The sequence below is a fragment of the Xenopus laevis genome, chromosome 9_10S (genome assembly GCF_017654675.1).
Source record: "Xenopus laevis strain J_2021 chromosome 9_10S, Xenopus_laevis_v10.1, whole genome shotgun sequence".
Lineage (NCBI taxonomy): Eukaryota > Metazoa > Chordata > Amphibia > Anura > Pipidae > Xenopus > Xenopus laevis.
The window spans coordinates 6,219,470-6,322,954 of NC_054388.1; the positions used below are offsets into that span (position 1 = coordinate 6,219,470).

Consider the following 103,485-nt stretch of genomic DNA (forward strand, 5'->3'; position numbering starts at 1 on the left):
ATCTGGTATCTGGACACCAGTCTGACTCTGCATAGACCCACCTGTATATACTGTACAAAGGGAGCAAGTTACACAAATAGTGGGATCCCCTCTCAAAAAGAATGTACCTTTACATTCAGCTAAATGTGAGTTGCTTTGTCAGCCAGTAATTGTTAGCAGAGTGAGTAATGAGGTCTCCAAAATAACACATGCAATTGTTTGTAATCATTAATAAGTAACTAACACGTGGGAGATTAATAGAGGAAAGATTAGTTCGATGGAAGGAGCAGGCAGCCCATCCCAAATAATTATTTGCCTTAGATTATTGCATTAATGCCACCTTTCCCTATCAGGCAGGCACAAAGGGTACAGAAACATACAGTATATGATCAAAATGGCAATGGAGACGTTACATCAGTGCATCAGATAATATATATATTCACTTCCAGAACAGAACACATAAGGGCAGAGAGACGCTCAAATACTGGGTGATTTAGTCACCCGACGATAAATTGCCTCTTCTTTGGGGCGGCTAATCTCCCCGAACTGCCTCCCGCCGGCTAGAATCTAAATATCCGGCAGGATGGTACTCGTTTTCCGAAGTCGCCTGAAGTTTCCTTGTGAGGCAACTTTGGAAAACGAAGTGCACCGATTGCCATCCTGCTGGCGATTTATGGTACTAGCCGGCGGAAGGCAGTTCAGGGAGATAAGTCGCCCCGAAGAAAGGGAGATTTGTCACTGGGCGACTAATCTCCCCAAATCTGAGCATGTGTCTCTGCCCTGATAGTTAAGTAACAGCTGGATGATTTATCTCAAACACAAGAGCAAATGATACTACAAATATGGGATACGTTATCAGGAACGCACCAAATTATGGGAAGGCTCTCTCCCATAGACTCCATTTTAATCAAATAATTCAGATTTTTTTTTTAAAAAAAGATTTCATTTTTCTCTGTAATCATAAAACGGTACCTCGTACTTGATCATAACTAGAATACAATTAATCCTTTATGGAGGAAAAACAATCCCAGTTTATTGGGGCCCTCTCACCAAATTGGGACCCTCAACTGCTTAAATTGCTTAAGTGTGTTTCTAATGGAACCTGGGGTACATGCGAGAAGAATGTGAACGATTTAGGAAGGCTTATCTTCTCTAAAAAAAAAAAAAGACCAACTGCTATATAGTCATTTATAGTTATAAGTTCTCCAGTGGGAAGCCTTCTGTTGGTAGCCTCCTCCCCCTGCCTGAGTGTCATCAGATGTGGCTGGCAGTTGAAGAGTTAGCAAAAGGGATTTCCTCCTAACTGTCGTATAAACAGGGGAAGTAAGTCGTATTCATACATGCAACGTGAGGCCGGATTTAATGGGGAGAGCAGATCCACTCCGCCCCCAACCACGGATTACTCTGTGCACATTCAGCACCACGGAGTGAGGACAGCTCCCACTATCTTCCCATTGATCTGAGTGAGCAGGAGAAGGCTGAGCTGCAGGGAGGGAGCGAGACTCACAGCTATCAGCTGCCTTCTACTTCCATCAATTGCTCTCCTGATCCTGGATCTCCTTGGGGACTTGGGAAAGGCTTTTTTTAGGACGTCTGAGAGACGGTCACTGTAGCAGTTGTTACTGCTGACAACTCTGTTCCTGTGGCACATGTTTCTGTTAAAGGTAGGGGGAGCATATTTGGCATCTCCTTCCTTCTGCCTCTCCCATCCCTACAAAACTGTCATCATCCACTGTCATTCAGCAGTCCTGCTTGTTGCACATTACCTGCCAACTTCATCAGGGTTAATATGAGATTCCCTGTCCTTGTGCCACCAAGACCGGAGGTGGGCTCTTGGATTTTACAATTCTCTCCATCCGGGGGACACTAATTTTGGGGATCTGGACGTGCTATGGAGCCTGAAAGATTTCTTCTTCTATAAAAGGACTTTGCTCTGTGGTTGTGGCTGCAGGAATCCTTAACTTTTTCTCTAGGTTGGCAAGGAGGAGACAGAGCTGATTTCAATATGCCAGTACGGAGGGGGCACGTGGCCCCACAGAACACTTATCTGGACACCATCATACGGAAGTTTGAAGGGCAAAGTAAGTAACAGGCAGGGGTGTAACTATAGAGGAAGCAGACCCTGCGGCTGCTGGGGGAGGTATAGGGGCAGAAGATAAAGAAGCAGGGCTGACCGGCACTCAAACGGATCCACAAGACCAGAGATATTCAGTTAAAAGATACATTTATTAGTAGAAAAATTAAAAGTTATGGCTTCATCTCCATCCACCCTACGCGTTTCACACCCTTCAGGGTGCTTAATCATGGGCTTAATCATGGGAGGTATAGGGGCCCCATGAGGCCCTAATTCATACACAATTTCAATAAATATGGGTAGAACAGGTCAACCTCTAGACATTTTGGGTACCTGAAAAATAATTTGCCGTGGGGCCCACTACTAGAAAATCATATAAACATTAAATAAACCCAAAAGGCTGGTTTTGCTTCCAATAAGGATCAACTACTTCTTCATTGGGATCAAGTAGAAGCGACTGTTTTATTATTACAGAGAAAAAGGAAATCATTTTTTAAAATTTGAATTATTTCATTATAATTTAGTCTATGGGAGATGGCCATTCCGTAATTTGGAAGATAATGGATCCCATACCAATATTATATATATATATATATATATATATATATATATATATATATATATATATATATACACATACACATACACAATCTAATACTTCTCAATACTTCTTTGACCAAGCACCCAACATCCAATAATGGAGTAAGAGTGCGGGTACAGTTGGACATATATATATATATATATATATATTTTCAAAATGGACCAGCACACCGTTTATATATATATATTATATATATACACACACACATATATATATATTAAAAAAAAAGGTTTGAGAAGGGTCCCTGCGTGGACTGAAACGTCACGTCGGCTTTACATGTGATTTTTCTAATACACTTTGATTATTCACGAAATACCTCGGTGTTGCTGGTCATTTCTCTCTCTCTCACTTATCTAGAAAGCTCAGAATTACGGAATCGCTGTCTCCCATAGGCTCCATTTTATTATCTATATAATCCAAATTTTTCAAAATTATTGTTCTCTGTAATAATAAAAGAATACATGGTACTTGATCCAAACTAAGATATAATTAATCCTTATTGGAAGCAAAACCAGCCCATTGGGTTTATTTCATCTTTGTTTTCTAGTAGACAATGTATGGAGATCCCAATTATGGAAAAATCAGTTTTCCGGGGATCCCCAGGTCCTGAGCATTCTGGATAGCAGGTCCCATTATTAACGTGCGACCATGGAGGATGTGGGATAAATTCTCTCTGCATTCACATGAAGGCTGAACGAAATGACTGGCCCAGACATAAAAGACAGAGAGAGAGGGAGCACTTCTCTATTCAACAAGTAATCATTGTGAGTAATAGACATCACAGGCACGCAGAGCCAAGGCTGGCTGGTACAACCACACACATAAACAACAGAGGAGTATTTCAAATTAACTGGTTTCATTTGTGAATGCTACAGGAGCAGCCTTCACCATAAACAGATGTATATGCCACTGAACGGTTCCGTTTAAAGGAGAAGTTTGGCTTAAAGGGATACTGTCATGGGAAAAAAACATTTTTTCAAAATGAATCAGTTAATAGTGCTGCTCCAGCAGAATTCTGCACTGAAATCCATTTCTCAAAAGAGCAAATAGATTTTTTTATATTCAATTTTGAAATCTGACATGGGGCTAGACATATTGTCAATTTCCCAGCTGCCCCAAGTCATGAAGGGGCGGGGAGATAAGTCGTGCAGCTTTTTGTCACAAAACAATTAAGTAAAAAATGTTTTCCCCTTCCCACCCCTAATTTGCAATAATTTGCAATTAGGGGTGCAATAATCTTTCACAAAGGATTCAGACCTGATCCCATCTAAGATATAATTAATCCTTATTGGAAGCAGAACCAGCCTATTGGATTTATTTAATGTTTACATGATTTTCTAGGTATGAAGATCCAAAGTATGGAAAGATCTGTTATCTGGAAAGCCTCAAGTCCCGAACATTCTGGATAACAGGTTTCATATCTGTACTCTATTTCCTTTTTTCTAAGGTAACGCCAGGCCTGCCTTGCTTTATGGCAAAGAGCCTGGAGGCACACTGAAGATCCCTTGTTACAGGGCAGTATCAATTGCCCTTTATCCAACACTCTTATTTATATTTAGTGGCCACAAATTAAATGGGATTATCGGAATGGGGTTAATAGGTGACAACGGTCACCTAAATGTTACAGGACTGTCTTTAGGAAGATGCTAGGCCTGAACGAAGTACAGGTATGGGATCAGTTATCCAGAAAGCTCTGAATTCCAGAAAGGCCATCTCCCATAGACTCAATTTTATCCAAATAATCCAGATTAAATGATTTATTTTTTCTCTGTAATAAAACAGTGGCTTGTACTTGATCCCTACTAAGATATAATTAATCCTTATTAAAAGCGGAACCATCCCTTTGGGTTTATCTAATTTTCCAGTAGACTTAAATTAGGAAAATCCAAATTATCTGGAAAGATCCATTATCCGGAAAGCCCCAGGCTATTGACATTCTGGATAACAGGTCCAATACCTATATATTTATTATTCAGCTAACAGCTAGTTGCATACAAACCTTCAGCAAGCATGATTAAGATTAGTGATAGGCGAATTTGCGCCGTTTCACTTTGCGAAACGGCGAAAAATTCACGAAACAGCGCCCGTTTTTGATGCCGGCAAATTTTATTCGCTGGCGGTGAATCACGCAATTTCCCCGCGAATTCGCGCCTGGCGAATAAATTCGCCTATCACTAAGATGTGTGGCCTGAACATATCAGGAAGTTCCTTAGAATGACATTTCCTATGCATCACTATGCAAAAAACATTTTTTGGGTGGCGTTCCCCTTTAATGACATACTCTCATACCTTAGCACCTATTTGAAGATTACGGAATAGATAATAAAACTTACTTAATACCTTCATAGGAAAACATGTTTTTTCACAATGCATCAGTTAATAGTGCAGCTCCAGCAGAATTCTGCACAGAAATCCAATTTTTCAAAAGAGCAAACTGATTTTTTTTATATTTAACTTTGAAATCTGACATGGGGCTAGACATATTGTAAGTTTCCCAGCTGCCCACAGTCATGTGACTTGTGCTTTGATAAACTTCAGTCACTTTTTACTCCTGTACTGCAAGTTGGAGTGATATCACCACCTCCCTTCCCTTCCAGCAGCCTAACAACAGAACAATGGGAAGGTAACCAGATAGCAGCTCCCTAACACAAGATAACAGCTGCCTGGTAGCTCTAAGAACAACACTCAATAGTAAAATCCAGGTCCCACTGAGACACATTCAGTTACATTGAGTAGGAGAAACAACAGCCTGCCAGAAAGCAGTTCCATCCTAAAGTGCTGGCTCTTTCTGAAAGCACATGACCAGGCAAAATGACTTGAGATGCACCTACACACCAATATTACAACTAAAAAAGAAATACACTTTTTGGGTTAGGAATGAAATTTTACATGGTAGAGCAAATTATTTGCAGTGTAAACCGGGTCATTTAGAAATAAAAATGACATCATAAAAATCATGACAGAGTCGCTTAAATATCAGAAAACATGTCCCTTTTTGTGAGAGTCTATAAAAGATCTCGAGAGTTGTTCTTTCCTGGAACAGCCTCCCAGAAATGGTAAAAGAGGTCACCAAACCAATGGAGTCATCACTTGTTTCATTAATACACCATAAAGGGAATAACAAGAAGTTTGGATTTAGAATTGAGTAGGAAACATAGTAAGATTTATGGCAGCGGCACTTGCTATTATACAAATCCATATTAAATTATCTCCATTTGTCAGAAGTCATAGAAAGGATAATAAAAAAAAGCCTATTGAAGCTTCCCAGCGGTGCAGATATGACCGAGCCTTATTTTTCTTTTTCACCTTATGACAAGTTCCCCTTAGCACCCTGGTAAAGTAATTAACCCATGACAACCGCTCAGAAAAACCTTGGCTACGGGAGAGCAGGTGCGTATTTATGGCGCTTGAAAAAAAAAAAAGAAAAAGACCTTTGTTTTTAATCCAACTCGTTTCCCGGCTACCAAATAAATGTACCCTGTGCAGCAAAAAGGAAGACGAGCCCTGTAATATTTTGTTACAGTTACATTTTGGATGTAACCTTAGGCCGCTTATAAACAGTGAAACTGGAGAAGAAATAGGTTATACTTTTATCATTGCTCTATATACTAAGGTGATGGTACTGAACCCCTCCATTTACTGCCAGTGAGTGCAACAGTTACTCACCCGCCTACACGCTGAGCAGAGTTATGCACAATTCACACTGCCCCATCAGTGTTAGAGAGTCCCACTAACATTAAAGGGATACTGTCATGGGAAAAAAACATGTTTTTTTCAAAACACACCAGTTAATAGTGCTGCTCCATTTCTCAAAAGAGCAAACAGATTTTTTTATATTCAATTTTGAAATCTGACATGGGGCTAGACATATTGTCAATTTCCCAGCTGCCCCAAGTCATGTGACTAAACTTCAATCACTCTTTACTGCTCTACTGCAATTTGGAGTGATATCGACTCCCTTCCTTTTCCCCCTCAGCAGCCAAACAAAAGAACAATGGGAAGGTAACCAGATATCAGCTCCCTAACACAAGATAACAGCTGCCTGGTAGATCTAAGAACAACACTCAATAGTAAAAACCCATGTCCCACTGAGACACATTCAGTTACATTGAGAAGAGAAAACAGCAGCCTGCCAGAAAGCATTTCTCTCCTAAAGTGCAGGCACAAGTCACATGACCAGGGGCAGCTGGGAAATTGACAAAATGTCTAGCCCCATGTCAGATTTCAAAATTGAACATAAAAAAATCTGTTTGCTCTTTTGAGAAATGGATTTCAGTGCAGAATTCTGCTGGAGTAGCACTATTAACTGGTGCGTTTTGAAAAAAACATGTTTTCCGATGACAGGATCCCTTTAAGAGAGCCAGCCAGGCTCAGAGTGGAGCATTAGGGGCCCGATGGGGCTGCAACACCAAAAAGCCATCCTGGTAGTCAAAGGGTGGCCCCCTCCAGACTTCAAAACTCTGGACCCAACACACTCTCCCCACCATGAGTGTGCTACCGCATACATCACATGTTTACTTTGGGGGCAGCTGATTGGAAGAACAGTTCTGGGCTGGCTGGGGCCCATTGGGTTTTTTTCCAGGTGTCCTGCTGACCCTGGAGCCAGCCATTAGTAATATTGCTACTGCACTACCACATACCTCCCAACTGTCCCTTTTTCCATGGGACAGTCCCGATTTTGACAGCTCAACCCGCATCCCTGGATAGTTACTGAAATGTCCCAACTTTCTCTTTGATCTCCTGCACTGAACAGCCAGAAAAAAAGCACAAAGTTTCCAACCCAATTGACTTTTTGCACAGAGCCCAGAATACGCGGCAGATACATTTGTAGGGCTGCCTAGGGCACCCGGCTGGCTTTTCTCAACACTGCTTCATTATAAAGTAATGCAAAAATGAGGGCGCTTAACTTTTGGGTCAGACACAAAATGAGTAAGTAGATCATGATCATCCCTTTTACAAGTTGACAAAAGCTTAAACCACACCCCACCCTAATTGCTGTATCCCATTTGTGCTGCCACCATTTATATACCCATGCCTGACTAACCTGTCTCTGATGCCACCAGATAGGGCAGGGCAGGCCCAAGTATATAAATGTATAAATGAAAGATGGCAGGGGCCAAGGAAGGGAACAATGGAGAATCATGTCTTACACTGGAAGGTCCATAGGCTGAGTCCGTTTGTAACAAACTAGAGTAGCGTTGCATAGAACCAACCCGCAGGTTCTGTGCCAGCCTGTGCCCCATTAATTCCTTTAAATGCAGTAGAAATACTAGATACAAAGTGCTGTCAATCTGTATCTAGATTCTTATACTGGTGGAATTGCGTAAACTGCAGGGATCAGGTCATAACTGACTGTGATTGGCCCAATTATTGCCTATTTCTAGCAAACAAATCTGAATAATAGGGTAGCGGCAATACATTTAAATGTAATGGATCCCGAGCAATAGGTTCCGCATGAATTACTTGGCGTTTCCTTTTTATTACTCTGCTCGCTCAACCTAACCCATGTCAACCAAAGGATTCATGCTGCCTGTCCCTGACAGGAAGTCACAACATGAGAGCGAACGCCTGTAATTAAAGGTTACTGTCATCACAGCAGCTGTATTTCTGTCGGATACCAATAAGCTGTGCTGAACTTCTCTTTTAATGTTGCCGCAGAGTTTCCAGTAAGTTTAGGAAGTACATTGAACGTCTGGCTTGTTTCCCCCAAATATATCAAAGAGCAAATCAGTTGTTAGAACACTGGCAGGCACACCACCCCGGAGGGAACAGAGGAAATAGACTGCCTCCCAGAAATTTATAATGTAATCAGTGCACTGAATTACCAGGCAACACTGCTGCTTGGGGAATCAGCTGAATGTGAGCTGGAAATGGGATTTTGCCTGTAATCAATCTGATATGTCCATAAACATACAGGCAGATGATAAAATTGACCTTAGTGTGTGTGTGTGTTCTTGGCTGTGACAGTAAATTAGACTGTAAGCTCCACTGGGACAGTAACTGATGAGAGTGACTGTGTAATATGTCAGGGCTATATAAATAAATACTAATAATTAAGCTTACGCTGAGCGCTGTCTTCCCTGACATCAGGGGAAACCTTTCCATGGAAATGTCACAGACGCTTCGTCTATTGTGTCTGGTATTTTGTCTGAATGGATCCTCTTGCTGAAAGAATCAGAGTTTCTATGTTTGCACCACTGCAACTTTGAGAGTTAAGGGCTCTTACACATGGCCGTTTTTGCCTGCGATCCCCTGCGTTGCGCTTTCTTCCGTTCAGACGCAGGGGATCGCAGGAGTAGACGCGGTTGATTATTTTGAACGAGGCTGTACTCACAGAGACGCATGGTTGGGATGCAGCATGTTGCATTTCACCTGCGTTTGTCGCTTACATGCGTCTATGTAAGTACAGCCTCCTTCAAAATAATCGTCTGCGTTTACTCCTGCGATCCCCCTGCGGCTGAACGGAAGAAAGCGCAACGCAGGGGAGCGCAGGCAAAAACAGCCGTGTGTAAGAGCCCTTAGACAGATTTAAATATCAGAGAGCAATTTAGCATGTCCTGCTAAACAGGGAGGGCAGAAAATATTTAAGCAGTAAGAAAGTTATTTATACTTGAGGGGGGAAAAAACTAGGCACCCCCAGCCCCAAGTGGCTGTATTAAAAGGGTTGTTCATCTTTGAGTATGATGCAAAATGACAATTTGCAATTGGCTTAATTTTTTTTTATTATTATTTGTGGTTTTTGAGTTATTAAGCTTTTTATTCAGCAGCTCTCCAGTTTGCGCTTTCAGAAATCTGATTGCTAGGGTCCAAATGACCTTAGCAACCATGCACGGATTTGAACAAGAGACTGGAATATGAATAGGAGAGGCCTGAATAAAAAGACGAATAATAAAAAGTAACAATAAATGTGTAGCCTTACAGAGCATTTGCTTTTAGATGGGGTCAGTGAGGCCCAATTAAAAGGGGAGAAAATTCAGTGGAAGAAGGCAAATTATTTAAAAACTGTACAAAATAAAAATAATGATGACCAATTGTAAAGTTGCTTAGAATTGGTCATTCTATAATATACTTAAAGTGAACTCAAAGGAGAACCACACCTTTAACTTACCTGACACTCAGGGTCGGTGCTCCTGTCAGCAGAAAACTGCTCCAGCCCGGGGACAGTCTCCTTAACTTCTTTGCTCTTAAAATTTACTGGGGCAGACGCATGCGCAGTCAGTGGCGTAACTAGACACCTAGGGGCCCTGGTGTGAAAATTTGCAACTGGGCCCCCCAAAACTCATAGAAGGATGGCGCGGTGGCATTTCCATGTATAAATACCCCAAATCTCATAGAAGGATGGCACGGTGGCATTTCCATGTATAAATACCCCAAAACTAATACAAGGATGGCACAGTCGCAATTCCATGTAAAAATACCCCAAAACAAAAACAAGGATGGCACAGTCGCAACTCCATTTAAAAATATCCCAAAACTAATAGAAGGATGGCACAGTCTCAATTCCATGTATAAATACCCCAAAACGAATACAAGGATGGCACAGTCGCAATTCTATGTATAAATACCCCAAAACTAATAGAAGAATGGCACAGTCACAATTCCATGTATAAATACCCCAAAACTAATACAAGGATGGCACAGTCACAATTCCATGTAAAAATACCCCAAAACTAATACAAGGATGGCACAGTCGAAATTCCATATAAAAATACCCCAAAACTAATAGAAGGATGGCAAGGTGGCATTTCCATGTATAAATACCCCAAAACTAATAAAAGGATGGTACAGTCGAAATTCCATGTATAAAGACCCCAAAACGAATACAAGGATGGCACAGTCGAAATTCCATGTAAAAATACCCCAAAACTAATAGAAGGATGGTAAGGTGGCATTTTCATGTATAAATACCCCAAAACTAATAGAAGGATGGCACAGTCGCAATTCCATGTAAAAATACCCCAAAACTAATAGAAGGATGGCAAGGTGGCATTTCCATGTATAAATACCCCAAAACTAATAAAAGGATGGCACAGTCGAAATTCCATGTATAAAGACCCCAAAACGAATACAAGGATGGCACAGTCGAAATTCCATGTAAAAATACCCCAAAACTAATAGAAGGATGGCAAGGTGGCATTTTCATGTATAAATACCCCAAAACTAATAGAAGGATGGCACAGTCGCAATTCCATGTATAAATACCCCAAAACGAATACAAGGATGGCACAGTCGCAATTCTATGTATAAATACCCCAACTTAAGTTAAACTGGCACCATTTCCCTGCCTACCATTACACATCGGGTAACTGAGGTCACACAGGGCATCTCATGCGCACGCACACTTCAATCTCCACCCCTCTTAGTCTCCCACTGTTTCTAAATGCCTGTAAAGAACAGGGAAAAAAAGACAAAAAGAAAAGGATACTTTTGGCTGTGTACTTTCCCTCCCTGGACACGACCCCCATTGGGGGTGCAGGGGCCACCCCTGGTAGTAACACCACTGTGTGCAGGAGAATGAAATAGTATAAATGACTTTCCTTCTCCTCTTAGAATAGGACTCACATAGCCGGACTAGGGGTAGTCAATAGGGAAGATATATGCCTGGCGCCCCCCTAGCTTTGTTCCCTTTTCTGCTTACCCCTCTGGTCCCCTCTCTCTTAGTACCGACAACTACTCCTTTTAAGGACAAATGCCCTGTAATATGGAATACATAACTGATCTATATATTGTCAATGATTTTGGCTTCCGTGGGGTGTCAGAACCTCTTTTCTTTTTATGGGTTCCTCTGTGAATATATTATCCCGTAAATCGGTGATAATATATTGAGGTTTGGATGATGCCCCCCTCTTTTACTCACACATTTAACCATAAAAAAACAATCATAAATACATTAAAAAACAGACAGCTGCTCCAAGAAACAACTAGAGGAGATCTGGGATATAAATAACACAATGATGTGTTTTATTTGCATATTTAGTATAATTTCTTGCCATTTTCATTATACAGCAAGCAGAAAATAATGTTTTTAGGATTCTTTGCAGCTTTAATAACTTCTGTCAAGCAGTTGCATAAGGCCATTCCCATATATTAATCATATATGGAATATTGGGCCATTCCTTTATACTTCATTCAATACCTTGTATATACTGTATATTGGGCCATTCCTATACACTTCAATACCTTGTATCAATCATATACTGTATATTGGGCCATTCCTATACACTTCAATACCTTGTATCAATCATATACTGTATCTAGGGCTTTTCCCATACACTTCAATACCTTATATTAAATATATACTGTATCTAGGGCTTTTCCCATACACGTCAATGCCTCATATCAACCATATACCTTATATAGGCCATTTCCATACACTTCAATACCTTATACTAGTCATATACTGTATATAGGGGGACGCCAGGCATCTACCTTCCCTATTGCCTACCCCTAGTCTGGCAAGTTCACAGACATTAACACACACAGACTAGAACCTGTTTGCATATTCTGGGGTATAGTTTTCCTTTAAAGGGTTGTTCACATTTAAATTGACTTTTAGTATGATGTACAGCGTGATATTTTGAGACAATTTGCAATTGTTTTTCATTTTTTATTATTTGTGTTTTTATTTGTGTTATTTAGCAGCTCTCCAGTTTGCAATGTCAGCCATCTGGTTGCTAGGGTCCAAATTACCCTAGCAACCATGCAATGATTTAAATAATAGACTGGGAGAGAGGAGAGAGGCCTGAATAAAAAGTTGAGTAGCAATAACAATAAATGTGTAGCCTTACAGAGCATTTTTTTTTAAGATGGGGTCAGTGACCCCCATTGTAACCTGGAAAGAGTCAGAAGAAGAAGAACGCAAATAATTTAAAAAAGGAGCTTAAAATTAGCCACTGTCTAACATACTAAAATTTAACTTAAAGGTAAACCACCCCCTTTAAATGCCGCCTATTTTTGCAATAGTCGCCTATTGCGTTTCCCCCACAACACAGATCCAGTGGCCAGAATATCTCAAAAATACTAGTGTTTAACACATCATACATTCATTGTATCCACACCCGCAATGTCCCTTCTATTAGACCAGGAATCCCCAACCTTTCTTACCTGTGAGCCACATTAAAATGTAAGAAAAAGTCGCAGAGCGTCACCAGTAGGGATGCAACGAATCCACTATTTTGGATTCAGCCAAACCCCCGAATCCTTTGCTAAAGATTCGGCCGAATACCGAACCAAATCCGAATTTGTATATGCAAATTAGGATTCGGTTCGGCCGGGCAGAAGAATTCAGCCGAATCCAAATCCTGCTGAATAAGGTTGAATCCTGGATTCGGTGCATCCCTAATCACAAGTATGTAAAGTTTCTGGGGGTGCCAATCATGGGCTGTGATTGACATCCCCTATGTGAACTGGTAGCCTACAGGAGTTTCTGTTTGACAGTACTCCTGGTTTTTATACAACCAAAACTTGCCCCAAACCCAGGAATTCAAAAAGAAGCTCCTGCTTTGAGGCCACTGGGAGCAACATCTAAGGCAGGGGTGCCCAACCTTTTTCACCCGTGAGCAACATTCAGATGTAAAAAGAGTTGGGGAGCAACACAAGCATGGAAAATGTTCCTGGGTGGTGTCAAATAAGGGCTGTGATTGGCTATTGGTAGCCCCTATGTGGACTAGCAGCCTACAGGAGGCTCTGGTTGGCAGTACATCTGGTTTTTATGCACCAAAACTTGTGTCCAAGCCCGGAATTCAAAAACAATCACCTGCTTTGAGGCCACTGAGGGCAACATCCAAGGGGTTGGTAAGCAACATGTTACTCACGAGCCACTGGTTGGGGACCACTGTATTAGAGGAACCCCCTGCAAGCCTCATACACTCAATTCAGCCGAGAGCTACAGACAGGCTTGGGACATGATCTGCCTTTGATTGTTTGTAGCGAGACCTCTCAGCATCGCTGTGTGATCACTCCTGGCCGACGGCCATAATCCCAGTCTGTTCATGAGTATCCAGAGAATGCAAAGCTTGTTAATGAGGAATCCTTACTGCTCGTTCACATGGGTATTTTAAAACATATGTGCTACATCATGTTTCCAACCAGCGAGCGAAGGAACAATGCGTCTATGTGGGTTTTTTTAATTAACTTTTTTTTTTGTTACGGCTGATGATACAAGCTGTCAATCATCCTAGAATTTTCCTTAATGATTACTATGTTGTTTGGGTTCCCTTTTATCAGTGCTATTAGCTATATCTAGTGTTTAGAAATTCTCATTTTTAAACAGCACTAGAATTATCCTGGGAAGAGCTCAGATTCTTGCACTGTATTTACTGTAGGTCCAAATCTGTTATAAGGATAGCTAGAATCTCAGCAGCCATAAAGCAGGGCAGGACTGCTGCTTAAAGGTGATTGTTACATTGATTATTTGATTAGATACCTGGAAATGCATTTACTCCCTGACATTTTCACCCCACTTTTCCCCCACCAACTGGATTTTAACCACATTACACCTTTTAATACTGGGGTGTCAACAAAACCCCAACCCTCCTCCTGCCTTGTAAAAAAAAAAAAAAAACTTCCTCCTCTCCCAGATGGTTTTGCTTTCTTAATTCTGCTCAGTTACATTCCCTTCCACCCCCAACATGCCCCCCTCAAACCCTCATCTCCCCATTCACAAACTGCCTTTCTCACATTCATTCCCCCCATACGCAACCCCTCCATTCCCCCATTTGCACCCCTCCATTCCCCCATACGTACCCCTCCATTCCCCCCATACGCACCCCTCCATTCCCCCCATACGCACCCCTCCATTCCCCCCATACGCACCCCTCCATTCCCCCCATACGCACCCCTCCCTCTTCACAGTCACACAAGTGAATCAAATCAGACTTATTATGGGATGTCAGGAACTGAGGCAAAGGATTTTTGGGAAGATTTTGAGTTCATTGGCACAAAGTGGTCTCTATTGCTGTAAGTCTCTGCACAGGGGTTAATTAGTGAATCATTTCCTCCTCAAGCTCCTCCCATTCTCTGTTCAATGCTGCACTCTGCTCCTACTTCCCCTTTAGCAAATGTAATATTACTCAGTCTTTTCTCACGGTCTCTTTCCAGCTCTCATTTCTCCATAGCACTGACAGGCTCAGGCATCATCACTGGATCAACAAGCTGCTTTTCCACTGCACTGCAGAGAGTTACAGTTCCACACACACAACAACAGCAGCAGCATTATCAGAGTGTTCATCATAACCATGTGGCTCCTTACCTCCGGCCTTTCTTCTCCTTCAGAGTCCCCTGCGCAATTCCAGTTGCCAGTTTTCCCCAGACCAGCTCATAGTCTGTGCCGTGGCCATTCACTCCAGTCTCCCAGTGCTCCCCCTCTTCTCAGGGGTAACACACACACTGGGGTAGTGTCAGTATTGCAGGTATCTCTCCTCCTCACCTGCCACTGCAGCCTCTGTGTGCCCCTCCCCCAACCCACACAGGTGTGCAGGTACAGGTGAATTAAGGCTCTGCTCTCTGCAGGCTGCATTCCCTTGTACATTCCCTTGTACATTCCCTTGCACATTCCCTTGCACATTCCCTTGCACATTCCCTTGCACAGCTGGAGGCCTACAAACCAGCGCCGTAACAGTCTCAGCAATGGGCTCTGAATCTCTGATTTCCATGGGGGCTCCTTCCTCTGCACCCTCAGGGGCCACACAGGTACTGTCAGCTATTTGCATTCTATCAGCAGGTTTCTCAGCAGTTTTGCCAGAAACTTACCTCTTGTCATTCGCTTCCCAACTCCAAGTCACTTTCATCCACCTGAATTAACTTTCCTCCCCATCTCCTCTGCTTTTATTTGAAAAATAAATTTCTCTATAATCAAAGGACAAACTGCCCTGTATGGTAATATAATCCTGTCAAGACTGGAGACTTCAAACCCCCTAGCGCCGTACAGAGCACAGGGGATGGCACTCGGAGCGCTTTGTTTTCTGAAGTCGCCCGAAATTGCCCCACAAGGAAAATTTGGGCGACTTCGGAAATCGAAGCAATCCAAGTGCCATCCCACCAAAGAATTAACATTCTAGCCGGCTGGAGAGAGTTCGGGGAGATTAGTCGCCCCAAAGAAGAGGAGATTTATCTACGGGCGACTAATCTCCCCGAATCTGAGCATGTGCCCTGACCCTTAGAGAGCAGAACTGGTATCTGCTCCACTTGTCCCCAACTGGGATCATGGCTCCATCACTGATTCCCTTGTGTAGCAGTCTATTTGATGTAACTGATAAGTGTTCGCTCTGATCTGGAAATAAAAGGCCCTGGATCAAACAAGATCTGAGACATTATAGCAGGTGGGCCGATGGTCTGGGGGGTGACTGTTGCTTTAAATTAGGTTTAAACTGCAAAGCTGTCAGTGCCAACATCAAGGGGCTGCTCTATAGGGTACAGCACATTTTAGACCGCAAAACATTGCTCATGCTCCGGAGCAGACCGGGTAATATCAGGACCCTTTTGCACCAAGGCCACTATCAGTAATAATGGGATCCCCATACTTGTAGGCTAGCAGGGCCATCCCACAGGGGACCCCAATAATTAGCCCTCTGGTCACACGGGCCCCCTTGGATGTAGGCCCTGCCAACAAGTAAAAAAATGCAAATAATTAAAGAATATACATAAAAAATTAAAAATGTATGTCAATTTAAAAGTTGCTTTGAATTATCCATTCTATAACATACTGAAAGTTAACTGAAAGGTGAACCACCCTTTAAATAAGTTGCCACGTGCTGGCACCTCTGATCCTATGGGGCAGATTTATCAAGGGTTTTAATTGAAAATTTTAATTCGAAATTCTAATTTTTTTATGATCAAAACTGTCGACCAGGGAGTTATTTTTTAAAAATTCGAATTTGATTTTCGAGATCCTACTCTGGCCCTCAAATTCGACTTTTCGCCACCCAAAACCTGCCGAATTGCTGTTTATGTCAATGGGAGAGGTCCAGGGATCAATTTGGAGTTGTTTGCAGCCTTCCTGACATGTTTTTAAAATCAGAATCAAATCCGATTTGAACTCAATTCGAGTTTTCGGGTAGATTCCATTCATCCGAGTTAGATATAATTTGATTTTAATAATAAATTTAGATTGGTCGAATTTCAAGTTTCGGGGAGTTTTTAGAAACTGACATGAACATTATTCGGATGCCCACCAGCGTCAGAGTTTCGCAAATTATTTGATGTTTCGCGAATTTCGCGGGAAATTCACAAATTTTCGGCAAATCGAAACGGGACAAATTCGCCAGTGCCAACCACTGATGTTTAAAGGGTTAACTAAAGGACAACTAATGCCTATGGGCACAGGACTTATTTTTATATACCGAAGCTGAAGCTCCTTATTAATTCTGCGTAATTATTTTAAATGACCTCTCCCAGCAGCAGCAGCAGCAGCTTATCGGTTGGTGGAAGGAATTTATTCTCCAGCTGGCAGGGCACCTTCTTTTCTGCCGAGCCGAATGGCGTAATACCGCGCTGGTTTAACAGCGCCGGGGACCTTGATGGATGACCCTCTCAGGATTCTGTAGAAGCACAGGTGACAGGCGTTAATGCTGCGCCAGCTGAAGTCTCACCGCTCTTTCACTTGTCCATTTAATTACAACCAGCGGTAAAGGGAACAGATGGCTGGCACTGCACTCACAGGAATCAGGCGGGCGCTTTACATGGCTAGGATGATCGCTCTTGTCAGCTGGGCTTGTACATTAACCTCTCCAACACCTGCTCAGACAAAGAGTTAACTCTTACTTTTCCACAATACATAAAAGATTCTTTCATGATTTTTATGCTGTATTTTTTATTTCTAAATTACACTGCAAATAATTCCCTCTACAATATAAAATGTCATTCCTGAACCAGCAAGTGTATTTAGTTGTAATATTGGTGTGTAGGTGCATCTCAGGTCATTTTGCCTGGTCATGTGCTTTCAGAAAGAGCCAGCACTTTAGGATGGAACTGCTTTCTGGCAGGCTGTTGTTTCTCCTACTCAATGTAACTGAATGTGTCTCAGTGGGACCTGGATTTTACTATTGAGTGTTGTTCTTAGATCTACCAGGCAGCTGTTATCTTGTGTTAGGGAGCTGCTATCTGGTTACCTCCCCATTGTTCTGTTGTTAGGCTGCTGGGGGGAAAGGGTGATATCACTCCAACTTGCAGTAAAGAGTGACTGAACATACCTCCCAACATTTTGGAAATAAAAAAAGGGACAAAAAATTATTTTTTTGACCACACCCATTTTTGTGGCTAATTACCATGTTCATTTTGCAAAATTTGGCAGCTAATGAATGTTTGAACATATTTCTGTGTTTTTTTTATCCAGTTTATACAGTTTTGCTAATGAAGGTGAATTGTCCTTTAAGCTGTAAGTCTAAGTTTTCCCAAGGGACCTCCTTATCTAAATTGTTACAATAACGTATTTGCTTATCTCAAAATTGTTACAAAGTATCTTATTTGCTCCGAGACCAGGCATAGCGAAATAAGGAGATGTTGTAGCAGGCGCAAAGAGCCTTACACATTTCATGCACGTGTTGCTTATTAGGCATGTGTAATATCACTGTGTTGGGTGTTTGGTGAAATAAACCCAATAGGCTCGTGTTGCCTCCAATAAGGATTAATTATATCTTAGTTGGGATCAAGTACAAGCTACTGTTTTATTATTACAGAGAGAAAGGAAATCCTTTTTAAAAATGTGGATTATTTGATTAAAATTGAGGCTATGGGAGACGGCCATTCCATAATTCCGAGCTTTCTGGATAACGGGTTTCCGGATAACAGATCCCATACCTGTATTCGTTTCTTAGATGGGGCCAGTTACCCCATTTGAAAGCTTGAAAGAGGCAGCAGAAGAAGGCATATAATTCAGAAACTATAAAAAAAAAAAAAAAAATGAAAAAATGAAGACCAATTGAAAAGTTGCTTAGAATTTGCCATTCTATAACATACTAACTGTTAACTTAAAGGTGGAGCTCCCCTTTAAGAATCAAATGCTATGTAAGGCTACAAATGTATTGATATTGCTACTTTTTATTACTCCTGTTTCTATTCCTATTCGTATTCCAGTCTCTTATTCAAATCAGTGCATGGTTGCTAGGGGGATTTGGACCCCAGTAACCAGACTGCTGAAATTGCAAACTGGAGAGCTGCTGAATAAAAAGCTAAATAACTCAAAAGCCACAAATAATAAAAAATGAAAACCGATTGCAAAATTGCAAAAACAATGATATTCTTCATATCTTTTCTATGGCACAAACACTTATTTCTGATCTTCGGAGAAATGCGCGTTTCCTTAATATGAAAACAATTTCTTTCCAAGCACCGCTGGCCTAATAGGGCACTAAGGAGCTTTTAGATGAAATTGGATAATTCTAATACCCAGGCCCATTTCCGAAGTGAAATTTACAGACATCAGGCTGAGTCGATCTTCCGGCTTCATCCAATCAGAAGCCAAATTCTATAATCTCATGATGTCGCCAAGTAAAACCTGATGTTATTGTCCCTATGGCTCTGCCCTGATGTCTGTTATAAGTGATCCCCATTGGCATGAATGTATTAGTGTAACTGTAGAAAGCACAGGCCTGTTATGGCGATTCAATATGGGATCTGTTATCCAGAAATGTTATCCAGAAAGCTCTGAATTACGGAAAGGCCATCTCCCATAGACTCCATTTTATCCAAATAATCCAGATTTTAAAAACGATTTCCTTTTTCTCTGTAATAATAAAACAGTACCTTCTACTTGATCCCAACTAAGATATATAATTAATCCCTATTGTAAGCAGCAGTCCTGCCCTGCTTTATGGCTGATATTCTAGCTATCTGTATAATAGAGCATTCTGTCCCAGTGGCTGCACAGATCCTATCTGATCCCCATTGGAAGCAGCAGTCCTGTCCTGCTTTATGGCAGCTGAGATTCTAGCTATCTGTATAACAGAACATTCTGTCCCAGTGGCTGCACCAATCCCATCTGATCCCCATTGGAAGCAGCAGTCCTGCCCTGCTTTATGGCAGCTGAGTTTCTAGCTATCTGTATAAAAGAACATTCTGTCCCAGTGGCTGCACAGATCCTATCTGATCCCCATTGTAAGCAGCAGTCCTGTCCTGCTTTATGGCAGCTGAGATTCTAGCTATCTGTATAACAGGGCATTCTGTCCCAGTGGCTGCACAGATCTTATCCCCATTGTAAGCAGCAGTTCTGTCCTGCTTTATGGCAGCTGAGATTCTAGCTATCTGTATAACAGAGCATTATGACCCAGTGGCTGCACAGATCCTATCTGATCCCCATTGTAAGCAGCAGTCCTGTCCTGCTTTATGGCAGCTGAGATTCTAGCTATCTGTATAACAGAACATTCTGTCCCAGTGGCTGCACAGATCCTATCTGATCCCCATTGTAAGCAGCAGTCCTGTCCTGCTTTATGGCAGCTGAGATTCTAGCTATCTGTATAACAGAACATTCTGTCCCAGTGGCTGCACAGATCTTATCCCCATTGTAAGCAGCAGTTCTGTCCTGCTTTATGGCAGCTGAGATTCTAGCTATCTGTATAACAGAGCATTATGACCCAGTGGCTGCACAGATCCTATCTGATCCCCATTGTAAGCAGCAGTCCTGTCCTGCTTTATGGCAGCTGAGATTCTAGCTATCTGTATAACAGAACATTCTGTCCCAGTGGCTGCACAGATCCTATCTGATCCCCATTGTAAGCAGCAGTCCTGCCCTGCTTTATGGCAGCTGAGATTCTAGCTATCTGTATAACAGAGCATTCTGTCCCAGCAGCTGCACAGATCCTATCTTCTTGATGAGATTCTAGCTATAAAATATCATTCCTTCCTTCACTTGCTAAAACAACATTAGTACGTTATTTTACCTTAACAGTTTGTTAGAATCTTCCCATTTCTTTTAGAGCATTCTCGGGTTAGACAGTTTCATGAGTAACCACGCTGTGACCCTGAATACCTTGACAGCTACTGACTTCCAAATGACACTCAATTCTGAAAAACACCTTCAAATATTATTATGTTCCTACCCCCTAGTCCTTTTTGTAACATTAAACATCTTCTCCTCTCCGTCCAATTCCACCTCTAGTGTCACTTTTATTACACAGTCCCTCCTTTGCTATTGATCTGTCTGTGAATGTGCCTTGCGAGTTAAGTCTTGATCCTGCTTTTCCATTCTCTTTCCATTGCCTTTTTTTTTTTTGGGCTCTCTTATCAAATCTCATTCTTGTTTCTCTCACCCCAGTGGTGCTTATGACACACAGATCTTTTTCACTTGTCCTGAACTTAATCCTGATATTCAGACCACAGTCCCAGATCTGTAATTGCATCCTGTATGGCTATTTTAAACAAAATATTTCTAGAGCAGAAAGAAATATCATCACTGCTCCAAAATCCATTTTACATTGCAGTGAAGAAGTCCCTCGTGACCATATCTCTAAAGTACATTATGAAATAATTACACCGGGCTCATACCCACTTCCTTAGTCCCCATAAATATGTGGTTTCTAAAAACAAGATGTTCCTTTCTCTGCCCAGCCATTGACAAACACTCGTACAGGCTTTCACCCTCTTCAGACTACAAGTTTGCAGGAAAGATCTGTTATCCAGAAAAAAAACCCAGGTTCCGACCATTCTGGATAACCGGTCCCATACCTGTACATACAATGCTGAATTCTCTCTAATTCTTTCACACAATATATGTTTCTGTTTTACCCTACATATACATTACCCTCAATGCACAATAAGGCCCGTCTCAGCCAGATCTTCATGTCAACTCAACACAGTCTATTGTTGATGAGCAGAGTTGTTCAGAAAATATATTTTCCAATTGCCTATGGAATTCCCAGACTCTCCATCATCCACAAGCTCCCAGCCAAACTTTATTTTAGAATCTCATGGTATGGACCTCTTCTGCCCTACTCAAATCCATACATACACCATTGTGCAAGTTTCTATTGCAAAAAAAGAATGTTTTTGTTATTCATTGAGCCAGAAATGAAAAAGTGCCTATTTGTTGGCACAAAAGAGACCTTTAGACCTTTCCGTTAAGCCATGGTCATCAAAAATGGGCAGCTTTCCCTGCCAATACTTGGGAAATGGATGCTGGATAAGAATGGCCACCATAGATTGGAAGTAACTGCCTCTACTGAAGAATATTTGGCTTCCATGCTTCTTCCTGAGAAGTCCAACACTTGCAGCCATTATCCTCCAAAATCAAATGTAACAGTCTGAGCCATATCTTCCGAATTACTTCAGAACTATAGCCTGAGCTACCACTTTACTACTGAGGTTGGAAATGCCAATTTGTAAAGCTCCAAAGAGGTTTCTGGTGATACTGGAGTAATGAGAAAGTCTTTTTGAGACAGAGAAGGAAATGTTAATGAAATATTTCGTTTTGTCGCCATAAAAAAAGTGAAATGATGAACCACCCGTTGCGAACCCGCTGTCAAGGCCGCCGGGAGCATGAATGACGCGTCTGCTCCCGGCGACGAAGAATCCAAAATGGCGGCGCCCACGTGGACGCTGGGATGCCAGCGCCGCAACGCCGACGCTTGCGTAAGCACGCCGGCGTAAGGACGCCAGTGACGTCACTATGGCGCCAAACTCAACTATAAAAGGGCACCCAGGACACCAGAAGGGCGCCCAAGAATAGGTTTTGCTTCCCTGAACCTGGGTTCCTGTATTCCTGATTCCTGCTCCTGCCTTGGTTTTGACCTCCTGACTGGACTCTTGTTATTTGATCCTGATCTGCCTGCCATTGAACTCTTGCCTGGACTTTGACCTTGTATCTTGATTAATCCTTTGGATACCGTGACCTTACATCCTCCTTGATCCTGACTACCTCCCTGGAGGGAGCTCCCGGCTCCCTGACACCCGCTGATATAGAGCACAAGAAAAAAATTGAGCACCAAAGGAGCCAATTATTCGTCTGTTAAAAAATAGAAATTTATTAAAGAATCATCAAATGGTAAAGGCGTGTCCAGAACATATTGTAGGCTGCCCACTTTACGCGTTTTGTGGCTACCGGCCACTTCCTCAAGAGAAACAAAGTCTGATGTAGCTTAGTAATATTCTTGTTATATTAGGAAAGTCATAAACTAACAGAAAAGTTGACCAAAGTTGCATTGGAATAATTTATTTATTTATACGAAATAAGAAACAAAAAAAAGGAAAAAATCGGGAAACTTTGACCAGTTTTAGGGCATCAAAGCTTTATAAATAGATCTCTGTGTATGGTAAATGTTAAACTATGACTTAGAAAAACAGCATTAGTGTATCGAAGTGTTTTGCACACTCTTATCCCCACGTTGATCAAGAACTCTCACATTTATTGTTCATTATTCTCATCACCTGTCCCTGGTGAGCCTTGTTCTTCCCCCAACGCTTCTCGTCCGTGCGGTACGAATGTTTTGTTCAAGCAATTTCTGACCAAAAGCTCTGATAACAATAAAAGCTCTAACAGCTATTAATGCAAAACTGAAGCAAACAAAATTACCGTCCTAAATGTGAACAGCCAGGCGAACATGGCATGGCAATAAAAGCCTTTTGCGGTACCATTAAAGGCTGAAACTGGCTGAGCTCATTCTGTGGCTTCTGTGAGGTTCTTCTTACCTTGGTCAGATGAATACGAGGAAAGCACTTTCCTATCTGGTGGGGAGAGAGTATATACAATACAGTGGCAGCAATTAACAATGGATGGATGATCTTTTCTCTACCCATGAGAAAACATATCGAACGAGATAAAGATCCCTATTTTGGACTAATTTAATATCACTACCACTTTGTCCCATTCTACAAAACAAAGATTTGTTAGGCAGTTACATATATGGACTCATAGTTGGTGCCTTGGGGAGCACTAACAATCGTTTGTAGCAGTAACTTGGGGGACCGGGTGCAGACTAGGCCCCCCAACCCCTCTTGGGATGCAATTTTGTGCCAGATTCCAGTCGGCACAAGTGTCTAGAGGGCCCAGAGGGGGTGCTGGCCCAGGTGGGATTGCACCCTCTGCATCCCCTGTAGTAACACCACTGGTTTGTAGCAGTTCACTTCAGCTGTAGAGTGGCAATCCTGGGTTCTGTAGCCATTCTCTGGTCCAAAATAACTGGGAGATCAGTGTTGGTATAGACAGGAACCCCATTTGTTTCAGAAATAAGACAAGAATCTAAAGGGTTTCTAAAGAATATAAATTAAGAAAGGGTGTGTGGTACTGGTTGAGTGGTATGGGGGATAAAAAAGGTGGGCTTTAGAATCAATGGTCTTTGGGGTATGGGTTCAGGCATTGCACTGGGGCTCATGAGAGTCTTAGCATGCCAATGTCAAACACTGTGATTTTAGAGGAAGCAGACCAATGATCAACCTTAATAAAAGAACTCTAGTTGATAGGAATAAAGTATTGCCATGTGTAGATGGTCATTAAGCCAGAACATATTCAGGTTTGGTTTAACACCAGCAACCAAACTGAAAGAGTGACAATATGAAGGCAATTGAGCAGTGATACTGGCCCGCTGGGATACCAGGAAAACTCCCGGTGGGCCCAGGTGTCAGTGGACTCTCATACTGCTAAACATTTGGCCTATTTCATGGCCATTCCCTATTTCTATGAGGCTAAATAGATGGAATAATAGATTATAGTATGTAAAGAAAAGAGACTAGGAGGTTGAGTGAGGAGAGGAAGAATAATAGAACTGATCGTGAGCCCCAGGTCTAAGGTTTTTGGGTGGGCCCCTGGTGTCCCAGTCCGACACTGCAATTGAGCCATGGGGATTAATCTCAATATTACAGTTACCTTCTGTTAGCTTTCACAGCAATGATCCCTGAGTAGCTTTATTGTGAGACAATCTCCTCAGGTGTAGACTGCGTGATGCTGTATTTCTGAGTAAGTCCATACTGTATGAAAAATGGGCTCTGCAGAAAAGACAGATGGTGTTTGCTATCTGTAAAAGTTTACAATCTGCTTCAAGCAGTTCTTTTGTGTATAAGAGAGGATACAGTTTCACCATACAAAAGGGCTAAATAAGGGTAGAAATGGTGCTCAACAGAAAAATACAGATGAAACCACAGCTATTATTCAGGTTTTCTTTGTCTATCTCATGCTGATGTTTAGCAAATATATATAGATAGATAATTATCTGTACTGCCTATATCCATACCCTTGGTTAAAAAAACACGTTCTACTGTAAAATGTTATAAATCCCTTCTTTCTTCTTGCAGGTCGCAAGTTTCTGATTGCCAATGCCCAAATGGACAACTGTTCCATTATATACTGCAATGATGGTTTCTGCGACATGTTTGGGTACTCAAGGGTGGAGGTCATGCAGAGACCCTGCACGTGCGACTTTTTGACCGGTCCAGAGACAACAAACAGCAGCATCACCCAACTTACTCAAGCTCTGCTGGGGTCGGAGGAGCGTAAGCTGGAGATCCTCTACTACAGAAAGGAAGGTAAGGGAACCTTGGCTGCCCCTTTTAGGAGCACACCGCTCAATATATCAATGCAAAGCATCAACCTTCAGTCATAGATGTGTCCTTCTCCTGATGTCTCCATCTAAGTGGGCTTTTGGAAATCCAGAAGGTTTGTTTTTACTGTTCCAAGAGTTCTTCAACAATTCTTAGTGAAATAATCAGTTATAATTGGTGATATCACATGTCACAGGACTTGCAATGACTTTATATGGTGATGGACATCTAATATCCTTATATTTTAAGGGGGAGGGATAATATTATTCTCTAGATAACATACAGTAACACTGGGTAATGATTTTCCCCCTTTGGGTAGAAGATATAAAGCTGCCAGTGTTCCACGTTCAAGCATTGTGTAGACGTTGCACTTCATTTACCCTAGGACTTTATCTAGTCACAATAGATAAATCTCAAACACTCCTAAGCTTCCCATAAAAAAGGCTAATCTAGTCGGCTGCTCTACGGCACATGCATTCACTTTCATTGTGATTCACGCTGGTTGGTATCTTAGGAGATCCGAGCTCTATACACAAAACAAATCATGGCCTTTTCACATTTGACACATTTAAATGCCAGATTGCGGCTTGCGTAGGCACACATATGATGTTAAAAGGATAAGAGATTCCATGCCAAGGTCACGCCTGCTTTTAAGTAAACTCTCCAGAGACCGTTTTCATAGAAAGCAATCTGAGTCACAAAAAGTGCAAACTGGAAAAGTGATCGCTTGATCCATGTGGCCTTGAGAATTGTATGCTCGTGTTTCAGAGCTGTGCAATTTGATTTTCAATGATCTTGATAGGAGGTTAGTGATTCCCAAACCCCTAGTGCTCACAAGGCTTATTTTAATGCAAGGTATTCTGGTTCAAGCCATCCTTGGCATTGTGCATGCATTTGTTGGTATTCCAGGGTACTTGTTTGCATGTACACAGACTATCTTGCATTATGCAGCATAGCTCTGTATGCCTGTTATAACTTTATTGTATGCTTGATTTGTAATGTCCAGAGTAAACTGAGCATGTGCAAAGTCACTGACACTCGAAAGATAGACTGACATGATCAAAGATGGGGAGCTACTGTTGACAGGCAGGGTTGGACTGGGCTGGCGGGACACCGGGAGAAAATCCGGTGGGCCCTGGCTCTTGTGGGTCATCCCAGACCCATAGGCGTAACTACAGATGAAGCAGACCCTGCGGCTGCAGGGGGGCCCGGGAGGTAAAAGGGCCCCACGAGACCCTAATTCATATACATTTTAAATAAATATTGGTAAAACAAGTCAACCTCTAGACATAAATGGGGCCTGAAAAATAATTTGCTGTGGTGCCCAGCAATATCTAGTTACACCACTGCCCAGACCCACTCCATTCCAGACCTCCCTCTCCTGCCCCGGACTCTTGAACAAAAAAAGGTACACACGCAGGCGCGCACACGCAAGTGAGAGGAGGCAGATGGACCGGCTGGAGGCAGGTTGCGACAGGGGCTGGGGGCACAGAGGGGACTTTGCACCAGGGGCGGGGGCTGGAGGAGGGCCCCTGAGACAGCAACCCGGTGGGTCTCTAGCCCCCAGTCCGACCTTGTTGATAGGCCTGGATTTGTGGGAAAGCCACAAAGGCCTGGGCCTATACTGCTTTAGACTTTAGTTCTCCTTAAAAGGGGTGGTCCACCTTTAAGTTAACTTTTAGTGTGTTATAGAATGGCCAGTTCTAAGCAACTTTTAAATTGGTCTTCATTATTTCTTTTTATATAGTTTTTGAATTATGTGCCTCCTTCTTCTGAACCTTTCCAGCTTCCAAACGGGGGTCACTGACCCCATCTAAGAAAACAAATGTTCGGTAAAGCTACAAATGTATTGGTGTTGCTACTTTTTATTCCTCGGCATTCTATTCCGGCCTCTCCTATCCATATTCCTGTCTCTTATTCCATTTGATGCAAAGTTGCTAGGTTAATTTAAACCCTACCCCCGGATGGCTGAAATCTCAAATTATAGAGCCGCTAAATAAATCCATAAATGGTAAAAAATTAAAACCAATTGCAAATTGTTTCAGAATATCGATCTCTACGTCATACTAAAAGTTAACGCAAAGGCGAACAATCCAGTTGGGCAGTAACTTCTGGTGAGTCCTTGTCCTAGAGTTTATGCTGACATTGCCAGGAAGCCATTACATGGGGAACGCGCTGCTAAATTATTAACAAAGTTCTTTTATGATGGAAAGGACAGCAAGTAAACCTGAGAGGGACACATTATTGAGTATTTCTCCCGGCTGTGTGACCTTATATCTTTATTAAAAGGAAAGGATTTTTTAGTGTGTTCTGCAGGACGGTATCGAAATAATTACTCCTCCACAACAAAAAAAAGCAGGAAAAAGTAGCAGAAAATGATATATGCAAAGGGTCAGGGGCATTACTACAAAGGAAGCAGACCCTGCGGCTGCAGGGGGGCCCATGGGGCCCTTATTATTGAGCAATGTGTAGAGAAGCCAAGAGGAGCCCTTAAACCAACTCTGGTGGACACAGTGTTGGACTGGCTCACTGGGATACCAGGTGTCAGTGGCCCCTCATGCCGCTAAATATTTGGCCTATTTCATGGCCATTCCCTATTTCTATGAGAACAAAGAGGCTAAATAGATGAAATAATAGATTATAGTATGTAAAGAAAAGAGACTAGGAGAATAGAGTTTGAGTGAGGAGATGAAGAATAATAGAGAGTGGGTCCCCGGTCTAAGGTTTTTTGGTTGGCTCCTGGTGTAAGGTTTTTCGGTTGGCCCCTGGTCTAAGGTTTTTTTGGTGGGCCCCTTGTTGAAAGTCTTTTGGTTGGCCCTTGGTCTAAGGTTTTTTGGTTGGCCCCTGGTTTAAGGTTTTTTGGTGGGCCACCAGTCTAAGGTTTTTGGGTGGGTCCCAGGTCTAAGTTTTTTTTGGTTGGCCCTTGGTGTCCCAGTCCGACACTGGGTGGACACATTATCTTGAAACATGGCGGCTTGTTTTGACTTTCCCAACCAGTGCCTTATAGACTGAAGAAAGTATTTGGGGTAATGTACCAGTTGACAAATCTATAAATATGGAATATGTTACACCCACTCAATCTCAAGTCAAGTGGGTTTTATTGTCATTAAAACCACATACAAGTGATACAGTACATAGTGGAAACGAAATAATGTTCCTCCAGATCCCATGGTGCTACATATAAGACTATAAGATACAAAATTACAATCTACAATCTCTTGTCTATAAAGGATAAATACATGGAATAGGTGTATTAACGGGTGTATAGTCTTTAAAACCTTAATGGGTAGGAGTTTCAAGCTTCCCAGTGGCTTTACATAAAGGAATGCATAATTCCTTTCCCCACAGAGAATGGAAATATCTCTATTTATAGTATGGAGAGACGGAGACATGCATCTTGATGGATTTCCCAGTTAGGTAAAATTAGCATAAAATAATTGCCTTTAACACAGAGATCCGTGGGTTGGTACTCCATCTTTCAGCCTCAATATGTCTTTAGGAAATGCACAGAGAGCGGCTCCTTCCTTTGTCTGCCTTTGTGCCGAGGCTTATGAAGAACTATTAAGCGGCAGTTCTGACTCCCCGCACCCCACCTCCTGCCGTAACTTCACAACTGTAGGTGATAAAGAAGCACCTTCCCTGCTGCTGTCTAGAAATTCAGAGAAGCAGCTAAACTGAAATATCTACGCTTTTTAATTCATTTATTCACTTCCATAAGACTGACTATCTAAGCACAGTGAGCAGACTGATCATATTACTGTCTACACCATACAAAGATGGCACTCTGAGCGTTTCGTTTTCCGAAGTCGTCCTAAGTTGCCTCACGAGGAAACTTTGGACGACTTCGGAAAACGAATGGATCTGAGTGCCAACCCGCCGGTTAGATTCTAGCTGGCGGGAAGGCATTGCAGGGAGAAAGATCACAGAAGGGTTTAACCTTTACGTGTGAAATCTCAGCCATGTTCTTCCATTCACTTGTGTTTGGGTATAAACCGTGGGTAGGGGGCAACTGATTCAGGAATGAAGAAATAGGGAGAAGTGAGCCTGAGCAGTTAACTAGATAGCTTGGCTGGACTTGTGGGTCTTCCTGCAGAAAAACCTAGAAGTTGAAGCTGAATACTGATATCCTGATATTCAGGCAGCATGAAGAACCAATTATTCTCTTTCCCCCTGCCTCTCTCATATAGAAGAAAAGCCTTGTTATGGTTAGAGAGGTCAGCACCTCTCCCACAATTAATTGTAAGCCAAAAACCAACACACAATGGCTGAAAAGTAAAGACGGGCGAACCCTTGCCCGTTTATTGCGTCAATGATGTAAAGTTTTGGGGACAGACCCCTTCATCAGACATGTTCAGGATCCATTTGTATCCAGACTATTTGCACTTGACAACTCCCTAATTTGCATGAACTATTCTATTTTTGGATAGTGGTGTCCCTGGAAAATTATTTTAATGGCTCAACTAATTGAGCCCTGGCAAAAGGTGCCCTGTTCCTCTTTGCCCTCGTTCCAAGTCATCCGGAGATGAATTTTAATTGCTCCAAAACTTCAGCAATAATAACTAATCCGGTACAGAATTATCAGAAATCCTTCCATTTTTTCCATTTTTGGCCCATTTTATTGTTGTTCCCAGCTTCAAAGCCTAGTGAAATCCATTAGTTCTTTTAGAAGGACATAGGCAGTGGCATTATTAGATGTTCCTGGGCCCCATAGCAAAATTTTAGGGACCCCAACATATCCAGAGGTTGCCCTGTTTTACCAAAATATGTTGAAATTGCTCATTTATTAGGGCCTCATGGGGTCCATATACCCCCTGGGCCCCTCTGTAGCTGCACCGCCTGCTTCCTCTGTAGTTACGCCCCTGGACATAGGAAATGTTTTGGGGAAAAATGGGAGAACATTTCAGATTCTCCAATTTGAAGTCATCAAATGGCACAAAAGCACAACATCACTATTTCTTTGTAATCCCTATTCCATGTTGGGCGTTGCATAGAGGCAGAAAACCCAATGGCTGCTGGTGGACTCAGTGTTAAGGGTTCAATGGGAACCTGACCTCAATTTCAGTATCAAATTGCAAAATGAATAATATTAAATTATTATTAATTATATGTTATAAATGGCATACATGTTGCTAATCATTTAGAACCCTGGTGGGCCAATCTATAACTCCTGGACCCTCAAGCAGTTGCAGGGCCCACTCCCTCTATAATTAAACAACCAATTAGTAGTTTCACACACGCAAACATTTGTTGTCTACAGAGCATTTCAATTGGAAAACCAAAAAATCCACACCAAACAACAAAGGGTACATTCTATTGCCACATCTTCCCCATATTTTGCACCATTGGTGACTTTATCAAAGCAGGGTCTTTTTCCTTTATAGACCATCCCTAGTTAAGTGAGCCACAAATATATTTTGTTTTGGGGCCCCAGAAACTACTTTTGTACACCACTTTCAGATCTAATTGGCCCATGGATATTCTATACTTCAGCAATCTGTTAAAAGCGGTATCTATGCCTCCACGGCCATGTTCTATTGCAGTCAAATGTCTATTGACCTGATCCAACCCTCCAAGACCTTTTTTTATGTCCCCAACCTGCTGTAGAACATCTTGCTTGCTTTGGAGACCAAAACCCTGTTCAGGTTGTTCAACAAGGGAGTTGGGGCATCGACAGATTCTGGGTTACATAGTTAGATTGGGTTGAAAACCCCAAAGTCCATCAGGTTCAACCCCTCAGAACCCCTGAGTTCTAGCTACAACAACCTGGTTGGTCAAGCTTATTAATGATAATCAACACAGGAGGGTAGCTCTGAAGGAATGGCTTATTCTAGGGTCCCCAGATGTTGGTGGGTTACAACTACTGGCATGTTATAACCTGTTATTATATATACTGAAGAACGTTGGCAGTTATAGTCCAAAGCATCTGGAGACCCAAGGTTAAGAAATCAGGGCACTAGATTATCTGGCATCCAAATAAAGCCACTCCCATCGCATCACAAACCAACACTCTTGAACATTCGTCGGGAATATCTACTTCCCTCTAACAGCTCCCATGTTGTTCTCTTACAAAAAACATAATTACTTTATATCTCACTTACTGAGAGGCCTCGGCAAGGGACTCCGCTTTGTTTGCATTTATTATCTCGCATTCTGCCAGGCCATTTGTAAAGCTCCTGGTAACTTAATAATAAACACAATAATAATCCTACGAGTCCGGTCTCAGTGTGATGCAGAGTTGCAAATGGAAGAATCTCGCTGAATAAATGAATACGAGATAGGCTGCCATGTAGCATCCTCAGTCAAACACGGAACCTGGACGGAATACAGATATCCAACACAAGATTAACAGCGTTTCATTATGTTTCCAAAAAAGAGTATTCCCTGAACTATTTGGATTTAATACCTTCTCTAATTCTTAATATAACTCCTTTTCTGGTGATCTTCAGAATAGGGATAGTGATAGTGGACCCAGGTATCAGTGGCCCTTGTGCGGCTAAACATTTGGCCTATTTCATGGCCATTCCCTATTACTATGAGAACGAAGAGGCTATAGATGAAATAATAGATTATAGTATGTAAAGAACAATAATAGTATAAATGATATTACAGGTGTGGGATCTGTTATCCAGTATGCTCCAGACCTGGCATTTTTCAGATAACGGATCTTTCTGTAATTTGGATCTTCATACCTTAAAGGGATACTGTCATGGGAAACAAACATTTTTTCAAAATGAATCAGTTAATAGTGCTGCTCCAGCAGAATTTTGCACTGAAATACATTTCTCAAAAGAGCAAACAGATTTTTTTGTATTCAATTTTGAAATCTGACATGGGGCTAGACATATTGTCAATTTCCCAGCTGCCCCAAGTCATGTGACTTGTGCTCTGATAAACTTCAATCACTCTTTACTGCTGTACTGCAAGTTAGAGTGATATCACCCCCCTCCCCTTTTCCCACAGCAGCCAAACAAAAGAACAATGGGAAGGTAACCAGATAGCAGCTCCCTAACACAAGATAACAGCTGCCTGGTAGATCTAAGAACAACACTCAATAGTAAAATCCAGGTCCCACTGAGACACATTCATTTACATTGAGAAGGAAAAACAGCAGCCTGCCAGAAAGCATTTCTCTCCTAACATGCAGGCACTAGTCAGATGACCAGGGGCAGCTGGGAAATTGACAAAATGTCTAGCCCCATGTCAGATTTCAAAATTGAATATAAAAAAATCTGTTTGCTCTTTTGAGAAATGGATTTCAGTGCAGAATTCTGCTGGAGCAGCACTATTAACTGATGTGTTTTGAAAAAAACATGTTTTCTGATGACAGTATCCCTTTAAGTCTACTAGAAAATCATATAAACATGAAATAAACCCAATAGGCTGGTTTTGTTTCCAAGAAGGATTAATGATATAGTAGTTGGGATCAAGTACAAGCGACTGTTTTATTATTACATAGAAAAAGGAAATAGTTTTCCTTACTAGTAGTGATCCCATTACTTCACGGGGCGAAGGTTTCCATGTTTCACCCTGTGAATGTTTAGAAAGATCACTGGTCTCAGTATTGATGCTTCATGCAGGACAACAGATTTCCTCGTCTGACCCGGTTGCTGTTTCAAGGGCATCTGTTATGTTACATACACAAGATAATTCCCTCTTACATAATGATTACTATGACATGGTCACGCAGCAACAGATGGGAATTCTAGGCGACCCGGGGAGAACGCTGCTATCAGATATTGAATTTGGTTGGTGAGTCGTTCCCGGCAATGCTTTTTCTACAGTTGGGAAAATCGGGGCATCTCTCCGAAAGCTGAAAAAAATGAGCAGAATACGGAGGATGGAATTAACGGATGCAAATTAAAATGCCGAGCAGCTTGGGCCATGGGAGAAAAATGACTGTGCCCTTGGGTAGATTGAATTATAGTCTCGCTCAATTAATCAACAAAAACTGATTTAAAAATAGTCGGATTGGCTATTAAATATACATCTAATCAAGCAGGGGCAGGAAACTTCCCGTTTCATCCGAAACTACAGGCGGAGCAAACTTGCTGCTTATGTTAGAGTGCTGCTCGTCTATTGTCTGATACCCGTACCTGACCCATACCCTCTGCCCGTGACCCACAACCCAGACCCGCAATACTTTTCTTTAGGGTGGTGGCACACAAGGCTACTGGGTGAGATTAGTCGCCCAGCGTCAAATTGCTTCTTCTTCGGGCGACTAATCTCAACTAAATGCCTCACGAGGAAACTTTGGGCAACTTCGGAAAGCCGAATCCATCTGGGTGCCATCCCGTCAGCGATTTACATTCTAGCCATTTAGGCATTTAGGGGAGATTAGTCGCCCGAAGACGAGGCGATTTGACGCTGGGCGACTAATCTCCCCCAGTAGCCTCTTGTGCCACCACCCTTAGAGTAAGGGCACACCTGGAGATTCGGTGAGATTAAGTTGCCCGGCGACTAATCGCCTCTTCTTTGGGGCGACTAATCTCCCTGAACTGCTTCCCCCTGTCTTCCGCCTGCTAGAATGAGAAATCCCCTGCAGCATGGCACTCGTGGCGCTTCTTTTTCCGAAGTCGCCCGAAGTTTCCTCGTGAGCAAACTTCAAGCGTCTTCGGAAAACGAAGCGCCGCCAGTGCCATGCCACAGGCTTTTTTCATTCTAGCAGGCGGAAGACAGGGGGAAGCAGTTCGGGGAGATTAGTCGCCCCAAAGAAGAGGCGATTAGTCGCCGGGCAACTAAATCTCCCCGAATCTCCAGGTGTGACATTACCCTTATAGTCTAGACGTGCAGAATAAACTTTAGAGAATGATAAACTTAAGATAACATTTAGGGGCCCATTCATTAAGTTCGAGTGAAGGAATAGAAGAAAAAATACTTCGAATTTCGAAGTGTTTTTTTGGCTACTTCGACCATCGAATGGGCTACTTCAACCACGACTTCGAAGCGAGGGATTCGAACTAAAAATCGTTTGACTATTCGACCATTCGATAGTCGAAGTAATGTTTCTTTAAGAAAAAACTTCGACCCCCTAGTTCGCCACCTAAAAGCTACCGAACTAAATGTTAGCCTATGGCAGGGATCCCCAACCTTTTGAACCCGTGAGCAACATTCAGCAGAAAAAGGAGTTGGGGAGCAACATAAGCATGACAAATTTTCTTGGGGTGCCAAATAAGTTCTGTGATTGGCCATTTGGTAGCCCCTATGTGGATTGTCAACCTACATTGTGGCTCTGTTTGGCAGTACAACTGGTTTTTAGACAACCAAAACTTGCCTCCAAGCCTGGAATTCAAATATAAGCACCTGCTTTGAGGCCACTGGGAGCAACACCCAAGGGGTTGGAGAGCAACATGTTGCTCATGAGCTACTGGTTGGGGATCACTGGCCTATGGGGAAGGTCCCCATAGGCTTGGCTATATTTTTTTGGTCGAAGGATAATCCTTCGATCGATGTATTAAAATCCTTCGAATCGTTCGTTTTGAAGGACTTAATCGTTCCTTCGATCGTTCAATCGAACTATTTGCGCAAAATCCTTCGACTTCGATATTCGAAGTCGAAAGATTTTATTTCCCAGTCGAATATCGAGGGTTAATTAACCCTCGATATTCGACCCTTAATACATCTGCCCCTTAGAAAGCCACCTGTTGTTTGTGCAGGAAAACAAAAGGAAAACCACTGCCCTAAACCCTGACAAATGCTAATTTTAAGGTGCATTTCCCCTTTAAATCAGAAGCAGGATGTCATTGATATGCACAGCACTAATTAGGAGGTAAGCACATTGAAAATGAGATGTATTTGCCTCTATTTAGATTTTCCTAAAGTAACTCCACATGTTTCAGAGGCTAACAAGCATTTTCTATGTGCGTAGCAATTAAAGGGCAAGCAAACCTTGCCTATAACTCTCCCATCTCTCTTATAGACTTCAGCATTGGCAGCCCAACAGTGCAGAATTAGAAGAATTAACTCTTGCTTTGTCATACGGCGGCAAGTGTGAGACTGCACAAAAGTCATTACTTAGGGATCGGTTTTAACTAAGGCCGGTAAAGCTCTTAGCAATAAGCAGATTGCTAGCGAGAGTGACATTTAAGGGAAGTGTTATACAAAGATTAGGCTCGTTTTAATTAATGCCTCACCATTTAATTCGTACTTATTGAACATGCTTGTAATTCAGAGCTTTGCAGTATCACCCACTGGGTGGTTTTCTTTTAAGACCGATTGTTTCCTCCCGTGCTTGTAATTTGTGAGAACTGATACTGTCATTGCACATTGCTTTTATTATAATTTATATGTTAAACAGGCTTTGCTAGTGTAGGGAATGCTTTATTGGGTTTATTTAAGTTGTACATGATTTTCTAGTACACTTAAGGTAGGAAGATCCAGATTACGGAACGATTCGTTATCTGTAAAACCCCCAGGTCCAGAGCATTCTGGATAACAGATCCCAAACTTGGGTAGCAACCAATACATCTTTATAATTAGTTTCTGCCTTAAACCTTGTCGTAGTCTGATCAAAACGAATTGCTGATATGCTGCTATGTGAGCAATTCATCATCTGTATGTCAGAATGTCAATACATTACAGGAGCCTGTCTCTTTTTAGAAGTCCCAATATTTTGTACTGTAAGACCCAAGAGTGTTTCGGAAAAAATACCGTACTCAAGAGCACTGCGAACTACATTGTGACCAGACAATGTGACAGAGGTCCAGCAAAGTCCTCCATTGGGCAGCGTTTAGGGCACATCATGGCACTGGTAGGAAATGGTTGGCTTGACTAGAGGGATCCACTGAAGCCTGGTTCCACTGTGAGATCTCATGGTTCCCTGGTAAGACAGTCACACCCAGAAGATGAGTTACATAGATTGAACAAGAGGTTCAGTTTTGACTGTCCTCCATTGGCTTATGGTAACAGTGCAAGGCCATGGAGCAGGAGATTGAAGACAAATGGCTTGGTAGACTAGAGGGCCCACTCTACTGGGTCTGGGAGATACACCCTGGTGGACCAGTCCTTCCCAGAAGACTGGGCAAATGAGTAATGAATGAGAGGTCTAGTTCTTAAACTCCTCCACTGTCTTAAGCTAAAAAAGCAGAGGCATTGTGCAGGAAATTTAGTAGAACTGAATTGGTAAATTAGAGGGGCCATTGAAGCCAGGTTCCACTGTGAGACCTTTTGGCAGCCCTATCCAGAAGATGCAGTTATACAGATTTAACAAGAGGTCCAATTTTGACTGTCCTCCATTGGCCTACATTAAGGGTGCAAAGCCATGGAGCAGGAGAATACAACTGGTTTGGTAGACTAAAGGGCCCACTGAAGCCAGACTCTACTGGGAGATTTTGTGACACCCTGGTGAGCCAGTCCTACCCAGAAGAGTGGGCAAATAACATGAACTAGAGGGCTAGTTCTTAAACTCCTCCACTGGCTTAAGGTAAAGAAGCAGAGACATTTTAGGAGAACTGAATTGGTAAACTAGAGGGTCAATTGAAGCCTGGCTCCACTGGTAGACTTTAGGACAACCTTGTAAGCCAATCCAACCCAGAAGAGGTGGTAAAGAACATTTGGTACAAAACACAAGTGCCCTGTAAAGAGTGGAGCATGGCTGAGTAATTTGTAGGGTTCATGTCCATGCCAAGGGATAGCACAAAGCAGCAAAATGTTGGAATGGACAGTGAGACAAATAACAGGACAGTGGGTGTATGTGCCTAAGAGATAGGAGACAGAGCAATACAGAGGGCTTGTGCTTTGGATGCTTCATCTCCAGAACTAATCCGATTGGCTTTATAATACAAGGTGAAAGTTCCAATATCTTCCTTCTGGCGCAAGACCCGAGTCTGCTCAGACGATATAAAGCCATGGCTTTGCTCTTGGGAATTCATTATAAGATTTAAGCCTCAGGATGCCACCAAATACTCAGAAATAATAAAGATTTGGGGACATCCACCCATTGCTTTCCAGCCATTCCAGATCAGGAAAGGGGTCCAGACCCCAATGTCATTTCCGTTTGGCCCGTGTTCCTTCGCAGATTGCAGGCTTAATTCATTACCTTTTTATTTATTCCTCATTCTAATAAAGAGAGAGTTAAACCCACAGCAAGACGAGGAGCACCCCACCCGCTGGTTTAACTCTGCGCAGATATGACGGGAGTGAGAGCCGTGCTTGGCTAAATCCTGATGTACCTTCTTTTTAATCTCAAGCCCATCTGTTTTGGTTTAATATGAAAAATTAATCAGATGATGTGGAAGAGAGACAGAGAGAGAATCTGTTAGTAGATTGTTCCATAAACGCCATAATATGTATCTTGGCTCATTCGCGCCTTCTCATAGGTCATTACAGAATGGTGGGAGGAGTCAGAACCACACGGTCGGGTTCAGGTCCTCAATGATACTGAGGGTCAGGTGACCCCTAAAACCTTCTATTTACTCATGACAAGGAATTGTCAGGCACTGTTTACAGGTATGGGAACTTTCTGGATCGTGGATCCCATACCTGTATAAGAAAGTGGCCAAGTTCTTTTGGGATCATGAGATGGAGTTTTTATATACAGGTATGGGACCTGTTATCCAGAATGCTCAGGACCTGGGCTTTCCGGATAAAGGATCTTTCCATAATTTGGATCTTCATATCTTAAGTCTACTCGGAAAATCATTTAAACATCAAATAAACCCACTGGTTTTGCTTCCAATAAGGATTAATGATATCTTTGTTTGGATCAAGTACAAGCTGCTGTTTTATTATTACAGAGAAAAAGGAAATCGTTGGATTATTTGATTAAAATGTAGTCTAGTGGAGACGGCCTTCTGTAATTCAGAGCTTTCTGGATAACGGGTTTCCATACCTGTACACCACATTGCTTATCACTTAATACAGAAGCACAGCACAGGTCTAGGGTAGAAATTAAATTTTTATTCCCCTACCACCAGCAATTCTTTGGGGTAAATACTAGAGATGAAGGTCAAACCATATTTTATTATTATTATATATATATATATATATATATACCGTAGGGATCCTGAGATTTGGGTATATTTGGCAGTTCCTCCTATGTAACTGGACAACTAAGGGTCCCTTAGTTACTCAGGCAGTTATGTACCTTTTTCCTGGGTCCATATTACTTAAAGGCGTTGCCCATTAGGGGGTAACAGTTAAAAGTATAAAGGCCTTAAGTGTTCAAGTCTTTCCTGGGACGTTACATCACTGTGAGGTACTACAGGTCCAGGTCTGGAGTTGTTTAAAACTAGAAAGAGTTATCTTGAATTAGTAAGTTTATGTCATAGTTGCTCTAGGAGCAAAAGAGAGGCTCAGGGTATGTAGTGAGCAGTTCTCGCTCCATCAAGGAGAAGAAGTGAGGTTAGAACCCCGTGGTGAGTCCACCACTAGCTCAGGGATTCAGTGAGTGAGGTGAGGACCAGTAAAGGTGCCAAAATCCAAGCTCCCAGGCTGATTATTCCTGGGCAGGAAGCTTTACTCCAGGGGAGGATTTGCCCCAGGAGTGCGTTAACCTAATCGTGATATTTCACTTGAAAGAAGAGATCCTGCTGTTATTATCCTGTTGGCATCTAAGGGCAGAGACACACGTGGACAAATCGCCTCAAACTGCCTTCCCACCAGCTAGAATGTAAATCAATGGCGGGATGCCACTCAGAGCGCTTCGTTTTCTGAAGTCGCCCGAAGTTGCCTCACGAGTAAACTTCAGATGACTTTGGAAAATGAAGCGCTACAAATGCCATCCCGCATTACAATTTAGATTCTAGCCGGCGGGAAGGCATCGCTCGAAGAAGAGGCGATTTGTCGCTGGGCGACTAATCTCCCCGAATCTCCATGTGTGTCTCTGCCCTTAGTGCCTGAAAGTTATTCCTCCGCAATTGCTCTATTTAAATAAACATGTTCATTTGCTGCAAGAATCACCTTTCTGTCTGGATCCGTTGCTTCTCGGAACTCTTGCACAGTTGCACAGGTACAGTTGGGTCTGTAGTCACAATACAAGCAGTTTGGGCTGGTCATGTACTGCAAAGAATACACAGCGAAAGCGCACTCAAATATGGGCTACAGTCATGTGACAGCAAAGAAAATCTTACCCCTATCCAAAAAGCCAAAAAGTGCCCCATTTCAGTCTGTTCCAATTTCCAATCTAATGCCGAGCTTTCTTATTGTATTGCCTCCCCGTGTGACTGTGCTCCCGGCCTGCTTCTCTGCAGAGATTCCAAGCACATTTGCCTGGAAATTCCTCCTTAATGAATAAACGTAATTGACAGTCGGAAATGCAACGGAGAATCCACTCAGCCTTCTGGGATTAGCGTCTGGTTTAGGATAACTAAGCTGTGCCATGTTGTATTTAAAATAAGGCTTGCAGAATCCCGGGATACAGTTACGTTGGGGGTTGGGGGAACAGCTGGAAAATCCTTATGGGTTTGTGTGTTACGAGGGTTCCTTTATACATAGTAGTGCCCATTTCTATATAGATTGCTTCAATTTTTGCTTATATATAACTGGCCTGTGGCAGTTTTCCTATTGTGCATAAAGTATAGTGTGTGGCCAGGGCTGCTATCTGTACTCATGGAGCCCTATAGGTATAGGACCTATTATCCAGAATGTTCGGGACCTGGGGATTTCTGGATAATGGATCTTTCCATAATTTGTATATTCCTACCTTAAGTCTACTAGAAAATCATGTAAACATGAAATAAACCCAATAGGCTGGTTTTGCCTCCAATAAGGATTAATTATATCTTAAATCAAGTACAAGCGACTGTTTTATTATTACACAGAAAAAGGTAATCATTTCTAAATAATTGGATTATTTGGATAAAATGGAGTCTATGGGAGACGGCCTTCCCTTCATTCAGAGCTTTCTGGATAACGGGTTTCTGGATCACCTGTATAAAAAAGTGGCCATGTTCTTTTGGGTTCATGAAATGGAGTTTTTATATACAGTTATGGGACCTGTTATCCAGAATGCTCAGGACCTGGGCTTTCCGGATAAAGGATCTTTCCATAATTTGGATCTTCATATCTTAAGTCTACTCGGAAAATCATTTAAACATGAAATAATCCACTGGTTTTGCTTCCAATAAGGATGAATTATATCTTAGTTGGGATCAAGTACAAGCGACTGTTTTATAATTACACAGACAAAATCATTTTTAAATAATTGGATTATTTGGATAAAATGGATGGGAAATGGCCTCTCCGTAATTCTGTATAACGGGTTTCCGGATAACAGATCCCATACCTGTATAATATTTATGATGGTGCTGCTGGGGTGAATTGTAGTCTGGAATCTTTCTTTCAACGCGGGTCCCTGTAAGCACGTATCACTGCAGTCCATGTGTAAGTGACAGCCCGCGCATTTATCCGTGTATCCCTTGGGTATGATTTGCATCCAAATGTTTCAGTGAGCGGTCTCCTGTTTTCCCATCTGCACTCAAGTGTGTATCAGTGATGGATTTTTGTTTGTCTGAGTGTGCGCCCCAATGCGCCATCATTTATCATGTGCTGTTGTGTGCAAAGATCTGTGATAGACGTGTCAGGGTGCCAATGGTGCAAATCCTGATTCAACTTTAATTAGCATGAAAGTTGGAAAGAGAAACTTAAAGTTGGAAAGAGAAACTTCATGGTTTTTTTTTTTTTGCAGTTAAAGAAAATCTGCTCGACTGCTGATTGTAATAAAAACACAAGCGACGACAAAGACACAAAGAAAGTGCCTTTAGGTGCTGAAAAATAGATTGTCGAGAACAAAACTGTAGATACGATTGTGGCTTATGATCCAGGCCTTCGCAGCTGTGCACAGAAGCGCGCCATTTTGGATCTTGTTAGGTCACCTTTTGAGGGTCAGCGGCACTGCACATGCTCAGTGTGGTCTGGGCTGCTGTTGAGAAACTGGGTTTAGGGCTTCTAAAATATTAGAAGACAAAAATGAGAACTTGGACCATGGCAAGGGAGGGTGGAAACACAGCAGGGTTGGACAGGGGTGTGCAAGGTCCAACTGGGGAAGGGAGGGCAGGCCAGGGAGTGACGAAAGAGGACAAGCTGAGGAGCAAGTCTAGGTTGGGTGCTGGGTCCCACCGCTTTTTTTCCTGGTGTCCACACTGTCCCAGTCCGATCCTGTATCACAGTCTCATTGCACTGAGCAAAACAGCCACATTTTACCCTAACTTTCTCTGTTGTAAAGAATGCCATTCCTGACCTAGACTGTATAACACTATAGACAACTAAAGCTGGCTATACATAGAGAGATCCCCTCGTTTGGCAAAATGAGCGGATCTCTCCCCGACATGCCAACCTTGAGGTGGGCGATATCGGGCTGATCCCTAGTCCCCAACGATCGGATCACAACAAGCAGAATACAAGTGGATTGAGGCCTGCATCAATGTACCCTTGCGGGTTTTAAAAACCTACCCAATCGACTGATCTTTTTAGCAAGTGAGAGAATACGGGGTTATGGGGGATAGCTCATAGTACAAGTTGATCCAGGGACTGGTCCCATTGCATCTTGGAGTCAGGAAGGATTTTTTCCCATCTGAGGCAAATTGGAGAGGCTTCAAATGGGTTTTTTTGCCTTCCCAAACCCAGAACAGACTCCAAGGTTCTGGTCTCGGCCCACTTTTCTGCCTATAACAGCCGCCTTTGGCTTCAGGCGGAGCCCTCTGCTACTCAGATGCCACCAGGTCTTCTTGTGGGTCAGTTCAGGCAGTGGATTGGCAAGGTCAGGGACAGGCAAGGATCAAAAACCGAATATCAGACTCGAAACACACCCAGGAACTTTGGGCAATCAACATTAGGCAAGGAGCCCTTTAAATATTTAAAATTTGTGGCACACGCAATGATGAGAAAGTGCCGGCTGTGGGCACCCCTGTCACAACACTGGACCACCAGGAAATTTCCTCACTTCCCCTGAAGTTAAAAGGCTGAACTTGATGGATGTGTCTGTTTTTAACTTATGACATCAGGCTGACTTTCAGCCAGAAATCGATCGGAGAAGCCCGTCAGAGGGCCCCCATACACTGCCCAATAAGCTGCTGGCAGTTTATATCTGCTTGTGTATGGGGACCTTAAGAGATGTCTAAAACCATGTCTTCCGACTGGCTCATATTAGAAAAATAATATTCAACAAGAACAACAGAATTTCTTTAGCCGTGTCATTTCTTTAGACGTGTCCTAAAAATACCTTGGAAGTCCAGGAGAACAGTTGTGCCTTGAATTCACCAAATCTGCAACGAGTTAAAGCACCTTCCAAGTGTTCCATCCCTGCAGCCTTCGCTTATTGGATTATTTATGATACTTAGTCATGTGTCCCCAGGGGATATTGTAATTGGCTGGCAGACTTTGTAGTAATTGTCAATTTTATCCTTCGTTTGCAAAGTTAGATATTCCATCTTTTTAATTTAGTTTGTTCTGTCGTGGTTTGTAGGCTGCATCCAGTCGTGATGCATGGAGATATTTCTTAGCCATTTCTAAAGAGACCTTTCTATTGGCCTAGATGGTAAATAATGCAGTGCTGTTACATTGAATTGTCTGGGGAATAGAGGTAAATGTAACTGTTTTTCAAAATATTTGATTAAAAGAGATCCAAAAGAGGCGTGTTTGCATGTCTTCCCCCATATTACATCTCAAAAGGAGGGGGAGCAGTACAATTAGTGAAAGAGGTGGCTAAGCCTGCACCCTTAAAACCTGGTTTGCTAGGAGCACGTGTTCCTAAAAATTGCACTTGCGGTTGTAAATGACCATTAATTGATATGCAAGATCATAAAAGCTAAAGTTAGGTCACCTTCTCCTTTAACAAAACAGTTTTGCTTGCTTATTACTGAAACATGACTTTGAGTGGGCACAGTTGTGGGCACGGTTATGGGAAATTATTAGCAATTTTTTGGAGTAAACAAGCAAATTGGCATGAACCTTGTAATTTCTCTGCCAGCTGCTCTCTACTAATTATATGGCTTTTTATAGAAATGTGTTTGTATATGTCTGTACTTGTGTCCATCTGGTGAGTACTGACCCCATACACCCCACTACCTTGTCCTCTCTACAGTTACACCCAACACCAGCAGTAGCCCCTCTTCAGTCCATTACCTGCTGCTCTTCCTCCTCCTCCTGTACTTCATATTTGCTTGTAAGGGCTCATGCAATGTATGGATGGCCAAATGGCACAATATCTGCTAATTTATCTCATGAGCCGGTCAACTATATGCAGGGTCGGACTGGGAGGCCCTCTGCCCACCAGGGCTTCCTTCTCCGGCCCTCTGCCCCTGGCCTGTCCCTTTCCCCCTCCGCAATTGGGAATGCGTGAGCATACAGGTTTTTTTCCCGCTACTTGGCAAACATATTTGAAAGGAAGCGGTTCTGGGCTGGCAGGGCCCACCGAGTTTTTTCCCGGTGTCCCGTCGGCCCAATCCGACCCTGACTATATGGATTCAGCCAACATGGTTGTTGAAAGCGTTTGCACCTCTGCATTATCTAGTGCATTTCCCTTTTATCATGATGGAAAGCCCTGACTCCAAGGGAGGCAGGCCGATTTTGTACATGTATAGGATCCGTTATCCGGAAACCTGTTATTCAGAAAACTCTGAATTACGTAAAGGTTGTCTCCTATAGACCTCATTTTGTCCAAATAATCCAAATTTTTAAAAGTGACTTCCTTTTCTGTGTAATAATAAAACAGTACCTTGTGCTTGATCCCAACTAAGATATAATTAATCCTTATTGGAGGCAAAACCTGCCTATTGGGTTTATTTCTTGTTTACATGATTTTCTGGTAGACTTAGGGCATAGAGATTCAAATTACGGAAAGATCCGTTATCTGGAAAACCCCAGGTCCCAAGCATTCTGGATAACAGGTCCTATACCTGTACCTTGTACTTGATCCCAACTAAGATATAATTCATCTTTATTGGAAGCAAAACCAGCCTATTGGCTTTATTTAACATTTATTTGATTTTCTAGTAGACTTAGGGCAGTAGACTTCCAGTGCTTCTATGGGCACCACGCGAGTACCTGCATTATCATCCAATCATTGGACGCAATCTGCTACCCTTGAATTACTGCCATGTTTATTCAGGTAGTAATTTTAGGGTAATTGTTGTGCAATTATGTGTCATTTTGGATATTTTGGTGACATATTTTTGGAAATGTCGTTCTCAAAGCGCCCAAATATGAGAAGGTCTCATCTAACTAAACCTAATTAGACTTGATGAGAATAGCACATGTAGTTGATGACCACTAGATGGTGCCATGCAATGGAAATCAATATGGAAATCAATATAGAATGTTTTTGCCAAAGCCCCTAGTGTCCCAGTCCGACACTGTGGATACAGCTCTCGTACTTGAAAAAAGAGGGGAATTTAACAGATCTGGAGAGAAGTATACTCAGAGTTACTGGGTATGCGGCTTGGACGGAGGCCCGTGAGGGTGGCAAAGGGGAGGATCCATAGCGGTGGCAGAGGAGAGGGTGGAGGCCTGGGGGGGGTGATGGTGGCTCATCCCCCCATCATCCAATTCTGGAGTCATTAGGTGTCCATCACACTCAATAGGTGTGTGTATAGAGTTATAAATAGAATAAGTTGATGATCTACACTCAGATATCTCAGATGAGAATTTTATATGTACAGAATATACACAGAAATATGGCAGTTGCTGACTTAGAGCATTAGGTTTGGTTCTGAGACCTGTGAGTAAGATGTGCAATAAGATCTGGGCACCGTGTGTCCAACTGGAGATCAAAACGCAGCTCAGTCACCTAATAAACAAGTTGTATGTTTTACCTTTTGGCGGGAGTGTTTGATGAGTCGTGTCCTTGTTTTGGACCATCTCAGTGGTGATGGTGTCCCAAACTAGTCATGCTTCTGATCATATTCCCTGTAGGCTCCGGTCTGCGATGCTTGGTAGATGTCGTTCCAGTGAAGAACGAGGAGGGAGATGTCATCATGTTTATCCTGAACTTCGAGGACTTGGCGTTGCTCCTGGCGAGGAAGGCCAACAGAACTCTTCATCAGCGACTGACAAGAGCTTCCCTCCGCTCAGGTAAACTCTTTAGTGTTTTGGAATGTAATCGGAGAATAGTTTGTGTTCCCAGTGTCTAAAGACCAACTATATTGTATCTATGTAAATGTAGCAAAGTACAGGTATGGGATCCGTTATCCAGAAAGCTCTGACTTATGGAAAGGCCGTCTCCCATAGACTCCATTTTATCCAAACAATTCTAATTTTTAAAAATGATTTCCTTTTTCTGTGTAATAATATAGTGAATAAAGTACCCCCTTTTGTAAAATATAAGGATATTATAAGTTACCGAGGAGTTTCATGACCATATAAAAACACGAGGCCGAAGGCCGAGTGTTTTTATACAGGTCAGGAAACTCCGAGGTAACTTCTAATATCCTCATATTTTGCAACTGGGGGTACTTTATTTATCATAATACACAAGTTTCGGTGAGTCATGTGACAGAAATGACATCAGAACTCACCGTTTATAACTGATGACATCAGAACTCACCGTTTATAAGGATATAATTTACAAGATATTCATGGCTTTTGTGTATTATAAAACAGTCGCTTGTACTTGAGCCCAACTAAGATATAATTAATCCTTATTGGAGGCCAAACCAGCCTATTGGTTTATTTAATGTTTACATGATTTTCTAGTAGAATTAAGGTATGAAGATCCAAATTACAGAAAGATCATTATCCGGAAACCCTCAGGTCCTGAGCATTCTGGATAACAGGTCCCATACCTGTACAAAGCATACATTGAGGTTTAGACATAAATAAAAATCAAGGGTCTTGATACAGGTTGGTGGGCTAAGGGAAAACAAAGTAAGTATCACATATAAAGGATCGATGAGGATCCCATTCTGCCGGAGCCGTGTGCCCTACTTGCCCTTGGTTCTCTTGGTATCATGGCATTTGCTTGTCTATCCGTCACTTCTCCAGCTCTTATTTCCTTAGAATCCATAGACAATTGTTCTACTCTCCTATTTGCTTTGTCTTTATTGCTCAACTTTATGTTCTTGGGCACTAGGTAACTTGGGGTGTTTAAAGGGGAAGTAAAGTGTAAAATAGAATAAGGCTAGAAATGCTGTATTTTGTATATTAAACATAAACACGAACTTACTGCAGCACAAGCCTAATCAAACAAATGATTTATGCTTTCAAAGTTGGCCACAGGGGGTCACCATCTTGTAACTTTGTTATACATCTCTGCAAGACCAAGACTGTGCACATGCTCAGTGTGGTCTGGGCTGCTTAGGGATCGTCATAAATGATCAAAACAGCACAAGTCAAATAATATCTGCCAGAAGCCGATACAGCAAGACTGATTAATAATCAGAATATACAGACTGCACTGGGTCCTGTGTTGTCATGTAATCTAATGTGGATTTTATAGTTTTTGTATTGTTTAATACAAACTTTCTCCAACTCTGCAGAACCAGTGGCTGCAGCAAAATAATCCTCCAAATAGAATCCCAGTTTATCTGTTTAAATCTGGAGTTGGAAACAGTAAAGGATATGTAAAGGCAAAAATAAAATCCAATACAAATCTCTACACAGTCGCCGACTGCTCTACAGGGAAACAAACAAAGCTGCTTGAGTTCTGCATGGCTGGGAAGTAAGGCGGGGCTCCCCCTGCTGTTCATAAGTATGATTGTTTCTCTGCTCAGCAGTTAGGGACCATCTGACAATTCCTATCCACAGCAGTAAATGAAGGGAGAATTTCACTGCATACAGTCAGGTTTCTTATAAAAAACAGTACATATTTTTTAATTAAAGTATATTGGAGATAGGTTTCTTTTTCATTAAAGAAAGTAAAAACAGGATTTTATTTTTTTGCCTTTACATGCCCTTTAACAAATTGTCCCCTTCCCAGTGGTTCGGGGTAAAATTCTTCTATAACCTTATTTATTATATAAAAAAAAAGATTAAATAAATATGTCTGGTTTCTACAGAGAGGTCCAAAACGAAGACCAACTCCACCTCAGAGTCAGACTTACTGAAGTACAGGACCATTAGTCAGATCCCACAGTTCACTCTGAACTTTGTAGAATTCAACTTAGAGAAACACCGTTCCGCCTCCACCACAGAGATTGAGATTGTGGCCCCCAGCAATGCCTTTGAGAGGACCCAGAATGTCACTGAGAAAGTCACCCAGGTAAGAAACGGATTGCGTATTCCTTCTTTGCACAAAATAAAACGCAGAAACCTTTAGTGTATTTGAGGCTGGAAATCATTTTGTTCGTGAGGTCAACGAGTGAAAGTGACATCATGTAAACAAGAAATGATGCAGAATTTCCTTCACCAGTAAAATGGATGAGGTATTTGCCTAAAAGGCTGCCCAAGGATGTGATCGGGTACAAAAATACAGAATTTAGGGGTTTAATCATGCCTGCCTCATGTTGTGTGATGGAACAGTTCAGTAGCGTAACTGGATTTTTCTGAGCCCAAAATATCCAAGTGCTTGTTTATTAGGACCTTGTGCCCCTCCTGCAGCTGCAGGGTCTGCTTCCTTTGTAGTTATACCCCTGGGGCAGTTATTTAGTCATCTACAGACTGAATTCTGATTTTCTATTTCACATCACTCCACAATTCTATAACCGTAAATACATATTGATGCCCACACTCACCCATGTCCTTCTGTGCACCCCACTACATTCTGCTCTTGTAACCAGTGGCGTTACTAGATGTTACTGGGCCCCACAGCAAATTAATTTTAGGACCCCCAACATATTCAGGTTGTCCAATCTTACCAATATATGTAGACGTTGCTCATTAATTAGGCCTCATTTGGCCCCCTATACCTCCTGGGCCCCCTGCAGCCTAGGGTTGTCACCTGCCCGGTTTTGACCCGGACAGTCCGGTTTTTTGAAGGGCTGCCTGGGTCAAAACTGCCTGCCAGGATTTCCTATAATTAACGTGGCAACCTGGCAATTGGTGGTCAAAGCACAATAACAGCAGTAAATTCACTGGTCCGCACACACACAATATATCTGCAGTCGGGAACGTGGCCCCTCTTTTTATTAATATTTCACCACAAAAATCAATGTTTCGGGGGGGTTCAACCTCCCTTCATCAGGATGCCGGGGTCAACGGAGGACCAGCACCACCATTGCAGGAAAAGTGAAGTGGCGGGTGAGCAGTAGACATAACACATTATGCCGCACAATAACCCCACCCCTGACATCACGGGCCCTGCCCCCACCACATCACCGCGCTTCCCCTGCCGTGTCATGGACAAGTCCCCTCCCTGGATACCATGGGGCGAAAAGGTGGCAACCCTACTGCAGCCACAGGGTCTGCTTCCTCTGTAGTTATACCCCTGCTCTGAACTTCGACCTATCCTCAGCTTTTTCTACCATATTGTATTCTCCTCTCCCACCTATTCATTTTAGGGCAGAGACACATGCTGCGACTCGGTGAGATTAGACGCCCGACGACAAATCTCCTCTTCTTCGGTGGGGTGAACTGCCTCCTCTGCCTTCCCGCCAGCTAGAATGAAAATCGCCAACGGGATGGCACTCAGAGTGCTTCGTTTTCCAGAATCGCCCGAAGTTGCTTCACAAGGAAACTTCGGATGAATTCGGAAAGCCGAAACAGTCCGAGTGCCATTCTGCCGGTGATTTATGTGCCCCATCCTCTTCTTTCAACAATGTTTTATTGGGTTTTCATAAACACAACAGATTATGGTCTACAACATATGAAGTATGTCAAGATAAGCATAGAAGAAGAATATACATTGCTGCATGACATACCAAGGAATTGAACAAAAGAGTACATATACTTAAAGTCAAAGAATCCAAAGGAAAATAGATAACAAAGCATATAAAATAAAAAGGAAAGAAATAAAAATAAATAAATAAATAAACCTAAACCTCACTCAGTGGTCCATCCTCTTCTTCATCCCATCTCTTTAATTTTCTCACTCTATATGTCATTTCTCTGGTGTTTTCCCAATTATACACCCTCTCCTCTTCCCCCTATCCCCCTGGCTTTCATACGATCCTACCTACTCTGTTTCCACTTAACTCTGCTGGTTTTATAGATATTTCTTTCATCTCTGGACACTATATATTCCCCTTCTGGTGTTTAATGACAGCAAGCAACCACTTCAGAGATAGATATATATATTTCAGAGGTAAAAGAGTTCATATGAAACAAGCCCTTTAATGATCTGATGTAAATCTACATTTATTAATCACTTTATATCATGACAGATAAAAGATTATTGTTCAGGGCACGACGGTGTAAGGAGCCCTCTTGTGGTTTTATATTTAAATGCATTTATTATTTGTTGGAATTCGCTAGATCATTCCATGACCCATGCAAAGGAATGAATACCTATCTATCTATACATCTCTATATCTATCTATCTATCTATCTATCTATCTATCTATCTATCTATCTATCTATCTATCTATCAATCATCTATCTATCATCTATCTATCTATGTTCCCTTCTTAGCATGACTACTACTGAGTCCTAGGCCACCTCTAGCTCCTCACATACATTTTTCTAGGACTTCCAGGCAGAACCTGACCACAGCCCTTGCCAGGCCCACATCTACCATCTCTGGGGCAGTGACTGGCCAGTGGGGACAAAAAGCTTTAAGAGACTAATTTTTGTTTTGTTTTTAAAGCAAAAATTAGGCTTTAATAGTTGACCCACTCCAACATCAAAGCTTAAGCACCGAGGGGGTGGAGGGCAGTATCTGGGCTGCTGTTGCCTGAGTCAGAAACACCCCTGGCCTTTGTCAATCCCTTCTATACGCTGAGGCTTAACTTACTTAAGTTAAACTTGAATTGGTAGTGCTGCAAAGACTTAATCCACTTCCATCTCCTCTACCTGCTCCGCCTGATCTACCTCCATGTCCTCAACCTCCTCCACTCTATCTATCTCCATCTCCTCTATCTCCTCAACTTTATTCACCTCCATCTCCAGAGAATGAGGTGGCAAAGGCAGGGAGTGGGTCTGGTCCGGACTTTTTGCGGTGTCCAACGGACCAGTCTGGAGCCATGATTCTTTTAAGACTAAGTTGTCCAGGACCCTTTATGTCCTCTTTAATGTACAGCTTTTCTAAAAACCTTCCTAATTAGGGGATGTGGGTCAAAATTAACTTCTGAGATGACAAGAACATGACTTCCCCAAGCCACACCACCCAGTTAACATGGTATTTAGTGTGTTTTCAGGCTCTTAGATGAAGTTGCCCAGGACCATTTATGTATAACCCCTATCTTCCTTATTTTATGGGATGTGGATCTAGAATGTGTGTGTCTGTACCAGGATCAGTAGATTAGATGCATATTTAGCATATTTAGGACAAGCTATTTTTGGTGTGTGGTGGAGCAATGTAATGTAATCAAAACAGCACAAAGAACAGGGAGATGTTTATGGACAAGGGAGGTATGATCTTCACTGCTGGATCCTTTTCCTCTTATAGTTACTTCTGAAAATCCAGTATGAAAGTCAGGAAGGCTGAAAACTTGGGGGAGACCAAATGTTGCACCTCAGGGGTAATGGAAAGAGTCCTTAAACCACATGGCTTAGATTTGTCACCAATACACAATGTCACACACACACAAACACAAATCCATGCAGACAAAAAGGTTGAATTAGCCATAGCATTTGAGCAGTAATGCCAAGGCTTCAACCCGTGCTACTGACCATTCACCCGCCTTTCATATCTTGGGGTTTATTCATTTGGGAGTTGAAAGGCAATGGCTTTCTCGAATGTTTGTTGGGGGACCAATTGAATCAACCCACCCCTTTCACTCACACATTTACACACCATTCACAACATACCCGGTTCACTGCGGCTTAATTACAATATTGCAATTTACATTAATTATTTATTTTGTTTTTAATTCCAAGATATTAAGGGATACATGTACTGTTAATATGAATGAATTTTGTTACAACAGCGCCACCTGCTGGTCATTTTCCCACCATTCTGACCACCAAGTAGTCAAGGAAGTTGTCAGGAGAAAGAAAGAGGCTGCTCTGATGTTCTTCTGCTTAGGAAAGATGTGAGGAAGGTTTACACTTTTTTTTCCATAAGCAGAAGAACATCAGCCTCTTTCTTTCTCCTGACAACTTCCTTGACTACTTGCTGATCAGACTGGTGAGAAACTGACCAGCAGGTGGAGCTGTTGTAACAAATAATCATATTAACAGTACATGTATCCCTTAATATCTTGGAATTAAAACAAAATAAATAATTAATGTACATTGCAAAATTGCTTAGAAAAGCCCCCTCATCAATTTTAAATTCACTTATTTTAAAGGTTTACTTATCCTTTAAAGGGATTGCTCCCCTTTGAGTTAACTTTAAGTAGGATGTAGAGAGGGATTTTCTGAGACAATTTGTAAGTGGTTTTTTATTTTTTATTATTTGTGGTTTTTGAGTTATTTAGCTTTTTATTCAGCAGCTCTCCAGTTTGCAATTTCAGCTGTCTGATTGCTAGTGTCCAAATTACCCCAGTTGCTATGCACTGGTTTGGATTAGAGACTGGAATATGAATAGGAGAGGCCTGAATAGAAAGATGAAAATACATTTGTAGCCTTAGTGAGCCCTATTGGAAACTTGGAAAGAGTCAGAAGGCAAATAATAAAAAAAACTATAAAAAAATAAATTACAAAGACCAATTGTGAAGTTGCTTAGAATACTCTTCATTTTGATGTGGGTGTTACTGTTCCGTTATGAAACAGCAGAGCGTCTAGATATGACGGAGGGGAGAGAAAAAGTTGTGTGCCGGGGGCGATCTATACAGAGGGAGGGGCATGGGGATGCATACATGACGGTTGGGGCTGAAGAGAGAGAGAGGTAGAAGTGCATTAAATCAAGTGAAGTCATATAAAGCAGAGCAATGAATGGGTCTCTGCGAAACATATCTGAAATGAGCCTGAGAACGCAGCTGAAGCCGGTAAGTGAGCGCACGGTGGGGCAAGGGGGATTTGTGTGACACTCGGAACTTGCAAAAGCAGCACCTTCCCTAACACAGGAGTGCTGCTTCATTTTCACACACACATCAGGGGGTTAAAATAATGCGCTGCACATTAGCCGTGCTCTTGCTGTGACACATTCACACTTGCACCGAGAGTTTTGTGTTCCCTTGTACGTTCTTCTGATCATCTGACTGAGCATCACAGACAATTCTGCGCCTCGGAGGTCCTCATGTGAGGCTCTGGCAGACGAGCTGTATCAAGCTGGTGGGAGGGGGTGCTTCGATGAGATTGGGGTGAAAGTGTGAGCCTTCATCAGATCCTGACTTTGCACCTCATCTGCTGTGGTAGAAGCCATTAAGCTGAGTGTAAAGGTAGGTACCAGGGCTCAACCAACCATCATCGGACATTATTGTGGTTGGGCATAGTGCCCAAGGGAGTCCTGAACTTTTGGGAATGTCAGGTGCAAAGTAAAACAACATGCATTCTCTAAAGGCAGCAATAGTAGCAGCATTTCCATTGGTCATAACTAGGGGTTTTTTTCCGCTCTATCGCTGCCGACATACAGTAGGTCTCGTCGAACAAAGCGAGCATTGGGGATTTGCAGGGATATTATGTCCTGTGCTTGCAGTATTCCGTGCCCATAGGCGTTACTGTCTATTTATTGGAGAAAAGGGGGTACAATTATTATTACTTTATGTGCTAGTATGGGGTGAATATTTCCTAGTACTCATGACTGTCTCAGTATTTTTTCTGGTGAAGATGGTAGTCCTGCTTTGCTTTATGACTTGGATTTTGGAGATGGATTCTAGAGATGGATTCTAGAGAGCTATAGACACCTGTTATCAGGTGATAAATAGCAGAACCCACAATTGCATGGGACAGGGGGCTCAGGCTGTAGTTGAGATCTTTTGTATGGTGTGCTGTTTCTGTGTCCTTCCACTGCTTTAAACTCCCTGCCCTCCACAAAAATAAGCCATCGTGCAGACAGATGGGGTAGAGAAGGGGCATGATGAGACAGACCTCTGGCAGCATGCTAATCCCTCCTGAGGATTTTTTGCACCATAGATATGCCAATGTTTAGGATAAAAATAATACAGCTATGGAATCCATCATCTGGAAACCCCTTCTCCAGAAAGCTCCAAATTACGGAAAGGCTGTCTCCCGTAGACTCAATTTTATCCAAATTTTTAAAACATGATTTCCTTTTTCTGTGTAATAATAAAACAGTCGCTTGTACTTGATCCCAACTAAGATATAATTAATCCTTATTGGAGGCAAAACCAGCCTATTGGGTTTATTTCATGTTTACTTGATTCTCTAGTAGACTTAAGGTATAAAGATCCAAATTACAGAAAGATCCGTTATCCAGAAAGCCCCAGGTCCTGATAACAGGTCCCATACCTGTACAAGAACCGAATCACAAAATTGGAAAATAGTTACTGCAGTTCACTTATAGCTCTGAAGTTACTTCAGATTTGTGGATGTCCCCCTTAAAGAAGAATTCAACCCTAAATTTAAAAAACTTAAAATCCTACCCCCCTAACCTACATAGACCCCCCCTCCCTCCTCCCCTCAGCCTAACTGTTACCCCGGGAAATGCCCCTAAAGTTTTACTTACCCCCTTGGTGCAGATTTAGGCATCGGAGTTCACGGGCGCCATCTTCAGCCTCTTCAGTAATCTTCGGAATGATACCGACGCAATTTTTGTGAGTTCCAAAGCATGCGCAGTTGTCGTGAAACAGAAAATTGCTCCAACTGCGCATGTGCCGCTATGCCGGTCTCATTCCGAAGATTTTCCGAAGAGAAGAAGATGGCGCCCGTGAACTCCAATGCCTGAATCTGCACCGAGGGGTAAGTAAAGCGTTAGGGGCATTTTCCCGGGGTAACACTTAGGCTGGGGGAGGAGGTAGGGGAGTAGGGTTTTTTTAACTTTAGGGTTGAATTCTCCTTTAAAGGGAAAGACCTCCCCCCCATCAGTAATTATAATTTCTTAGTTAATATCCCTATCCGATGCTCCTGTTTCCTGAAAACTGCACCAACCCGGGGAGGAGAGCAAAGACATTTACAGTAAGAACGTTGTCCTGTGACCTGATAATTAGCAAAGTCTGTTTTTCTATTTGACCGGTGCCGTACCCACATTAGCATTTCCTACCCATAACCTGACCACTACACACAATATACACTGACCCACTGCAATCAAATCTTCCACGTTTAGCACATGCCTCTGGCACGATGATTACGTAATGGTGAGATCCCCTTTATTGACCGTTGTCCTTTGTGAAGCTTCACAGCAGTGGTTGCCTAAGTTTTCTGTTCAAGTCCCACTTGATCCTTTGTCCAAGCTCATCCTTTCGCTCATGAGACTTAAGTAAATATCAGTATATCAGTCATTTAGCCATAGTCCCGAAAACACCTAGGACGGTAAATACTTTCCAGATCTCAAAAATAGACGTCAAGATGGGCTTTCAGGTGTATTTCGGAGAGCAAAGGCCATTCTGCAGAACTTGAAGAAGGTGCCATCCACGGGAATTCCTTTGGTAGAGGTTGAAACAAATAACTGTGTAACGTATTGTATGACCAGCCAGGGTTACGTACAAGGGCATCCAAGGGCATGGGTTGTGTCCTGCCCCACTAAAGGGCGACGCTAGCAAAGCTGTACAACACTGAGGAACTTTTAGCACCAAATTACTGATCCTACATCAGGTCACTTCAGTCTCCATCGGGGTTGACCTTCAATTTTGCCTCCTAAATTTAACTGTACAATTATACTTTGATTTAATTTAGTTAGGTAGCTTTATCCAGGCGTTTGCATATCATAATCACAACTACTCAGAGTGACTTTGGATAAAAGATTGCTTGATATTAGTGATCCCTTCTCACCTGCAGGTTCTTTCCTTGGGGGCTGACGTGCTGCCGGAATACAAGCTGCAGGCGCCGCGGATTCACCGATGGACCATCCTCCATTACAGCCCTTTCAAAGCAGTGTGGGACTGGCTAATCCTGCTGCTGGTCATCTACACCGCTGTCTTCACCCCTTACTCAGCCGCTTTCCTTCTAAACGACCAGGAGGAAGAGAGGAGCTGGGAGTGCGGCTACTCCTGCAACCCGCTCAACATTGTGGACCTGATTGTGGACATTATGTTCATTGTGGATATTATTATAAATTTCCGCACCACCTACGTCAACCTAAATGATGAGGTGGTCAGCCACCCGGCTAATATTGCCATCCATTATTTCAAAGGCTGGTTCCTCATAGATATGGTGGCAGCTATACCCTTTGACCTGCTCATCTACAGGACTGGGTCAGATGAGGTGAGTAGTGTAATCCCCCATGTTTTACTGCAAAAGCATGTTTAAAATGAGTTACTCTTTTCTAGTCCATACAGCAACCTGGTATCAACTACTATTTGCCCTAGGAATGAGCATGAGGAAGCTTGACTTCAGTAGTGTTTAAGCCCTGGGCAAAACACAGTTTGAGGCAACATTAATTATAATATATAGGAATGACCATTTAGCTTTTGTTAAACTACAACAATATCAACCTACTGTGAATCCTAGGAGCTGCCAATATCAATGACAACTGAAGGGCTGAAGGTTGGGCAATGCTGTTTTGCTCTGATGACACCATCATCCCATGCTGTCTCCATGTAACTATACTTCTACTATTTACCCATCACTCAACGGCTGTTCTGCATAGTTGCCCCCGAACTATCCCCTCTAATGAAGGCTGTGTCTCAAGGGGTGTGCCAGCGAATAGGTCACCAGCAGTTCATTTGCTAATGGCCTGGCCTTAATGGAACAGTAGTCATGGGGGCAGCCATTCAAGCACAGGATACACAGTAGATAACAGATTAGTACTACTATAGTTTATATAAACAAGCTGCTGTGTAGCCATGGGGGCAGCCATTCAAGCACAGGATACACAGTAGATAACAGATAAGTACTACTATAGTTTATATAAACAAGCTGCTGTGTAGCCATGGGGGCAGCCATTCAAGCACAGGATACACAGTAGATATCAGATAAGTTCTGTGGAATCCTATTGTATGCTACAGAGCTTATCTGTTATCTGCTGTGTATCCTATGCCTTTTCTCCTCTTTCAGCTTTGAATGGCTGCCTCCATGGCTACACAGCAGCTTGTTTATATAAACTATAGTAGTACTTATCTGTTATCTACTCTGTATCCTGTGCTTGAATGGCTGCCCCCTTGGCTACACATCAGCTTGTTTATATAAACTATAGTAGTACTTATCTGTTATCTACTGTGTATCCTGTGCTTGAATGGCTGCCCCATGGCTACACAGTAGCTTGTTTATATAAACTATAGTAGTACTTATCTGTTATCTACTGTGTATCCTGTGCTTGAATGGCTGCCCCATGGCTACACAGTAGCTTGTTTATCTAAACTATAGTAGTGTTTCTAAAGCAAACACACCGTTTTTACCAGTGCAACACAACTCTACATTATTTTGTAATTTCTTTAAAACTCTTTCATTTTTTGTGTGTTACCGTTCCTTTAAGTTATTGACCACTGTGTTTCTACTTGTGAATGATAATGAATATTCTCTATATACTGTTTCATCAGCATGAACAAATAAACATTTGCTCATCTGTTTATTCCAACTATTTGAAGACAACTTTACATCCAGGCTATACTATATATGGCAGAGGTGATGTCACGACGTCCTATTAAAATTAGCTACATTCCGTGACTCAGCTTCATTAACACCAGTCAATTTGAATCAGGATGTTGGTACTTCAAGAGCTGAATTTAGATCAAGCCTCACATATAATATTTAATACATATTTTCAGATCACTTGCAGCTTGAACTCCCCCATACTGACTAGTGTAAGCAACAGAGCCCAACTCTTCATTTCAATGCAATTTCTGTATTCCCCCAAATCCCCTCTGTTTGGGCATGAAAGTACAGGCAGCACAGAAAATGAGCAGAATACAAGGAAGTCATTATTTCTGATTGCTTCATGAAGAAGACTAACACTATATAATTCTCTTTCATTTCATAGTGACTTTACAGGGCGCAATGACTAGAATTAGAATGGCAAACAAGTGCACTTGGAAAAGGTTGGGTAGTGTTATTGCATCTGATATGGTGAGCTTACATTTTCCAAACATGGATAAAGGATAATGTGCATGGAGCAGTTAATAGTCTTTTTTTGTCTGGTTGGACTAACCACAAGGTTCTACTCTGGAATCACTTTGTATTTAAGGTATTAATGACTTCAAGGGTCTTTGTACTTATAGATTACACAGTTTTGTACAGAATGTACACAAGGTGTAAACAGAGACCTTAATAGATGAGCTGTTTGAGCATCTAAGCAGTAGGTGAGACTCAATTTAAATATATTCAGGATTATGAACTTTAAAATATATGCTTACAGTCTTAATTAGACTTCATGAGGCTAACCCTTGCTGGAGAAGGGTTAGGACGGTGATCCCCAACCAGTAGCTCGTGAGCAACATGTTGCTCTCCAACCCCTTGGATGTTGCTCTCAGTGTCCTCAAAGCAGGTGCTTATTTTTGAATTCCAGGCTGGGAGGCAAGTTTAAATTGTATACAAAACTAAGTATAGTACCAAGTAGAGCCTCTTGTAGGCTGCCAGTCCACATAAGGACTATCAAATAGCCAACACAGCCCTTATTTGGCACCCTAAGGGACTTTTTCATGCTTGTGTTGCTCCCCAGCTCTTTTCACATTTGAATGTGGCTCACGGGTAAAAAGGTTGGGGACCCCTGATCTAGGACGACTTTTAAATAAGGGAAGAAATGTTACTGTTGTCCTATATTAAGTATATAGTCACATTATGGATATTGTATCATCTTATAAGTTGGGTTTGTGTACAGTAGAGAGTGTGTAAGGAGGACATATGGCATCGTTCTCTTTAGGAGACCTTCATGGATGCAAAGCAGAACATACAAGACTATTGTATCCGATACTATGTCTGTAGTTTGCTGCCCAATAGATAAGGCTTGCCTGACCTTTGGGTTTATCTGCTAAAAATGATATGCTCTAAACTGGCTGCTGAACCATCTCAAACACTTGGTTCCAAGCTGACATGAAGAACCTCTGCTAAAGTTTTGAAGTTGCTCCAAAGCAGTTCAGTGTTGCTGCCCTGACTCCAGCTAGTTTTAAACCATTTCCAAAGAAATTAAATTCCATGCTTGGTTAGTATTGAATATATCAGATCAAAGATATAGGGCATATCTCACTTTTAGCTTATACAGACTGAATCTGACATTCCATTTGATTTAGCATTGCTTATCTGCATGTTCTCTTCATACATTTAGACCACCACGTTGATCGGCCTCCTAAAGACAGCACGACTGTTGCGATTGGTGCGTGTGGCACGGAAGCTTGACCGGTATTCCGAATATGGAGCAGCTGTGTTATTCCTTCTTATGTGCACTTTTGCACTCATTGCCCATTGGTTGGCGTGTATCTGGTACGCCATTGGAAATGTAGAGCGCCCTCTCATTGAGCATAAAATTGGCTGGCTGGACAATCTTGCCGCTCAAATTGGGAAGAGCTACAATGATACAGACCTTAGCTCGGGGCCTACCATCAAGGACAAGTACGTGACTGCTCTTTATTTCACCTTCAGCAGTCTAACCAGCGTTGGATTTGGCAACGTCTCTCCCAACACCAACTCAGAGAAGATCTTCTCTATCTGCGTCATGCTGATTGGATGTAAGTATTTCGGAGGCATGTAGTATGACGTCCTAAGAGTGATGATATAGAATTCAAATGATTTGATAGGACCTATGATAAAACCTAATAATAAAAATAAAACAAATAATACTGTATATTTTTTCTATCTTTCAGCCCTCATGTACGCAAGCATCTTTGGGAACGTCTCGGCTATAATCCAGCGTCTTTATTCGGGCACGGCACGTTACCACACTCAGATGTTACGGGTGAAGGAGTTCATACGTTTCCACCAGATCCCCAACCCACTACGGCAGCGACTGGAAGAGTACTTTCAGCATGCCTGGTCATACACCAATGGCATTGATATGAATGCAGTAAGTTCAGAGGCCATGGCTCCAGAGCAATAGAGCATGTATGGCCAGCAGTAGAATGAGGCTTACTACAAGCTCTGATCCAACCTGATGACCCCTATTATTCTTCGCTGTACTACTTCTTGTCCTGTAGTAACACTTTTGTCCAACATTAGGCAACACAAAAATTGCATTTCATGCTATACTTTAAACTTTGCCTCAAACACATTTAAGAAGCTGATCCACATTGTATAGGCGTTGCTTATGCAACTACAATCGTACCCTTTGGGGTGCAGAATCATTTTCACGTGCAGAGAAGATTTCCTGGCACAGGAGATGTGAATGTATTGCAGTGGGTACAGTACAGCAAAGAAGGTGAATGTCTATGTTATGGGTCACCGCACTCTCCAAAAGTAAGTGGCACATGGCTGCCCCAAGGGCTGGTATTGATCAACTTCCTGAACTCAAACCAACGGGTTTGAAAGGAATTGCATTCTGGAGGCAGTGGACCAATCCATTTCAATTAGGACAGCCCAATAATAGCAAAGCAAAAGGAATCAATAAAATAGAGGGCGCCTGGGGAGAGGCACTCAGTGTGTGACATCCAGGTACTTATGTACCGCGTGCCATGGAGGCGCCTCTCCATTCTAGGAAAATCTGTATTTGGCTTCCTCTGAACTGGCTCATTTAGAACCAGGATTTACAATGCGGCATGAATGATATTTTAGAGGGCCATTAGTATTACTACACTACTCCACACTGCATATTACTTTATTGATTCTTAGGCAGTTTCACAGGGGTTTCAGGACCTTTTGCAACTTCATTTTGGGTTGTCAGTACTCAACGTCAGTTGGACAGGGCAAGCATTCATCCCAATGACAGCACTCCAGCCATTATTAAAGTGCCTTTATTTAGCAGTTTGTGGAACGGCTTTATAGAACCATTTGATAGCCAATCAGAGCATGAGCATGTTGACAGGTTTAGACAAGTGTGAGGTCAATCAATGTTGGCCCTACTGGCTTGTGAATCCTTTAGGTAGCACTGAAAGACAAAGCCATGAAGCATGCGTTTGCCCAATACTGGTGACCCACAATTGTATCATACAGCTTTTTTTTTTTAAGTTCCAGTGAATTGTGTAGTCATTGGTCAGTGCGTGGTCACAAGCTATGGTACCCATTTAATCTGCTGTTATACTCTCAAACTTGGCACCTATGCATATGTCTAAATTGTACAAGAAGCTAAACAAACTGCCTAAAAATTAGATAATAGATAACCAATCTTTGGAAGGATCCATTTGATGATGGACTAGGCTTGAAGAGTAGAGAAGGCAGAATTAGAGAACTGGGCTTGAATAATTACTGTACCATGTACATGTATTAATTTTAAAGCTGAAGAACTTGGTATAGTGGATTGTTTCAGATGTTTTATTATCAAGCTCCTGCCCTAAGAATCTCTTTATAACATATTATCTGATGTGTTCAATATGGGTCATCTATCTATCTATCTATCTATCTATCTATCTATCTATCTATCTATCTATCTAGTGTCTATCTATCTATCATCTATCAGTCTTTTTCTAAATCTTTTCAAGGGAACCTTTGCTTGCAAAATATAGTCTAGAATCTTTAGTGCCCTTCGCAGATCTGGCTTGTGGAGCTGGGAGGTGATGGAAGTTGCATTAAGTTGAAGATCCGCATAAGATCCATTCATAAGAACATTGCCATATCAGTTGCTATGCTTCTAGAAACCCATGGCAACCAGTAGGTAAAATGATAAAAGCATTATATTGTTAGTTGCTGTGGCTTTCTAGACCTGAAACAAACATTGCACCTCCATTGCCCTCTTCTAACATTCCATGTCTATGGTATGTCTGGGGAATCTTGCATGTAAATAGAAACCATATTCCTGTGTCACAATGATAACACTGTCTAAAAATCATTCTGATTGGGCATCAGATCTATAAGAAACACCCAGGGGCCGATTCACTAACTTCGAGTGAAGGATTCGAAGGTAAAAAACTTCGAATTTTGAAGTTTTTTTTGGGCTACTTCGACCATCGCATGGGCTACTTCGACCTTCGACTACGACTATGACTTTGAATCGAACTATTCGAAGTAAAAATCGTTCGACTATTCGACCATTCGATAGTCTAAGTACTGTCTCTTTAAAAAAAACTTCGACCCCCTAGTTCGCCATCTAAAAGCTACCGAAGTCAATGTTAGCCTATGGGGAAGGTCCCCATGGGCTTGGCTAACTTTTTTTGATCGAAGGATATTCCTTCGATCGTTGGATTAAAATCCTTGAAGGATTTAATCGTTCGATCAAAGGATTATCCTTCGATCGTTCGATCGAACTATCTGAGCTAAATCCTTCGACTTCGATATTCGAAGTCGAAGGATTTTAATTCCTAGTCGAATATCGAGGGTTAATTAACCCTCGATATTCGACCCATAGTGAATAGTGGCCATTGTATGCTGTGTATAAGAACTGTTTTACTGCATAACCATCCAAGGTGTGGACGGACTATGCCTGAAGGAAACTCGTGTACCAGTTAAAGATAATGGAAAGTGTGTTGTGTGTGTATATATAAATGTATATAGACAACTAGATGTGTGTGTATCTCTAAACTATGTTTATAGGCATGTTTTAGAAGTAAATAGGCAGGCTATTAGAGTGGGAATGAATTGTTCCATATGAATAGTAGAGTCAGACCTTTGTCATTTGTCTTTGTGTCATCATTTAACCCTGCTGTGATATTCAAGAGAGTGTATGAGACTATATTTGTGTATATGTGAGTTGTGTGATTGTGTACCCATGTCTTATTTATGTGTGTGCATGCAGGAATCACTTGATGGAATTGTGTGAGCAGCAGCAGCAGTAGTAGTAGTAGTAGTAGTAGTAGTAGTAGTAGTAGTAGTAGTAGTACTAGAAATAGTAGTAGTTGTGTGCATGTGCTGCGATCTTGTCTTTACAGGATTCCTGTGTTCATTGAATTCATGCAGTTTCCTTAGGAATTGTGTCTGCATTGTGTTGGGAGTTGGATGTTGTGTTCTCCTTCTCTCCCTGGGGATCATGCACAGACCTCATGATTTTTCTTCCCTTTGAAAGGGTAAAATGCAACTTCCGTCAAGATCCCAAGCCAAGATCATCTGCCAGGCAAGGGCACAAACTTTCCTCCCTTCTTCATAGGATTCCAGGGGGGTAGACTGGTATATGGGTACGATGCCCCAGGAGAGGTCACTATCTTCACTGGATCGACTTTGCTCTGGTGACCTATATAACAATAGGATGGTAGTGATTGTGGAGTATAATTAGATGCTGATGTTAGCCTACACGGTGACTAGGTACACTATTATTGAAACATATAGGCTTAGTTTTTAGTTTAGACTTCCTTGTACAGTTTGATTTTAGTGAAAGTAAGAGATTTCCAGTAGGCACACATGTGAGGGGAATGTTAATGAAATCCAGTGTATACCTGCAGCTGTTCGCTCAATAAATAACCTAAGACTTTTCATAAAGGGTGGACAATATCTTCAGATGAAAGTGGGATCTAAGGCAAAATGCCACACAAATCCTTATTGACATTAGAAAGTTGGCCTAATACATGTCATACAACAACACCAGGATTATGAACCAACAGATCTGGGATAGATACGAGTAGAAAAATGTTAATGTAGGTAACGAGAAATAAGAGAATGTCTCCAGAGACATGATCAATACCATCAAACAGCTGCCTATAAATGGCTCTGCCGGTAGTCACCTATAGCTCAGCTGCATCCCAAAATTTAGACTGAGCTTTCATAACTAGATGACTTCTGGCTGCTGCATTAGTAGCAAAACAGAGACAAAACAAGATTAGTTTAGAGAATAAAGTGGCTTTTAAGCGTGATCACCGGACAGCAATGACATAATACAGAAGAGATCTGGATAATGGTTTGGGGAACACTGAATAAAGATTCAATACACTAAATATTAGGAATTGGTTGTTTAACGTAATCTACCAGACAGAAGTACCATAGAGTGTGAGGCTGATTGTCAATATAATTGACTAAATGACAGAGAAAAGCAGAATAATTTTTGCACGTTGCCCTTATATCACCCATTGCAGGTGCCTGTTATTGCTAATTGACTCCCCGTTATTATCTTGTTATCTTGGGACATCTCGCTGTCATTTACTAATTCAGTTCAGCAAGCACTAACTTTCAGGGATAGCATGGGATACCACGTTTGGTTAAACATGACTACATCTATATGTAATTTTTTGATGTTGAATATACATCAGGTCAAAGCATGAAAAAAGGTGAAGACATGAGAATTTTAAGATGAACTGTCTTCCCCTGTCAAAAAAATGGGGTTATACCAACCCATCCAAGAATTCTTAAGCAAGTTGGGGAGCTGGCCCTCCTTGGGGGGCTGGAGCAGAGATCTGGGGGCTGATACAGCAGTGGTTTTCAAGGAGGACTTAAATGGAAAAAGGCCACCAACGACTCGATTTAAAGGGAATAATGGGAATAATGAATGCTCTGTTAGGAGAAGCCCAACTTAAAGATCACTTCAGGCTAGAAAAAGCTGAAAATTGACAGAGCCGGCCCAAGGTGCAGAGCGCAGGCAGACCCTGGACATATTTCTTAAATGAGCACTAATAGATGGGTTATGTGCCTCTTGGTACTCTCAAACTTGCATTCAGAGTTTAAAAAAACGACCCCTCATCAGTCTCTAAAAATGATAATGAATCTTAATTTTAGCATTTCAAAACCAGGATTCATTTTTTCAGTATTAAGATAACAGAAATTTGTCATTTAGAGCTTTCAGACCTGGAAAAAAAGGCCGACAAAATGATTGACACACTGATTCCATATTTGGGAGCCCACCCTTTAGAAAGAATAATTGCCCTGCTAGAAGACCCAGTTTTCTGCCATTGGCGCCAATATTGCACCCTAAAATGCCTTCATATTCTCCTGATTTCATGGTGCCATGCACAAACTAAAGACACCCACCCCCAAGGGCAGCAAACCCGAAATATCAGAGAGTCTCCTCTGTGCGTGACTGTTGAGATGTTGTATTTTTTTTTAGGTTTTTGTCCAAGTGACATTCTCCCAGAAAAAATTTAGCAGGTATGTTTTGGTGAACTCCAGTAGGACCTTCTTAAGTTTGGTGGGTTCTTTCAGGTTTCCTACAACAGAGCCTCCTGTCATTGTGTTGATATGGATGGTGCAAGATGGTGCAGTTGAGTCTGAAGGTCCGTTAAGCTGATGGTTCTTTCCCTAAAAATTGATCTTCTATCCATTTTTCTCTTCCGTGCATGAACAGTGGCTCAAACTTCTTGATGGCTTTCTGTATACTCAATAACATTTAGGTCAATGGAAATGGACTTTGTCATTATTACGAAAGCTTCACCTGTCAATGCATTACCATTCAATTTCCAGATTCCATGTTTTTTGCAATTAAAAATGGAAAAGGGTTAGAGGTTTCATCTATGTTGGCTGGCACATGATGCATCAGCAGATGACTCCATCTCTCTACTTCACCCCATGTTGTTCCAGTCATTGGTACATTTTGCATGAACGGAGCGATAGGAGTGGCCATAACATTTGTAGACCTTTTTATGCTCTCCTGCCATTCAACCTTTAGGCCAGTTTGTTGGAGAATTTAGGAGATCAGCCCCGTGTATTGCTTGCAGCAATCCTTGTTTCAGAAGTGCAGAATTGTAAAAAGCCAGATGTTCCAAATGCTTGGTGACAGGAATTATTTTCCTTGCTTGGAACAAATCCCCCCCAAACTGATATAAATAACCCCCTTCTCATTTAAAGATTAAAGATTTAGCGATTGTGGTTTTTCAACACATTGCATAAAAATTTGAGTCTCAGATTAGATTGGGACCTTGAGATGGTTACCACAAGCCATTCATTTGGGATAGCCTGAGATATCTAGCTGGAGTGGACTGAGATATCACTTTGGGATGACTCAAGATGCATCTATAAATGCTGGGCATTGTAGTGAAAGGGCCATATTTCTTATACTGATTTTCAGTATGAAGATTCTGCAACAGAGCTGTCAGACTGGAACATAGGGGGGCAATGTGCTTTAATTTGTACTGTAGCAACCTTAGAAAGTAATGTAATCATTAAATATTGGCTTCTTTATTAAATAGCTCACCTGTTCTTTCCTATGTCTATTTAGGTTTCTTTGTTAGAATGGAGCAGGTGAACTTGTACTCTTCTTTCTTTCTCTATCTTTCTTACTTATGTTTGGGTCTCTGCTTATTTCTCCTTTCCCCATCTCGCTCTCTCTTACCTATTACATATCTTCATACCTTCCTATTCCTCCAGGTGCTGAAAGGATTCCCCGAGTGCCTCCAAGCAGATATCTGTTTGCATCTCAACCGCACATTGCTTCAGCATTGCAAAGCCTTCCATGGTGCCACAAAGGGATGCTTACGAGCACTGGCCATGAAATTCCGAACTACACATGCCCCTCCTGGAGACACATTGGTCCACTACGGAGATGTGCTGACCACTCTCTATTTCATCTCCCGTGGCTCCATAGAGATTCTCCGAGAAGACATTGTGGTGGCAATTTTGGGTAATAAAGTCCAGTTTGTTTATGTGCATGGCAAAACTGAAACCTACCTACAATGTTCTAAGACCTAGAAACACGAAAATGTATTGAAGCCTCTAATTTAAGGTCTACACAGGTTTTCTGTAATGTAATAAGGGATACACAGTAGTGAAAGTTCAAATGAACTTTGTACAGGAGTTGGATTTGGCCAAACATTTAACATCCTGTCAAACTGAATAAGTTCAGACGTATTTTTTCTCAAAATTTGATGTGCAAAAAAGGGTTCTGATTCAGTTTAGTATTCCACCAAATTCTTTGGAGGATTAAGCATTTGGAAAATTCCAAAAATAATGTGAAATCATACATCCAGTTAGAGTTATACACCTTGTACAATACCATAGGTTATATTTCTGCCAGTCCAGTAACTGAAGATGCGCAAAGAGCAGTCACCAATGGCCAAACCGGTGCAGTCAGAATCATAAAATGATGGAAGTCTACTAAAGACATTTTCAAAGGAGAGGTTTTGGGAAAATTCTCTCTAAACCTTGAGATTCTCTTTTTCGGTTTTAGGAAAGAATGACATCTTTGGTGAGCCAATTAACCTGTATGCCCGTCCCGGAAAATCCAGTGCAGATGTCAGAGCCTTGACATATTGTGACCTTCACAAGATCCAAAGGGAAGACCTTCTGGAGGTCCTGGATATGTACCCAACTTTCACCGACAGCTTCTGGAGTAACCTGGAGATCACTTTCAACCTCAGAGATGTGAGGAGGTTGGGGGAGATCAGGTGGTACAGAAAGTATAGACTTGTGCAGGGTACTAAAGTAGAGGAATTGAGGGCAAAACTGACATTACTCTTAAGAAGCCAAACAGGAGAGATGAGATAAGTGTAATTGTCTTCCCGCAGCTGCAGGATGGAAGTTAAATGACCAATATATATTATAAGGTGAATTATATTATATTGGGAGATCTTCTCCTCTTCACTACCTCCTTCTACCTCGGTGTTAGAAGTAATGTAGTTAGTAGTTGAGCCTAGGCGTTTCGGAAGAACATCTCACTACTACTGTAGTCATAGGAAGGGACCAGTTAGGTACATGCATTGCAGTAACTGTTTATCTCTACCATCATTCTTTAGGCAGACAGCATTCCCCGATCCCCTGGAAGCGAAGAGTATAACTGTACATTCCGCCGCAATCGCAGATGCAAGCAGCCAGGGCGGCGCCAGAAGAAGCATGGTGAGAAACAAGCAGTTATCTTATACAATTACAACCTCATACTCTCTTATTCACACTCACTTTAGCAGGTTGTTTCCCCATTCAATACTTAAATTGAACACAAGGCAATATTTTTGTTTTTCTTCCTCCAGAAGGGGTGGATGAGTTGAATTCAGACGCAGAACAGTACCATACGTACTCAGAACTCACCAACCTGCAGAGGCCAATGAGTCGGGAGCAGTGGGATGAAATGGGCAGTAGCACTACGCCCTGCTCTCAGACCAGTGATGACGAGACCAAGCCCCTCAATTCGGCACGAGGGGACATACAGCCCGCTGCAGAGAAGCAAGAGTTTATTCCTGCTGTAGTGAATTTAGTCACAGCCAATATTAGTAGCAGGGAAGCGGGCAGGAAAGTTTTGAATGGAGTGGAGACATATTCAGGTAATTTTTCAGGTGGTGTGGGCTTGATTTTGCATTGTCCTTTAATGGGAGTCCACATACCGGCCAACCCTCTGCCTAAGCCATTCCTTTTAAAAACTTGATGTTATAGTTTCTAGCCCATCTTCTCTCTATTAGCTTTCATCAATCACCCTACTCTTCCTTCTTGTGACTGCATCACCTGTAAATCCTTCCTCTTCCCCATGTTTCTTGCCTGTTTCCATCACAGGTTGCATCTTTGTGCTGCTGTTTTGTTTACAAGTGTTTTCTTAAATATTTCACTACTTTTCCGCATTCTCTCTTTGAAGCTGCCCCTATTGAAGTTCCCAATTTGTTTAGTTTTTGGGGTGAAAGACACTCAGCGGGATGCTCAGAGACCCACCAGCACATTTCACTGGTACACAATTCTTTGGAACCCCCACTTAGCCCAGATGACCGACCAGGAGAGCTAGAATCTCGTCTAGAGCTTCTCCAAGCACAATTAGAGAGGTAATTAATTGTTGGCAAAATCTTTTCAACTTCTGTCAATGGCTCATCTTGCAGTTTCAGGCTTGCCTCAGGTGACCATACACAGTCATATTTAATCTGCTGATTCAGGTCCATTAGGCCAATTCAGAAGTCGGGTCACTCTCTGGGCCTACCAAATTGATTTCTCGCCAGTTTGATCTTCCCAAAGGACCAGGGACCACATTGGCTAGTTGATACAGTCCTCACTCCGATGACTCCTATTCCCATTGTTGGTGGGCATATTGGGGAAAGTTGCCATAGTCTATCAGATAAGCTTCTTTATCACCTCCTATAGCCCTGGCACTGAATCCTGCTTGCTCCTTTGCAGGTTGGAGACTAGGATGTCCTCCGATTTTAGCATTATTCTGCAGCTGCTTCAAAGACAACTTTCCCAGATACCTCCTGCATACAGCCCAGTCTCCTCCGGCTCCCAGAACCTGGGACTCTATCAGACAACATCCTATAGCCTTGAACCAGTAAAGAGCAGTCCTTCAATGCCCCCAGAGTCCCCTGTATTTTCTCTTAAGGTAAGTGATCATCATAACCACACTGTGCCTCTTTATTATTCCCACTATGAGTAAGCATTACACTATGACGGGGTGCTCGGACATTATTAATGAGCCACATATTTTTATTGATGTCATCTCATCAAAAGCTAGGGGAGTATAGTCTAATTAAGCTGTTGCTAGGCAATGATCTACTGATCACTAGTTCTAAATCTAATGGTAGATCCTGATTTACCTTTTGGGGTATTTCTGCCCTATAGGCTGCAGTCCTAGCTTAGAAGGCTGTTGAAATAAACCTTAAAAGTAGGTTTTAGGAACATCCTAGGAAGAACAGATTGACTCATTTTGTACAAGTGTAACCGGTTTTGCAATTTAGCTTCTCTTTTTCTGTCTCTGCCAGAGTCCTTGTCTGACGGACTACAATGACGTGGAGCCTTTGAATATTAAACCCAACACTTTAAATATTCACACTGGTTCCCAAGAAACCTCATGTTTCACTCCTGGGAATGGACATGCCCCAGCCCATATTGGTCAACCTCCGGGAAACACTTCACAATCAATGCATGGAGGCTTCCGATTTCCTTCTCTACCTGAGAACTTGGAATGCCCCTCTTCTCCAGATAAGGAATTTCAAAGACACCATTCAGACCCAGGACTTCCAGGAAGTTAGGGCCATTTTGTGCTGGTTATTGAAGGAAAGCTTTTCCCTTGTTCTGGGGAAATGGGGGGAAAGGAGAAGATAAATCTTGTCATGAAATTACCCCCCACCTTCCCAACAACCAACATTCTATGCATAAAATAAATGTCATGTCTGTTGGGTGATGAAGAACGACGGGACACAGGACAATACATCCCCCACCTCCTAAATAATATGTTAGATACCTACATTCTAAAAGGCACTAGACTTGTGTAAATGGTCTCGGCTCCTGACCAATGCCATAACTACTATAGAGCTACTGTACGGAGCCAGTACGGAGATGCAGAAAAAGTCATTCCATGGTGTGTATTTCACCATACAGGGACACTCTTATAAAAATAATGTTATATGACATAATTTCACATTTATAGATTATATATATATATATATATATATATATATATATATATATATATATATATATATATATATATATATATATATATATATATATGTATGTGTATATATATATATATATATGTATATATATAATGTATATGATATTTCTTTGTTACTTGGAAATCTAAGATACGTGTAACTGCATGTTTGGAAAAAGGAAAGATAAAGCCATATATTCTTTTGCCTTCACAAGAGCCACCATCAGATTTGTATCCCTGACTGTCATGGATAGGGCTGCTGCCTCACCCCATTAAAACAAAACACCTATTGACTCCAGATTGGAGTGGCTAATGAGCAGTTCATTTGGATGCAAGCTGCACAGTTGTATGTAAATTCTTATTCATTGTGCAACACGTGGATTCGGTACGTGTCTGCTATGAAAGGGAACAAGATCGCAACTCATGGTACCGCTAATGCTGTTTCAGTTTAATAGCAGAGCAGCAATTTCTGATCACCCCCAGATGATACCTTTAAGTGGGTTTTATACCACTGAAAACACGGAAAATGTTTTTGATCCATTTTAGAGACAAAGAGGCTTTTTGACACCACAGGGGTTAATTTCCTTTGCATGATGGTTCTCTGGGCAGATGTCTCCCTGTATAGGCTTGTAACCTTAATACATGAGGTATGGAAGACTTTCTCTTAAACAGTTGAAGTTTATTGCTGTGACTCCTTCATAACAGGTAGACAGCGGCACAACCTTTTCTCCTCACCTCTCCCTAACAAAGACCGCTGTCCCTTCCTTTATCACTTCCAGAATGGCCACGCTGTTTCCTTTTCCTGTTTTCTTTTATTACTTTTCAGTACCAACAACTCTCACAGTGCAACTTAGGAAGCACAAACTAATTATTCATTAACTATGTAACAATTCACATTTTGCCTCCTTACAGGCTGTTTGTTGGTATCTGCTGGGAAGGTAAGGAAAAGCATCCCACAAGCCTAGCATAGATCAGCCCCCTACACTTACAGTAGGTTTCTGTACCCACTTACAGTGGGTTATTTTTGTGATCCGACCCGCCTACTGTCAGTCAAAAAACAGTAACAGCAGGGCAAAAGTGACCAGACTGCTAAGAGTGAGGGGCTTCCAGCAAACTCGCAGAAATCCATCTCCACTGGTTTCATCTGCAGAATCCCCCTAGGAAAATCAACACCCTGCAAGGCTGATAACTACAAGTATGGGACATAGGGTTTTCCAGATATGGTGATCCAAATTATGGAACGTCTAATAAAAAAATAAACAATTTAACATTAATTAAACCCAACAGGGTCTTTGCCTCCAATAAGGAATAATTATATCTTATTTGGGATTAAGTACAAGCTATGGTTTTATTCCTACAGAGAAAAAGGTAAATAATTTGAAAAAAATGGGAATTATTTGATCAAAATGGATTTTATGGGATATGGCCTTCCCTTAATTCTGAGTTTTATGGAAAACAGATCCCATGCCTGTAGCCAGAAATCAGCCACTATCAAATGCAGTAACGGAGGATCTAGTCTAGATACTTCCGTTTCTTTTGTGCAAAAAGGTTTTAGGCAAATGAGGTGAGAATTTTGGAAGGCTTGATAGGCATCTGTATAAAGAGAGGTATTGTCGCTGTATGTAGAGAGGCTGGTATAACGGTAGGTTCTTGTCTAATGCAAAACTAGAAACTCTAGTTTGGTCTTGAAGGCACGATCAGTGGAATTGGGTTTGCTGCCAGATTTCCAGGCTCATCTGAGTCTTCATCCAAAGGCCCAATGTCTGTCCACATAAGTTTAAAGCCAAGTAGCTGTTTGTACCCTGAAGGTATGGACTGAACAATATGGCAGTTCCTAATGAAATATCCAGGTGCCAATATGCTTAGTCGTATGTACATCATGACCTGGATGAAAACCTTCACCTTTTAGGATATGCACTGATGGGGCACCAATTGGGACAGAACATGCAATCTGGCAGTTTTGTAATTTAGACCCAAAGAGGTTGGTACTTGCCTCACATCAGGCTCATAATTACATGGACTGCCCAGATACCATCAAACAGGCTCATCCTATTGCTAGAAAGGTATAACCACTTACCTTGCTGCTTCCTAGCCTTCCCCTTCACCAGGCATCAGATACAATATGTACAGTAATGATATTGGCTCCTGCTACCCTGGGTCACTACTGGAATAAAGTTTGCAGGGTCTGGATTTAAAGCACAAACAAAAACAAAGTTATTTCTGACTCAGCGGCACATCGGAATGAAAACTGCCCCAAGTGTTGGGATAATAGTGACTCTGACGAGTGCTAATTAGCAGAATGCACTGCTTTTGTGATCTCTGGCATATTTTATGACTGTAGCAACTTCAGATTGCAGCTGTTGCTATTTGTTCATATGGTTTCATATACTCGCAGAAAACCCAACATTTTAGAAAAAAAAAACTGTGAAAAAAAACCTTTTATTTTGGAGTTTTTAGAAATGGAAAAAAAACTTTAATTAACATGCATTTTTGCCAAATAGAAGTCTGGTTTTCTGTCAACATGGCTGTGCATGATACTGAGCTCACCATTGGGCAGCAGTATTTAAAGAATAAGTAAACCTTTAAAATAAGTGAATGTAAAACTGATGAGGGGGCTATTCTAAGCACTTTTTTTAAATTTAGATTCATTATTTATTTTCTTTTTATTCCAAGATATTAAGGGATACATGTACTGTTAATATGAATGAATTTTGATACAACACTGCCACCTGCTGGTCATTTACCCACCAGTCTGACCAGCAAGTAGTCAAGCACAGACTGATAGGAGGGGAAAAAGGACCAGAAAGAGAAATTAAGCAGAAGAGCAAGATACAAAGAAAAGACAAGAAAATGTTATAGGATTGTGGGTCAGTGTGCTGTAGCATGGATACTTCAGATTTTGCTGCAAACATCTTAGTTCTGTTGGATTTTATAGTCTGAGGTCCCTGTGTCAATCACACATATTCTATTAACATTTATAAGGAGTCAATGAACTTATACAGAAGAAACCCATGCAAACAAAGTAACCTGGGAGCAATCAAACTGATTGCTGTCACCATGCTGAAGCACCCAATAGCGTGAAATGCGTCAGGAGGGAGTGGCCAACATGAGGTAGGCAGACTAAAGGAGAGACACTGCATTGTGGTGTGTTATGCTAAAAGCTTTGTTTGGATGCATTAATATTAATTTACACTGTGGATGAAATGCACAAATAAATGTTTTTAGTAAGAAACTGTGCAGGTTTCTAATTTATAAGTAACACGTGACAGTGGACCCATGCACAGTTCTTGCTGTTAAGATAGCATATACCCCAAAACTAATTTTTTCTATGAATGTCTCCTAGAGCCCATTTGATAATCTAATATCCATGGCCTCTCACACAATAATATATTATAGCAGAAATAGGAACGGAATTTTCTCAGACTGGGACCCACTAAGAGAGCTCTGGTACTCTGTCACTCCAGAACAACCCTGTCTATTGAGATAGGGCTGCCTTCCTATCACAACTGAACACACAAATACTGGTGTATGGCTCTATCCAAAAAACAAAATCAATAAATAAATGGTCTATAGTTGAGGAAACTGAAAAAGTAAATGAACAATAAAGCTAATGAAACGGTTTCTCACCAAGGCAGCCCCCAGTCCAAAGGTTGCCAAACAATTTTTCCAATATGCAAAAAATCCAAATGGAGTGAGGCCCATTTCCAAGTAAAGCAGTAGCTCAAGTCTTGATAAGTTAAAAAGGCTTTATTAGGACATGCATAGGCCTAATGCGTTTCGTGCCTGTGTGGGCACTTATAGGCCTATAAATAAGTGCCCACACAGGCACAAGACTTGAGCTACTGCTTTACTTAGAAATGGGCCTCACTCCATTTTCTGCCTTCCTATCACCTTTCCTGTAGGTGTAGGCGCCCAGGCAGAAATGAGAGAACAGTGAAGACACTGGAGTTACAGTTGCCACCTTTTTAAAATATTCTTACTGGCCAGTGGGGGAGGTGACATACCAGGAGGCTGGTGATGACGTAAGGGGTGGGATGATGGCGGTGAGGGGCGATGACATCACCAGACGTCTGAGAAAGTCTTTGGGAAGGATGAAGAGTAAGAGACTGATGAATAATTACTGGATGAGGGGCTTAAGCTGGGAATGACGAGCTGTGAGGTAGTAGGGAGCAGCGAAGCTGCTAGAAAATGGCAGTTCCTCCCCTCACAGAATTTTGGTTAAATACCAGCTGGGTGGTAACCCTACTCACAGCTAGGGTTGCCACATTTTCTGGAAAAAAATACCGGCCTTCCTATATATTTATCTTTTTTCCCTCTTAATAACATTGGTATCAGCCATCGTTTTTACTGGCCAGGCCAGTAAAATACCAGCCAGATGGCAACCCTACTCGCAGGTAGGGTTGCCACCTGGCCAGTAAAAATGATGGCTGATCCCAATATTATTAATAGGGAAAAAAAAAGATAAATACATAGGAAGGCCGGTATTTTTTTTCCAGAAAATGTGGCAACCCTATTCACAGGGCCACACATGTTTATAGGTTAGACCTGTGAGCCTGTTCCCACCCTTATTGTATATATATATATATATATATATATATATCCCAATTAATCATGTTCCTCCTTTTCACATGCTGTTCTTTTACTCCCCTGTCCCCTCTCACTTTAATAACTCTTGATGGTAACTAGGGACAACGCCCAAAAACCAGGGATTTTGTTAGAATCCATGTACAGGAGATAAAAACGTCAAAACCAATGACAGTCCCTGGAATGTAAAGACAGGAGGGAACTACAGAAACAATTTCCATAGGGAGTCAATGGCTTGTAAACGGAAATGCTTTTGTTTGCGTTCCAAGCCTCTCTGTGCTAGAGGATGTCCGCTCGCATAAACCAATCAAAGCACACAGGAAACCTGTCAAACAGGAAATAAAGCAGCATAACCCAATCAGCTTTCGGGGAATGCCGTTTGCGGCAATAACCAATCAAAGCGTCTTGGAAACGGCCAATCAGCTGCGCTGTACAGAGAGAGTCATTGTATTCGTCTGGACGTTCCTATTGGCTAGTGTTTTGTTACCAACAAGCGGAGGAGAGCTCGTAGACGATTGTCTCCCGGTAACGGTGTCTGTAAAGCAGCCTAAACCATGTCCCTGCACGGGAAACGGAAGGAGATTTACAAGTACGAGGCGCCATGGACCGTCTACGCGATGAACTGGAGCGTGAGGCCGGACAAGAGGTTCCGCTTGGCGCTGGGGAGCTTTGTGGAGGAATATAACAATAAGGTGACTGGGAATATGAGCCCTGTGTCTGGGGAGGAGCATTTGCCCTTTCAGCTGCGTGTGTGGGGTTTGACTACATTTCCCAGCATGCACAGTCACTACTGTTACTTCTACCTGCAAATATTGGAACTGGAACGTGATTTGTGTCTGTCTGTGTGTTGGGACAGATCTCAGTATCCTCTGTGATTAAAGGGGAAGTAAAACCCTTACACAGTGTCCGTTTATATCCATTTATATAGGCAGTGATTTATCTCTCCTACAGACTTGTTTGCTTTATACCCAGGGGTCTCACACTGCTGTCTTCCCAAGCTGGGAGAAATCGTTGCTGTGTACATGTAATGACTGGAAGTGGATCTTAGTTTTATTTTGTATCGTTTGTATCATTGTCTGTATTAAAGGGCATGTAAAGGCAAAACAAAAATAAAATCCCATTTTTACTTTAATGAAAAAGAAACCTATCTCCAATATACTTTAATTAAAAAATGTGTACTGTTTTTATAAGAAACCTGACTGTATGCAGTGAAATTCTCCCTTCATTTACTGCTGTGGATAGGAATTGTCAGACGGTCCCTAACTGCTCTGCAGGGAAACAATCATACTTATGTACAGCAGGGGGAGCCCCCGCCTTACTTCCCAGCCATGCAGAACTCAAGCAGCTTTGTTTGTTTCCCTGTAGAGCAGTCGGCGACTGTGTAGAGATTTGTATTGGATTTTATTTTTGCCTTTACATCCCCTTTACTGTTTCCAACTCCAGCTGCAGGGACAAAGATCATGGAGCCAGATTTAAACAGATAAACTGGGATTCTATTTGGAGGATTATTTTGCTGCAGCCACTGGTTCTGCAGAGTTGGAGAAAGTTTATATTAAACAATACAAAAACTATAAAATCCACATTAGATTACATGACAACACAGGACCCAGTGCAGTCTGTATATTCTGATTATTAATCAATCTTGCTGTATCGGCTTCTGGCAGATATTATTTGACTTGTGCTGTTTTGATCATTTATGACGATCCCTAAGCAGCCCAGACCACACTGAGCATGTGCACAGTCTTGGTCTTGCAAAGATGTATAACAAAGTTACAAGATGGTGACCCCCTGTGGCCAACTTTGAAAGCAGAAATCATTTGTTTGATTAGGCTTGTGGTGCAGTAAGTTCATGTTTATGTTTAGTATACAAAATACAGCATTTCTAGCCTTTTTCTATTTTATACTTCCCCTTTAAAGGAGAAGAAAAGTCGTTTACCACTTGCCAAATATTAGTCACCCCCAAGTGATTGTATTTACTTACCTGAAACCCCGGTCTTTTGCTCCTATCAGCAGTAAACTGCACCGACCCGAGGTTATACCAGTGAGCACCACAGAGCAATCCTCTTCCGTCTTCTTCTTTCTTCAAATTTCCCAGGGCAGACGCATGTGTAGTAGAATAAAATAGCGGCTTTTTAGTTAAAGTTCAGCTTTTCACTCTAATGCGCATGCACAGCCGCAAGAAGAAAGAAGAAGCCGGAAGAGGATCACTCTGTGGTGCTCACTGGTATAACCGGTGCAGTTTTCTGCTGATAGGAGCAGCGGCCTGGGGTTTCAGGTAAGTCAATACAATCACTTGGGGTGCCTAACATTTGGCAAGTGGTAAACAACTTTCCTTCTCCTTTAAACAACCTATTGCTCTGGAACTGATTTTTTTTTATTTTTTTTTGTAGGTCCAGCTGGTAGGACTGGATGAAGAGAGCTCTGAATTCATTTGCCGAAATACATTTGATCACCCGTATCCTACAACCAAGCTTATGTGGATCCCTGACACCAAAGGAGTTTATCCGGATCTGTTAGCCACTAGTGGGGACTACCTGCGCATCTGGAGGGTAAGTGTCACTGCTGCGACTCATCACAGACCCCAATGGAGAATTGGCATTTTAGATCAGTGCATTGTTAAAGGAGAACTAAAGCCTAACTAAAGAAGTAGGTAGAAATGTTGTACATGGTGTTCTGTGCTTCTGTACCAGCCCAAGGCAACCACAGCCCTTTAGCAGTAAAGATCTGTGTCTGCAAAGATGCCCCAGTAGCTCCCCATCTTCTTTTCTGCTGATTCACTGCACATGCTCTGTGCTGCTGTCACTTACTGAGCTTAGGGACCCACTCACAATATACAGTACACATAGAATAGAAATGTCACAATATAAGGCTGATTAGTAATTAATACAGATAATTACTACATGGCAGCACAGAAACCAGTGCAATTAGCATCAGAATTTAATAATCAGCAAACCTGTAGCATCAGCTTATATTACAGGGGAAGCTCATTTTCTGCTGGATAATTAATGACGACCCCTAAGCTTAGCTTCTCAACAGCCAATCAGAGCCCACTGAGCATGTGAGTGTCACAGACACTTTCCAAGATGGTGACCCCCTGTGACAAGTTTGAAGTCCTGGATCATTGCTGCTATTGACAAGCTCAAACTTTAGCCTCCTGCAATAAGTTCACTATATAAAACATAGCAGTTTTAGCCATATTCATTTTTAGGGTTTAGTTTTCCTTTAAGTGATTCTGTTTGTTCCTTCTTACAGGTCGGGGAGACAGAGACCCGTCTAGAGTGTTTACTAAACAACAACAAGAACTCTGATTTCTGTGCCCCCCTCACCTCATTTGATTGGAATGAAGTAGACCCCAATCTGCTGGGTAAGGAATATTCACAAGGCCTGCTTTGTAATCACAATCTGTTTAGCTAGATGGAGAGACTGAGTGTGTGTATAGGACTGGACAATAACGCGATTTCCTTTGAACTTCAGGTACGTCAAGTATTGACACGACATGCACAATCTGGGGTCTGGAGACTGGACAGGTCCTTGGAAGGGTCAATCTGGTGTCGGGACATGTGAAAACACAACTTATTGCCCACGACAAAGAGGTGAGGAGCCTTGGTGTAATTGGTGGGAACATGATTACGGGAAGGTATTTATGGGATGTATCATGGACCATCTCTGCAGCTCTCCTGTTCCTGTAAAACTGAAATCTCACATTAGTTAGTGCTGGGACTTTTTTTTCCATTCCTTCCACTGAAGGCATCGCTATAGAGACATTTAAAGGGGTGGATCACTTTTAAAGGAGAATTCAACCCGTAGTTTAAAAAAACCCTCTCCCTACCCTTGGTAGACCCCCCAGCCTACCTGCCCCCCGGGCAAATGCCCCATATTATTTACTCACCCCTCCGTGCAGATTCTGGCCTCGCAGTTCACAGCAGCCATCTTCTTCTTCTCCAGTAATCTTCGTGTGTAGATGGCATTTTCCCGAACCACTGCGCATGAGCCGAAAGTCACGATAATTTTTCGGAAATTTTAGTGATTTTTGGCACATTTCCAGTGGTTCGGTACCGGAAAATTACTCCAACTGTGCATGTGACGAAACTTCCGAAAAAGACTGAAGAAAAGACCCAGGTAGGCTGGGTGGAGGAGGGGTGGAGAAGACTACAATACCCAGCATTCAATGGGACTGACTTGTGTACCAGATTTTGGGCTCTGTTACACCAGTCTCCCGTCCCTCGTGAGCATTCTCTCATTTTCTGGTGACTTTCCTCAATTTCAGACAATTTTCGGGCACCAAAATGTCTATAGGTTGAGCTGTTTTACCAATATTTATTGAAATCGTATGTATAATATTAGGGTCTCATGGGGCCCCTATACCTCCTGGGCCTCGTAGTTACGCCCCTGGTGAATGGCAAATCTGTCCCATTTTGCTTCATGAAACAATTTTACGAAACAGTGAAATATTCATTTATTTTTAAGACTTTTATTTTTCAATGCACATATTGTGCTATTTTTGGGCTACTTTTGAAGTGCCTCTTAATACAAATATCTTTCCCCTGTGTGTGACAGGTCTATGACATTGCATTCAGCCGTGCAGGAGGGGGTAGAGACATGTTTGCCTCAGTAGGGGCAGACGGCTCTGTGCGAATGTTTGACTTGCGCCACCTGGAGCACAGCACAATCATCTATGAAGACCCCCAGCATCATCCATTACTCCGACTGTGTTGGAACAAGCAGGACCCCAACTATTTAGCAACCATGGCCATGGATGGAATGGAGGTGAGGAGGGGGCACTCTTATATGCTGCAGGATGTGCTTGATGATTCCATTAAAGGAGAACTAAACCCTAAAAATGAATATGGTTAAACATGGCACATTTTATATACTAAACTTATTGCACGAGGCTAAAGTTTGAGCTTGTCAATAGCCGCAATGATCCAGGCCTTCAAACTTGTCACAGGGGGTCACCATCTTGGAAAGTGTCTGTGACACTCACATGCTCAGTGGGCTCTGATTGGCTGTTGAGGAGCTAAGCTTAGGGCTCGTCACTAATTATCCAGCAGAAAATGAGCTTCCCTGGCTGTAATATAAGCTGATGCTATATGCTGTATACTTCTTTAGTTCTCCTTTAACACAGGTTAACAAATAAACTGCCTGCTATAGTTATTGTGCTGGCAGTGCATACAGGACTGTTGCTCATGCAGTCTGGTGTGTGTCATTGTATTACATTATGGGAGGAGGGGCTGTGTAGTTTGGGGTATTGTCTGTACATATTCTATAACACATATATTTTTGTCCTTTTTTTCAGGTGGTAATCTTGGATGTCCGGGTGCCCTGTACCCCAGTAGCCAGACTTAACAACCACCGTGCTTGTGTCAACGGCATTGCATGGGCGCCACATTCATCCTGCCACATCTGCACTGCAGGTGAGCATCTCATCTTGGGCTTTACTGCAATACCCAAGTGTCGTTTCGGTTGTGTAATATACCTTATAGCACCTTGCAGTGCACACACAGGCCTGGAATTGTGCAAGCCCATGTGCATAGGGGGCAGAGCTTTAGAAGGGACAATATATAGTGAATAAAGTACCCCTATTGTAAAATATGAGGATATTATAAGTTACCGAGGAGTTTCATGACCATATAAAAGTACGAGGCCGAAGGCTGAGTGTTTTTATACAAGTCATGGAACTCTGAGGTAACTTCTAATATCCTTATATTTTGCAACTGGGGGTACTTTATTTAGTATAATACACAAATTTCAGTGAGTCATGTGACAGAAATGACATCAGAACTCACCGTTTATAAGGATATAATTTACAAGATATTCATGGCTTTTGTGTATTATATGGTTATAATACACAAAAGCCATGAATATCCTGTAAATTATATCCTTATAAACGGTGAGTAGTGATGTCATCAGTTATAAACGGTGAGTAGTGATGTAATTTCTGTCACATGACTCACTAAAATTTGTGTATTATAATAAATAAAGTACCCCCAGTTGTAAAATATGAGGATATTAGAAGTTACCTCGGAGTTCCATGACCTGTATAAAAACACTCGGCCTTCGGCCTCGTGTTTTTATATGGTCATGAAACTCCTCGGTAACTTATAATATCCTTATATTTTACAAGAGGGGGTACATTATTCACTATATTATTACCAGTCTCTGTACTAGGGATGTGCTGAATCCAGGATTCGGCCTTTTTCAGCAGGATACAGATTCGGCCGAATCCTTCTGCCCGGCCGAACCGAATCCCAATTTGCATATGCAAATTTGGGGAGGGAAATCTAGTGACTTTTTGTCACAAGACTTAAACAAAAAGTAAAAAATTTCTTCCCCTTCGCACCCCTAATTTGTATATGCAAATTAGGATTCGGTTCGGTATTCAGTCTAATCTTTTGCGAAGGATTCAGGGGGTTTGGCCGAACCCAAAATAGTGGATTCGGTGCATCTGAAGATTTATCGGAGAGGAAATACATGATGCCAGTTCATTTATTTAATGCGCATACAATAAGGCCATGGGTCACCTGACAGATATAGGAACAGAGATCAACCACAACAGAAATGGCTTCATGTGGAACAAAGAATAAATCCGGCCCTGGAATGAAAAAGTGCTTCGGCTACTGGTCCCAGGTGTCCTTTTATGTGGCTTCTGACTTGTCTCACACAGAGCAAGCCTGTGGCCAGTAGCCTCCTGACTAACAGAAATATTCCTTATTCCCTTTGCAGCGGATGATCATCAGGCCCTAATCTGGGATATTCAGCAGATGCCAAGAGCCATTGAGGATCCCATATTGGCCTACACAGCCGAGGGAGAAATCAACAATGTGCAGTGGGCTAGCACCCAGCCTGACTGGATTGCCATTTGTTATAACAACTGCCTGGAGATCCTGCGAGTGTGACTCTATTTATTCCGTATCCTTCTAGCCCACTCTTCCCGCCCCTTTCCTACAGGATCTTCCGATCCTCAAGCCCTACACTTTTTATACATCAAGCTCTCCTTCCTGTCATTGGTCTAAGCCAGAAGATGCTGATTGGCTTTCACTACTAAACATTATTGTCAAGATAAACTGTCGGTTTTTACAGTAAGTGATGCAACTCTTTTACATGAAGGAATTAGTGTTGCTTAGTAAATCAGGCCCTGGTTTCTAACCGACAACATCAAAAAAAGGGGTTTCCCTTCCCTGGTCAGTCCCTTGTACTTTGCCCCGAGTGTATTTCAGTTGTTGGGGGGGGGATTATGTGGGTGGGATGGTAAGTATTGTACTGTAATATTACATGTGTGTATACTATCCACATATATGTGTGTATTTGTAGTGATGAAATGTTGTTGTTTCTATATATTGTCTCATATTAAAGGAGTATCCGCTTCCCTACATTGATTGTCAGAAATTATTTCACGTACCACCTTTTATCCGTACTCCCTGTACCGTTGGTGCCTCCATCCAGTTCTATTGAAGGAGAACTAAACCCTAAAAGTTAATATGGCTAAAAATGCCATATTTTATAGAGTGAACTTATTGCACGAGGCTAAAGTTTGAGCTTGTCAATAGCAGCAATGATCCAGGACTTCAAACTTGTCACAGGGGGTCACCATCTTGGAAAGTGTCTGTGACACTCACATGCTCAGTGGGCTCTGATTGGCTGTTGAGAAGCTAAGCTTAGGGCTCGTCACTAATTATCCAGCAGAAAATGAGCTTCCCTGGCTGTAATATAAGCTGATGCTACAGGTTTGCTGATTATTCAATTCTGATGCTAATTGCACTGGTTTCTGTGCTGCCATGTAGTAATTATGTGTATTAATTACTAATCAGCCTTATATTGTGACATTTCTATTCTATGTGTACTGTATATTGTGAGTGGCTCCCTAAGCTCAGTAAGTGACAGCAGCACAGAGCATGTGCAGTGAATCAGCAGAAAAGAAGATGGGGAGCTACTGGGGCATCTTTGGAGACACAGATCTTTACTGCTAAAGGGCTGTGGTTGCCTTGGGCTGGTACAGAAGCACAAAACATCATGTACAACTTTTCTACTTACTTCTTTAGTTAGGCTTTAGTTCTCCTTTAAAGTGGAACTATTGCAGGTTGAATAGAGGTAGGAATGGTACAGCAATAGAAACACTTGGTCTGCTAAACAGATTTTCTCTACATGGGGTCCATTGAACTATCCCATTTTGCTTCTTAGTTGCTCAAAAATAGCAGGAGGGTTATATGGACTTACACTATACATAGGCTGTTCTCCCCCAAATTAGGGATCCCTCCATTTGTCTTCCCAGTGTATATTCCTGTGCTCATTAGTAGTAGGGGATGCACAGAATCCACTATTTTGGATTTGGCCGAAGCTCCGAATCCTTTGTGAAAGACTTGTTTGAATAACGAACCTAATCCAAATCTAATTTGCATAGGCCGGGCAGAAGGATTCGGCCGAATTCGAATCCTGCAGAAAAAGGCCGAATCCTGGATTTGGTGCATCCCTAATTAGTAGTGTTAACTTTAACTTAGTCGGAAGCTCATGAGATGGGAACATGTGGCTCTAGTCTAGAGGAATAGGAAGCAGCACTTCTCATTGGCTGAAAGAGCTTTGGTCACTTGTCAATCAACTAACCATTCAGGAAAAGGAAGGTACCCAAGCTGCAAAGAAGAGTGTGGGGGGGGATTTGGGAAGAGAATCTGAAAAGATTTAATGGTCCAGGTAAAGTGACCAACGAAGAATCCGTTTCGCCCTGGAACCTCACTTGCTAAAAAACCCGCCAACCTTTTCTTCATGCTATCTAATGTACAGGTATGGGACCTGTTATCCAGAATGCTCTGGACCTTGGGTTTTCCGGATAACGGATCTTTCTGTAATTTGGATCTCCATACCTTAAATCTACTTGAAAATCATGTAAACATTAAATATACCCAATAGGCTGATTTTTCCTTATTACCGTATATCTTAGTTGGGATCAAGTACAAGTGACTGTTTTATTATTACACAAATAAAGGAAAATGTATTAAAAAAATGTGGATTATTAGGATAAAATGGAGTCTATGGAAGATGGCCTTTCCGTAATCAGAAGCGTTTTGGATGACGGATCCCATACCTGCATCTGTCAGTACCACTGATTCCACAACTTCCCAGCTCTCACTGTAACAAACCCTTTCCAGATATTAATATGGAACCTCCTTTCTTCTAATCTCAGTGGATCACTCATGTCTGCTGGAAGGATCTAATGGTGAATTAAGCATTGGGGACTTCATTATATCGCCCCCCCCTTTTATCTTTATACACAACTATAATATCTTTCACTATAAACATCCCCAACTTGGCCACACCTGAGACCTTCCATTCCCTCAATCAGCTTTGTTGCTCTTCTCTGTATTTTCTTTTTTTCATTAATGTAACTTTATGAGTGCTAAAAACCCAAACCCGCTGGAATAAAGTGATTTTGTGGTGATATTTGCTCTTTAAATCTGTGGTACAGTAAATCTACTCCCCTGATACCATTGCACCATATAATTCCCCAGGATGCCACTAGGTGGCCCAGTTTGGACCCTATGTCATTGTATAAAACTCTGCATGATACATTTGCTATTCCATCTCTACAGGTGCCTCTTCTTAAATACGGTTGTGCTGGTAAGGGGAGGTAGTGAGAGAAAAGGGGGTGAGGAGAATGGGGGTTAGTAGGGAGTTGCTATGGCCAGGGCAAAACTGTTCTAGGGAGACACCACAAAAAAACCAAACCCACTCCGCGCCTCTCTCTCCAGCCCCAGTTGTGGAAAAGGGTATCAGCATGTACGCATAGGGGGGAGGAGGTGACAGTTGCGGTGGGGGTCAAGAAGGGGCTTTGCTGCAGAGGGCCTCTAAGACAGCAGCCCAGGTGGGCCCCAGGCCCTCCAGTCTGACCTTGGCTATCGTCCTCCATAAGGTGGACAGAGTAGAGGAGAAGAAGGTGAATGAATTAGAGGAGATGGAGATAGTGTAGGAGGATGAGGACATGGAAGTAGATCAAGTGGAGGAGATAGATCAGATGAAGGTAGATTATGTTGATGAGGTTGAGGATATGGAGGTAGATCAGATGGAGGAGGTTGAGGATATGGAGGTAGATTAGGTAGAGGAGATGGAGATAGATAAAGTGGAGGAGGTTGAGGACATGGAGGTAGATCAGGTAGAGGAGATGGAGGCAGAGGAGAGGAGTTGATTTTATTATATTTTATTATCTTGCTTATTTTATTAAGATTTAGAATGTTGGGGATTTACAAGGAGATACTGTAGAAGGGACTGGTGTCTGTGTGGGGGGAGGGACTCGGGGTAGAGGGATTCAAATCATTTATTATATTATTGTTATTACTTTAGGCTTTAGAATTTTAGGATTAGGGGGATTATGGTCTGTGTGGAAGGGGATTAGGGGTATAGAGGGATTAGAATAGTTTAGCTCACGTATTTTTATTTTATTAAACTTTAGAATTAGAATTATGGGGGAATAAAAGAGGATTAGGGGTATGAAGGGGATTTGGGTACATTATTATATTAATTGAATTATTAATTTTAGCATGTTTAGTATTAATAAGGAAAATGGGAGGGGGGGGGGGCTGGAACTTGCAAAAATAGGGGATCCTACCTAACAGGTAAATGTAATGAATTTTACGTTTTTTTTTACATTTGATCTGTTAAAAAAGGGGGCCCAGCGCCCCTTGTAACCAATGGTTCATGTGTTTGACCCCAGTTTCCCCATCCTATGCCCGGTGGGGTGGGGACAGTTAGAACATTAGGAATTGAGTCAATTAAATTAAGGAATAGAGTTAGTTGGAGGTGAGGTCCCCTAATTAGGCAGCAGTGATCCAGGTATGTTCCGAATGGTGTGTAAATGTGTGAGTGATTCAATTGGTCATCCAACAAACATTCGAGAAAGCCATTGCTTTGCTGCACCACAAGCCTAATCAAACTAATGATTTATGCTTTCAAAGTTGGCCACAGGGGGTCACCATCTTGTAACTTTGTTATACATCTTTGCAAGTCCAAGACTGTGCACATGCTCAGTGTGGTCTGGGCTGCTTAGGGATCGTCATAAATGATCAAAACAGCACAAGTCAAATAATATCTGCCAGAAGCCGATACAGCAAGACTGATTAATAATCAGAATATACAGACTGCACTGGGTCCTGTGTTGTCATGTAATCTAATGTGGATTTTATAGTTTTTGTATTGTTTAATACAAACTTTCTCCAACTCTGCAGAACCAGTGGCTGCAGCAAAATAATCCTCCAAATAGAATCCCAGTTTATCTGTTTAAATCTGGCTCCATGATCTTTGTCTCAGTCGCCGACTGCTCTACAGGGAAACAAACAAAGCTGCTTGAGTTCTGCATGGCTGGGAAGTAAGGCGGGGGCTCCCCCTGCTGTTCATAAGTATGATTGTTTCCCTGCAGAGCAGTTAGGGACCGTCTGGTAGCAACAATGGAATTGTTCCAAGGGCAAGTCTGAGTGTATGAACTATGAGATGTGAATCTGGATTGTTCTCTTCTCTCTGGAAATGCAGTAAAGCTCTTTATTGCTACAGAATCCTGTGTCACCCACTGTGCTAAACCCACAGAACTAACATTAATGGTGTGTAAGCCCAGGAGTAATTAACCTTTGTGTCAGGACATAGAAGTCTTCCATCATCCACCTGAATGTCATAAAAATAATTACTACAGTTATGCAGTATATTTTATTTGTAGACAATACTAAGTAAAAGGAAATTGGTGCTAGATGATGTGGTACAAATTATGTTTTTTAAAGCTGTCTAGAATCTCAGCAGCCATAAAGCAGGACAGGACTGCTGCTTACAATGGGGATCAGATAGGATCTGTGCAGTCACTGGGACAGAATGCTCTGTTATACAGATAGCTAGAATCTCAGCTGCCTTAAAGCAGGACAGGACTGCTGCTTACAATGGGGATCAGATAGGATCTGTGCAGCCACTGGGACAGAATGTTCTGTTATACAGATAGCTAGAATCTCAGCTGCCTTAAAGCAGGACAGGACTGCTGCTTACAATGGGGATCAGATAGGATCTGTGCAGTCACTGAGACAGAATGTTCTGTTATACAGATAGCTAGAATCTCAGCTGCCTTAAAGCAGGACAGGACTGCTGCTTACAATGGGGATCAGATAGGATCTGTGCAGCCACTGGGACAGAATGTTCTGTTATACAGATAGCTAGAATCTCAGCTGCCATAAAGCAGGACAGGACTGCTGCTTCCAATGGGGATCAGATAGGATCTGTGCAGCCACTGGGACAGATATAGGAGATCCCAATATCTCCACTTACTCTCTCCTCTTACTGTTGGGCCAGTTGTTATTTGCTCTTCTTTCTTTTCCAGGCAGTTTGCTGGGAGTGATTGCCTTTTGCTCCTGGAGGTTGAGAGTGTAGAAGAGAAGTGTATTATGTAGATATACTGGGGAATTTTCTGTTCTTTCCCCATTAAAAAAGATTGATAGGGTAGAAGAGGGCCCTGGGCTGTGCAATAACTGCTTGTCTGTGTGTGATGCATATTCCGCTGGCAAAGCTTTGCATTAAACTCCAGCATCATCATGTCAGGCTCTATCACAGTCCCATACCTCCGGCCAGATAATGCGTCACTAGAAGAGACACAGTGGCAGCAGATCTTATGCAAAACCAACAGGAGTGGAAAGAATATATTCATTGTGTGCGGAATATAGTTACACAGATAAGGGAGAGATGGCTCTGAGAGTTGCACTTAAAGGGCATGTAAAGGCAAAAAAAAATAAAACCCAATTTTTACTTTATTTAATGAATAAGAAACCTCCAATATACTTTAATTAAAAAATGTGTACTGTTTTTATAAGAAACCTGACTGTATGCAGTGAAATCTCCCCTTCATTTACTGCTGTGGATAGGAATTGTCAGACGGTCCCTAACTGCTCTGCAGGGAAACAATCATACTTATGTACAGCAGGGGGAGCCCCCGCCTTACTTCCCAGCCATGCAGAACTCAAGCAGCTTTGTTTGTTTCCCTGTAGAGCAGTCGGCGACTGTGTAGAGATTTGTATTGGATTTTATTTTTGCCTTTACATCCCCTTTACTGTTTCCAACTCCAGCTGCAGGGACAAAGATCATGGAGCCAGATTTAAACAGATAAACTGGGATTCTATTTGGAGGATTATTTTGCTGCAGCCCCTGGTTCTGCAGAGTTGGAGAAAGTTTGTATTAAACAATAGAAAAACTATAAAATCCACATTAGATCACATGACAACACAGGACCCAGTGCAGTCTGTATATTCTGATTATTAATCAGTCTTGTGTATCGGCTTCTGGCAGATATTATTTGACTTGTGCTGTTTTGATCATTTATGACGATCCCTAAGCAGCCCAGACCACACTGAGCATGTGCACAGTCTTGGTCTTGCAAAGATGTATAACAAAGTTACAAGATGGTGACCCCCTGTGGCCAACTTTGAAAACATAAATCATTTGTTTGATTAGGCTTGTGGTGCAGTAAGTTCATGTTTATGTTTAGTATACAAAATACAGCATTTCTAGCCTTATTTCATTTTAGACTTTACTTCCCCTTTAAAGGATACTAAACCCCCTCTAATAATAAAACCCCTACACCCCACCCTACATTGTCCCCTTCCGAAGGGAAGGAAGATGACTTGAAGAATACCGAAGAGCCAGAAGATGGCGCCCACGAGATCCGCAGCACTTGTTCTGCACCTCTACATGAGTAATGAATTAGGGGCATTTTCAGGGGTAATTACCTATGTGGGGGGGGAGCAGGGAGGGGGACCATGTAGGGTAGTAGATAGGGGTTTTGATTATAAGGGGTTTAGTTCTCCTTTTTTTCTCTGGAATTCTATAAAAACACAAGGGCCACAATCTGGTTTTATTTAGGAGGATGTCTGGGTGCATCAGCTGACTCCTATCTATTCTATTGAACTTCGTCTGCTGTGACCTGGCGAAGTAACCTCTGGCGAAGGAGGTAACGTTCAGAGAAAAAAAAACGTAGTAAATTTGCGTAGTTTCACCCCCTTCGCCAGAGTGCAACTTCGCCAGCGTTAGGATGCAAAGTTGCGCTAGTCTATCTACATCGCTGGCGAATTTTCCCAGGGTCACTGTTGGTAAATTTGCGAAGTGGCAAAAGGACGTCACGCTGGCGATTTTTCTCCAGTGTTGGCCACTTCACACTTTAGTGAATTTGCCCCTATGTCTCTCTACATGCAGAATTTGTGCAAAAGGCAGTTATTTTGTTAGATTTTGTTTGTACTGGAATCAGTTATTTGAGTGAGCTCTTATTCATCTTCTAGGAAAGGAGCCCCCCTATAAGATATATTGGATCATTCATCTTTTGCCTAGAAGATGTATTAGAGCTCACTCTATTAAAATCACCAGACATGGGGGTCATTTACCAATACTGGGCAAATTTGCCCATGGGCAGTAACCCATGACAACCAATCCACCTGCAGCATTCATTGTTCTACTTGCAGCTGGCTTTATAAAGCTAATCACTGATTGGTTGCTATAGGTAACTGCCCATGGGCAAATTTGCCCAGTGTTGATAAATGAGCCCCAATTATGTCTCTCTACATGCAGGATTTGTGCAAAAGGCAGTTATTTTGTTAGATTTTGTTTGTACTGGAATCATTTATTTGAGTGAGCTCTAATACATCTGCTAGAAAAGGAAGCCCCCCTATAAGATATATTGGATCAGTCATCTGACGCCCAACTGCTGCATGAAGAGAGAATGAAGAGAAACCGATGCTGATAAACTTGATTATTTCACAAACAATGCAGAATTTTTAATTGATTGTATTTATAACGATTCTTAATTCAGTATGAGGAAGCTTATATTACATTTTCATTTTCACAATAGTTCCCCTATAAACTAGGACATTTTGTTTTAATCCACCAATCCATCCAAATTCCATAATGGCCTGAGGTTGTAATGCAGATTCAGGATACAGGGATCACCCACTACAGTATATTCTGTTCTTATGTAACTATTACCCACTCTACAACCTCTGCCATAAAGCGAGACAGAAAGGACGGCATGGCAGTCACATGTGCACCAGAGAATTCCCTCCCCCATGGAAACATATTGATATATAAAGTCATTATCATTTCCTTAGGGCTAACGAACTACAATATTACGCATGGTTTTAATTCACTAATACAATTCATGTCGATGTCGGGCTTATTCCACGAGCCAAGAGAGAAAACGCAGCTTAATTGATTTCATTTTTTCTCCGCTCATGGATTTTCCTCTCTCCCCTATTTAATATTCCGTGAGACAGCCGCCTCTGCTGTTTGTTTTATTATTCGCCGCACAGAACCCTGGAGCGCTCGCTGGTTCCTTCCGCCCACTAACTGGGCTCCGTGAGCAGAATTCTCAGTTGTGACGTGGGAGTGCGAATGAGAACTTTGCTCAGGTGTCGAATAAATGCCGAGGTGCTGCTAAATTACCTGTACAGGTATGGGATCCCATTATTCAGAATGCTCCAAATTACATTTTAATCAAATAATTAACATTATTAAACATGATTTCCTTGTTTCTCTGTAATAATAAAACAGCCGCTTGTACTTGATCCCAACTAAGATATAATTAATCCTTATTGGAAGCAAAACCAGCCTATTTGGGTTTATTTAAAGGGATCCTGTCATCGGAAAACTTGTTTTTTTCAAAATACATCAGTTAATAGTGCTACTCCAGCAGAATTCTGCACTGAAATCAGTTTATCAAAATAGCAAACAGATTTTTTTATATTCAATTTTGAAATCTGACATGGGGTTAGACATTTTGTCAATTTCCCAGCTGCCCCCAGTCATGTGACTTGTGCCTGCACTTTAGGAGAGAAATGCTTTCTGGCAGGTTGCTGTTTTTCCTTCTCAATATAACTGAATGTGTCTCAGTGGGACATTAGTTTTTACTATTGAGTGTTGTTCTTAGATCTACCAGGCAGCTGTTATCTTGTGTTAGGGAGCTGCTATCTGGTTACCTTCCCATTGTTCTGTTGTTAGGCTGCTGGGGAGGAAAAGGGAGGGGGTGATAATCACTCCAACTTGCAGTACAGCAGTAAAGAGTGATTGAAGTTTATCAGAGCATAAGTCACATGACTTGGGGCAGCTGGGAAATTGACAAAATGTCTAGCCCCATGTCAGATTTCAAAATTGAATATAAAAAAATCTGTTTGCTCTTTTGAGAAATGGATTTCAGTGCAGAATTCTGCTGGAGCAGCACTATTAACTGATTCATTTTGGAAAAAAAATTTCCCTCGTGACAGTATCATGATTTTCTAGTAGACTTAAGGTATGAAGATCCAAATTACAGAAAGATCCCTTGTCTGTAAAACCCCAGGTCTGCATAACAGGTCCTATACCTGTATATATAGATGTCGCCTGGCGACAAAGCTCCTCTTCTTCTGAGCGACTAATCTCCCCAAACTGCCTCCCGTCGGCTAGAATGTAAATCGCAGGTGGGATGGCAATCGGTGCGCTTCGTTTTCTGAAGTCGCTCGAAGTTGCCTCATGAGGAAACTTCGGGCGACTTCGGAAAATAAAGCGAAAGGAAGCGAAGGAACATGAAATAAGGTTTCCAAAATATCCAGAGTGGATCATTATCTCCCTAATGACTTGACTTTTCTGCTCTTATCTGTTTCATTTTCACTGCTAAATTAATCCCAGTCCCCTCCCAGGAGCCAGTTCACTAATTAAGCCTTTCAGATACGGAATAATTGACCCTGCCATGTGTCAGCCAAGTGCTCGGCATCGACTGTAGAATATAGATTCGATATTTTTTATTTTCTCATATAGGAAATCATGGTTTTCCCTAGTTCCAGAATGAAGAGCAGATGTCATCACGCATGAAAAGGAAACAATATAACGTGTATTTAGAACAAGGTTTCTAAGGTTTTATCCTCACTTTTATCCAGCCTGTTGGGTTCCAAATTACAGAAAGATCCGTTATCTGGAAAACCTCAAGTCCCTCTCGTGCATTCTGGATAATAGGTCCCAGACCTGTACTGCTATTACTGTGTATGTTAGGACACTGTTGAAGCACAAGGTGGCGCTGCAAGTATATAAGAAGTTGAAACAGTTTTTTGCATGAAGAAAAATGTGTATTATAACCCTGTACAGGTATGGGACCTGTTATCCAGAATACTCAGGGTTTTCCGGATAACAGATCTTTCTGTAATTTGGGTCTTCATGCCTTAAGTCTACTAGAAATTCATTTAAACATGAAATAAACCCAATAGGCTGGTTTTGCCTCCAATAAGGATTAATTATATCTTAGTTGGAATCATGTACAAGCGACTGTTTTATTATTACACAGAAAAAGGAAATCATTTTTAAAAATTTGGATTATTTGGATAAAATGGAGTCTATGGGAGACATTCTGGATATCGGGTTTCCGGATAAGGGATCCTATACCTGTATTTCCATTAAACCCAAGATGCTTTTACCCAACACTAATGCTTTATTACTGGGGGCTCAAGGGGGAGCTTTTTGATGGCTAAGTACCCAGAATCAACCCCCTTGCAGTCTATGGGGCAAATTCCTTAACCTGCGAAAATTCGCCAGCGACAGCTTCGCACACATCGCTACACTTCGCCAGCTGAAAATTCTCTCAGACAACACTAATTTACCAAAATGCGAAGTTGTGTCCAGGGCGCTGAATTTTCGCTAGCGTTACGTCGGCAATCAAAGCGAAGATGCTCTAGCGTTCAGTTATGCCTAGCGGAGGTCTTTCGCTCAGGTTAATTTGCATACGGCGGGAAATGATAAAGTTAAATGGACGTTGCAGCAAATACATTACACTACACAAGTCCAGGGAACCTTAATAAAAGAAAATAGAGTTGCCCTACACTGTTGCCCACTGTATAGTTTATGTTCCATATGTTAGAAAATGTAGGGGGGAACCAGGTTACCCCAAAAAAAAATTTTTAAGGACTTTTGCAGGCTATCACTATCTCAAAAGGAAAAGACGCCACCGTTTTTTTGGGACTCCATTGCACTTGGCCTGGTCTGAGTCGGCGAAGGCAAGTCTGGCGAAAGAGGTAACGTTCAGTAAAATCCGCATCTTAGTGAATTTGTGGAGGCGATAGAGTGCGAATGATCGCTTTCCCTAGTGAAGTTACGCCTGCGCCCGTTAGTATATTGGCGAAGTGCCTGAATGACGTCACGCTGTCGAATTTTCGCCCTTTAGCAAATCTGCCCCTTAATGCCATTAGTTTAAGTTTGGGTATTGAGGTGGGCTTCACTGGGGTGTGAAACACACCAAAACCAGGGTCTGACTGGAGGGCCCACCGGAGCTGCTGTCTCAGGGGCCCCCCTCCAACTCCCCGCCCATACTACAAAACTCCCTCGGCCCCCCGCATCGCATGCACCTCCCCGCAGGTGTTCACAAACCCCCAACAGCACTCGCACCTTGCTCAGCCAGGCCAGGAGGTTCAGGGCAGTGGCTACAGGGAGTCCGGGTCTGGGCCGGTGGGGCCCACGAGAGCAGGGGCCCACCGGGGTTTTTACCCGCCGGCCCAATCCGACCCTGCCCAAACATAATGGGCTAATGGAATAAAAGACATAAACTTATCCAGGTCTAGTAACCCATAGAAACCATTCAGATTCTTGCTTTTAAACAGCTGTTGATGTGTTGCTATGGGTTACTAGACCTGTAGCTATCACTGCACTCTAAAATGTTGTATCTGTCCCTTCCAGAAACCTTTGCCTTTCAGTTATAGTCTCCTGGAATTTCATTTCAGTGACTGTGCAAAGGCAAGAAGCACCACCGCCTGCCCAGTAAATAGAAACCTTGATGCCAATGCTATGAATAATGAGAACAGAAAAGCCAGAAAAGGTGGCAACCCACACACTGGCGCATGCATTGCCCCCGGGGGAGCGTCTGAAAGTGAGAAGCAGGGCAGGATTGTGTGAAGTGTATTAGACGGCGAATACAAGTGTGAGAGGCAGTGACTTGGGTCTCACCAGGACGAGGCAAATGTGAGCTGACAAGGCGTCTGCCCTTTGGGAGGTGAAATCTTTCAATTATGCAGTTGTACATGGAATAAATGAACTGGCACGTCCTGGTTCCTCTGTGTGATTTACATTTGCACATACTTGGGGGGGGGGGGAGAATCGCGCAGGGAAAGGGCACTCTTCAAAGTGATTAAAAGTTCGTCACATCTCACAACACCTTTGTTTCTTTAAATAATAAACACTAGGTTGGTCTCAGGGCTGTATCTAGGAATAAGTAGTAGAGGCACCTGCCTAGGGTGCAAATAATAAACAGTAAGTGACTTACTCTTAAACCAGCTCCTTGTCTCTTCTCCATTCCCATGGCAGTGGGTCTGTGCCCACCTTTAGACTTGGGTCAATAAAACCAGTTGACTTGGTGCTTCCAGAGCAAGTTGGCAGTTGTATGACCTGTGTACAGCTCACCCCAACAGCTACCTGCCTGAAAATCAGCCAAATATCAGACCGTTTAGAAAATAGCATGGAAGCACATCGGCAGAGTGATGTCTTCTCCTCCTGATGGGTCTCTCTACCTTCCCATTATGATCTAATCATTGACCCAAGGAAGAATACGATTATACTGATTTGGCCCAGCGTGTTGGTAGCTTAGGGTAAGGGCACACGCTAAGATTCAATTTAGTCGCCCGGTGACAAATCGCCTCTCCTTCGGATGACTAATCTCCCCAAAAAGCCCTCCCACCGGCTAGACTCTAAATCGCCGGCAGGATGGCACTCGAAACGCTTAGTTTTCTGAAGTCGCCCCAGGTTGCCTCACAAGGAAACTTCGGACGACTTCAGAAAATGAAGCGCTCCGAGTGTCATCCTGCCAGCGATTTAGAGTCTAGCCAGTGGGAAGGCTTTTCGGGGAGATTAGTCGCCCGAAGAAGAGGCGATTTGTCACCAAGCAACTAAATCTCCCCGAATCTTTGCGTGTGCCCTTACCCTTAAGATCTGCTATTCTTGATATGCCCAATATAACTCTTCCGTACAGTGGGTCATGGTATTAAAATGCATACTGAAGCCATTGCCTTCAAAACTTCCTATTCTGGCTGTGGTGGACTTCTTTATCTATTGAATGTAGATGATGGACTAATAATCCAAAGCCATACAAATGAAATAAATATGGTGGGGTGGTCGTACCCTTCTCTCTCCTACATATGGCTACTCATAGCATTGAAATTTTATCCGTGGCCAGGCTCAGAGTAGGCTCACGAGCAAGTGCACCCGTGATTCTTTCCATTGATGTTGTTCTTTCTGAGGGTAAAGACATTTTTGAAGTGACACATAGACATTTACAGGTCAGCTGGAAGCATGTTGGGAGAATCCTAGTTACTGCTTGTTATGTCATGTTGAACCATGATGCTGAATAGACATTGGACGGGGCATACAGGGGGCTTAGCATATAAAAGCCTGGGGGACGGAGGGACTCGGCTAAGAAATGGCACATGGGCTAAAGTATGAGGAATAGATTAGGGGATAAGAGCTAGGGGGCTGGGGAGAATCAGAGAGGTGAGGCGGCTTTGGAGACAGGGTGAGATCACAGAAGGAATGTTTAATTAACAGATCTCTAAGAGTTACAGAAATAGAGTGAGAAATCCCTCCCATGGGATTAGAGAGAGACACGGTGACTCTAAGGCAGGATTTGAAGTTTACTGTTACGCTAAGAACTTGTTAACACCATGTGACTATTCCCTTTTTTCATATATAACATATATATAAATATAACATATATATATACTGATGTAGTTAAAATAAAATCTATGAGCTATCCAGCTGTTTCCATGCAGTTGGCCAATTACACCCCATAGCTAAGGGTTTATTGAGTCCTTGGTCACAGAAATGCATCCAGCATGTGCGCCTTCTATTTGGGCAGTTCATATACACCTTATTATGGGCAGAATTTGTCTTTGATCCACCATCTACCATGGTGTTTGTTTCTGTGACCATTAAGCAGTGTTTCTGCTCATGAAACTGTATTGTGTTTATTAACTATAATGAGGAGCATTTCCTTTGGCTTCATTTGGGAGTGGTCAGAATTTGGACCAGGAGTGGTACTTCCCATATGGTAAATTAGCAACTCACCCGCCCCATATTGGACTCTCTACATAACTAAAATAAACCAAGACAACCATTGGCCTGTGATCTGAGCATTTCAGCACCATGGATATTCAGCACCATGGATATTCAGCACCATGGAGAGCAGCAGCAGGAGAGCATTGGAAACACATTTGCAGATGGGACATAGACCTTCCATAGCGGCACCACCCCACCAACATCTAACTGGGCTACTAGGGATGAGCGAATTTGACCCGTTTCGTTTTGCCAAAAATTCGGCCATTAAATTCTATGGGTGTCAAAAAAATTTTGGCACGCGCCAAAATTTTTTTGACGGACGTCTTTTTTGATGCATGACGCCATACGGCTCTATGGGCGTCATTTTTGCAGCGAAACAAGGCAAAAAATTTGCCCATCCGTATGGGCTAGAGTTCCCAGCATGCTCCATCTTATTATCGTGGATGAAAGCATGATGGGCACTTTAGTCCTGGAACCTCAGGGAAGGATTCTTGAACCAACCTTACACAAATATCCTTTCCCAAAAGGTCCACTTAATGTATCAGGACCCATCAGCGAATCTTCTCATGCTGAGGTCAGAAATTGGGGTAGGTAGCAGAGAAATAGGGTGCATCTGGGGGGCATTAGGGTCCTAAACACATGTCTTTGCTATGGCCAGTTATTGCAGTGCAACAGAGAGATGGAATGGCAGCAAACAGGCTGGAAGAAAGGTTGCATGGATGCTGAGAGAGGGGGCGGAGGTGGGTTGGGGCAGAAATTGGGCATCCTTGTCTTTAGCACAAGTACCTCTTTGTCTGTTCCTTGCAAACCCTTCTGTTTGGGTGTTCAGGGCTCTAAAGCAATGGTTTAATAATATTGCAGACAATATGAAGAAAAGAGATTCAAGTCTAAACAAGGACTTGCTAAAAGTTTTAAGGTGCAGTGTTGCTTTCAGAATGTTGTGCCTGTTATGCTTTAACCCTGGAGTATGCTGGGAGTGACACTGATATGAAAGGTCTGTTTCTTCTTTAAGTTAAAGCGGCCCTTTAAGTCAATGTGACTTTTCTAGACTTGATAGTGTGAGCCAGGTAATAAAACTCAATGGAAAAACAGTGGAAAATTGCATTTATAACTGAATCATTGGCACAGCCGGTAATTACATTCCTGCGAACCACCCAGCAACACTGACATCTTGTCTTGCGCGTCTTGTTTCTGCTGCTGTTTGGCTTTCTGACATTCTATTAAATCCACTTCTTCTGACTTTTGAGACAGAGAAATGATATTAAAAGCTGAAAAACACTAGCAAAACATTTGATTTTTTTTTTGTATTTGTGAGAAGATATTGCCACTTCATAGCCCTGACTGTGGGATAGCAGGTATAGTAGGGAGAGATGGTGTCTATAGTAACAGTGGGATAATAGTCTCTGGGAAGGGATTATGGAGGTGGGATAGCAGGTATAGTAGGGAGAGATGGTGTCTATAGTAACAGTGGGATAATAGTCTCTGGGAAGGGAGTGTGACTGTGGGATAGCAGGTATAGTAGGGAGAGATGGTGTCTATAGTAACAGTGGATAATAGTCTCTGGAACGGGAGTGTGACTGTGGGATAGCAGGTATAGTAGGGAGAGATGGTGCCTATAGTAACAGTGGATAATAGTCTCTGGGAAGGGAGTGTGACTGTGGGATAGCAGGTATAGTAGGGAGAGATGGTGTCTATAGTAACAGTGGGATAATAGTCTCTGGGAAGGGAGTGTGACTGTGGGATAGCAGGTATAGTAGGGAGAGATGGTGCCTATAGTAACAGTGGATAATAGTCTCTGGGAAGGGAGTGTGACTGTGGGATAACAGGTATAGTAGGGAGAGATGGTGCCTATAGTAACAGTGGATAATAGTCTCTGGGAAGGGCTTATGGAGGTGGGATAGCAGGTATAGTAGGGAGAGATGGTGCCTATAGTAACAGTGGATAATAGTCTCTGGGAAGGGAGTGTGACTGTGGGATAGCAGGTATAGTAGGGAGAGATGGTGCCTATAGTAACAGTGGATAATAGTCTCTGGGAAGGGAGTGTGACTGTGGGATAGCAGGTATAGTAGGGAGAGATGGTGTCTATAGTAACAGTGGGATAATAGTCTCTGGGAAGGGAGTGTGACTGTGGGATAGCAGGTATAGTAGGGAGAGATGGTGCCTATAGTAACAGTGGATAATAGTCTCTGGGAAGGGAGTGTGACTGTGGGATAGCAGGTATAGTAGGGAGAGATGGTGTCTATAGTAACAGTGGATAATAGTCTCTGGGAAGGGAGTGTGACTGTGGGATAGCAGGTATAGTAGGGAGAGATGGTGTCTATAGTAACAGTGGATAATAGTCTCTGGGAAGGGAGTGTGACTGTGGGATAGCAGGTATAGTAGGGAGAGATGGTGTCTATAGTAACAGTGGGATAATAGTCTCTGGGAAGGGATTATGGAGGTGGGATAGCAGGTATAGTAGGGAGAGATGGTGTCTATAGTAACAGTGGGATAATAGTCTCTGGGAAGGGAGTGTGACTGTGGGATAGCAGGTATAGTAGGGAGAGATGGTGCCTATAGTAACAGTGGATAATAGCCTCTGGGAAGGGAGTGTGACTGTGGGATAGCAGGTATAGTAGGGAGAGATGGTGCCTATAGTAACAGTGGATAATAGTCTCTGGGAAGGGAGTGTGACTGTGGGATAGCAGGTATAGTAGGGAGAGATGGTGCCTATAGTAACAGTGGATAATAGTCTCTGGGAAGGGAGTGTGACTGTGGGATAGCAGGTATAGTAGGGAGAGATGGTGCCTATAGTAACAGTGGATAATAGTCTCTGGGAAGGGAGTGTGACTGTGGGATAGCAGGTATATTAGGGAGAGATGGTGTCTATAGTAACAGTGGATAATAGTCTCTGGGAAGGGAGTGTGACTGTGGGATAGCAGGTATAGTAGGGAGAGATGGTGTCTATAGTAACAGTGGGGATAATAGTCTCTGGGAAGGGATTATGGAGGTGGGATAGCAGGTATAGTAGGGAGAGATGGTGTCTATAGTAACAGTGGGATAATAGTCTCTGGGAAGGGAGTGTGACTGTGGGATAGCAGGTATAGTAGGGAGAGATGGTGCCTATAGTAACAGTGGATAATAGTCTCTGGGAAGGGAGTGTGACTGTGGGATAGCAGGTATAGTAGGGAGAGATGGTGCCTATAGTAACAGTGGATAATAGTCTCTGGGAAGGGAGTGTGACTGTGGGATAGCAGGTATAGTAGGGAGAGATGGTGCCTATAGTAACAGTGGATAATAGTCTCTGGGAAGGGAGTGTGACTGTGGGATAGCAGGTATAGTAGGGAGAGATGGTGCCTATAGTAACAGTGGATAATAGTCTCTGGGAAGGGAGTGTGACTGTGGGATAGCAGGTATAGTAGGGAGAGATGGTGTCTATAGTAACAGTGGATAATAGTCTCTGGGAAGGGAGTGTGACTGTGGGATAGCAGGTTAGTAGGGAGAGATGGTGTCTATAGTAACAGTGGGATAATAGTCTCTGGGAAGGGAGTGTGACTGTGGGATAGCAGGTATAGTAGGGAGAGACGGTGCCTATAGTAACAGTGGATAATAGTCTCTGGGAAGGGAGTGTGACTGTGGGATAGCAGGTATAGTAGGGAGAGATGGTGCCTATAGTAACAGTGGATAATAGTCTCTGGGAAGGGAGTGTGACTGTGGGATAGCAGGTATAGTAGGGAGAGACGGTGCCTATAGTAACAGTGGATAATAGTCTCTGGGAAGGGAGTGTGACTGTGGGATAGCAGGTATAGTAGGGAGAGATGGTGCCTATAGTAACAGTGGATAATAGTCTCTGGGAAGGGAGTGTGACTGTGGGATAGCAGGTATAGTAGGGAGAGATGGTGCCTATAGTAACAGTGGATAATAGTCTCTGGGAAGGGAGTGTGACTGTGGGATAGCAGGTATAGTAGGGAGAGATGGTGTCTATAGTAACAGTGGGATAATAGTCTCTGGGAAGGGAGTGTGACTGTGGGATAGCAGGTATAGTAGGGAGAGACGGTGCCTATAGTAACAGTGGATAATAGTCTCTGGGAAGGGAGTGTGACTGTGGGATAGCAGGTATAGTAGGGAGAGATGGTGCCTATAGTAACAGTGGATAATAGTCTCTGGGAAGGGAGTGTGACTGTGGGATAGCAGGTATAGTAGGGAGAGACGGTGCCTATAGTAACAGTGGATAATAGTCTCTGGGAAGGGAGTGTGACTGTGGGATAGCAGGTATAGTAGGGAGAGATGGTGCCTATAGTAACAGTGGATAATAGTCTCTGGGAAGGGAGTGTGACTGTGGGATAGCAGGTATAGTAGGGAGAGATGGTGCCTATAGTAACAGTGGATAATAGTCTCTGGGAAGGGAGTGTGACTATGGGATAGCAGGTATAGTAGGGAGAGATGGTGCCTATAGTAACAGTGGATAATAGTCTCTGGGAAGGGAGTGTGACTGTGGGATAGCAGGTATAGTAGGGAGAGATGGTGTCTATAGTAACAGTGGGAAAATAGTCTCTGGGAAGGGACTGGGGCTGTGAGAGTTGCAGAACTGCATCACTGAGCAATCAACCACTGCCCAGTGGGACCCAGTTGCCCAATTGGACCACCTAAAGGCAACTATGAGAACATCACTGAGGACACATTGCTATGAGCCCGGGATGAGAAAGCGACAAAACCGCTTTGAAAAGGTCAATCACTTGTCTATCTTGCACAGCTCATTATGTACCAATAAACTGTTCCGTGTCCAAAAATAGAAAGCTGTCATTGAATACTGCTATTAGTCTAATGTGCCCTGAGCAATATAATACTGCTGTTTTTCTATTAAAAAACAAACGGCCATTATTTCCTCTAGATCACAGACAGACACAGGCACAGCCAGGAAACTATTGGATAGACTTTCATTAGAATTTGCTATTGGACAGGACTGAAAAGAATCAGATAGTGAATATACTACAAACTTACTAATGGGCCAGTCTGAGCCTGACCGCCTACATTCTCACTGGTTTAGTTAATTACTCACCCATAGTTACGTTTTTGGGGTTTCTAGGAGGTGCAGTGCTGCAGTTTTATGGAGGGTTTCAATCCTCTAATGCAAGAAAAAAAGGCTAATCCGCCAATATATTCACCTCTTATTGCAGGTTGGGATTGTTTTCTTCCCCAGAAATACCTCTCCCTTCAAATTACATATTTAGAAGAATTTGCCAGTAGTCATAAATTGAGTGCCCTGGGGATTTTCTAAAGAGGCTCAGCAATATATAATTTCCTTACACCTGTGATAACTGCCGCTGCTTTAATAAGAAAAGGCTTAACATTGAGACGGCGTCCGCTCCTCGCTGCAGTGATGCTGTTTGTCCTTGTGTCGGGTGGGAGTGGGATATTGCTGCAGTACCGTGGGTGGAATACTCTTGGGTAACGTCCTTATCTCAGGGATGCAGCTGAAACCCTGTGGGGCAGCCGATGAGAGTCATTTGGGCAGCAAAATTAATGGGTTTGCCTGAAATATGGTTTTTCTAGAAAAACAGCCTGCAAAGGGGTAGGGGGTAGATGGACGGGGGGGGGGGGGCTCTTCAATAACACAGTCACCAGCCGATGAAATATTTAGCAAAGGGGCATAAGTATCCTCTTATCTCTGGATGAACCTGCAGTGAGTGAGGAAGATCACTGCAGTATTGGACTGTCCCTGTACTACTTATAGATGCACCATCAACCTTTAACTTCTTCTAAACTACTACTTACTTGTGTACACAGGCTGGGGCTTCAATAACGGGGTTCTCATGGGCCCCAATTATTTTTTCCTAAAGGAATCCGTTTAGGTATTTGCCTAAAGTTTTCAAACCATAATGTTCACCAAAGCCACTCCTTTCTGCAGCACCCAAACATGCACCATTCACACATTATGTCCAGGTCCCTTTTGGAAGCTCTCAAACTCCCTGCACCTATTGGGGTGTCAATGAATCAGCTGGAAGTGCAAATGTAAATCATGAATTCCGCAGGTTAGAAGAGCTAAACATGCCAATTGACTTGAGCATTGATGTTGCAGTCATGATGTTGTCAGAGACCAGTTCTTCTACTAGAATGGCTGGTGCTGAGAACATGGAACAAAAGGGGTCAGAGTTAATAAGTGTTTTTAATGCGGTTGGAAGGATAAAGGATACACAACTGAAGTGAAAAAGGGGATGGGGAGGAAAGAAGTTGGAGAAATAGAGAAGATGATGAAAGGAAAGTGGCCAGAAAAAGGAGAAGATGAACTTAAGAGACATGGGAAAGAAGAAGAAAGAATACATAAAGAAGAAACATCCAAGAGAAGAAGGATAAGGGGAGCACCTACAAGAAAGGAAAGAAAGAGGATAAATATAAAAGATGACAGAAGAACAAAGCAAAAGGTAAAGAAGAGCAGAGGAGAAAGGGGAAGGGTAAAGAAGAGATTAAAATACAAACAAGGAAGAAGGGGAAGAAAGGAGAAGGAAATACCAAAAGAGGGACAGAAGAAGCTATACCCAGAAAGTAAAAGGAAAAAGGGGAAATTTGATAGAAGAATAAAGAAGAAATTGAAAATGACAAAAAAATATGAGAAAAAATTTGGAAAATAATGGCAGCAAAAGGGGCAGAGGACAGACAAGGAAAGAAGAACAGAGAGGTGGAATAAATGTGAGCAGAAAAGGGAAAGGGGAAAAAAGAATGTTGGGTGATGAGAAAAAAAGGCTTCATTAGCAGAATAGAGAGAATACAGAAAATGAGTAGGAGAAAAGGATGCAATGAGGAGAAAAAGAGAATGATACAAGAAGTGGTGGAGGGGAGAGAAAAGAGTTGGAATAGAACAGAAAGGGGGAGGTTGAGGGGAACAGCGGGGAAAGGAAGGGGAGACAGTAACTTAGCTATTAATATGTGCCCCCCATTATCATCCACAACCAGGGGCCACTGTCACCCATACACAATGCCCTGGTCCAGAGACCCACACCCTTGGGCACCCCACCCCCCACACAGGGTGACAAGAATGAGGATGCACAGGTTTTGCTCCAGGTTGGAGTGGTGGTTATGGTTACCCAGCGGGACCCCTCTGTGCAGGTCCGTAGAGAAATCTGAGGCTATAGTCAGTAACGTAACTAGAGGGGGGCGGGCCCTGGCACGGGACGTGCAGCCAGGCCCCGCCCCCCTCTGTACGCCCGGAAACACTGAAGAAATCAATGGTGCGCGAGCTGCTGGGGGGCCCTGGCCCAATCGCACCCCCTGCTCCCCCGGTAGTTACGCCACTGGCTATAGTTAAGTCAATGAACAGAGGTAAGGGGTCCATGTTTTTTTTTTTTAGACCATGAAGTTAAAATCGAGGGCTCTTTATCCATTGACCCATAGAATATAATGAATAAAGATGATATTTAACCTTGATATACTGTATGTCTATGTGTGCTTGATAACCATCAAGTGTTGGGCACTGCTGATAAACGGCGTTTAATAACAGCCGTCAGACTACAGATTCGGCATCCCTGCTTAGATACCCATGTTTTTGTAATTGCCATAATTTTTTCTAGTTATTAAACAGTTATCGTTTCTCAATGTTGCCGCTGGGTAAATCTCAGCTGAGCTCAGTGTATGGAGGCGTGTAATATCCATGTCTGGCCACCAAATTGAATAATTGGCTCAGGCCAATTGATGCTTTTGAAGAACCGTCCTGAAACGCTGACCAGGTCTGTTCCCTGTATCTGAGCTCTTCATGTGCTCATTACACTTCACTGGAGAGGATCAGGGCTATTTAAGCAGATAATTGCCATTTAATTGGCTAAACTGGTCCCCCGACGTGTCCCCAACTGACCCCACTTATTCTATGACCTGGATGTCCCTATAAAATATTCATAGTTTAAAAATCTTTGCCACAGCACTCAAGGGTATAATTACTAACGGGAATGCTGCACCTACTGTAATGGGTGTTATTAATAGTCTTGTCACTCTACTGAAATGTCACAGGACTACACATCCCAGAAGGTTATGAAGAAGCAATTCATCTTGGGAGCTGTAGTCCATCATGTATTGAGTATTAAAGAGGTTGCTCACCTTTAAATTAACTGTTACTATGATGTAGAGAGGGATATTCCGAGGTTTTCATTTTTTATTATCAGTGGTTTTTGAGTTATTTAGCTTTTTATTCAGCATTGGAAATTTTATCAGCTGCCTGTTTGAAAGTTTCCAAATTAAAACAGCAAAGAGTTTTCTCCAAAAAGTAAAGACCAAGGTTATGAGTAAAAACTCAAGTCATTTATTAGGACATACAGATGACCCCCCCAACGCGTTTCGTGCCTACTGGGGCACTTACTCTTAGGCTCATGAGAAAACTTTGGATTTTTGCGCCAATGGACTGGGGTGAACTGTAAGTTTCTTTTCTCCTCTCATTAATTATTTTGGATACTTTTCTATTTGATTAATAATGGTACACTTATTGGCACTGTGCACCAATCTCTTTCATATTTTGACATGTGTCCAAATTACCCT

General features: G+C 42.3%; 2 protein-coding genes across 4 annotated transcripts; both read left to right on the forward strand.

Moving 5' to 3' along the window:
• Window positions 1-1,703: 1,703 nt before the first annotated feature.
• Window positions 1,704-69,646, forward strand: LOC108702565 (potassium voltage-gated channel subfamily H member 6). 3 transcript variants are annotated; one of them, XM_041578596.1, is made up of 14 exons: window positions 1,704-2,060; window positions 24,870-25,100; window positions 44,961-45,119; window positions 47,042-47,244; window positions 54,918-55,343; window positions 58,339-58,738; window positions 58,874-59,073; window positions 65,379-65,631; window positions 66,178-66,371; window positions 66,743-66,842; window positions 66,974-67,264; window positions 67,570-67,750; window positions 68,097-68,295; window positions 68,675-69,646. In XM_041578596.1, exons 1-14 carry the CDS (start codon window positions 1,985-1,987, stop codon window positions 68,942-68,944), a joined length of 3,183 nt encoding a protein of 1,060 aa, XP_041434530.1. In that variant the 5' UTR covers window positions 1,704-1,984; the 3' UTR covers window positions 68,945-69,646. The 3 variants fall into 3 exon arrangements, with proteins under 3 accessions (XP_041434530.1, XP_018093607.1, XP_041434531.1); XM_018238118.2 differs by lacking the exon at window positions 1,704-2,060 and adding an exon at window positions 15,189-15,344; XM_041578597.1 differs by lacking the exons at window positions 1,704-2,060; window positions 24,870-25,100; window positions 44,961-45,119; window positions 47,042-47,244 and adding an exon at window positions 51,907-52,009.
• A 4,795-nt stretch (window positions 69,647-74,441) lies between these two features.
• Window positions 74,442-81,304, forward strand: dcaf7.S (DDB1 and CUL4 associated factor 7 S homeolog). The gene is given in 7 exon segments (NM_001087389.1): window positions 74,442-74,624; window positions 76,323-76,481; window positions 77,185-77,296; window positions 77,407-77,525; window positions 78,490-78,699; window positions 79,229-79,346; window positions 80,656-81,304. Coding segments are annotated over 7 exon segments (1,029 nt in total). The 5' UTR covers window positions 74,442-74,486; the 3' UTR covers window positions 80,829-81,304.
• The last annotated feature ends 22,181 nt before the right edge of the window (window positions 81,305-103,485 follow it).

What these genes read in the sequence shown, in the direction of transcription:
- LOC108702565 (XM_041578596.1), top strand. Translation starts at nt 1,985, where the DNA reads ATGCCAGTACGGAGGGGGCACGTGGCCCCACAGAACACTTATCTGGAC. An exon ending in CCTCTACTACAGAAAGGAAG is followed by an intron (nt 25,101 to 44,960) that starts GTAAGGGAACCT and finishes TATTCCCTGTAG; the next exon opens with GCTCCGGTCTGCGATGCTTG. An exon ending in TGGAGTGGAGACATATTCAG is followed by an intron (nt 67,265 to 67,569) that starts GTAATTTTTCAG and finishes CTCTCTTTGAAG; the next exon opens with CTGCCCCTATTGAAGTTCCC.